The following is a 144179-nucleotide window of genomic DNA, read 5'->3' on the forward strand; positions in this document are numbered from 1 at the left end:
AGAAGATTAAGGAAAGTGATTCAGCCCCTCTACTCCATTATGCTCATTCTATGAATTCTGAACTGGGAGAGAACTGTCTGCTTCATCCAGGCATCCTGCAGCCTGGCTTTAACTTCTGTGCTCAGGCGAAACCCAAGTGAAATGCTCACAGACCAGCAACACCCAGACCAGGTGCTTCCACCTTAGTCTTTCACAGCTGTTGGGCACATCTGCTCTGCCCAAAAGCCTGCCTTCCTCTTCAGCTTCCATGGCTGCTCTGATTCTCCTTCTCATCCCTCAAATAATTTGTTTCCCTTGGATAACTACCATTCCTTCTCAGCCTTCTTCAGGCTTGCTGCTTTGATTGTCTTCCATAGGAGACACCTGCACAAGCAACTCCTCAGCTGCCCCTTATTCGGGCTGATAGCTTACAAAGATTTATCGCAAAGCTGTTGTCCAGGCAGGAATTGTGGGCACTTGGGAGTCCCTGTGGGCATGTTGAGACATTAAGTCAATTTCAACAGGGCTAAAATAGGGCTCAGGTACTTTCTCTTCCATTATCTTTGTTAATAGTAGGCAAAGTCAGTCCTGTTGTACTTGCGATCTTGAGAGCTTCCAAACCTTGAATGTTAACTTCTCAAAAGCCTTGAGGAGTGCTGGCTGCAAAAGTCTGCTGTCGTTTCCGCCTTCCCAAGGTATCAGAGAGGCAGGTTCCCTTTCCCCCAGGGAAGGATGGCTGGGGTGGAGCAGTTTTCCTTCCCTAGATTCCTGTATTCACCTCCTGCAGAAAGAAGGCAGGCTGTCCCAGGCAGCTGCAGTGCTTTTAGGCTATTAAGCTGTTTCAGATGTCTTGTTCAAGTTGGGCTTTACTGTGATGCCAATAAAAACTTGCTGGTGTTAGGCTTCTGTGGCATCACAGAGACTGCCACGAGAAGGAAACACTCACTTCTCAGCAGCTGAAACTCTGCACTGGGGATTTCCCTCCGCCTAGCTTTTGGTAGTTCCCTTTCCCAATGGGCCATCCTCTGTGGATGTCCATGGCCCATTGCTTGAGGCAATGTAGACCAAGGACAGCACTATATTATACCTTCCTAAGATTTACCACAACAAAGCCTTTTCCTGAAATTAGCTGTGAATCCTAAACCGACTGAAAGGTCACATCTTGTAACACCTCCGAGTGTGTGGGGCCACTTTGGGGGTGGCACTTTGCAAACCCTCTCCCTCACCCTTTTGCTTTCTGATTCTGCTCTATCTTCAGATGGACAGGGAGCTCTCAGAAAAAATGGAAGACAGCCTCCACTCCCATGGGTTCATGGTTTTGCCTTCCATTGTGGCAGCAGGAGGCTGTCTGAGGGAATACAAATGGAGCTTAGCACAGGGTTTGGATAATTAATACTGTTTCTTTGAGCTGAGGTATTACTTATGCCCCTGGTTGATATCTACAGTGATAAAGATACAGTCCTTTCTAGGACTGCACAAAAATTATATGTGGGAGGAAAAAATGGGATTTTTGCTGGTCCAAATTAATGTGGGTCCAAAACTCTCACATTAAATATCCCAGAACAAAACCATCCTATTTTCATGACCCCAGGAAAAGCCCTTAGATGCTCTCCTAGGGGCTTACGTGCCTGCATGTACCCAGACCTCCCTCCCTAGAGCAGCTGGAGTGGGGCAGGAGCTCACCTTTCCCACAAAAACATGTGGGGACAGACAGGTCACGTCCACCAGGATGGTACAGGGCTTGTGTGCCACCCCCAGCATGGCTGCAGTGGTGGGACAGCATTTTCCTGCTGCTCCTTGGGGAGAAAAACCCTCGCCCAGTATGTCCTGCCCCAAGGCAAAGCAAAAGCCGTGAGGAGTTGCTCCAACCTGCTGTGGTTAGTTTAGACTATAAAACTGTGGGGGATTTTTTTTGCTGTTATTTAGTGAGCAATTCACTGTGAATTTAATAGATGAGTTTTGCTATCAGTAACAACCCCCCTAACCCCCAAGCAGTTTATTTCATGTGTACAAGAGTAAAAAAGGGAAAAGTAAGAACACCTCTGGGGAAAATAAGGGGTTGGGAAATGGCTGTAAGTGTAAGCACAGGATTGCCAAACCCACACGTTCAAAAAGCATGAATCAGATCTCCAGGAATCACAAGACTGGTGGTCTGAATTCCAAGTATGAAATCTGGGCAGTTTCTGAAGGGTATTTCCCTCTGTGTTTTCAATGCTCATGGGGAAGCTGTATGCCCTCCCTTGGGGAGAGATTGTTGGTGGGCTGGAGTTCAGGCATACACATGCTTATAAATCCATCCTCCCTGTGCTGGAGCCTGAGATGGTCATCATGCCCTCCAAATCCCCTAAGCCTGCTTCGTTGCAGTTGTCTCCCCCACTGTGGGGCATCACTGCTGGTCCCTCATATCTCTGATGAACTGCCTGGAAGGGTGCCTGAGCCCCAGTACCCATCTTGCCGCAGTGGGGAACAACAGCTGCTTGCACCAGGGTTATTCTCCTCCCTATGGATAGGCGGTGAGGAAGAGGCATCTCTATTTAGTCCTCAGACTTTAACAAGAGAGAGATGGAACTTTGAATAGTCCAAAGATGTACCTAGCCAGGGCCATAAAACCAGCTCAGCACTGCCCGAGGTAGGGAGAGTTGCCTGCAACACCTGTTCTGGAGGGACATGAATTGTTTTCCATACTGTGCTGGAGCTTGCTTTAAGACAGAGCTGAAACTTTTTTATCTGGGGGTACAAATCAATGCCTCCTCCCCCAAAGCTACCCAAAACCCCCCCAAAACCTGAGAAGAGTGCTGTGGCAAACGTTCTCTGTACTAGACTAAGTGGCCCAATTTGTTGGCTCCTGAGCCCCTAGGCAGGGAGCAGCCTTCACCCACAGCTCCAAATATGGATGTGCTGGCAGGAGAGGGAAGCTTCCTCTGTCTCCTGCCTCACTTGAGGGCCTCTAGATCTATAACTGATCTAAACTGCAGTTGCCCAACTCGGCCTTGCAGAGTCAGCTTTGCTGCAAGTCCTTTCTTGTCTCCCTCTGGAGTCCCTCAGCTACTGCCAGCGCCTCAGCGTTGGTCCTTGCAAGCTCTTTGGCCATGCTGCAACTGCTCAGCTACAGCTGTCCCCACCAAAGGAGCAGCATGACCCCCATGGGAGAGGACTCCCTAGATGACTAGCTACACAGCACCATGAGATGGTGTACCCAAGCCCAGCATGGTAGTGTTGCTTCCCTGTGCTGGACCAACATCTCTTCTGTTTCAGCAGAAGCCGCTCTCATCCTTGTGTGTTGCCTCCTTGTTGCTCTTACATCTCAACTGGCATCAGTCAGGACTCATTGGTGTGAAATGTGGGGAAATCCCAGGCTGCATGACTCTTCCTGAGCTCCTGTTGGGTAGGCAAATTACCTGTCGCAGGGAGAGGATTCGGGAGTTAGAGGGAATTGCATGCAAATGGGTAGAGCAACCAAAGAGCCCCAGTTCTCCCAGATCTGCTGAGGCTGAAGACTGCAGTTGGCAGTGCACCTGCTTTGGTGATGGGTGGAGCTGCGGCTGTGCAATGAGTAAACCTCACAGCCTTTCTCCTTCAAAGCCAAGCATCATATTTTGCTCCAAAGCACTCATACCACCCACCTGTGGAAGAGGAGTACAGGTGACTTCCAAATGGATGGACAGCAACCAGCAGGCAGCGAAACCACTCACATCTAACAGGAGCTGCAGCTCTTGCAATGGTAGCTGATGAGCAGAAGCTGGTCGGTTTCCAGGGCAGGAATGACTCACAGCCCATCTGTGATTACCTGTGAGTCGTCATGCCTGGCTCTGGGCTCCCCAGGGCCTGGTGCAGCAACGTCTGCTTCCTGAGTTCAGTGAAAGGGAAAATATGCCTTGCTCCCTGTCGACGAGTGTGGATTAATCCATGCTTGCCCTAGGTTGGAGGTGATACCAGTAACACCAAGCACTCCCTCCTGCTGCATATCAAGTGTGGGAGTATCCTGGCCTGAAGGACCAGACATATTAGCCTGACCTGTAAGTGAAGTGTCTGCATCAAAGAAGAGGTGAGAGTAACGTGTACATAGACAGTTCGTGACAGCGACCCTTCCTAACCGTGCCTGCTTGCTTCATTAGAGGCCCTTTATCTGTAGATGGACTCATTTGCCAGTATAAATACACACTTGCCAGCAGGGGTCAAACACAGTGCATAAAGCACTGGAGAAGCTGGGAGAGCAAAATGCGTCCAGCACACACAGCAATGCCAGGAGAAGAGCACCACTGGAGCTCTTTATAACTACGGCTGCCTGAAGGGGAGACAAAAAACCAGAAGTGCCTCTCAATGCTCACTGCAATCACATAGAGTACATCAGCCCACTCTGTTGGTTGGAGCAAGGTGATGGGACCTTTGGCTGCTCCCAGGCCAACTCTCTGCACTGTGGTGTCTCCAGAGGAGGAAAGTTCACTCTCTCCTCACTCTCAATGTACAGCTGGCCCTCACAGCCCTCTCTTGTTTGCAACAACAGAGCAACCTGTGTGGGCCATGCTTCCTAGGACATCTGCCAACCCAGGACTTGGGCCTCCTGCTGTCCCACATCTCTGGCTCCAGGGATAAAGCATGTGAACATGACAAAGATGTCTCTGTCTGCTCCCTGCCAGCAAGAGCTCTGCTACAGTTGCATCTCCATCTGAATGCTGCTCTAGGTCAACACAGTGAGCACCCTCCAGATCTCTGTGGAGTTCCCACTCTTCCTCAGGACCAGGAGTGCACAGTGCAGGGTGCAAGGCTTAGCGTACCAGGTTCTTATCCATATTGCAAACCTGGTGAGTGATTCCTACTTGCTAGGTTTCCTGATATGTTTTTCCATGTCCAGATGCTGCCCACAACCCATCTGGAGAGTTATTCCCCACAACCCCCTTGCACACTTCTCTCAGCTGTCTCTCTCTTGAGAGTCACATGCAGAGTGGATATTTTGAGATTTGGAATGTCAGTCCACAAGCAGCAAGCAAGCACTTTTACCTGCTCCAAGCTCCCCATAAAGTTCTTCAGTGTGTGCAGGCTCTGAAGAGCTATCAGGTTGTTTCTATGAAGAAGTACCTGTCTGGTTGTAGCTACACGTGCCATCACCCTGCTGAACTCTCTTCTCCTTTGAAAGGATTTCTCATCCTTGCTGTGAACTTTCACTCATGAAAGAGCACTTTAGTCTGGACAAGATGGCCTCACAAAGGATGGCCCTGTTCTGGAGTTCTGAATACCGCTGACTCTTCAAAAGCCTGGATTTGCTGCTCAGTCTTTCCCTCAGAGTAGCAGCCTTTATCCAGCTAAATTCAGCTGGGGGAATTCCACCTGTAAGATGTGCAAGTAAGGGCAAAGACATCCTTTGCCTTGTCCCTGTCAAGTTTCTGCTCCCCAAGGCCTTGCTTTCTCTGTTGGTAGTTCCTGCATGCAGCAGCAAGTCTGCTCCCCATGTGTTTCGCTAAAGCCGAGATGCCCACACATTTTTTCCATTGTGAACCTGGCTTCATCCCTGCCAGCTCACGAAAGCAGCTATTGTTAAGTAATTGTTTGAGTCATCCACTGAGCCCACACCCAAGCAGGCTTTTCAGATTTAGCACATGGGAGATTCACTACTGTTGTCGTGGCTTTGGGGTACTCTACCTCCTGCCTCTGCCCAGGAGGCTGGCAGCAATGGAGACACTCCAGATGGGCTAAATGTAGCTGTTTTCATGCCCATCCTTGCCTTCCCAGCCTCCAGCCACCAGTAACAGAAACTTAATGCAATACAGAAGAGCCACCAGCTCGCCCCCAAGCCATAGCAAGGGGTTTGTCTCCTGATGCTGCTAGAGATCAGAGGTCTCCCTTTCTTCCCCTTTTTTGCTTATCCCCGCCTTCATTACGAGAGTAAATGTCAGAGCTGCTTCCCACACCAGTGATGATGCCTCCTCCTGGCCTCTACTTGAATAGTTGAATTTTAGTTTGGCACAGTTGCTGCTCCCCAGTTCTGGCAACTAGAGGATTTGAGAACTTCATTATGGAGCCTGAGTTTTCATATGGTCATTCTGGCTGACACCATGCTTTTTACCACCTTTTTACATACACAGCCAAAATGCTCGGCACATTTTCAGAAGAGGGAAGATTAAAAACCCAACCAAAAAAAAAAAAAACCCCAGGAAAAAACCCAAAGTGAATTACTAAAGTTTATAAGGCTAATACTTTATTGGGCTAGTATGCACAGGCCTGGGGCCTTCAAGATAATATAATCTAATACTTGGAGATCCCCTGATGAAAGGCACTATGTATGCAAAGTGCTTTATAAACATTAATTAGTTAATGTTGAAAATTTTGCCCAGGGCAAAATAAAAAAAAAAAAAAGAAAAAAATCCTACCAAAAATCCCCCTTCCCTCCCTCTCTCTAGTCCCTAACTATACAAAGTTAATGATTCTGTGTGTGCAAACTTAGAGTACATTTTAATTTCTGTTTACTTCTGGGGAGATGGAAGCACTGGAAGTACTTTCATATATGTTATGCTTCTGCAAGCATTACTAACATGGCAGCTTCTCCTATTGTGTGCTTTAATCTCCATGAATGAGGACATCCTAACATCTACAGCATAACTTTGGACCACAGTGTTTGCAGCAAAACTGCCCAAGCTCTACTCTCTCCTCCCTTCATAGTCTGTAATCACCAACCAACCAACCCACCCATGTGTGAAGGTCTTTGTGACAATAGTTTCCATTCCAGGCCACCTTTTCAAACCTTGGGCAATCAACGGGTGGTGTCAGTGTCATCACCACATCATATGTCACCACGTAATGTATGCACAGGGAGCAATGGACAAAGTAATAGACATGTTGCTTATCACAAAATGAGGAACACTCGGCAGTCTGAAGGACAAAGCAGACCTTGCACAATGAGGTTGTGTTTGAAAGTAGCTGATGTAAAAGGCGACAAGTTGTGCATTCAGTGACATTTCTAGCAATCATATTCCAGGTATATTTCATTTCTCCTTCATGATCCTTCCCAGAGAAACATTCGGCTTTTGGATAACACTAGGGGCTGTTTTCCCTGGAAGCCCGTATCTGCGCTGGCGTAGTAGTCCATCCCACCACAGTCCATCCCACTCCTTTAAGAGCACTGTGCTCACTTCCATGCTTTGCAAAGCTTAGGGACCCCATAGGCAGCACTTTTCTTCTGAAAAAACCCTTTGCATCCCCGACAAGGCCCTTACAGAGTCCACTCAGTTCAAGCAAGTCTGCACCATGCATGCTCCTAGTATGCCACAAACTACCAAACTGGCTTCCTGACTTGGACTTCTCTGTAGCACATCCACCAGCAAAGGACCAGCAGGCCCCTTGCCCCATGGCCAGGGTGGGTGATGACTTCCCACCACTCTTCCCTCAGGTGCAAGGGCAGCAAACACCCTAAGGGAAGAAGATGTGCAGGCAAACCCCTTCCCTGAAAAGCTGGTGGTATCTTCTGGAGTCCTTTTTCCCCATCAGTCCTGTTGGAACCCCAAACTCATGCCTGTCAGCCCAGACATTGGGATAAAAGTGCTTGGTGGAGCAGGAGAAACTTTAATGATGGAAAGTCAGAATGTGGCCTGCTTGCAGGAGTGGGGTCTGGCCCAGCAGGGTTTTTCAGGGGGTCAACTGGGTCCTCATGGCAGTGGCTGGATGAAGAGAGACCTTTTCCTCTGCATCTGATGCCTTCTCTGCCAGCTGGGTTTTTGCATGCACCTGATCTTTTCCCAGTACCCAAAGCGGCCCGCACTGCCTCCCTGAAAATGGACCTTTGGTGGGCAATGCTTTTCCTTTCCCTCTCTTGGGTCCCGTGGATCTCAAAGGCTGCTCTTAGCATTTTGGCTTCCCACAATGCCCCCCTGTGAGGTGTTGCTGTGCACTGGCAGCAGGACACTCAGCCAGACATTTTCTGTCTGCCTGAGCTGTCTCTGGGAGAGGCAGCATCAAGAGATGAGACCACTGCAAGGTACCACCATTTCTCTTAGCCTCCGACTTGGTAACTGGTATGGGCAAAGTCTTAAAGTGAAGTGGAGTCAGCCCAAGTGACCACAGGCCGTGGTGATGGTGGCTGTCTTGTGCCTCCAGCACTTAACAGCCAGGCAGCTGCATGACTTGGGAATGCATCTTGTCTCCAGCAGCTCCTGAAGAGGTGACTTACTGAGCTTCACTGCATGTTTGTGCAGCACTGTGCTTGGCAGGTGAAATTATGGGGCCAAGGAATCAATGCATTCCCAAGGATCTCAGCCCTAACGACAGCCCCCTTAGTATCAATGGCAGCTATAGGTTTGCCCTGGTCTGTTCCAGTTGCTGCCACGTCTGGGCACAGTCAGGGTTCAGCTAAACATCTGACTCGGGTGAGTCGTCTCGGGGGAGTTTTGCTTGTACACGAAAGCAAGATCCATCTAGCGGGGAGTAATCGCTTACACATGGATCTAATACGGATGTACCTGAATGAGCTAAGCTATACTTTCATCTTGTGCAGTTAGGGATGTTTAATTTTAATCCTGTGTCAATGGGGAAAAAAATTGGTATGAAGTCCTAATAAATAAATTATGCTGCCGAGTGCTCAGATCAGCACATCCTAGCTAGAAGCAGTACAGAAAAAGCCGCCTTCCAGCACTGCAGACTGCTTTAAAACATCCCTTCAAATAGATGTTGTTGCAAGCCAGTGATACACCAATGCTGTTGTGTTGGCTTCAGATCACGAAGCATTTGCCGTTCTGAGGGTGTGCAACTCCAAGGAAGAAGAAAAATGAGAAATATTTAGTAGTTTTTGATTATCAACTTGAGAACTCTTGAAGAACCCTGATTTTTCAAAATCATTGCGCATTTGCTGTCAGACAGCCTGGCTGCTTTCAGGCTTATCATGCTGGGCACCAGCCAAGGCAACCACTGAAATTGCAAGTCTGCTTGGAAAATCTAGATGGGAGATTGTGATGGAGGAAACTGTCTGTGCTGCTACTGCTGAAGTTACTGATTTTTACCTCCTCTGTTTTTAAATTACTTTGCGGCATTATTTGCTCTCAAAGAGACAGCTAGGAATGCAAGGAGAAACTGGAGGCTGGAAGCATCTTTTATATTGCTATGGGCGAAAGACTTGATTATCCTGGGATTTCTTGGGTGCTCAGACCCTGGTTAAGTTCCAGGTATAGCAACTAGCACAGGGAACTGTTGCGTCTAGGTCAGATACTACCAGTTTCACCAAAGCTGTCGGTCTGTGCTGCAGCAGAATATTTACAATATGTATTAGGACAGAAGCTGTTTACCACCCACTGATGAACTTTTATATGTAAAACGTCCTTTTCAATTTGGGCTGAAGCAGACACTTGCTTTGATAGTTATATGAAAAAACCCTTAACTTTGCTTTGGGATATTTATAACCAAAACATGCAGAATTATTGCAACATAAAATCTGCTTCACTGGGTCTTGGTGATATAAAAAAGGCCAAAAAAAGAGGAAGAAAAAGAAGGTAAATATAATAAAGAAAAAAAAGACAAATACACAGAACACACTTCAGACCTACAGCACTATATTGTCCCAGCAATGCCACCAATTCAATTTAAATCCTAAGGAAAAAGCTAATGCTATTGAGGCACTGCAAATTAACAGCAGCCCTGGCCTTGTACATCACCCCTTCACAAAAACCAGCACATCAAACACCTTTGCGGCTCCGCACGAAGACAGAGTGGAGGAAAAGTGAAATGGTTTCTCATCCTCTGCCCTGCCAGAGGCAAGTGCCAGCTCTCACTGTTGTAAACTGTAAGGCAAGGCAATCTGCAGTGCTATAGAAAGAAAACAAATACCACAGTAGCAGGCAGGCAGGCAGGCAGGCAGAATGAGACAGAGATATTTTTAATTGATGCTAGAGGAACATAAATAGATGAAGCTGGCATTAAGCAGCACAGCCCTTTCTCTCTCTCTGCCAGGTACCCATTTACCCGGGCTCATAACCAAAGGCCAGCATGACATCAGAAGCCCTGTGGTGTTTTGCCTTTGGGCAACAGCCGGTAAAACTGGTTTCATCTGGCAGATGAGCGTGTGAGCTGAGGTAATTGGTGTGTTCTTTTCTGCCTCAGATTCCTTATCTCATCCTGAATATTCCCATAACCTCCCTTTTTCCAGCCTCTTTTGTTTCTCAACAAAAAAAATATTTACATTGAAATAAACAGTGGGAGCCTCTAGATTGCATCGGGAGACACAGGTGCCGGTAACTTCATGAGCAATGAGCAGCTCAGTGACAGCTGCAGAAAGGATAAGCTGGAAAGGGGAGCTTTTTCTAGTGGGACTGTTCCCGAACAGAAGGGGTTGGAACAGACACCGTTTGATAAAGGAGCCTCACTCAAAACCAGCTGCCCCTCCGTTTTTCTTTCACTCCTGAGATCAGTTTGGATTCTTCTCTGAGGTGTTTTGCAACTGCAGAATAAAACCCACCTGAATGTGATCAGAGTACAATGTGGGAATCTTTCTACATGCCAAGGCTGAAAACAACCAGGGCTGCCTATTCCTAGGGCTGCATTAGCAGCGCTTTGCCAGCGCAGCCATCCCAGGCTATGCAGAGGTTGGACAGGCTTCCTGCGGGCATCCCTCACATCTCTCCCTGCTTTGCTCACTGAAGAGAGCAGGGTCATGGAACAAATCCTGCCAGCAAAACTGTATTTTCTAGCATATCATTGAATGTACATTACTGGTGGTTTTGTTAGATTATCTATGTGGATGAGTGACTTCACCCATCGCAGCTGTTGGTTAGGGATGGCCACAGCATGTCTGCAGGATACGCATGCTCAGAACACTGCTGTGGGGCAGCACCACAACGAGGCAATGTGTCACTGGGTAAACTGGGGGATGGAACAGAGATTTCTGGCTTGTTTGAAACATATGAGCCTCTTCAAGCTGCCCTGGAAAGAAGTTGGAAGGCAGAAAAAGATTTTCTCCTTCCTTCCTTTCAAATATCCTACTGATATGTATAAATGTGGCAGAAGGACTGGGCACCAGGCCTAGCAGGGACATGCTGGGGATAACGTCCCTGCTCTGACACATTGGCTCAAACCAGGTAGGATGCTGCCTCCATCATCTGCAACTTAAGGAAATGTGGCCTGCCTTTCAGAAACATTGTTCTTTCCACTTATAGGTCACTTTGGAGCTGGGAGATGCTGGAAGCATGGAGAAGCTTGGGAAATCTGGCAACAGACAAACCCAGACACTTGGGTTTAGCCTCTCAGATTTTGAATGTTCTCCCTCTTCTCCTATGGAAATCACTGGTGAAACTTCCAACTGAAGTGAAGCTGTATCCCAAGTCTGTTAATGCTGACATATTAAGAGGGAGAAGAAAATGCAGAACATAAGATAGAAAAAGCAACCTCCAACCTGCTAAACAAGGCTAAAACACAAATCCGGTGGTTATGTTAAACAGTCCAAATAAAAATTATCCAAATGTACAGGATTATAGGAGAAGAAAGAAAACAGACAACTGGAAAGAGATGATGAAAAATGGGCTAAGGGAGGAGGAAGATATAAAAGGTGGGAAATTAATGGGAAAATCCACTTCGGGATGAGAGAGTGGCTGAAGAAGATGTAGAAGGAGGACAGAAGTGTAGGAAGGTTGGTGTGAAACACAGGTAGTTCTAGCTGTAGGCACGGATATAAGGGCTTTGACATATGGGTCTGAGCCTCACAGATGACAGGAAGAGACATCCAGAGGAGTACGGACACCTCCAGAGAGGCTGGAAAATGTCTGAGCTCTTTGTGGTCTCTATGGAAAAAGACATAGGGGTAAATGGAGCAGGGAAGGAATGGAGGGGGGTCCCCTTATCTTGGCCACCTTGCTGGTCGTGCCCCAGAGACCAAGCCTGGACAGGTGCTGCAGGAGCTCCTGTTTTTTCCTGAGGGGCTTCAGGGTTTCCTGCAGAACTGAGAAGCCCAGGTCAGGGATGTGCTGCAAGTGGTGATCAAGGCAAACCCAGGTGGCTCCTCCAGCACATCCCCCTGCCCAGACACACGCAGCCCCCACACACCCCTATTTGCACCACCCTGCTGCTCCCAGCCCACAATCCAGCACTGGGGGGCTACTCATGACCTGAGCAGGAAGCCAAAGGGCTGCAGCCTGTGCAGTCCTACACCCCTACATGTCATGTAGATATTTGGGAGCCAGAGGACTTAGGAGGCTTCTGAGCTTGCCCGGGAGGGTGGCTCTTCCCACAGACCCAGCCCCACAGTGACAGCACATGATGCTCCCTGCCTACTAGGTTCTAAACCAGGTCCATGCAAACAAAGCCGGGAGCACTGTTTTGACCTGTCCTCCTATCCCTGTCCTCTGTCCTGCACTGAGAATGTTTTGGCCAGGGTCTCAGCAGCAGAAGGACATGTTCCCCTGCTGCTTCTCCCTCCCATTGGTGAAATACTAACCAGCACACCACTTCGGCAAAAAGAGGAATGCCTCAGGTTCAGAAAACACATTTTGGACTTTTAAGAAGAGTGAAATGAGGCAGCTGTCCATTGTGGGCAATTTAGCTTAATGTGATATTGAATTCAGCTGTTTAATACACCCAGATGCTCCAGCAGTGGGTGTATAAAAAACCCCCAACTTCAATAAATAATGAAGATGTGAAATTTTTTTTTCTGTTTGTTTCCTTTTTTAATGAAAATGGCAAAACTGCTAATTTGCTACTGTACATCTGCATCAGTTATTTAACATGACATCTTGCTGTAGTAATAATCCATCAACATCCAGTATTACATATGGATTCATAAAAAGGTTTATGCTTGTGTTGGTGCTTTTGCTGTCTGCCAAACCACTTATATACATTTTACAATAAATTATACATATTGAACTGAGAACCTGCTGTGCTAATTGCTCACATTTTTGTAGGGGAAAAATGTGGTCATGGACTGCTTTTTTCATTTTAAGCATATTGAGAACATGGCAGAAGAAGATGCTATGTCGTCAGTTTTTCAGAGCTGAAAAATCAATATTTAGCCCTACAATAAGTAAACCAAACAAAAAAATCAGGAAGAAAGAACTTGGGGGAGCTTTCTCTGGTGTGTTCTTGCCCCTCTGTGTCTTAACTTGGTGAGGTATGGAAATACAAACACAATCTCAGTACTGTGAGTGTCCCGTGAAATGAAGACCAAAATTCTACTGTACCAAAAGCTAAGGGCCTCCTGAAATGCCTCTCCAAATCAGGACCCCACAAGGAAGATGTGAAGGAGCTCTGCATCTGCCTTTCTGGAAGCTCTTCTTTCTTTGTTCTTCAGCAACAGTGACATGTAATTATGAGATGCAGCTTCACTGTTCACAAAATTTCTGTGAGTAACACTTTAAATATAGTTTATTACATTAAGCCCGGCACTTGCACCCAATGGCTTTCAATTCCCATTAAGACAGAATCCCCATTCTGCTCCGTACTGAAAAAAATGTCAAAAATCTCTCTTGATTGAAAAGAAAGAGAGGACAGAATTAAAACGCCAGATAATATGACAACGGCACCAAGTAAAGAGGTAGGACCACATTTCATGCTCCCTGAGGAACCTTTCACATCTCAGTCAGTCCAGTCCTCTTGGAAATGACAGAAAACATAGAACGGTTGAGGTTGGAAGGGGCCTCTAGAGATCACCTTGTTCACTCCTACCCAGCACAAGCAGGGCCACCTCGAGCCAGTTGCCCAGGACTGTGTCCAGATGGCTTTCAATCTCCAGGGGACCCAGAGGATTTGCCTGATGGTGGAACAGGGAGCTGGGCACGCAGGACCCCTGGCTGTCCCAGCCCCAACAGTGAATACAGGCACTGCCCTGGGCTGTACCCCCTCTTGCTGCTGTACGGTTACAGCTGTGACATTTTTTGGGTGGCTTCTCATCAGTGGTGCTGCTCTTGCAGCTCTCATTCACGCAGCAAGGCCCCATGAGCGGGGGAGGACACCATCACAAAGGCTCCGTGGTCACCAATGCCAAGCAGTCACCACATCTGCTGTGTGGAGCACCAGCTGGGGCTGGACCAGAGCAAGCTGCTGAGACAAAAACAAAGCCAATCCAAACGCTGCGGACGACTAAATGCCCTAAATTTTAAAGACATACGCTGAAAAGGATGGTTCATCTTGTATTGCAGCTGTTATCAGGCCAATAAGAAAAGCAAGGAACAAAAGCAACAACCCAAGATATGGCTAAATCTCTCCAGTTGAAAAAAATATGGACTTTTTAAATGAAGGCCTATTAGCTAAAAAAAAAAAATCCCCAAATATAAAGAGTAACCTTTACTGCTAATGTGTAGGAACATCCTGGTCCTTACCATGCTACGGCCCCATTTCATGTCTTTGATGGAAGAGATTAGAAAAGGACCCATAGCATATACAACAGGGAGCAGGAAAGCAGCATTTCCTAAACACTTTAAAAATGTGCACTTTTTTACCCTAGCAAAACAAACTATATGCTGTTCTGATTGATTTATTATCTCAGCATTGCCCTTTGGGCTCAGTGGATATATTAACATTAAGCAGGTGAAGACTTAAAAATAATTTAAAATTTAATTTACTGCAGCTGCAGATCTCACTGAATTCTGCTGTGGGATGGTGAAAAAGACAGAAATGCTCTATTAAATTTAGAGAAAAAGACAGTTGTGTTTAAATGTGTTAGCGAGAAGAGGCTGAGACTATATGTAGCTGTGAACTCTCTGTCAGGCTGGCACATGAACATCATGCTACAATTGGTTTGGTCTTACAGAGAAGGTCCTTCCTCAGAGCCTGGCATTCCTTCCCTCTCCAAAGAGCAATGGAGGATTTTTCCCTTTCACCAGGGAGCAGATCAATCAGGAATGAACTTAAATGCATGACACATGTTAAATCCACTGAGTTACATGCACTGTATTTGGTTTTCCTTAAACATTGTTTCTTTGTACTTCCTTGCTAGCCTTCAAAGTATGCCAAGTACTCTGCTCATGCAATATCTGGTTTCAGGCAAACCAGCATGGCAGTTTGCCTGAGCTGAGAAAATATGCTTGAAGTCGGCATTCACAGGCATCTTCAACATCCTAAGGAAAATGCTTTGTTTTTGTAGCCTGAAAGTATGTCACAAACATGAATAGAATTATACACTCGCTCTCCCTCACCCTCAATCCTCTTTACCTTAGGAAAAAATTATACACTTCCAATTACAGGGCCAGTTAAAATCAATACAAAGGTGGGAGAAAACAGATCATTTTTCTTATAGAAGTAACTGTTTTCATTAATTTTTCATTAGTCCTGCTTTTGTTGTGCTATCCATCACTGAAGAAGCTGGTATGCAGTAGATTACATTTAGGTTATCTTACATGCTTCCAGGATTTAGTAGATATTGCCCGATAAAGCTGTGAGCTTTATGGCTTTAACTTACATCTATCAATAATGCATCAGAAGAGAATTTTTCTGCAGAACAGCTGTCCCTGAGCCAAGCAGCTTTCTTCTGGAATAGCTGCACTAGTTACAGCAGAGATGATAGCACAGCTTTTAAACTACTCATCTAAAGGCTACAACTGTGAGAAAGATGAGCAGATGCTTAAGGAGGAAGATAATCCGTGAGGGTTTGAGCCCTAGTTTACCACTGTTGTCATTTTTATTGTGGAGCATTTGAAGCTGGGAGCTAGCCATCCCTTGCCCCATCTCAACAACCACACCTGAAAAACATTCCTGCCATCCTGGCATGCAGCAGGATTTTGTTGTGACCACTGTATGAACAAACAAAGCTCTTTCGCAAACTGCACTGGAGCTTTCCCCTCCTCCCGTTTTAATGCCTGAGTTCTGTGTTAAGGAACGTAAACATAAACAGAAAATGATAGCTCCTACTGAAAAGATGAGCCAGGGGAAGGAAATGAAGTAGATCATCAGTAGATTTCACTTGAAACAAGTAAGGTAAAGGAAATTTAATTTAATTTAATTTATTTTTCTCTCACTTTGGAAGGAATTAGGAAAAGAAATCAGAAGGTGCGTCAAGCCTAAAACAGTTGTAGTGCTACATTTTAAGCTCATTCAGACATCCCAGCAATGCTTTCTACATGCTTGAATAGCTTCAGCTTAAAAAAAGAAACGTGTCACAGTGTCTCATTGATTTCTACCTCTTTCTGTACTGCAAGAGGGCTTGTGGAAGAGGGCAACTAAGTGGGACTCCAGATGTGCAGTTTGACACCCACGTGGGTGACAGTCAGGCCTCTTTAGCCTCCCCAGCTGCAAGGTGAGTTTATTGCTGCCTTCTTCCCTTAGAAGTAGAGAGATGCTTAATTGAAGGACTGTACAAAGCTTTGAAGAGACCAAGCACTGCATTAGGGCCAAAGTTATTACTCTTGAGCTGCCCAGGCACAGTCCCCAGCAGAAGAAAAACAAGCCTCCTGAACTGGAGAAAGCGAAGGAAAGAAATGCACAGCTGGTTTTGGTTTTAATGTAAGCCGCCCAGAACTGAAATATTTACTCAGAAGCAGCAGGGATTAGTGAAATCATGGCTCCAGATCTTCAGAACATGCATCCATGCTCTGCTTGTTTTGCCTTTTGTTTTTGCAATTTCTTGGCAGTTAATCAAATGAAGTATCAAACATCCACTGGTGAGCCTCGCTAAGCCCTCTGGTTTGACCTGAAGTCAGAATGAATACAGTACATGAGTTTAGGGGACTTCAGCACATGCAGTTTTTCTTTTAAGTCAATGTCACCCTGTCTTTTAGACTGCATCCTAATGGTAAGGAGGCAAGGCCAGCCATCCCATGCTTCAAGTTTTCCTCAGGAAAATTAATAACAACACTGACAAGCTACATAACAGAAGCCACAAGACCATTTAGGGTTGTAGATGAGATCATTTATCAGTCCAAACTCCAGAGCACAGAGACAAATCTCCCTCTCTCCATCTCTCCTCAGACCATCAAGCTAGAGCTGTGCTCTGAGAACCATGGGACAGGGCTCAATGCCTTGGCTAGGGCACCAGCACCCCATGCTCCCCCAGAAGCACAAATCTGGGCTGCTCATACCAGTGACAGCCTCTCCAGAGAGGAGAACTCATGTATATAGGGATTTAATGAGGCCGAGAGAGAAGAGTGTGATCAACCCATGCTTCCTCTGACCTGCAGTGGGAAATACTATATTTTTAGAAGCAACAGAGATGACATACTATTGCTGTGGATGCAATGACACTGACAGCCCATGACCACACTGCAGGCCTTCGGCTTCTGACTGGAGTGTGAGGCAAGTTCACCATGAGTATGGAGGGCAGAAGATGGGATCTTGCCCATAATCTCTAACATCACGTGAAAAATATGACACTCCTCATTATTTTAGGGGCACAAGACTCCTATTAGGTCCCTAGTCAAAAAATGTGAAAAAAAAATAATCACAGGTTCAAGGAGAAGTGGGCCTTTCTCCATCTATCAGAGGACATCTCCATTTCTGGAGGTCTTACTTGTGCAAATAGAAGATGCTTCAGCAGACTAGCACTAGAGTTTCCCCCCAGCATCGATGCAAACATCCTGGTTACCAGCTAGCAGAGCCAGCTCAGCTTACAAGAGGATAAACTTGTATACTATGTGCCTGCATGTTTTCCTTTTAAGAGGAGTTAGGGATATGATTTTAATGATTTCAGTCTCAAAGAGAGAATCCCATAGGCTAAGTCAATTTTGGGGTCTTCAAAAACCAGATCAATGGGGTAGTAGCCAAAGCCAACACAGGGACCTGATGCAACATATTGATTTTTGGTGGTGGCGATCCCTCCAGACCCTCAAGAAATAATAAACCACTCAAACTGAAGTCTGAGAGAAAGTAACTGGTCTACAGGCCCTAAGGATGTCTTGGTTTCATTTCCACTGTAAATAAACCTCAGGCAGCTTGAATGCCAACATACAAATACCAGTTGTCTGTAGAAATAATTCATAATATAGAATTCTGCAGTGAAGAAATGACAGATGGAAATAAATGTTTGTATTTCTCTGAAAAACTGACCATCGGTCAATAAAAATGCTTTTCTCGCCCCCCAAAATCCAACCCTTGCCCCCCAAGTCATGCAGTGGAAACATTAAAGAAAAATTCACTCAACAATCATTTGGGTGGCAGTAGAAACCCTGTAATTAGTATAGAAATCAATTTTAAAGGTTGCTGCAAAAAATTATGCTCATGAACAAAACGTTTCTCTTCAAATTGAAATCAGTGCCTGTTCAGCATAAAGGAAAATAATTGAATGGGTGGCTCAACTTTCATGTTTTCAGAGTTTACTAAGTTTTCCCCATTGGTTTTCGTTGTGCATTATAGCAGGCATCATAAAACAATCGTAAAACATGCCTCAACTCAACATGCTTGTGCCAGTCAAGCACTGAGATGATCAGCTTCCTTCTGTAGACATCTGGCAACGGAGAGGAAAAACATTCATTGGGCCAGACTGCCTGGCCAAATAAGTACCTGGAGACAGAATAAATTAGCAGCACCTATTCACCAGTACTGCTTTTGGAAAGAGAGATTAACCCAGTGACAAAGCAGGACTTCACTTTCTCCAGCACAGAGTAAATTAGCTCAGTCTTCAATTGGACACTCAGTTTTAAGGTTCATCCAAGCATGCCAGGATCCATACTTACATTACGCAGCTGTTTGGTACATTAAGGAGGCAACAGGGGAAGAACTAAACCCTGGTTTGATGGTTATTTCAGAAATCCAGCATTTGCGTTACCCAAACAAAAGGTGAGGACCAAGTTCCTCTGCCTGTGTCTCGCTGTGGGAAGGGGACTTGGTGCCATCTGCAATCTCTGCACGTCTGCAGGGGTTCTCCTGGCAGCTGCTTAACCAACTTGCTGAAGTACAGCGTTGGCAGCTACTGCTCACTGCAGCTCTGCCTCTTGCTATTAAATACAGCACCACTGATCGCATGAAATGGAGTCAACGCTTTCTAATAAAAAATTAGATAAATTTAAATGTCAAAATTACTAACCTCCAGCGACAAGATGACCGTAATCTGGTCCTTCTTGGTTCCCCCCAGTCCCGCCACTTTCCTGGAGATATTGCTCATTTGTTTGTTGATCAGTTTTTCAAAAGAACATTTAAAAAACACATGGTTATAAGCCTCAGTTGCAAACTGGACTAATCTCATTTGCTCTCTAAAAATCTACAGCTAGCTTATTCCTGCATACATTTTTCATCAGCCATCACTTTGAATATTCATGACCTCTTACTCCATGACCACATTTTAATTGCAGAGACATTTACATTCAGGGTCTCAGAGTGATTTTTGACTCCAAGAACAACAAAAGCAGGCTTGGTGGGAGGGTGACCAGCCAGTTGAGGATTTGGGAGGAGCACAGTGGTGTCTTCAATGTCACCGACTTGGAAGGTACATGCTGAGCAAGCAAAACCATTAGCAGAGCATAACCTGCTGGCTTTGGGAGGCACATGTTGGAAAGCACCAGTGGCAAAGCTCCTCACCCTCCACACCCAGCCTGTGCAGAGGCTGCAGGCAGTGTGGGCCCTGCCAGCACTGGCGGGACACTTTTGGGGCTGCTGATGCTCCTGGCCAGGCAAACTTGGGCTGCTTGCTTGCCAAGCAGCAGGGAAAGGAGCTGCACCTCCACCCAGCTCCAGCCTGCACTGGAACGTAAGCCCACATGCACAGATGGAGGCCAGCAGGGCAGGTCTGGATGTGGGAGTACCTTTGGGCAGAACAGAGCGTGTAGACACATCCCCGGGAACACTGCGGAGGCCCCAGAAAGTGCAGCTCCACCCGGATGCCCAGGGAGGATTTGTGCAGCAGTCTCTGAAGAATCCCATTACCTTGCACTGGCACCCACATACTCTCAAACCCATGGGGACTGGCATCTTTTTGGACATCACAACTTTCATCACTTCTGACGGTTTGAAGATCTGCTAAAAATATTTATTTCCCTGGGTTTTAGCTTTCCGACTTTCATGCAGACTAACAACCAAATTGTGGGCAGTAAGAGCAAGCATTTGTTTATTTTGTAAGAGGACTTCTTGCTGCTAATTGAAAACAAGCATTTTCAATGAGGCAGCTGTTTCAGTACTGTGAATAGACAGATCAGCATCACATTGAAGATCTAATAACCCGCTAATGAACCTCAATTTTTGGAGCCCCCTCCCTCACTCATTTTTATATTTCAGTAATTCCAAACCATTGATATGTGCTGCCAGTTATTTAATTATATCCTCTGACATCTTTTAATACAATCCAGAAAAAATGTAACTTGCTTTGTTTAGTTATCAGACTATTAAAAACCTTGTTACATGTATCTAACAGTTTCTTTTTTTCTTTTCTTAAATAAATAGCAAAGTGAATGGAATGCCAGCACCATTGTGTTCATAGAAATTTCCATACTAGGATGATCACACAGTCATATTCTGTAACAGTGCATAAAAAGACACCTTGGAGGAAAGGTGGTGGTTGCTGGTGCATCAACCTGTGAGCGGTCTGTGCATCGGCAGCGGGATGTGGTGCCTCTGCAAAATCTCACAGGCCTGGAGCCGGTGCCTGCTGAAGTGGCCTCAGTGTGACTCTGCAAGAGAGCAGCTCGCAGGACATCTAACGCAGGGCGCAGGGCGCGGATTTCCTGCCTGCCACCAAGGGCCACACAGCCGGCGGGTAACCCAAGGGGCTGGCCATGTCTCTCTCTAGGCAGAAGAACAATGGCTTGAAACGAGGGAAATGAGCAACATGAAAACCAAACAGGCTGACTAATGCTCAGCAAGGCAGGGGCTTGGAGAGTCAAAGCTGCCAACTCCTTAATCAAGAGGGAATTATGCAAGTTACAGTGAAGGTTACAGAACCAGCTGTCATTTTTTGATGGGTTTCCCTGGGCTGAGCTGGTGTTATTTTCACATCTGACCAACAGCTTCTCTTCCAGCTGGGACAAAGCTTAAAAGGGACAGTGCTGAAGGAATAGCAGCTATATGCACCACACCAGAAGATCCCTCAACAGCCTCTGCTGCCTTTAACTCACTCCACTCTGTGCAGGCAGAGTGCCCCAGTGCTCTCTTTGCCCCTCCATACACTGGAGTGCAGTGCAATCCCACCTCTCTGCTTCTGTTAGCTTAAACCAGACCCTTGTTATTTTAAACAGGAGTTTATTGTATTTAATACATTATAAAATCTGAAAAAATTGTAGGAAAGCAGCAGATTCAAACCAGAGCATCTCTACCAAATATTAATTATTCTGGCCCCCTTTGAAAAACACAAAACAAAACAACAAAAAAACTCATTCAAAAGAAAAGTTAACCTTTCACATCTGTGAGGGCAGACAAAAAGTGTGCGACTTCTGTACAAACTACATTTAAAATTTCAGCTTTCCAATGCAATGGATGGTCGTCTCCTGAACACCTGCCCATCCACCTCTAAAAAAGACAGACATAAACCTCCATATGCAAATAAAATTGAGTCAAGGTGTGTACACATTAAAAAGTGGATGGCTGTTTGGCAGTGGAAAATGGGTGAAGAGTAGCCTATGAATCCCCCCCTGGCAATGGCTTGTACACCGTTAAGTGGGCCCGGGAAGGGCCTAGGACACTTAATGGCCATCACAGCGCCAACCTCATCTACCACATTTTGTCATTGCATTTCCTACCCTTTGACATATACATACATATATATATGTACAGACATACATATACATACATATTTTTTTATGTGTGTGTGTGTTTTCTTTATACCTTGAGGTTACTATTATTCTCACTACTATTCCAAGTGTTCCCATATGAATTCAGGTGTGGTCTCTATATTTGATATAAATGTGTCTTTTATTCAATTTTAGTTCCAGGACTTGTTTGGAGTCCAAACTGCACATGAAATGTCCCATTTTTTCTTTCCTCTTTTTTTTTCCTTTTTTTTTTTTTTTTTTTTTTTTTTGCATAAAGAAACATGTCCATTTTAGTCCAGAGGCTCTTGCTTTATTCGAATGACAGAGGGTGCACGAGATGTCCTTCTGAGTTCTCGTCTCAGTACGTATTCACTGAATTGGGAAGAGTCCACCCCACCTCCACATGAGCCAACAATCTCAAACCCTCTTTGCTGTAACCTCTCAAGTACCTGCAAAAAAGAGGAAACAAACACCAATGTATAAGTAAATAAACAGATGATTTGCTGTCCAATGATAATAGCTGCTGTTTTCAAATGGATTCAGCCAGGGAAAAAAAAAAGTGGTTACATAGATTAACTGTACTAGATTGATTTCTGCTGACTATGGCCACTGAGCAGTGAAAAAGAAAAAAATGAAGAAAAATTTATTTTATTTTTTTAGTACTGCCAACAAATCCAGTCTTTCTCTGGCCACAGAAGCATTTCTAGAAAAACACGTTCTCTGCTTCATAGAATTTACAATACAAAAGGGCAAATACAGGATTGCACAACAGATGCTGAGGAAACACCTCAACTAAATGGTGACAATGTAGATAACACAGTCATAATTTCAGAAAACCTACCATGATATTTACTAGAGACTTAAAAACCAACTCTTTGTTACTTTTATCATCATCTTCATCTGTTCTGGGCTTCCTTTGCCTCACCTGTGAAGGAGACTCTTCCTGGGATTTACCAGGGTCAGCCTGACAGGCACCAGCCCCAAGGAAGGGGCTGATGCTCCTGGACCCCAGAGGATGTGGGACCCTCCATTCAGCATGACCAGACCTCACAAGGGTTGTGCTGGAATCAGGTCCCTACCAAAGCTTTCCCTGCTATTTCACCAGTTGTCAAATTGGCTTGCATGGGTGCTGGGACAACACTGGCAAGTAGCACAGCACAAGGCTGCAAAGAACTAGGGTGGGAGGAGAAGTAAGCTGAGGTTTAAAAATGCTTCAAAGAAGACATGCCATGTCTCTACATAAAATGCTTCAGGTTGGCAAATGTCTTTCCAAAGTTCCTGAGCATGGCTAATTGCACTTCAGACATATCAAAAAGGAAGGGGTAGGAAAAGAGACTTGGAAACAGCGATCAAAACACACGTGCAATTTTTGTTTACCCTGACCTTTAGCTTTTAACTATATGCCAAAATCCCCTGCCCCTGCCCAAATGTGTTGGTGCAACTTGCTGAAAAACAGAACAGGAGAACTTGGGTCCTGAGAAAAATGTGGTGGAGTCAGCTCTGGAAACGCTCAGCCCTGAACAAACCATTTGGTCTGTACGTCACTCTTCAGGTCTATGGGTAGTCCTTGTCCTGTCTCCCATTTTTGTTAGTACTGGGAGATGCTTATGTCTTCCTGTTATCAGTGTGGGATCATTACCACTCTTGAAGCCTGTACATATTTTGCCACTCTGACTCAGGTTTTTCACATCAGTAAACATGCTTTGTAATTCTTATTTATGCAACAAAAATGTAAGCATCAGAATAAGTGACAAAGTGCTGAAGGATGCAACTGCCTTGATAACTATCACATGATGTGGCTAAAGAACCGTCCTTGAAGCTCCTTTTCAGTTGTAATCTGACATCTAAGGCTGTCCTAAATTTGCATTAATCTCTATGACAAAACAATTTTGATGTTTCAGCATGAGAGTCAAGGCTGGTAAGGGACAATTGTCCAAGCATAACATGGGTTAGATAGGTCTAGATATGTCTGTCTAGACCCTTGTGTTAAGTGCTAGCACAAGTGAAGTGCCTGGCCAGCCTTCAGTGCATGCCCCAGTGCTCAGCTTGCTTCATCTGGAGAAAAAGAGGCTCAGGGGTGACCTACAACTACCTGAAAGGAGGCTGAAGCAAGGTGGGTGATGGGCTCTTCTACCAGGAAACCAGCGACAGGACAAGAGGAAATGGCTTCAAGATGCACCAGGGGATATTCAGGTTGGACATCAGAAAGAATTTCTTCACTATGAGGGTGGTTAAGCATTGGAATGGACTACCCAGGGCAGTGGTGGAGTCAGCATCCCTGGAAATGTTCAAGAAATGACTGGATGTACACTTAGTGCTGTGGTTTAGTTGATGTGGCGGTGTCTGATCAGAGGCTGAACTCGGTGATCTTGGAGATCTTTTCCGGCCTTAATGACTCTGTGATTCTCTACCTGGACAGTGGGACCTGGCAGATGAAGAGATGCCAAGCTCAGCTTGCTGTTCTGTGTAAGAATTCACTCATGAGTCTGCAGCATGTAGGAGGTGTGTTTAAACCAAACAGCATCAATTGTGCTATTGATGATTCCAGATGGCAAGTGCTGGCTATGCAGGATGTGCTAACTATGTGCAGGCAGGTGTCTGAGGTTGGTTGCTTTTAACCAACAAAGGATAAAACATATAACACTAACACTGAAGTTTATTATAATTATTCCAGGAACTACCTGCATTTGTCTCCTGGATTTTTTCTTATCCATTTCATAACAGCTACTGATTTTAGACATTGCTACATTGAATCATGGAATACTTTGGGTTGAAAGGGACCTTTAAAGAGCATCTAGTTCAACCCTCCTGCAGTGGGCAGGGACATCTTTCACTAAATCAGGCTGCTCAGAGCCCTGTCCAGCCGGACCCTTGAATATTCCATGGATGGGGCATCCACCACCTCTCTGGGCAACCTGTTCCAGTGTTTCACCACCCTCACTGAAAAATTTTCCTCCTTTTATCTAGTACAAATCTGCCCTATTTTCGTTTAAAATCATTACTCCTTGTCCTATCGATCGCAACAGGCCTCTACTATGCCCCAAAAAATTAGGAAAAAATATTGAAAGTGAAAGTGAAGGGTCTTCCCTGAGACCACAGAAAATTCTAACACTACTGTAGCTTGTTTGCAAAGAGATTTGGTGATACGTGAATTAAATGGAGAAAGACAACTTGACGCGCAGAAGTAAATCACTTGCTTAAAGCCTCCAGCTGATTCTGCTCACCAAAACGCTCCAGTGACATGGAAGAGGGGCAGCCCACTGGCACGTGGCCAGCAGCTCCCTTTCAAAAAATGCACGTGACTTCCTACCTGAACTGAGTTGAGGTGACAGTATCCGTTCAGCGGAAATCGGATGACGTGTGTAGAGTCGTGGTTCCAGCCGGCGTTGACAGAGTTACACATCACATCACCGATCTCTGGGAACACTTCCTCTATCAATGACTTATCTCCACTCAGGGTAATCCTCTCGCCAAGATCTGGGGCAACTCGCACCACCAGGCACTCGCAGGACTTTGAGAAGCGGCCACTCTCCCGGTCCTGTTTCCACCGTTCCATCTCTCCTAGCATGGGCTGAAGCTGAAAATACTTTGCTTCTTCATATAACAAGCTGTAGTCCTGAAAGACACATACATTACTGTGCACAATTAAGAGAGGCATTGCTAATGTGGTGCTTAAGGTATATGGTTATTCAGGCCAACGCTGCTCTAGGTCTGGAACCCTTCAGACAGAGCTCCTAATTACTGTGTAGGAAGGTGTAATAAAATAACAGTACAAGCAAAAAATAACCATCAGCCACTTGAAACAGACTGAGTATAGCAGCAATTTTAAGAGTAGAGAAAGGCTATGCTTGCTCAATTCCCTGCTTGCTCGATTCTCTTCTGAAAAAAAACCCCCACTTTTCCCCATATTTTATCCCCACAGTGATGTCATATAATAATGATCTCATTGAACAGATGGAACAGAATTCAATCAGGATTCAGAAAATTCATCACTAGGATCCATTGCATCTTACAGCAATACTAGCAGGCATTGTAACAGGTATAAGAATGTAAATGAGGGAGCCTGCAATGGTTGTTAGTGTAAAATGATTCAGATATTTGCATAATGTTTGCACATATTAGTGCATTTTAAAAATTAAGTATTTTTTAATACTTCCCTATTTTGCCACTAGTATTGTTTACTACATCATCTCAAATGCCAGAGCACAGGGAATGCATTTCTAGGCATAGCCACTGCAGAAGTAATTTAGAACTGATGATGTGGAGTCTGCCTACTGCCATTTTTTAAATTTCAAAAAACATTAAAAAAAAATCTTGTTTTTCTAGGTGTAAGAGCATAAAACCATTTGGAAAATATTTATACAGAGAAAAGAGATACATGAGAATTAAGGAAGAGAGAGAAACAGAATGACAACAAGAGAAGCCTGCTAACAGTCAGTATGGTCCTGAATTTGAACTAGAAACCAAATACTTGATGAGGACACCTAAATCATGGTAAAAATACTGTTTACATTTCTTGTGTAACAAAAAAGTAATGTAATCTATGTATTTCTAAGAAACAAGAAACACTGTGCATTTTAATCACTGTTTTTTTGTACACCTTTAAGCATAACTGGGGAGGACACCCCTTTGAACATCACAGTTGGGTGAACTTGCCAGGAGTTACATTTTTAATTTCAGCACAGCTACAGTATATTTATGTGTTTAAAAGGCTCTACATATGTAATTTCTTAATATTGCATGAAAGGTGGCTTTTCCTTTTCCTGTATTTCTGATTACCTGCAGGACAAGTGCTGAGAGCAGCACAAAGCCATGCTAAGGCTTCAAAAGCAGGAAATGATGCTTATCTGCTAGCTCCAAACTCCCACATTATTAAGGGAGATCTACCCTTATCACGTATGGAGCAGCAAGGATGTGTCTACCGCAGATGATTCAAAGGTTGCTGAAATAAAGCTCTCGAACAAAACCTCACAGCTATTATGCCCCAAGTGCCTGAAAAACTGTCTCAGCTATGAGAGGCAAAGGACTGCATACCAGTGTGAACTGCTCCATGGCTGCTCAAATGCTCCATGCCTGCCTCATCACCCATCACCTCTCCTGTTCAATCCCAGTTGCTGCATTTCCTGCAGTGAACCAGGTGCACTGACGCGTGATCATTAAGCACAGATAAGGATCTGTTCTGATTGCAGACACCACATATACACCCTCATACCTACTAGTGGATAAACACCACATGGATTCTGAAGCTCTGCCTCTGTAGGCTTTGTCTGACAGTGAACTACCACTAATTCAATTTGTTACTAAAAACTAAGCTAAAAAAAAAAAAAAATAGCAGGCTCTTTATTAAAGTTTAAATAATAAACATAGAACTGTTCATTCCTGACTTCTCCAAAACTCCAAAATTAAACTTGCAGCATGCATTCAAGAGTCTGAGGGAGAAAAGATTCTATGACTTAATGCCCAAATATTACTATGTGTGCAGTTTATTTTGTCAATATTGTGATTCACACACCATTTTCTGAATTTCAGTGTGGGAGTGGAAACAGGAGCTGCTGCAATCACTAGGGAAGCATAAAAACGGATGAGAGGACAAGTAATCAGCAAAGCTCATGAGCAGTGAGTTGCAGATTGTAACATCACTTCTGTTTCCATCAGTATCCTACACTATTTAATTTCCCTAGGTCAAACCTGGCAAGGTTGCTTCATTACTGCTATAGCCAGGAGGGGAAAGTTTAATATTGATGCCACTCTAGGAAAGGAAGACACCACTTTAGCAACCCCGTTCTTACTTTTGTCATGTACCTGAAATCAAACACCATACCCTGCAAGTCCCCATTCCCTGTCCAGGCCTCTGTTTTGACTACACATCAGATTTTTGCTTTATCAAGATACATGCAAAATTCCAAGTGCCTTGAAATCTCACCTTGAAATCATCAGGAATGAGGAGTTTTGATGTCCTTAAGAAATTCAAGATATATCTGAACATCTGCCCATCTCTGTCGATGAAATAATGCTGCTTGAGACTGTCGAGGACAATGGGCTCCGTGCCATCGAAAAGCCGGCCAATTCTGGAGAGGAAACAAGAGACAAGGAGCAGAGTCAGACCAAGCTCACCTCAAGAGCTGCTCAAATGGCCCAATGCTACAAAACCCTCCTGTGCAAACTTCACTGAAGCAGCTCTGTGGCTTTGTTCCATAAGAAAAGGGATGGTTTCAAACCACTGTGTAAGCCATATATTTTCCGGCATGGCTTCATTTACTTCCAAACAGCACAGCTGGGCAGGTAGAAGGGAAGAAGCCAGGGCAGCAGCCTCTCCCACCCACCTCACTGCCCTAATCTGTATCTCATAAGATGACAAATTCTCAATTATTTTGGACACATCTTTTGACAGTCCCCTTCAGCACACCCCATCCCTTCTAGATGCTCCTACACCCTGAACTGACTCATTCTGCTTTCCAGAGCAATGCATAGGGAACTTGATTTAGTTTGGATACTAAATCTGGGTACCTGACGAATAGTTTGGTTTGGTTCTTTGCTTGGTTTTCACTTGTTTTTTAAACCCAGGTCACTTTTTGGATACCATTTACTGCAACCAACACTAGGGCAGGCACAGCTGAGGTGAGGGCAGCACATTGAGGTAATATAAAGAGGGGGGTACAGAGTTGATAACATTGCAATGTGAGGTAATGCTTTAATGTAAAAGTTAAATGCTTGTGGCAGGTATCAATCAGAACACTCAAATACTATAGAAAAATGTCTCAAGTTTTAGACACCACTCACTGACCACCAGAACCATGCAGCCACCTAGAGAGCCTCCCTCTGCTTGCCAACAGGTCTTGCAACATAAACCACTGGGCGCACATACATTTCTGGATGTGGGTCCCACAAACCAGCTTCAGTTAGAGCAATAGGAAGGGCTGAAAACTCCAAACAAAACTCTCAGAGTAACATGAAATAAATGTTTTGTTTCTGCACTGGGGCATTCGCAAAACACTCCTGAATCACAGGTGGTTTCCCAATAAAATGAGCAGGAGTGACTGGTAGGTCTGATTCTGTGTGCCTGTCCATATGTCTGTACATGCAATGTGGAAGTACTTTTCGACAACAAACAGTCATGGCACACTATTTTTGCTTTGTTTTAAAAGAAGTGAATGAACAATGAACACCCACCACCAGCAATAAAAAAAAGCCACCAAATACTCAGAGGTGATCAGCCCTCCTGGCTGCATGAAGCACCCCAGGCTGAGAGATGCCCCATCTATTGGCCAGCAGAAAGGGAAGTCCAGAGGGGTTCAAGAAGCAAAAGACAGAAGTGGCTCCCAGAGGGGGAGGCAGCAGGGCTTGCAGCAGGCTCTCAGGGAACTGCACAGGGGCAGGGTTCCAGGTGACCATACACTGTGTTGCATCAACAGCCAAATATCCTCCCTTTGAAAATGGCACAGGCAACCCAAATTGAGTTTGGAATGATGTCTGTGCCTGGAGCAGGTGTATATATGTATATATATAAGTTGTGAACAGAATACAAATCTCATCTATAGTTTCTCACCAGCTGGGAGGAGAGCAGGAAAGAAACAAAACTCCATTAACCCCAGCTGGCCATTTACAGTTCTGTAGTAAATGCCTGAATTAATTCAAGTTGCATGAAGTCTGTAGCATATAAGGAATTAAATGTATTTTGCATCATGATCAGGTACAGAACTTTTTTTTTTTCCAAGCCATCCCTTGAACTATTCAAGCTTTCTTCCTTGTCTCGGTTTTGGAGACAAAACTTCAGGAGGAAACACTCCAGAATGAGTGCCTCCTCCAAAGGGAAAAGGGCCTCCCCTTTTCCTCCACCAATAAGACAAGTGGGTCACAGCAGGTGAAAGTGGAAAAAAACCAAACAGTCTATTAACACCAAACAAAACAGGGTAGGACAGGATTAAAAAAACCCTCAAAATACAACAAATGCCCGGAGAGGGAACAGACACGCGGGCTCGGACCAGCTGGGGCCACCCCGCAGGCTCCCCGGACCGGCGAGCAGAGAAGGGAGGCAGTGAGGCAAGAGGAAGGAAAGGGAAAAAAGAACAAGAAAACAACCCAACAGAACCTTTTCCCAGCTATTCGGAGCACAAAGGAAACCCAGAAAAGCAGCACAGCGCTCCCTCCCGAGCCCTCCCGAGCCCAGAGCCCCCGGGCTGAGCCGTCCCACCGCCCCCTCGGGTCCGTGGCTCCGGCCCCGCCCCCGGGTCCATCCCAAAGGCGCAGCGTCCTTGGGCATCGAGCGGCCGGTTAAGGAATAAAGCGGCTTCGTAACATCACCCCAGGACATTCCTCAAGGACTTGTTACTGCCTGCCCCGCTGCTCAAAATTTAAGCTGCCACAGCCCATATAATACAGGCTCCTGTTCACTTGGTGGATGAGCCACATTTTATGTCTAATATGGAAGTACTCAGCATTTAGAATTAATTTTCCCTTATACTCAAGCATGTCATCTTCAAATTTATCATGGAATTCACACACAAAACATGTATTTGGCCAAGTCAGTCATTACTGAAATGTATAATTGTAATTGGTTTCTGCAGCATTTTCCTAGTTCTAAATTACTTATATAATTACATATTTTAAACCTCTAGGCTTTTTGTCTCCATTTTATTAATTGTTTAGAGAAGAGCAAGATAGTATCAGAGGATGGAGCCTTCTGACAAAACCATAATGCTGAGGAGAGTGCTCAGCCACTGGGAGTGCTACCTGGGATCTGAAAGGCTTTGGGAATGGGCTGGAAGTGTTAACAGACGGCACTGCCTTCGTGCTCTGCTGCCCTGCAGCAGCAGCAGCAGCAGCAACAGCAGCAAAATCCCAGGAACTGCAAAGTCCCAATTCCCTCCTGACTGCCCCCAAGGATCACTTTGCAATACACAACTGCTCTTTCACATATTAAAACAACATTGGAAGGGTAGAACCCTGGCAGAGAGACTTCTGTAAACAAAATTAAAACTTTTTTCCTTTTCAGATGGAAAAAATTTTGATTCCAGCTTCCTTCATATGGCCTTCAGGGAAAAACTTAAGAATCTATGAAATCCAACTCTGGTGACACGGTCCTGCTCCTAATCTGCATTTGCTACACCCATCAGGAGAGGAGACTGGGCTATGCCAGGATCTGAGGAAAAAGCAGCATCCTCACCTTTGCACTTTTGGGTTCCCGGGGGCACAGTGGGAAGCTCTCTCTCATGCCTCACTTGTCACCTCCTCTGTACAATACAACTTGATAACCATCCTCCCTGCCACCCATAGCTCTGCTGGCATTCCCACTTGGTCCTACACTGGGATTACGATGCTTAAGAGACACCAGTTTGGTGGCATAAGAAGGGACTGGTAAGTCAATATAATTCACTTCCCAAGAAAACCTGAAAGATGTTTATCCCCATCTCCTTCTTGACAATGTTGGCTGATGATTGGCAAAGATACCTTTTTTTTAAAATGACAAATACATAAGAGCTGAATGGAGTTTCGAAACAGGAAAGCGCTTTGAAGGAGGCTTGTAAAATAAGATGATAATTATATGCAGAATTAGCCAAATACCAAGGGTAAAGGATAAGAAACTGTAGTCCATTTACAAGAAAATGTGCTTCTGAAATATTTAATTAAAACTAACAGGCTGGAATTTTCCATATATCAGGAAAATTAATGTCCCATGGGTTGAAAGTGCGACCTCCAATGGGTAATAATTAATGTCTGTGGCTTTAAGTATCATATTCCACTGTCAGAAATCGAATGCTTTGAGGGCTGAAAATATAACCAGCGGAAAACCCTGCTTCCATCAGAGAACTTGGTTTTACTTTAAGGACACAAACCAGGTATAGCTACAAGTTCTTGTTTACTGGAGAGCAAACAAGAGGGAATGGAAAAGATCATTGTTTTAAATCCACAAAATACTATAGGGATGGATCTTTCTTCCCACAGATCAGCATTCCCATAACAGTATTTCTAGACCAAAAAGCTAGCACAGGAAGATGACACTTTTTGCAGGATTTCTCAAATTCTTCAGAAAAAAGTCCTGCTTGTGAAGTATAAAAATATACTCAATCTGCAGCAAAACTGTATATATAGTCTGTTTATAACCTTGCTCTTACATTGTATAAATATTTATATATATTGTTATTATACACATAAAGAGAAAGGACTTCACTTTAGTATATTCTGCCTCAGCTGAGAATGTGGGAAAGCAGCAATAATTAGGAACAAGATGGCCAATACTAATTAAACAAGTCAACCGTTGCAAAACTCTCTTAATGCCAAGAAAAATGACGGAGTTCTGCAGATTATTTTAATGGCTTCACTGGATAGAGCTAAAATTCTTCCCTTCTGTAACCAAAAGGATACAGGGAACATGGAAAAGCTTTGAAAGCCTTGATGTTTGGAAACATGGAGAATATTACGTCACTTTCAAACTAAGGTAGAAATAAACCTTTTACTTGTCTGAGAAAATGCAGGTTTCTAGCAATTGAATATATTCAGTATGTTATTCCTCATATTAACGTCTTTATCAGAGGACACTACAAACTCAAAACTAACTGAAAATCTTTTGCAATAAACTACTTTCAACAGTTCTGAGCTCTCAGATTTCCCTTTTCCCCATGTTTTTCACAAAATAACAAAAAGAGCAGAAAACTGGTGTGAAGTCCTTTTCTTAACCCATCAGAGGGGACTGTGCAGCAGGAGGAGCATCAGTGATGCCCTGGAACCTGCAATCCCACACCGATGGCAAGGCAAGTAACTGCCTGGATTTCACTGACGGCGGATATTCAGCAGCTGGCGAAGAGCAAAATACTCATGAAAATATATCTCTCTCCCTCCAGTTATAAAACACATGGCAAAGTAAAGGTATTTTATTTGAAATCTTACTCATCTGGTTGGATCCACTGTTTCAAAGTGATTAGGGGCTTGGTCCTTAAAAGTAAAGTGCGAGTTTTATTATCACATCATTATATTTATGTGGCTAATGGGAATGCTTATTTAACACTCTGGAGTGTGTGGAGATTGAGCTGGAACAGGCTTTTACTTTTTTTTTTCTCTGCAACTTTTAGTCCGAGCTGTCCTTATTAATTTCTTTTCATTTTCTTTCACTGAGTGCTCAAAGGCAATTTGCATAAGAGCCCATTATAAATTAGATCTGTTTAATGGTATGCTCATCTCATGGCTATTTAATTTTACTTCCTCGTATGTCTAAATTATATAGTTTTGCACTGTCCCCTAGCAGCTAGCACAGTTGAAGAGGTGTCCATACCAGCGAGAAATGTTATCCTACCCAAGTGGAGAATGATGAGGATTCTATTCTTTTTTTCCAGAGGATCACTTTGACAATATCAACCTGCTTTTCTTTTTTGAAGAACTTACATCATTTGAATCCATAGAGACTGAATACATAGCAACCTTTATAACTCTGCATAACAAAAGTTGGCTTATAAACATAACAGAATACATTTGCAATTTTCAGGAACATATATTACGAAAACCGCATTTTAACCAAATACCCAGTTGTAATCTCTTGCTCTCAGTGCTATTATAATTTGTTCTTATCTTTTTCTTCTTACATTTAATTTAAGGTTTCATGTCAGTGAGTCTCAGGAATTCCTTAGCACATACAGTTCCTACATTATGAGAAGGTGCATGAATACAATGATTTTAAAGCAAAGGTAACAGGGGAAAAATGCATTAAAACCTAAAATCTCATTAAACCTTCTATAGAAAAAGTATTTATATAAGAGCCAAAATGACAGAGAAGAAGAATGTACAGGAGGAGGTATTGAAACACCAGTTCTTACAAGGTTTAAAAAAAAAAAGTTACATGGCATTTTAAAGAACAGATAAATGCCAAATACTGAGTAAAAGGATGTCAAACCTTTGTGGAAATATTTGCTAAAGATTAAAGAACTGAATCATTTACATGGAGAAGATTTCAAACATCTTAAGATTGTTACTTCAGCATGACAGTGAAAGAAAAGGTAGGGGCAAGCTCAGAGGGCTCATAAAGCATTTAGAAGGAAGTGAGATAGATAAAAAGTGGTGAATAATCTTAAAGGCAGAGCAAAGCATGTGAGGAGCAGATGGGAAGGATCTGAAATGATGAGTGACATGGTACCATCAGGGAATGCATCAGAGACAAAAAAAAAAAAAAAAAGAAGAGAGAGAAGAGAGAGAAACATGGGATTTGCTACAACCTGCCTGATCAGAGGCAGCATCAGGAGCAGAGATGAAAGCAAATCAGGCATATTACAAAATGAACTAATAGTCATTGGCTCTAATCCAGGGGGACAAACTGACACATTAACTGGAAAAGTATAAATTGCACAACATCGTGTAGTCATGTTGCAGGAATGCTACTGACATGAGAGCAAACTACGTCTTTCTACGCCACAGATGAGCGTGGAGAATGCGAGACGTGTATCGAAATGACAGCGGAACAAACATGGATACATGGGTCACAGGGTGCATGAAAAAATGGACGGCCAAGGCTGCACAAGTCAGTAGAAGCACCCCTACCTCTGTTTGCCTGAAAAGGAAGCTTTTCCAAAATAAAATAAAACCTGTGTTTCCCCTGCCCAACAGTTGACCTAGCTACCTAGGAGATTCACACCAGAACTAATGATTACACCATGAAATTGAGCTAAGACAACAACTCCCCTGGTGTACAGAACGTACTGGTTGACAGTCAGTCACCCTGGTGGGTGCAGGGTGCCTGGATGTTCGACAGAAGCCAGTCCAAAAATGTAGTCTCTGTCCCAGCCTTCTCCTGGGATGTTCAAACCCTCATTCCCAAACTCAGGACCATCATCTACCCAGACACAACTGGCACTTGTAGAAATGCTGACATTTTAGAATAGAAAGGAATAAATAGCTGGGATGGGATGTTGAGAGCTGCTGACTCATGACCAGAGAACTGTATATGCAGGTAGATGGAAACGATCTCCCACATTGCACGATGGCAACAAGGGTGAGGCCAGGAGTGCACTACCCCAGACCGTGGATGGGCCAGGGAGTTTCTGTTTACCATATTCCTTCTGTCTCTGCTCTGGTATACCAGAGAGATGCAGACTGATAAGAAGAACAGGCTGAAACCCTAATCTGCATTTTTTCACACGAGGCTGGGCAGGTAAGTGTTTTAAAAGCAATTGCAATACCATGTCAGCCAAACCTCCTGAATCTCTAGGTTGCATTACAGGCTTCAGATGTGGCTGAGAGGGGTCTATCCTCTGCTCACCAGCTGGTGTCCCACTCCAGACCAGGATCTTTATCCCCACAAATCCCATCACTTTTCAGAAAGTGACGTTCCTCCATCTGACAGACACTGAAGAGCTGGACTCAATGATCCTTGTGGATCTCTTCCATCTCAGAATATTCTGTGACTGAATACATCCTTGACCCTCAGTTTTGCTTGTCTTCAGATACCAAACACACCCTCAAGCCCTTTTGCTACCACACAGATATGTTTCCAGAAACCTTAAGCCTTGCAATCCCCAAATAGGTTGTTCCTTCAGCCAACCTACTGTCTACAGACCAGTGCCACAGCCCCTCTCTTTCTCTAGCACTTTGAGACACCTCTGGGACCAGCCAGCACCCTGACTGACCCACCTGCCAAATCATGGAGACTCAGAGCAGGGCAGGAGGGTGCATATACCTGCCATCATCCCTCTCATCACAGGGGGCAATTTGCTCTAGGTATTTGTGAGGCCATCAGGCAATAAGGAACTACACATGGCCTTCCCTGCACACCTTGGTGGTCCATAGCCACACCTTGACCACCAGTATTTTAGTCCTTAAAATGCCGTCTCTGCTCTTCTTTCTTTTCAGGCTTGTGCATGCACTGGATATACTGAAGAACAGTCTACAAGCCTTTAAGCCCCACATCTCCTACAGTGTTTGGTATCTTGCAAGTAAAAAAACTTTAAAAACTTTCTAGTTTTCCAGAGCATATCAAAACCACTTTTCCTAAAATCACTTAAACCAATGAAATGTTAAATCAATTATTCATGCAAATACTTTTGCCATCTCTGTTTTTTGTAACCAAGTTTTCTTGGCAATGATAACATTTCACAGAAAAATTAACAAATACTCTCTTTGCTTGCCAAGATAATTTTACTAAGCTTGAATCCGATTCCATTGAGGTATGTTATTTGTTTTATCTTGAGGGAAGCTGCCTATTAAGTTAGTAGCAACCGTGTCCTTTTGCTTGTGATATGGTTATTACTGAGCTATCAGGAGTACCTTTAAGTTATTAGGGTGCAATGGCAAATTAAGTACTTTGCGTCATAATTAGCTAATGACTTTTGAATTATATTTTAATCATGTTTAAGATGGTCAGGTTGGCTGTGAGTACAGATAATGGAGGATAGGAGCAGAAGAGGAGTGTTTATCATTCAATACCAAAAGCCAGAAAGTAGGTAAACCGGTGGATGCACAACATCCCAAAGGCCATGATAATCTATATATTCAGAACACGGAACTCCTTCACAGGCAGCAATGTGAAAAAGTGGAACTTGTGTCTTAGGATCACATTTGAGTAAAAAGCAAAAATATATTCGTTTCAACTCAGTCTCCTTTGAGCCTGTCAACTTTTTTTTTTTTTAAATAAAAAGATTGTTAACAATACCCATCTTCAAATCCCTGTTGATAAACCTCTTCATGTGGATTCCACAAAGAGAGGACACTGTTAAAGCAGCTTGGTAAAAGCTACCAGAACCATTTCCCTTTCAAAACTCATGATGTTCAAAAAAACCCCAAACAACCAAAAAAAAACCTTCTCAGAATGGGGAAAATCCTTTGATGTATTCCTTTGTATATCAAGTTTGCCCCTCAGCTTTCATGAATTTCATTCAAACCTCTATTAGCTCTCACTACTTCTTCTGTATCCTTGAGAAGACTCAGCATCAAAATTCCACATACAAATCACTGGAAATTAGGAAACACTCTGAGACTCTCCATGAAATGCCTTCAAAAAGTAGCAGCAAAACAAGTTCTGGATCCAAACCCAACAGAGACCCCACTTCAGCACGTTTGTGCTTTGTAGAAGCTCTAAGGTGTTGCTAATTCTGCCCCTTTCCAGGATGTTACATTGAGAACCAGGCATCACACTTCATATGCCTGGAACCTCTTTCCCTATGAATGACAAACATGGCAATGAAACCGTAATGAATTAAGCTTTCCATTATCTTCACAACTTTCACTACTCAGCCAGAAATCACTTCTATGTTGTTTTGTTAACTGCTGCCTTCTCTAAGAGAAGGGACAACACGTTTCCATAGACAGAACAAGAACACACTTGCCTTTCCCTTCACAAGAGTTGCACAAGTTCCTCCTGCATTGCAGCCCATAAAGGCAGGAGACAGCACAATTAACCTCTGTGTGCTCTATGGGGGATCCACAGGGACTGCTTCCTGAGAGAAAGAGGCCACCACTACATTAAAGCCTAAGTAAAAGCTTTCCATTAATGAATAAAATTCAGACGGACAAAGTGCTTCTAAAACTTTTAGATGTTAACTATGTCTGTGCCTGTGTCCCCAGAAAACACCACCCCTCAGAGCCCAGAATGAAGTATTCCCAAACATCCTTGTTCTTCTGCTTTCAATAAATACCCATGAAAATCACATAAAAACTTTGTAACATCCTTCTTAAGTGCAGTTCATGCAGAGGACAACAATTTGCTGCTGTTAGCTTGTGCAGCAGAAGCCTGTAAAACAGATTACCAGGTCTCAACCCTGCTGCTGAATTTGGGCTTGGACTGTCAGAAGGCAAATTTGATAGGGAAGGTGGAAAAGATGTTCGCTCTGCTTTTTAAAATCCCTACAAAAATAGACAAAGGAGAAAAAAATACACATACAAAGAATACTATTAAGGTAGTCAAAACTAGCTTAACAAATTAAGATATGTGAGATATTAGAGATGCTCTTGCAACTCACATTTGCAAACCTCCCTCTGTGTGGAAGATTTTAGACTATGTCTTTAATGATCTAATGAAGCAAGAAGGTATCAGACTAAGGAACGTTGTTAAGAAAGCATGCAAGAATGAATCTTCAGAACAGGGCTCGAAGAATACGCACAAAATGCAGCCCAAGGGTCGCATGCTGAACTGAGGAGGAGCAGGAGATGCTGATGACATGTTTAGTAAATAAGCAACACATCTCTATGCATAGAGGCAGGCAAATGTATTGGAGATGGTATTATTACACACATACCATGAAACTACAAAGAAAGGTCACCCAAATAATGTTCTTTTCCTATGAAGCTTACTTTAATTGTAATGAGAGAAGCTGGAAGGCCAGCTATCCAATAGCACATTTATTATACTTCTCTCAAATATTTGTGTTTTCCTTTACTACTTACTTAGCACACCTGCTCAGAGATTCCTCTACCTAGACTGAAAGCAGTACTTTCAGGCTAACATCCTAGATTTCAAATTCTTCTAGAAGGGCAATCCATGTAGCATGGAGCATACAAAACAGAGGCAAGGAAGAGATATGTGTTACGAGCACAGAATTTAGTATGAGAAACACAGGACCGTACGCTGCTCTTTTTTTGATTAACTCTAACTCACATAAAATACAATTACATTGCTGTGATTCCTGGTGTGGACACCCACAAGTGCCTATATAAAGAAACGTGTTTATACCCGTATAACTCATTCCCAGATATTTACATGTTTAATCACTTCCATGCTAGAGGTTGAAACGATTTATGCACTTCAGTAACTAGAAAAATCACACCATTAACCAAATCAGTTCATACAAAACCTGTGCGCTAATCAGTTAAGAGGACAGGAAAGTCCACCTAAAACATCGTAGACAGTGGCTCTGAGCAATAAATAATGCTCATTGCACAGGTTAGAAATGCCAAAGCCACACCTGAACATTTTGCTGGTGGTGGGGTGATAAAAAAACACACAGATAACATTATTTCCATTGACAGACTTTACATATACAAAACAGTGGCTTTATTGTTTATTAAATTAGATGCTGCCGTGGTGTAATCATCCCTGCAGCCATACCAAGCCCAACAGCAGGTCAAATGCAATCCTGTGGAGGAGGTAGCGAGAGGAGAAGGGAAGAGAACTGAGACTCAGCATAGAAGTAATACAGCCCCATAAACTAGTGGTGCAAGCAATAATTAATCCATGGATGTGAAAACAGACACCATAACTGTAGAGAGCAAAACCTACAAAAACACCACATGACAAAAGTAAATGTTACAACATGGTTCCTTTAATAAACAACATCCAGGATGTGATTCAGCTGCCTGTTACCACTTCAGATACTCTAGGGCATCCCAAAATGCTGGGTGATGGCACAGGGACACTACTGCAGGCTTGTGCCCTGCTGGAGCAGCCACAGAGTCTGGGCAGGAACTGCATGCAGGCATTAGCTTCCCATGTCAAGGTGAGTGTAAACCACTCACAAAAATGACCAGAAACTAACTGTACCAAAATTCATATATTAAACAAAATCCAACACAATTTTTCCTGGGCACTAATTTCACTAAAAAAAAAAAAAAAAAAAAAAAAATCAGGGTCTATTAAATAAAAAAATCTGCAGATATATATGATATTAAATCCAAAGCAATAGTTTGTAGTGCTCCTAAATTGTGTAGGAATTGGTACCATTTTTAATTTAAGAGCTCTTTTACCCTGTAACTCCTGTTACTCTCACACAGAGGAGCTGACTGGTCTTAGCTTCTTCCTGAGCTACAGCTCAGGAAATCAGAAGAGTGACATCCAAAGTCATATTACACTGCAAAGTGTGTTAGGAGCCCTGCTTCCTAAGTGCAGGCAGTCAGCCTCAAGTATTCTAGCAGGATGTTGAAGTGGGCTGACTGCAGGATCAAGCTACAGCCCATGGGCAGAGAGAGACTGCCACGAAGGGCAGCCCACCCACACGGGGCTGGGTCTTGCTCCATGCACACCTTGTGCACCACTGCAGCAGCGACCAGGCACCCGAAAGATTGCGACAGCTCTGCCACGCAGCAACTCATAAATCCTGAATGCAGGCAGACAGGTGGGAAATGATCTGTGGAGAAACACTCAGACAAGCATAACTCCATCAGTCTGGAGGATTTACAACAGTGAGGATGTATGTCTTACATCCATTGTGATCTTTCCTGGTGGAAACCAGCACAAGCCAACAGTCACAATCTTCCTGTGGTGATTTCAGGCCCTTAATAAACAAGAAGATGCCTACCAAGCTGAGCACTGCTTTTAAACTAGTAGAAATATGCTGATGATGAAGCAAACTATGGCTTGAGTTTGTAGGTTTTCATTATTTCGTTCACTTAACTGTGAAGCTTCTCTCTAAAAAGAGCAAAATATAACTACACTTGGATTAATAGAAGGGGAAAAGCACATTTCCTAAGGGTCTCTCCATACCGCATCTGCCCTTTTCCTCAGATGCTGGTAACACCACACAACCCTCATATCAATAAATTAAATTGCAGCTTGCACTAATACTGAAAAAAAACCTGATCAAGAACCAACACAGGTACATGTGCCAAAAGACAAGGATTCCCTTAACAACAAGAAAAAAAAAAAAAAAGCTAAGAATTTACAGAGAAAAATACTGAATTTCAAACCTACAGTTTTTTAGAACAATGCAAGTTCCGATACAGACATTTTTGGGGACAGAACACTGTTTCAAAAAGTTCTCCTCCTCTCTGTTGAAAATAAAACACATTACAACCACCTTGCATTATTCCCTTCACTTGTGTACTTAGTTAATACCAATGCTTTTTGCACTATGTGAATGTAATGAAATTTTAATTTAGCAGAAATGTAGGTGTTTTGGTAGATTTCTGATTTTTTTCTTGCATCACCCCAAGGCATAGATATAAATTGTTTTCTGCTATCTTTACAGGAGATCTATGGAACCACACTATTGAAAGGTGCAGAAGACTGAAAATAGTTTAGGGTAATCAGGAGCTGCACTGTTTCATCAAAGCCCCATCTCTCCAGGAGCCACCAGTGTTTCAACAAAGAGTTTGGGGCTATAGTTTGATTTTGATTATTTCCATTGCCTTCCTAAAATCCTCCTCTTTTAGTGGCAAGCAGAAGCAAATTAGCACCATGAAAGGAAGAAGTCTGGAGAAAGATAATGTGTTAAAACAATCAACTTTGACTAGGAAGTGAGACCACCAAATTATATATTGCTAACCACCCTACACACAAAAGCCTGTATTTATTTGTTTTAACCTCACAGTCCCGTGACAGAAACCTATGGTGCAGTTCTTGGCCCTTCACTTTTGCACATCTTTTCTTCCCTCAATGTATACCACAAGACAACTACCCACAAGTAATGACAGGAGCCAAAATGGACCTGGGCTGCCCAGCTGTCCAGCAGAAGGCAGAACCTGCTGCTGAGCAGCAGCTTCATGATGGGTTTTAACAGGAGGGAGAAGCCACCTGAGGTCAGACTGGGCTCTGTTATATTACCACTGATACTGCAGCAGCGCAGTCAACAAAAGCAGCGAGACAACAGGTCTCGTTTGCTTGTAGTTGCCCCTCAGATGAGATGTTTGCCCCAAGCCCTACTGCTCAGCAGTGTGCCTATACCATCTCTGAATCCTGCAGCCCACCCAGAGCTCCAGCCACAGTGGGTACAGGCACATAAGCCATCTTTGCTGCCTCTAATTGCACCAACCACCATCCCTGTGCTTTGATGTTAGAAGACCTCCGGCAGAGATCTGCCCCAGGGATTTACACTGCAGTAAAGAACGAGTCTGCCATATTCACACTGGTAACACAAAGGCAGCAACAGGTTTGCAGGGATCCCGGAGAAGTGTTTACCAAGAATTGAGCCTCACAACAGATGACAAAAGGAAGGGGTATTTCTCCACCCTGCTTCAAGGGTTGGTTGATCTTTGAGAAAAATCCTCTGCTAAACAAATACTGAGGGGCACAGAAACAGCCAGCATATGGCTGTGGACAGCAGCTCAGGCTACTTTGCAGGATCAAAGTCAGACAAAGCATGTTTGCTCCTCAGTCTGTGAACACAGGCAAAATTAAATTCCGCATCTAATTTTGGGAGAAAAATCACTGACTTATTATTTATTATAACTAGCGCTCAGCAAGACAAAGAAGGAGTTTCACCTCAACTCTGAAGCAGGGAAAGCTGACAGGAACACATTCTTGCTGGCAAGCATGTGGAGCCGCTTCTGACCAGGAGCATCAGCACCCCCCACATTACCTGCCCTACCATCCCCAATGTTTTGTTACTACGGCAGAATAATATTAGGACAGCAGTGCGGAAAATAAACTCTCTCTTATGATGGATGTGCATTTAGTCAGCAACATGCTACAACAAACTTGACCTTTATCAGGACTAGATTTCACTGACTGCATTTTTTCGGACCTCACCCCATTTATTTTGTTCTGTCTACAGCCACTGCAATTTACAACCGATAAAGCTTTCATCACTGCTCACCGTTCCCAGTGGAAGCTCACTGCACAGAAGAATATTCTGGCATGAAAGGTCAAGGGACAGAGCCCTTTCTGTGGTCCTTCATAGCAACAGAAAGGGCTCCTGGAAGAAATACTCACTGAAGAGCCGCAGACGAGCTGTCCCCATGTGAAACAGCCTGGCATAGCCCAGCAGAGTTTCTGCAGGTTCAGGTTTGCAGAGCAACATGACTAATTTTTCTTCTCTGAATAAGAACTGCACTACAGGTTTATGTTTTTCACACGGCACCAAACTTGTTATGCGTTCTTCATCACTCCCAGGACCACTCATGTTTATCACGTTTCCAGGATTTCATTAATAAACAGAAGGAAGAAGGGCTTATGCCTCTGATTGAACTACTTTGCATTTTAATAGGAAATAATAAACTGACCTGCATGGAAGCTAAACACAATTGAAAGTTGCACCCATACCAGATGTTTCTATTTTCAAACCAGTGCTTTATGCCTTGTAATGATAGCAGACAGCAGCATCTTTTTCATCCTTCATTTTGTTGAGCCTACCCAAGAGAGAAGCATGAAACGTACCTGATTAGGGCTTTTATTTCTACTTCCCAAGAGGGGAATTAAATGCTCACCTAGAATCAGACCTCTGTGGTCTGGAGAGCAGCATCCATTCGGTTTCGGAGAGCTACACCATTAATCCAAAGTGGAAGCGGGAAGGTGCAATTGTAGCTCTGCTGATGAGTTTATCGAGGTTAGCTACTAAGCAAGGGAAGGCCAGCATGAGAGGCATGGCCCAAGGCCCAGCTTTATGAGACAGCAATATTAGAAACTGGGAAAATGAGAATTCCTGATGAAAAGTGGAGCCTCTAAATATGCTTTAGCTACAGAAAAGGAGCAGTTTTTCTCCTTTCCCATAAGGTCTTCCAAAGGGGAAATAAGCAGGCAGATATCCTACCTGCCACTGTTTTGCCAGCTTTATCTCCCTAGAATAACATTTGCCACCACTTCCCTTCTCATGCATCTCCTTTGCACCACAAAGACGGACACTGGCCTTTTCTCTGTGGCAGCACGATGGAACCAGTGTGGTTCCCCTATGGCATTACTGCAGCAGAGCTGGAAGCTGCCATGAGCAGGAATTTGGAGCACAGCCTTCATCAGGTTTTGAAAGGCCAGAGGGAAGATTATCACTCAGGGGAGCTTATACACAGGAGAAGCTAGTAAAGCAAAATTAAACCTTAATATTCTGCAAAGGATAAGGACATTGTTTTTGAAAATGTTAGCAAGGCATGACAGAAACATTTAAAAGTCAGCCACTGGCACATCAGGAGTCAATTGTGCTGGGCAGCAAAATATTCAGAAAAAATATAAGATGAACATAAATAGAGTTTTAAAACATAAAACTATGTTTTAAAAGTACACATTCTAACTGCTTTTCACATGCTTGATGGCAACTTCAGTCCTGTGCAGCTATAACCACAGCACTTGGAGAAAAAGCAAAACACCTCATTGTTTCCCACAAACATGAGCAGTTTCATGTGACAAGCTCCAAGTATAAAATGAAAAAAATATTCCTAAAACTCCCACATTATGCTGCTAGTAAACTAGAATTTCATAGCAAAAGTGAATAAACAATAGCTTTTGAGGCTGGAGAAATTACCATCATGGTGTTATCTAATCTCTCCCCAGAAGTCAAGAATTATGACTAAACCCTTCCAACATAGATATAGCCTGAAATTCTATGTCAGAAGTATGTCCAATTGCATTTGGCAATCCTTAGCCAAGAGAGAGGCTGACTATAATTGGATGAATATTTGAAGTGCTTCATTATTCATGTAGGAAGGCTAGGTAAAAAGTGTTTTGTAGTCCCAAGACACTGGAGGGTGTGTGTTATTGGGTAATAACCAATTACGAATGTTGACAGCACTCTGCCTTTGGGATCACCCTGGCCAATGAAGCACCTGGGTGTATGTTGTTGTGCAAAGGCACACACCCACTGCCTACTGCTCAGTTTATTTAAGCAAGGCTTTCACCAAAGGAAATGGAGGACACCCTAAAGGATGTGTGCTTGACAGCTCAGTTACATTCCGAAATAGTGCCTCTCTGTTGTTCTCACTGTCTTCCAAAAATACACCTTTTTCCAATAGTATTTCTCAATTACTGGTGCTACTGGTTATTGAAAACAAATTCAAGCTCTTCCATTTTACTGCTTATAATCTACCAAAAGAGCAACATGCTTACTATTTCCAGTAAGAAAGATCAGCTCCTAACCCCATAATCTGGTAAAAAACTCCACAGTCACATTGTAAATACTGCAAACTCAGAACAACAGAAATCAGTGATTTTCCTTTTGTGCTAGTCTAAGAAAAACATATGAATCATTAGTACAGGTATGCAAAAGATTTTAATAACTGCAGCATTTAAAAACTAACAATTCTGACTCTTGCTCATAAGAACAAGATATTCAGCACCAATTCAGCTCATGACAGAGCAGGTCAACCCTTTCACTACCTCCCACAACAAAGGTAGAATGTATTGATGGTACAAACACTGATTTTTATTTCCTACCTTATTTTCTTTATTATTGTAATGAAAAAACAAATCTGCAGATTTTTATTCTGATTGAAAGCAAAGCAATTATTGTACAAGATGCCCAACAGGACTTTCATAGCTATGAAAGAAACACTCAAAACTTTTCCTGAATGATTTGCTTGTTTGAAACATGCAAAACTCAATATGTTATACAGAGGAACATATCAGTTTTTCTGCAGCTCTCATTTTCTGGCTTGTATCATATTTAGCCTGTCCTGTGGCACTGTGGCACTGAGAGTGCTGCAGCATTTTCTCTGAGATCCCCTGAACACCCCCTCATCCTCTCCCTCATGTATCACCAAGACGATGATGTTTTGATGAAGCATCAAGCACGGGCCCTCGAGATAATGGATTCAATGGGATACACTTAAAGGATCATTTTTCTCTTTTGTATTGACTGCTTGCACTTCTCTAAGACAGGAAGGGCTTTCATTTTTTATGTAAGCTGCAAGACCCCGAGGGTTCTCTAAACTGTTTAAGAGGGATCAATTTTCAGGTGGGTAGGAGGCGCCCAGCAGACCATCACGGTTTTGAGCGCCTTCTTCCCCTCGTATCACCGACACGTTCGGGCGAACCTAAAACCAGCTCCCAGCCGAGCCCCTCTCTGGCATGGCAGCACTTCCTACTGTGTGGATTTGTGGTTAGCACTCCAACAGAGCTATAATTTATAGTATGCATGCAGGGAACAAAATACAAAAAAAAGTTTCACAGAAGCAAAATAATCACTAGGGCTGACGGAGATAAACAGCAGTAGGGCTGCTAAGCAAAGCAGTGCTTGGCACTGCTGTAGCGGCAGGAAACCATTACCCCATGACACGGGTATAATGCACTGACATTGTTGCAATTACACCCAGGCAACCTAACAAAACAAATTCATAGTATAGCACAAAATATTTCCAATTCAACATTGCAACATTTATTTTTTAATTACAGCACAAATAACAACTTTTGGGGTGTGGAAGGACATAATCCATCATTTGCTCTGAAGTGACACACTTATGGCAAATGCTGTATATTATAACTTTCTATGCCACAATAAGCAACTACAAGCAATTTCTTAGGCAAGGAATGCAAAGGGTTTGGGTGTGGTCCTGGGAGATGCTGCTTATCCCTCCATCTCCCTCTGTGTCAGCAAGGAGCCGAAGGCAAGCCACATGTTGCTGCACTGGGACTTCAGTCACCCGTTTCACATGTGTCACACAGCTTGTGACAGCCTTTCACCTGCAACACACCTCATATGGAAAGAGTTTTTACTGTTCCAATATGGCCTGTATGAGAACGTAAATACAATTTTTAATTAAATGGAATGGCATGTTAATAGGTCACTTAAAGAACAATTAAGTCTACCATTTGATTGACAGGCTTCTCACATTTTACCATGAAAACCCCGTTGTGGTCTAGGAGGTAGAATTTATCTTATAAATTGCTGCATTTAAAACTACTTTGCTCAACTATCTCATCTTATGAACAAAACTCTTGCATCTTCCTATTACTCTCCCCTTTTACCTCTTTTAATCCTTTGCAAACAGAAAGTTTTTGATTCACGGAAATTGAATTGCCAGTGTTGCTCTCTTCACCGAATGCCTGCTCTGCAAAATGCAGCAGTGTGAAGAAATAGGAAAGATAGGTCTTCAGTAATTAGCTTGGGTACCAGACGTGGCACAGCTGAGTTTGCTGGAAGCAGGAAAAACGAGTCCAGGCGGAGCGTTGTGCTATATTGCTTTGAGCACCTGAGCTACCCAAGTGTCTACACACACGGTGCAGCACAGTGGAAGGACTGGATAGGAAAGTGACTGTGAGCCCACTGCTTTCCTAAAGGCATGTCCCTGCAAAGCAATCCACAAGTAGCAGCTACAAGCTCAGCTTAAATGCTTTCAAACGGTCGCAGAAGCATGTTGGTTCTCTGAAGCAGGCAGAAAGTGCCTTGAAAGTGCCTCGAAAATTGTCCACATGAGGTGCAGAGACAACTGTGCTGGAAGAGTCCTACAGACACAAGCTAATGTACACGGGGCTAGAAACAATTTATTTGATTACTGACTCAAAGACTCAATGAAAGAGATCAATGCAAATGAGTCTCAGAGCATCCCTCAACTGATGGCACCAAGAGCAAAAGCAGCATCTGAGATATCAATAAAATATGCTGCTTACCTACTCAAAGAAAGCTCACTACTAACAAGAGCCAGAAAACCAAGCATGTGTGAGGGGAAAAGGACAAGCAAGCAAGCAATGTGCTTTGATCTGGTCAGGTAAAGATCACTTGTGACCTCTGTGAGCTCTGACTCCTTCCAACAGAGATAGAAAAGTGTGTACGAAAAAGAAATGAAGACGAAGCAATGAGGGACTTTAGTTGACAGAAGTAGGGTCAATGCTCAGAGCAGAACAGGGACAGAAAAAAAGATACTGAAAGGCAAGAGTCAAAGAGACAGCAACATCTTGCAAGTCACAGACTAAGGTGAAAGAAAGATTGACAAAGAGAGAAATAAAGCTTGCCAGATGACACTTGTCTGGTTCTGGTATTTGAATAAACTGCAGACTGGTTAAGTTAGAGGAAAAGTTCACATAACAGGAACTGGTGATATTCCCTTGGCCAACACAGCATTTGTGTCTCATTTGCATTAAAATGACTGCAGATAACCATTGAGTCCTAAGCAGTTTTCACCATTTCTATGCAACCTCTGCAAATACATCCCCAAATGGCAAGCATACTCATCTACATGAAACCCAGCCAGAAGGTTGATCATCACCAGAAAGAAGCAAGCCAGAAGTTGGAATCTATATCCTAAAGCTTCAAACACACCCAAGAGGTGGCCGGGTGTTGACGGCAAAACTGGAAGCCAAATGTTTGCTTCTGCAATTATGTATGTACTAGATGCCAATTTGCTTAGCAACGACATTGCAATTTATGAAAGACCAATGAAGTACAAACAGTTTATGTGGGAGCAGAATGAGAACCTTGTGCTCACGTACTCCTTGCAATCAGGAACCTCTGTAAGTACAGCAAAAGACAAAACAAACCACTGAACCTCACCACTATGGTTCAAACCTGGGCCCTATCAGAAATGACCAATAAGCAGAATACTTCAGTGCCACCTCAGTTTCTAACGGGATTTTTCTTACTAGGTCAAGTGAGACCCACAGACTCAGCATATTGTTTTATCTTCCCAGGTATTGGTCAGGCAGAGTGAGAAATACTGCTTGGGTGCCTTCAGTCTAGCTTATGAAACCACACTATTGGGTAGAAAAATGCAAACATTGTAAGGTTCTCATCCACAAATTTCCATTCACTGAGGATATCAAGCAGCCTTCGCAATCAAATGATTTCTCAGAGCACAGACCCTTAAACTGGTTATTGACAACCTCCTCTCTCCTGGACTTCCACGGTGATCCAACCCCTACAGACTCACATGAGCCAGCTGGCAAAGGAATCTACACTGATGATACAGCTATGGATTTTCTTCTTTCCCCTCAAGAAAAGTGATTGTTACTTCTGAGGATTACTAGCCTCAGAAATAACGATCTGAAGCCTTTAGCTTTCTAACACTCCTGAATGTAGATACTTATTCCTCTGAACATATTTCCTTACACACTGCCATAGCCAGGCAGCCAGAGACAAGCATGGCAGGAACCCCTGTAGCATCAAGTCTTCTCATCTATTTTCTCTGGGTCTGCATATGTGCAAAGAGCACTCCAACAATCCACTATCTCGATTGTACTGTTGTTTTACACATTTGAGTGCAAAAGCATTGAACAACTACAGGACACTGCTTTTTACCCTCCAAGTAAATAATACATAAGCCCACTTTTACTGACATTTAGAACAGGAAGACAGACATCAATTTTGTGGCCCCTTTCAGAGATGACTCACCACCAGTTACTGACCACATAACATGAGAACCTGCTAATCTGATGGTGCTATTTCTTTCACCAGTCACCAGCCACAAGCAACAGCAGCAACTTGCTGACCTTGCAAGTTAAATATATTACAGGACTACAATTTGAAAAATATTTACTTCTACTGAGGCAACAGTGATGACTGACCTGTGGTGATCATTAGTTGAGGCAAAATGAGGTCAATATATACCCTAAGTTCAATACACATACCTAGAGCTACAATTAATCTTGGTTCAGCCAGGACCAGAAAATACCCCCCTGAGCTCTTTATCGACAGATGTGTGTTGCAAGAGAGTTCTCTTTAAAATATCAGTCATGTAAACTCCCTGAATTTATTTAAATAAGCATGAAGTATATTATCATTCACAGTTCTGTTTCTATTTTCTTTCCTGGTTCGTATATGTGGTTACACCAACCAACACAACTGTACTGCCTGTGTTGAGTCCGGCCCTCATGAATCAACATTTCATTTTTTACTAGTACATGTTACTGATGATACCAATATCATCAACCTCTATCTCAGTTACTGGATCTATAAATATTTATGCTTAGAGATAGTAATCTTCTACACTTTCAGTCATCATCCCAAAGCACTCTACAAATTGCTTTTTTGTTAACCTTGGTAGGAAGCAACTGAAGCTCAAAGTTAAATCAGTTATCTTGGGTCACAGAACAGGTCAGTGAGAGTCTGTGTATTTCCCTAACCCAAGCCCTCCCTTTTCCTTGCCACAAGACCATGCAGCAATCAAATGATGAAATATAAAAGGTGAATAATGAGATGAGTAAGACAGGATAGATAACAAAGATTGAACTGACCATCTGCCAACTTCTTCTGCCTATTCTCTCCTGCCAGGAATGTTACAAAATATTAAAAAGCTGTGACCTGGACCATTCATGCTAATAGAGCAGACAAAGCTGATTACAGCAAGACTGAAAACTTTCACAGAAGCTTGTTCTTTAGAACTTAAAACACAATATTTGCTCTCAAAAAGTACAAGTCTTGCTACTGCAGTATCACATTGACTTATGAACTACTACCTCACCAGACTTTCATGTTGCTATTCTAGAAAGATACAGATAGAGATGTACCTCTTGGGAAGAAAAATCCAAATACAGAGGGTGGAAATACAGATGCAGTATCATCCACTCTCTCAATATTTCCTTAAAAAACCCAAATCACCAAATGCTCATTCGTTAGAAAATTTTGTATTTCTTTAAGTTTAGCATAACTTAGAGCAGTTTGAGAGGTACTCTCCAAGGTGAGTGGAAAAGCTGTGACAGGGCTGCTTTCATGGAGGTATTACAGAGTGAGGCCTATGCAAAGTGCAGACCACCCTCACCTCAGCAGATCTCCTACCAAGACAGAAGTCTCCAGCATGGTGCTGCAATTTGCAGGAGTTTGAACTAAGGGCCATGTCAGTTTGTTTTGGACCTGTGGACTGATAACAGAAACTGCCAGAGCTCTGAAACAGGCAAGCAGTGCTGCCTGATTCATAGCACGTCCTTGGAAGTCTACCCACACAACTTGTGAAGGATAAGTCTTTCTTGTAAACTGTCAAAAAAGGCCAAGGACAGTCTGGGCATTCTCCTAAGTAATTCTGTGCTCTTGATGCAAAAGAAACCCTTACCAATCAAAAAAGAAAAGAAAAAGCCAGTGTCCTAACTGGATCCAAGTGTGCGAAATTTAATTTCCCTGAGGGCTGAGAGTGAAGATTGGGTAAGAAAACTGGGACACGAATGGATTGGTTCATATGAAAACCTGAAATAGCCCTGGGCAGAAATTTGGAAGGATTGCAAAATACTGTATAAGAAGAATCCATCTTCATATGCAGGGAGTAACTCAAGATGGGAGATGTAGCAACCCAACGAGATACTCCAAAAGGTTCTACAAAGTTACGTACAAGATTTTAAGTGAATTTTTCCCATTCTGTGGTGGGAATATAGGATGTGGCAATCCAATGCCATGGTGCTATGCAAATATTTGTACAAGATGACTTGGACAGAACTAATTAAAAGTTCAGATGCTTTGAACATACGAGATAGACAACGCTGCTGATATTGCTGATATCAGAGATATCAGACAGCTGATGCTTGTATGATCAAAGTTACACATCTTCCCATTGAGCTCCCATAGTCAGTTGAGGTTGTCTTAGCCTGATACACAATAACTTTTGGTAGATGCCGTACAGACAGCATTAAGGCTGCGAGATGTAGGAATGCCGACTCCAAGCAAAGGGTTCGATCCTACTGCAAGATGATAATGCACTGGAAGGAGAGTAGGCTGCTTGGCTTAAAGTATCAGAGCTAACTGGCCAGTACTTTCTCTCCTCATAATCATAAATCCTAACACCTCAGCCTGTTCTCAGACTCTCTGGTGACCACAGGGAACAATGGCACAGCATGCATGTGCCTTAGCTCTTGGGAGAGAAAGGCTCCTTTAGCAGAACCTCATCTTGGATCCACCTTTCCTGATTTTTTTTTCCCCTTGGCAGTGGAAAGAAAACAATTTATTAAAAAAACCTTTAGTTGCAAAAACAAACAATTAAAAAAAAAATTTGTGTGCATCCAAATCTTTAACAGATAGCTCTGTGTTGCCAGACACCAACCTGAAGATGTGGTAACTTCAAGTAAACCAAAGGTTGTACAGTCTGTACAGGGGTGAATGCACCAAGGTCTGCATTTGGTGGAGAGAGCTACACAGAAAGACACCTGCTCCCTCCTCAGACTTTAAAGGAAAATTACTATTTCAGCAGAGAGACCTTACCTTAGGTCTTGGTAGATATGCTGATTCAAACTGCCTCTTCCTGAAGCCTAAGTCTGGCAAATTGTATTATCGACCTTCATGAGACCACGTTTGAGGCATGATCTCACTGGTTTCTTGGGAGAACCTGAAGCCTGGTGATGAGCCAAAGTATTCGTAGGGGATTTGCCTTGTGAACACAATAGGTTCTCCCTAGTCTGGGTTATAACTGGGCTCTTTGAAATTATATGTTACTAGATTTTAAAATTAATTTTGAGGGCTTTTTAAAGCATTATTTTAGCTTCAGAATTTATAATTCTAGGATTACTCAATTCAAACCATCTATTAGATAAGCTGCTTGTTCGTCGGCTTGCTTCACTGAGTCAGCTTTTGCCCAAAACACAGATCGGTTCTGATTCCTTGGGTTCTTCAATCACAAGAGCATTTGAGAGAAGCCCACAATAGTCTTTCCAAAGCAAAGGGGAGGGATCCAGCAACAGCAGCAAGACACTTTTACAGTCACACCAGGATTTCTTTGGAGGAATGAATGGATATCTGTCAGTAGGCATTTTACATGTCAAGGCACAAACCAGGTTGGGGAACCTAACAGAAGAATTATGGAAAATGATCCCTTCAAGCTACAAGTCTTTACCTGATATCATTTAAGGAACTCTTTCTTAAAGTACTCTTTCTAATTCATACTCTACTGTCCAGGAAGAAGAAAATAGAGAGGTACAAGATGAGATGCTATCGAGCCCAAAAAGAGAAGGAAGAGTACACTTGCTCCAAAGCAGAGAGTGCTCTATCAGAATAGGTCTCCCTCACACCAGCAAGTCAGAGTCACTCCAAAGCTGCTGGTTTGAATATCTCCTTTTCAATCTCACAAAGAAAGATGACTCTGGTACCTGGCCCACAGATGAAAGGTTCATTTTAGGCTTCTGGCCCTTAGACTACATGTAATACGAGTCAGAAACCTAATGACTTTCATGTCTCAACCTGTTACATGCTGGAGCCTGCAACCGATGCTTTGACTCATCCCTGGAGCAGTGCTCTTTCAGGCAAGATAATCAAGACCTTATTTTTCATAGACAATACTTCATATGACAGTAAGTCTCAGGAGGTTTCAACTGGACCAAAAATATCTATGAGACCTTCCTTAGTTTTGATATAATTCACACATGTGATATTGGCAGAAAAAGAAACATATAAGAAGTGTTGACAAAACCCTTGTGCTAAACTTGAGTAACAAAGTTAGAGTCTAGCTAGATATAAACTGACCAGGTCAGGCTCCAAGAAACAATTTGTATTAATGTCCAAATATTACTGGATAATTTTTACCTAGCACTCACTCTATATAAATATGTATAGATACATATATACATATATATGCATCCCAACCTTCCACTGGAAAAAAAACTGATGGCACAGTCTCAGATAAAACCCAAACAACTGTATCATGACTACTGGCATATTGCTTCATGCCATTGTCTTGACATTCAAACAAGTTTAATAATTGCTCTTTTGAAGCCGCTAATGTTAAAAAAACCTCCCAAGCTCTGGAATTGGCTCGGAATTCCAGGTTCTAACAGCTATGCTGGAAATATTCACTCATCAAGAGGTTCAAAAGACACTGTCAGAACTGAAACACAAACACATGTCAGAACGACTTGAAGCAGAATGACTATAACTCAGAGTTTGGGTTTTCTTTAAATTATGTTTGAAGAGCTTTTAAAATGTTTAATTTATTAAACTGGCTTTGATACTACAGGCATAGCTTTCACTTTCAAGTGCTACAATGGCTCAATTGAGCACAGAATACATTAAGTTTAAATTCCATTGCCACCATACACATTTTTGAATGACATTTTAGTGTTTCTTCACTTGAACTAATATACCCCCTCTGTGAATTTGACAAGAAAACAGAAGCAGCAGCCTCTCATTCTGCATACACAACAGTGTCAGACACCATCACTGTTCCAACTACCAAAAAACCCACTCAGTAATCACAACTACTAGGAGCTGAACAAAAGCAGCTCCTAAAAAATCCCCAAAACAACAGATTTGGTTTTCGAAGAACAGTTCAAGTTTTCCCAGACATTACTTCAATCTCTCCTGGCAGACCCAGGCTTTGGCATGGCTTCTTTAACTCCCCTCTGCCAGGCCTTCCTTGAGGAGGCTGTCACAAGAAAGGCCGTGTGCCTCGCTGTATGTACTGTTCTCTTCCTCCAGCCCTGACAGCTCCTTGTGCCAGGAGCACTACTTCAGTCCACACAATACTACAAGCTGAAGCTGCAGAGGCAGTAGTAGCAAGTGAAACCCCGGCTTTGAATGAAGTCACATCCCATGAAGTGTGCTTTGTGCCCTATGGAAAGGCAAGTCAGAGCTGTGGGATCAAGAAACTGAAAATCTGCCCCCTCAGACCAGAGAGAACACAATGGTAACACTCTGTTTTCCCTCTAGAGCAGGGTCGGGCGGCGAAGGGCAAGGTACAGATGAATACAGTGGACACAATGAACACCTGCTGTCCGATAACCAGCCCTTAGAGTTACAGCACCACTACACTGCCTGTCTGCCATCGCCACCAGGTAATACCCACACACACTGTTAAATGCACTCCTGTTTTCTTAGAGATGCACTCTTGTTTTATCTACTCTACATGCACCATTTGCTCACACATGCAGCAGTTTTCTGACTGCTTAATACCAGTGAACTACCAGAGCCACAAATACTTCATTCAAAAGGTACATAAGAGTTAAGAGCCTAATTGTTTGAAAAGTCCTAAGGTTCTATAAAAAGTATCCAGTTAATACTGTCCTATAGTTTATTTCATTCAGCCTTGCCTTTGCCTCAAGTGACACATCGGAGATGGCATGTTGACAGTACAGGAGAGTGGTTGCTGTTCCAAAAGAAACAAAACAAATACCCCAACACCCCCACCTTTGGGCTTAAATGCAGTATCACTACAGTTTTTGAATGTAACAAACCACAGCATGGGTGCCCTGGCATAAACCCAGAATCCTAGGTAGTAGAAAGTAAGTGCTCTTTGCTATCAGCTCTGTTTTAGTACACACACATCAGATTTGCAGAAGTGCCATTTGTCAGGAACACACTGGAGCAGGGAAAGAAAAGTCTCTAACTGCCTACTAACAAAGAAAGCTAATTTAATTTTGAAACAAAAGGAACTAAATTCATCATTCTGAGACAGCCCCAGGACGTCCAAGCACGAAATGGAAGAAAAGGAGTTTGCCAAAGACATGCAGAAGAAGCTTTTTAAAGTTACCTGGAATCGGGGTATTTTGTAAGCGTGGCCAAGCTGCTGGTATACATGTGCCCACCCACATCAATGTGAACTGGTGCGTTGGATTTTGTGAGCTGTGCTGGAGTGGGGATGCCTTGATTGTTCAATGGAGATGCAGGGGATCTAGTGATCAGAGGTCTTGACATATTGGGCCGACTGTCCTGTGAAAAGATAGACCTGGGTTAATGATCTCCTTAAAAACCTCACAGAAACCCACAGTCTCGAATCAATAGGACTGCCTCATAGTCTCAGATTATGAGTTTTATGTTAGTAAAGCACAGACAAATATTCAGCAGTTTTTTAAATGAATCCAGCTCCAGGAGTCTTAAATGGCTACATTTTAAATAAGTGGGGCAAAATGCACTGATAAAACCCACAAGGCAGAAATCACATTCAATAAAACAAGTTTTTCCTGAGTACTACTCGTAGCAGTCAATCCATACCAACAAAAAGGGTCATTCTCATTTTTAAGAGTTGATAAAGGCATTGACAGAAAGAGATGCAGACGAAAAGACCGAGAACAATATTTTCCTTAATTAAGAAGACCCCGGGTAGACGTTCTGCTCCTTCCCAAGCCCTCCGTCACTGCTGTACCACCAGAACAGAAATACAAACCCTCAACTCCTCCATCCTGCACACTCTTCTCTCGAATTCCCAATTCACATAGCACAGGAACAGAAGCAGAAACACCTGGACTAGTCAACTGCTCATGGACTGCAGACCACTGGACATCGACAGCCTTTGAGAAAGACATTTTCCATTTAAAAGTTATACGTATGGCAACAGCTGCCCCCGCGTGCCCCACATAGGCTGCAGGTCTGAGCGGCTTCCCGAGGCCGGCGAGCTCTGAGCGCGGAGCGGGAGGCGATGCTTTGCTGATGAAACCAACTTTTAGTCACAAAGGCAGCGCTGCACCGCCAGCACGGAGCAGCGGCCGCCTGCGCGCAGCGGGTGGGGCAGGGCAGGGCGGTGAGCTGGAGCCAGGAAGGCAGGCGGCAGGCAAAGTTGGGGATTAAAATAGAAATGCATTCGAGAGCGGTTTTGAGACAACCCCGCTTTCGACTGAAGGACAGCTCCACACGGGGTGGAATCTTATAGGGATGCCCTGAGAACTAAAAGCCCTTGCAAATGACTAAGTTTTACATTTAAAAGGTAAGCAAAGCAGCGAGAAGTCAGATACACTTCATCACAAAACTCCCTTTGTTCTTTCAACACTGTCTTTCAGCTGCACAAAGTAATGGATTCCTTGTAAACATCTTCTCCGAGCCAGGCAGCAAACCTCGCCAAAGCGGAGCGCGGCCGTGAGAGAGAGTTACGGGGCACTCGGACCAGCAGAGTCCGCCGCCGCCAAAAACATCATTTCTCCATTTTTCATGGCTGTTAAGAGACTCAAACCATAAAGGCAACATGAGCCAGGTAAATGTCTGGCTGAAATGATTTACAGGCCCATGTTGCACAATAAATTCGAGTAATATGTAACAAAAGGCATCTATAAACCACAAGGTACTTAACTAATTTTCTTCCATACACAAAAGCAAGCTTAGGTCTAATACTGATAAAAACGAAGGGAATGAAGAAAAATATCTAGTTTAGATGTTGGGGGGGGGCGGGGAAAGGGTTGGGTTTCTTCTCTTTCTTTATAAGCAGAAGTTAATATAAATCTGCAGAAATACCAGGCTTAATCACTACAATTGCTGGAGGAGGTGCCTGCAGCGTAAAGAAGACAAGTCCAGACAAAATAAGGTACACACGCTATGCAAAACTAATGTCTGCTACAAATGCTATGTGGTACAACCACCACCCAAGATGCTACTGATCTGCAGAGCAGTATTTAGTAAAATAACGAAGAAAAAATTAAAAACAACAACTACAAAGGTGAAAGTAAGACGTCAAGGACTGATACAAACTGGGGGTGGGGGGAGCACGCCTTAGACGATTAGCAGGAGGAAAGCAGCAGGTCTGAGTAAAACATTTCAGTGCTTAAAAGTAGACAAATAACTTGGCTGAAATAGAGACAAAATCATCAATGAAAGTTGAGACTGAAATGAGAAACAAATTCTGTAACTTGTGTGAGACAGACACCACCATGTCCCTTCACAGGATCCTCTCTGGCAGAAAAAACACAGCTCTCTTGCAATTTAGCACAGTGCAGCACACCAAGTCTGTGATAGTTTTTCAATTGGACACATTCTCCTGTATACCCTGCCTGGGGCGGCTCGAGAGAAAATGAACAGATTTGCAGGGTTAATATTGTAGTTAGGCTGGAACCTCATTCAGCGTAGCTGTGATAGCACTGGCTGCACAAAACAGTAGAAGAATGTGTAGTATAAGCATCACTGCCAGGATGGGAAATAGGTTGGAGGACCGTGGGCATTTTAAAAGGCAAAAGAACCCACAAAACATAAGAAAAGGGAATCAGTTTCCAAACCCAAGTCCTAAGCAAGCTGCCATTTACACAGTTTACCTACTAAAACTCCCAAGAAATAAAAATGCTTTATAATAAAACCTTTTGTTCTCTTATTTCACCCTCCTCCTTTTCAACATTTCCTCTTCAAGTTACCTGTGTTTATTGTGTCTCATGAAACAAAGTCCTTCTTCTCAATGGCTGATATTAAGCACAATAATGCTAACCTTGCTCCAGTCTTAGCCCACAAAGCACATTTCCCTGCATAAAAACAGTTCACTACCATTTTGGAGACACTTTGAAACTAGGCAATCATATTTCTACTGCATTTGCCTCAGAGAAATTAAGGCAGAAATGTGATTCAAAGAAGCAGGTACTCAAAAAAAATCCCATTTCTTTTTAATGTGGCACAACTCAATAGCACTGTCAGAGCACAGAAGACCACCATCCAATGGGTACAGCATTTAATAGCTCAGAGATATATCACTGCATTAGTTAAATCACTGTATTAGTTCAGCTATGGAAAGGATAACACAGGGCAAACAGTCTCTGAAGAAATACATGGCTTGCGTTGGATTATTGCAAATGTGGAAGTGAACAAGCTTTGGTAAAGAGTAGCTAAACCAAGGCACTGCTGGTAAGCTAAGCTTCTACCACCTAATGTGATTACAAATATAATTCCTTAGCAAGAATTACAGGTGGAGAGAAGGGAGTCAGAGAAACTGAACTCAACGGGCTCCAGCAAGCTATCTGGAACAGCTGACAACAAAAAGAATCAAAAAGCTCTTCAGAAGCTTTCTTGGTGTCAGGCAGGTGAGACGTGAACCCAGGAATGGGTTCAGAGCTCAGCCACGGCTGTTCCCACACAGGAGATCACAGAGGTTGCTGTCTGCCTCAGGAACTGCACCAGCTTTGTTCATGAGAGGGGCACAAAGCATGGCTAACACCTGCACTGGCTGGACCTTCCTGACCTGTCAACAGTCTGTCACTTCATAGCTTTCCTTCTCAAACATTTTATTATTTATCCTACAAAAAAATTAAGTAAGAACAGAAAATCCAGTTTTATAACAGTTCCCATGAACCAAAATACTTCAAATACCCTGTAAAGCATTTATCATTATTAATATTCAGATGATTCCCCCCCTCCAACAACTTTTCATAAAAATTAGCTCACATTTTCACTCAGAATGAATGTATTACTGAAACCATGTAATCAAAAATGCCAAAATCTGTGCACTAGGCAGGCTAAAGGCATTTAGGTTGTATAAAACTTTTCAGTTTTGGTTCATCACATAAAAGCACTGCTCTATTAGAGCAGTTTGGGGCTCCTCCACTTCCATGCTGATATTTGAAGGAGTCTTTCCACAAGAAGCAGTTCATAGGCATAGGTCTTTTGAGTATATCTGAACCTGCTTCACATTTTTTGCTTAGGCAAGCCCTCCTGTAGCCTCAACAAAAGCAAAAGCAGCCCTGCCTTAACTGCTCCTCCTGGGATTTACAAAAATCTGTATGATTTAGAAGTCTTCCTACCAAAGGGGGCCATGGATCATAGAGCAGAGCTTTCAAATCTCTTCTCCTCTCCCTGCCTTTTCTTCTATACCATCTTCTCCTGTTCAAAAGTATTGTTAAATAATAAGCCTTTACACCTGGGTTGGAAAAAACACAGTAGCTGCAGGGCTGAGATGTGCACTCGTGCAACTGGTCTACCAAACAACAGCAACACAGGAACCTTGTCAATGTTCTGGTAGCAAGTGGAAGGAATAAGAGATATCTGAAGAACATGAGTCATTACAATGTGCTAAGTGTACAAAAATCAAAGAGGCTTACTTGTCCCCTCAAAATATTAGCACTGGTGACCTAAGTGTTATTTACACTCTGTGGTCTTGAGTAAAGTCATCTCGGTTCCCTTCTTAAGACAGAAACCTTGACAAAACCCATGCCACTTCAAGACAACCCGAGCTCAGGCACAGAAGGACCGACATTCAAGTACAAACTATCTGCTTGACTCACTGGACTGTAAGGATCATTTTAGTTTGCAGGTTAAGACACTGCTGGCTGGAGTTATTATAGCCAACATCTTCTCTGGGAGCCAGCCCAGCTCAAGCAGGAATATATATCCTACTCAGTAGCATATATATTCCCTGTCAAAACCCCAGCAATTATTACTGCTGAGGAACTCAAATTTACACATTTCTAACTCCCTTGCATTTTTTGGAGGGGAGGTGAGGGCAAGCTTGTCTTAGCTATTCTAGACATTAGAAAGAATAATCATGCACTAGTTTATTCTAAAGTATCAAATCAGTCTGTGTTCATTATCCTTTTTTCTCAACAGAGAGACGTGAGAGAGATGCTTCTCCTCACAAAAGCTTGGTGCCCAGGAACAACTGGAAACAGCAGTTAACACATCCACATCAGCCACCTCCAGCAGAAGAGTCACCTCTGAACCCATACATCCCTCTGTATGGGGAATGAATCCTAACAGCAAACAAACTTCAGAAGCTGGCATCAAATCCCTTTTCCTCCAGTACAGAGCAGAAATCACTCAAGTGACAGGGACATCTGTGTACCTGCACTCTGAAATAAACAGCAGGCTGATGCTCAGGGGTGCCTGTGGGATGGGGGAAAGCGCAGCTCAAGAACCTCATCCAAACCGGGAACATTAGGACTGCTCTCAGATTTGGCTCCTGCACAAGTGTCCCCATTTTGAAGATGCACTTTTTCAAAACAAACATTTCATTAAAGATTAAAAAAAATAATCATGATCATGTCTCACCACAATGCTTAAACAAGTACCCCCCCCACTTTTTTGAATTCAGCAAAAAAAGTTGCCACAACAAAGAGGCTGGAGAAAGCATTTATTCAACATAAACAATGTCAGTACAGTACAAACAGCACTTCTGGAAATTGTAGCAAGCAGGCAGAGATACAAAGCTACATGTCCAAGAAACCCATAAGCTTGTCCTGCTGGAAGGGGAAAATCCCACCCTGGGCACCTGTATGGGCTGGTGATGTCCTCACACCAAATTCTCTGGCTGTGGCTCTGGTACTCAGCACCCACAGATGACACAAATCTGTGCTGGCCCCTCAGAGCCCTGCAAGGTGGTCAAAGATGACCATGTGCACCACACAGAGCATGCAAACTGCATTTTGATCTCAAGGTGTGCATGCCATCATGGTGCTTCCTCTTCACCTTCATTCTGAAGAGCCCAGAAGCACAAAGAAATTGCTCAGATCTTTGTCAAAAAGTCTTTACATGTAAGCACATCCATTGTTTTCTTCTGCTTCTTCACCCTGACACCAATGGTCGGTAGCTCCCTGAGGACACGGTTGGGCTTTACTGCTGCCACTGGGTCTGCAAAACAAAGAAACAGCCCATTGTTTTCCCCAGCGAAAACATGCCAATTGCACTGTCATGTTTTGCCTTTCATCAGTATCATCCAACTGCCCTTTCTCTCACAGCTGCAAGGTTTAGGACTGCTGACTCTGAACATCAGGAATTATGTTTATAAGGCAAAACTCCAGAACAATTGTGTTTGAGTGTCACACGAGAAATGGGCCCAAAATACAATCAGCTGCAATTCAATGCCCCAGCAAGCTAAGACACCAGGTCTGCTGAGACTCATTAGTAGCATTAGATTTATTATTCTAAATCTCTCTAAGGCTTCATTTTAAATCCTGAATGCCTGTCAACATATGACAGAAGGTCAAATTATCCTATGCAAGACAGTCAAATACAATGGAGAGCTTGAGAAGCAGGAAGGTTTTCTGGATATGCTGAGGCAGTGAAGTGCAGAAGATCCACTATGCCAAGCAGCTGCTCACTCCTCCCACCACAAGTGCCATGCTTGGGGCACTCAGTATTATTTTCAGAAACATACACAGCAATGCAATTTAGAGAGGTGGGTGTCACAAGGCCACTGAGAGAGGGAACAGAGATACCCAGAAGGGTCCATCATAGCCAGGGTGTAAGGTACAGCTCATCAGGAAACAAAACCCTTGGCCAAAACTCTTTCCTGAAGGTGCCAGGGACAATGTTAGGCGGTCCTCTCTGTATCCCAGAATAGTCCAAATGCAGATCAAGCCTACAAAGGTGACAAATGCACCTGTGGTTACAGCAGAGTGGCTACAGCAGTGGTGACTGGAGCGCTTACCTGATGGGACAATTTTAACTGGTACATTGTCCTTGTCCCAGAGTCACCAGCCCCGGGGTGGAGCGCTGATCTGGCCCCTCAAGATGGGGGTCCCTTGCTGCACATCCCAAATGCTGGCTGCTTACAGCCTTCTCCTCCTTGAGATGCTGGCACTGCTGAGCACATACACATGCTAAGTGCTGCGAGCGCTGGAGAGATGTGGTGACATTTCCTTGGCAAAATGAGCCTTGCTGGGATTTCAGAGCTGACCAGGACCTAGAATAAATGATACAGGTGCAGAGAACCAAATGCAAGGCAAAGGGCTGAAGGAAGCGAGGTATTTGTTTGCTCTGGGTGGAGAAAGCTGCCTACCTGGAGATGCAGGACAGTTAAAAACCACCCCTGGACAAGAGCTTGGAGGCACTTTGATAATTCCAGAGCCCAGGAGCCAAGTCTATAGCACACAACTAGCTCGAGCAGAACAGCTCTAATCACACTTTCATCAGAAACTTGTCACTGAGACCTTAAGAAAAATCTTTAAGTGAAGGAAAAGAATTCATGGATAATGACAGATGTTAAATGAGGGCCTGTGCTTACACCAGTACAGCAGTAAAGGTGAGTCCAAAAACCTGGAAAAGTTTACAGACAGGATGTATCTTCTCAAGTACTTATAAAATTCTCTGAAAACCTCCCTAAGCCTCGAAACTGCAGACAAAAGTTTTATACCTCCCTCAAAATATTTTACAAGTTTGCACTCTCTATGGAAGATTAACTCAGCCCCTTGCTTGTTTGGGTGAGTAGTGCTGAGGTCAGCCCAAATGTTGTCATTTATTACATCTGTGCTCTTCTGCACTGCCTACCCTTTTCTTCCTTGGGTCAAGCATAACTCTTCTGCTGGAGGTGGCTGCTGTGCACACTTTCTGTGCTTGGGTCAAGCCAGTGGCAAACACGGCCAGCACAGAACTTGGCTGAAACCCGTAACACAAGCAGGATCTTTGGAATACATCCAACCCACTGTACTAAAAAATCAAACCAAACTTGGGGGTCCAGCCCAGATTCACTACCCCCAAACACAAACAGTTTGGCTTTCACTATGGAAGGAGAACTTCTACAGCCTTTAGAGGTGCCGATTCGATTCTCACTCACTGAAAGCGTCCATTTAATTTACAAGCAAAACCGGATTTGAAAGCTGCTCCCAATTAGCTCACAGCACACCACTGCCCACCTGACATTGTTAATCACAGGGTGCTCACCCCAGGCTACAGCAGGCAAAAACATCCCCTAACCATGCTGGAGGACACAGTGCTTAGATGCAGGAGGACATTGGACCAAAGGAAGCAGACCTGCCATGATGCTGCTAATGGTGTCCTATGATAGGGGCACACTGGACAGCTGGCATTTCAGGTCACTCGCTCCACCAAGGGCTTGTCTGTTCTGCACCAGTATCTACTCAAATTAGCAATGAAACCGAGTTAGGAGTGACCAAACAAAAGTGTTGCTCCCCAGCCTGAGCTGGACATGACCAGTTCAAGATATTTCATGAGGTATACAATGCAGTCCTTCAGTCACCTTCACTCAGACTTCTTAATTCCCATGTGCGAGAGGGGACCAGTATCCTGTCAGATACTGCAGAAACAAGCCAGTAAATACCAAGCAATCCCTTGGTCTGAGCAGGGAAAGAGTGCAGTCATTGTGGACACCCAAAAAAAAAAAAAAAAGGAGGAAGCGCTATTAAAAGATGAGCAGTCCCTGGGAAAGGCTTCCAGGTCTGAAGAGCCTTTAGCAGCCTGGCAGCCCTGCCCACAACACTACAGCTTGATACAAAAGTCTTTGCTTCTGCTGCCCCGAGGACAGTTTCATTTACTTTCCTTTAAACCTGGAAAATAGGTTGCTTTTCTTCTTGCACCTCTATCAAACCTCAGGTAGCACAGACAACATAAATTTACTTGTACTTCATAGAAAAGCAAGCACACACACAGGGAGTTTCACCTTTTGCAAAGGGCAGAGATGACAGACTACTTCCCCACCATACAAGGCTTCTCATTCCAGTGAAAAGCATCGATCCAAGTATCTTGGACCACTTCATCCCTGCTGCAAGAGGTTTGGCCTGCCAGGTACTTTGCAGATAGCATACCTTAATACTCTGGGGCTCCATTCAGAGTCTACACCCCCTCCCTAAAAGAGGCAACCACTCAGTCAGCTCTCCCCAGTCCCATGGAATAGCCCAGCACAGAGCAGTCAACAGCTCCCACTGCCTCTGTGAGGGATGGAGAATCTCCCAGCTCATCTCCTGCACCAGTGAAGGCAGAAACGTGACAGCCACCTTTACCACATGTACATGGGGTTTGGGCCAAGAACAGCTATGGGAAGGAAGAGGGGAACTCTGAACACTGGAATCCATCTTTCAACTGTTCCCAAGTAGACTACTTGTAGGCTAAGATTTATTAATAATGTAATTTTTAGTCAGATTTTTTCAAGTGCTGTTGCCTTTTATCCACTTCTAGCAGGCAATCTACACATATTTTGTAAGAGTCTTCACATAAGGACAAGGGAAAAACAACAACAAACACTCCCTCCTGGGTTTAGAAGGAAAGGACTTCTCTTCCCCAGAACCATGCTGGTATATCTGAATGTCAACTCAAACAAATCCTTACAAATGGTGTCAAGATCTTAGTGGGAAAGAAACCAACTGGTTACATTCTTCTTGGACCAAATTTGCAATTTTTCCAATAATCTTCTGGTGAGAAGTAACACTAAAAAACAAGCATTGTTAAAATCTGTTTTGTTTGCAAGGTAAGATCCTATCAGCAGTACATGAATAAAGATTAATGTCTTGAATTGCAGTTATATCTGAAGATTTTAAAGACCCATAAAAATGTAGACTTCAGTGGGATAACTGGAAGATTGTCATGAACTGCCAGAATTTGAGAAATGGGTTTTTCTTCTTTAGATTTGACTCACAAACTGAACAAAAATAAGACTGTACTGTCTTATTTGAAGTCAGTTTACACTCCAGTTTGAATAGCACCTGCCTTTGGGTATGTTCCAGAAGAACATCTACCTTTCCACAAAGGGAGGCTAACACCCATTGTAAAACTTCCAGAGGCACATTAGATGTCTGTTCTCCCCCCAGCAATTTCACCCTTAGAAGTAGAAGGAACGCTGCCAGTTACAGCCTGTGCTGAGGAAACATGAGTTATAATTTTACCCTGGGAAAATTGCTGAACTGGGAGCTTCTGGTGTGGCATAGGTCTTGCCTTCGCAATCCAATGGTTCTTTTGATTCAGAGAGGCTTTGAAAGGGTGGTGATGAAAAACATAGCCTCTCCCTTTGAATCAGCCAGCCGCCTGCTTTCCTTTGCACTTTTAAATTTGGTTTATTAATTTACCTGGGAGCAGAAAGAAATAACACTGACCCATCTAGAGAAGATATGTCCAAAAACGTATCAACAGAACATTATCTACTCCAGACTGAACATGAAAACAAAAAGACACCCCCACCTGTGGACTGTCTGAAGAATTTTGTACCTAGAATCACCTTACCAGGCTTAAGAAAAATACAGGAAAGTCTTTATTAGTTCTCCTGGCCATATGAAGAGGAAAAAGGTAAGGGACAATATATAGAAGGATCTGATAAAACCACATCTTTGAAATGTTGTAAGACACAAGAGCTCAAAGCACTCTCCAGATGTTTCTTGAAGGAACCAATAATAGAATATTCTCAGCTGGAATCGCAATTTTGAAGACACTGAGTCCACTTGGTAATTATGGCAGTAGCCAATAAAACAGATAGCTTCATCTATAACCTGACTGCAGGAAAAAGGCATGAAAGCGCTTTGAAGGCACACATTTGTAATTATCTAATTTATGATAAAGATGTAAACAGAACCACAATTTTGAAAGTCACAGCTCAGTCTGGTAGAGAATTAGAAATAGGGTGTGAAATTGTAGTCTTAAATTATACATTCCTCACTCCAGTATTGATGAAACACCACGGGCAAAAAGAATTGACCTTTAGGACCCCTGTGTCACTCAGTTTTCTTTCTTTCCATCTCATCTATTCCCCTTCCAACAAGTCTCTGAAGCTGAGCTTAGCAAAGCAACATCCCAGTCTCACAAAAATGATAATCTATCAAAACCCCACTAGAGGGACAGAGACTGCCAGGAGGGAGAACACTGCAAGGAAAGGGTAAGAGTTGAACTTACTGAGATGACAGGCTTTTTGGAAGTCCTTGTCAAGACGGACTGCAATAGGGAGCATTTACCTGCCTCTTCCATGATCCCGTGCATTTCCAGGGCTAGCTGGGACTTTTTCCTCTCCTCTTGTAACTCCCATTAAAATTATCAGCCTACAGATTTCATAACAGGCAGGAGAATGAAAAAACCCAAACATTATCATGAGAGAAATCGTATTATGATTAACTATTTCAAAATGCCTGTGGGTTACTTAATACCTTGGGACAGGCAGCAAAACACCACACAGGTGTCACTGTATGGGGACAGGAAACAGCCCCCTGCTAAAAATACACATGAGGCAGCACTCAGCAGTGGGGCCTCTCCACTCCTCTCCATAGCTCTGGAAGTGGGCTATGCATGTGGCACATGGAACCTGCACTCCAACCCATCAGTGACCCAGATACTTCCCCACCCCTGCCCCACTCTAAAATCTGTCCATCTTTGGATTTTAAATCCCTTAGAGAAGCAGGTGTGGTTTTGGGTGGTTGGTAGGAAGGGGCTGAAGTTCTGAATTAAGCTAAATACTTAAATTTAGCTGTGGCTAAATTCAAAAGTCTCTTTCAATACAATAGTGCATGAAGGTTTTTTACTTCATTTTGCCTCTTTTCTGGTGTTTGGAGTTTTCTTAAATGCTGGAAATGTATCTAGGGATGAATGGAAAGTCATATACTCACCATTCCCTATGCAGGCCAAGCAGCAATTTTTTTTTTGTTAGTGTGAAGGGCAGGATTCAAGGAAAGGAGAACACAGGAGTCTGCTCTGGCAGGCAAAAAGGGTGCTTGGCAAGGCAAAGACCATATGGCATACAAACAAAGCATATTTTACATTTGGTTCATTTGATTCCATTACATGTAAAAGATACTCTAAGATCCAGGGCTAAGAAATACAGTTTTGGTTATTGTTTTCAGACCTGTAGGAATTTCTCCAAGTAGTCCTCGCAGCTCATATGATAAAAACATCCATTTGGCAGCTAATTTTAGCATTTTTTTATGCACAGGGGTGATTAACCCTGAATCTATATAACCCTGTGCTATATGCTAACAGCAGCCATGCTGAAGCAGCAATCCACTATTTAGTTGTGGACAGCCTCTGCCATCTAGCTCAGCAAACTCTTTTAATTTTATATTAAAAGGCTTTTACTTGATCCAGCATCAAATCAGACCACACATATAACCTTAGAAGAGTGGATGAAATGTACATTATATACAATATGCACTTTGGATGGCATGGCCTGCTTCTAAGTCTGTGGTAATACTTCTCTGGTCATTACTAAAATACAAAACATCAGTGGTTGGGCAACAAAAGGGCCTGAAAATGTTTAAAGAAGCAGAAAAATCTATACCTGCCAGAGATAAATGCCTGTCTCACTTTCTCTAGCTACTGGCTTTTATTGCCTCTAATGTACAACACATTTCAATAAAATTGAAAATAAAAATACATTGGCGTAAACCAATAGCTGATATATCCATCTCATGGCACAGAGAAGAGTCACATCCTCAGATGATTCCAAGGGACAGCTCAAATTTAAAACAGCAAAGAGCAGCTTCATCAAGAAGATAAAAGATAAACATAATGAAGGTACATTATTTTCAAAATGCACAGAAGTTGAATGAGACAACCCTGGACATCAGCCACCAAGGGGTAACAAGCACTTAGCTATGAAATAAATGTCTCTTCTGTCAGGCTGTTTTGTATTGGAGAAGCTGACCACGGCCAGAAGGCTCAGCTCACTTGAGCTGCTATTGAGGCAGTAAGCTGTAGATGAACTTACCCCCGTTCAGAATAATACTCGAAGAAATCTTTTGTTGGGTTTATAGGGAAGGAAGGGAAGAGTTCATTTAACCAAAGCTAGAGGAAACAAACTCACTGAATATCTTGAGTGGTAATAACCAGTAAGACCATGCTGCTCAGGGCCCTCTCGAGGCCCAAACTGAGTTTTGAACCTGTCTTCTGCAATAGAGTAAAAACAACTTTAAAGAAGGATAAACACTACAAGATTAGGGGAAAAAAGATTTTTAAAAAAATCATTAAAAGAATAGATTTGAGTATCAAAAGTATGAGAAAGTGTCAGGTATAGACAACCACCAACTATGATGAAATACTTTTTTAAAACCATATGCAAGAAACCCACCATATTCCAACAGAGACCCGAAAAATGGAAGAAACATTCACAAGAGGATGAGTTGACAGGGACAATTGTATATGGTGACAAATCCAGAGTGTTTAAAAGACCAATCTCAGATAAAGTATGGGAGATAACTGCAAGGGACTTTATCTGGAACCAGGTAAGTTTGAAGGAAACATCAGGAAGGCCTCCACAGCTTGTGTCTCACTTCATGCTTGCCTCCCACTCAGGAGCAGTGGAGGAAACCATCAGCTCCCTCCCTGGTGTGGAAAAGGAGGAAAGCAGAGGCTGAAGCACTAGCATTCCTGAAAAGAGCAAGGACAGGGGGCAACAGCAACACGAGCGCATGTCAGGAGCAGGAAGCCAAAGTATCCCCTTTTGAAACAACAAACCCTGCAAGGAAAAGGAAAGAGCAGATAGAAGGAGGAGGAGGCATTAAATTGCTAAGAGTGGGGAAAAAAGCCAAAACCAAAAGCAAAAGCAAACTCCCGCAAAATGCCAGACATTTCAGTTGATAGGTCTCTCGTCCAGAAAAAAAATTTGAGAAGCCTGGCTTCAAGAACAGAAGATTTGTAATGTCAGAAATAAAGGTGCATTTGAAACAAACAGCAAGGGTTTCAGGAGTCTTGTGGTGATCACCCAACAGAGTGTAAGAGAACTTAACTTCAGTAACAATCCCTAAGTTGGAGATTGTCTCAGCTATCTTCCATCCCATTACAAACACAGTCACCTAAACACTTGATTTCTGATGAACACCAACTTAGAGTTGAAGAAGCAAAAGGGAATAGCTTGGGGAGAGGTTTATCTGTGGGGAAAGGGAGTAGAGTAGAAGGATAAATGGATTTTGTTTTTCAGCAGAAAAACCGGACCTCATGATTTCTACCCACACTGCCTTGCACAACGAACAGAACTTCAATCCAGAAATCAACAGTGGGTGAGGGTATGTGTGTGCCTTATTCCACATATTTTAACAAGCAGCATGGAATGAGGTGTGGCAAGTGGAATTCCTAACTCCAGCTCTAGCCAGGAAAGATGGCTGGATGCCAAGCACGCCGTGAAGGTCTTGTCATCTAAAATTCCAGTAAGGTCCTGAGGTGCCCAACACTTTCTCTGAGGTGTGCCACAGATACAGAAAAAATTTATATTAGACTCACAGAGTTTGATAGCCACAGGAGTCTTGCCTGCCACATGCTTGCTTCAACAAAACCTCTTAACCCATCTCGCAGTGATGAGTCTTACAAAGCGCTCAGCATCAAGTAGCTTCACCGAGAGTGACACACTCCTGCCAGCAGCAGTCTCACTTGACCAGAAGCAAGGCTGGAAGTTTCTAGGATGCTGATGCTGTGGAATCCAGTAATAATGACGGAGGTTCACCTTGTGAGGGCACAGTGAAGTGCCAGGAGAATGAACCAGGAGGTTCATCTAGGACTAAGAAACACAGGAGAAATCTGAATGCATGGCTGAGCTTGAGCAGTAGCAATTACATTAAAAATGGTTTTAAACATAAAAAGGGAACAGAAGACAAGCAGATAAACTCTAATACTCATATGTAAATTAGAATCAATGATGATGATTGATTTTTATAAAGGGTCTAATGGTACAATGCCAACTAATTCCTCCCACCTGGAGCCTGGCACCAGTTAATGTATATTTCATTCAAAAACCCCCTGAGTATGGTTTTTTCCCCTCCCCTTCTTCCGGCTCTTTTTCCATGCTGACGCTTGTTTGCATTACATCTATTTTGAGCTAAATTAAATAGGAGATGCAGAGTTTTGTTTCAGTAGTAGCAATAAATGGGGTTAGCCTGGCATTGATCTGTGTAAAGGGGCCAAAGCTAGGACTGCCAGAAGCAAAACATGGTCAGTGAACTCTACAGCACAAAGAGTGACCCTGCAGCTGAATTCCTAGCCCTGATTACAACAGAAAGAGACTTGCTTTCCTGAACAAAGAGTATTTCAGGCAGCAGATTAGCAAGAGAAAGTCTACTTGCAATGGCAGACGGAGGAAACTGACCAAAGTAAGAACCACAGCAGACTTTGGAGGATTTTAAAAAGCCTCTGAACAGTGCAAAACAAATGCCTGCCTTACTCTGTGTTTCTTGTGTAGCATCAAGTCCAATGCTGAAGAAACAATATTTTTCTTTTGCATCTCAGTTAAATAGCTTTAAGTTAGTAAAGTGTGCAGCAGAGAAGACAGCCATGTTAAGGATCGCATGCCTAAAAAGTTCCCTTGAAGACTAAGAACATTTATCTTGCAGCCCTACAGAAAGGGCAATCACATTTACTCTAAGAGGAAAGGCCCTTTTTATAAATCATGCTTCAAATTCAGCCAGCAAATTTGTACAGGAGAATTTCACAATCCTTAGGAAACATGGATCAAATTTGCTCGCTCTCTGGGTGTTTGCACCATTGTGCAATGCAAAACAGGGAGAGCACAGCAGTAAATCTGGCCTCATGACTACCACGTTTAATCACAGTGGATCTACGATGGAGAACAAAGTGCCTCCTATTCCCACTGCACTGAGATCCCACTGGATCTCAAGCAAAGCAGGGTCGATTCAGGCCAGCTTTTGGCTAGAGGGTGGCAGAGCACTGGAATCAGCTGTTCCGAGGTTGAAGCAAGCTCACGTCTCACTTCCAGTGAGGCCACTTCACACAGGAGAAGCACACGAGGTGTTGGGTCCTCAGCCACCCCTATCAGTACCTTCAGCCAGTGCTCCCAATGCTTTGGCAGGTCCACTGGCTCTTCACAGGTCCTGCATGCAGTGAGAAGCACAGCCCTGCCAAAGCAATCCAAGCCTGCTGAGCAGCAATGCTTCTCATCCTCATTTTTTAACTCAGGCCATTTGGGTGACATGGTGTTGTGTGCCCAGACCTCACCCTTGCTGCAAATCCTGAGCCAGGGCCGATGCCCAGCAGTGCAGCCCCACTCCTCATGCTGGCTTCACCAGGAGCAGTGGGGACCTCAGGCCCCAGGGCAGCGAGAAAAACAGAGGAGTACTCATTATCACTGCTTTGACTTTTAACCCATTTCTTTTCCATATGTTACATGAGCAGTTCCTTAAAAACAAGGATCACAAAATACTGAGCCATGTCAAATCCTTATGTATGAGCTATCAGAGGTCTTCAACCCATTTTCCCTGCACAAAGTCCTGTATGCAATTTTTGCTTGCTTCTTTACCAAGCAGAAAGAGGCAACATGGAGAGCCACAGAGGAAAGGGAGGAAGATTTAAAGAGCCTGTTGGCATACTGAGAGCCTGCAAAAAATTAAGTCAGAAATCTGCAAGACAGCACCTTGGGTTTATAATGCTACTCGTTTGGCTTGCCGCTTTTATTAGGGGTTGATTACATCCTTCTCTTGAGTTTTGCGGTGGCTGCAATGTCGGAGTATGGGACGTGGTTGTCACGACTGGGAACATGATGACTGATTTACGAGAACTTACAAACGCACAGAACCAGAAGATTTTTACTATTCGCTTACATTCTGAATGTTCCTTTCACCTTTCATTGAATAGATCTTGAGAAAGTGAAGATTTATTTCTAGTTCAAAATTCAGTTTCCCTTTAGCAGAAGGGTGCCTAAGCATAATATACCTTTGCTATGGAAATCACCCCACAATATCCCTCTGAACAGCTTGAGGTCAATATACCTACATGGGTAACAGCATCTTAAAACTAAGTTGTCATTTTAACTGTTTAATGGGCATTGAGCCATCTCAAATAGATCAGTTCATTATTAAAAGCGGCAATTATTGTAAATTATACTCTTCATAAGAGCAGCTACCTAAGCTTTAAATATGTTGTGATACCTCCCTGACCATTCCATTTAAACGAGGATAGCTGAGGGCACAGACATCATCATGCAGCAAATAGCTGTACAATTTCGGACTACTCTTTTTTAACCACTCCTCTCCCCAGGGCTACCACCCCCATAGCAGAGCTGGCAAAATAGACTACATGCCCCTGCTTCCTCTGTTCCAGTCCACAGACTAAACATGGCAATTCAATTTGCTGCTGACAATGACAGCACCCAAAAAATACTAATCTCTTGACCAAGGTTTGTTGTAGCTGCTAAAGTGCAGGCATACAGTTCCTTTTGCTGACTCCACAAGGGAGCAAAAGCCTTCCACAAAGGAGGAGGGCAGCCGAGGGCAGTAGCATCAAGCTAAGATTTGCCAGGGCTTGTCTGTCAGAGGACAAAGTTTTTCATTTTAACCACTTTTGGCACATTCCACATTCGGTATTTTCAGGAGCTTTCTAGGATGTTTATGAAACAACTGCAAGGAAGGCAACCAAATTGATGGCGGCACAAGGAATGCCTTCCCACATTCTTCTCCCATGCTCTTACCATTGAAATAAATGAAGATGTAGTTTATACTTCTGTAATTACAGTTTGTTAAAAGGAGAACAGGTTAAGTTATGGTAAGGAGCCCATGAGCCTGTCCTCTGCTTTGAATACCACAGAGATGTAGATTTTACCGAATAAAAAAACCAGTCAAAACATTACTCAGAGAGAATCCACACTCTGATGCCATCCAGCATAAAACGACCTACTTCTGAACTAGTCACGCTAATCAAATCAATCAATTGGAAATTGTTCTTATGAGAGCTATTTTAACATAGGTGAACACTGTCATGTTTCAGTCATTTAGTATTTACTGAAAGGATACTACTACACATTTGCTTTATGACATTTCTGTACCATGCATCATCAGCTGTTTGCTTTTAATCCTGCATTTCCCCCATTAAATACTTACAGTATTTATACAGCCTCGTAAAACTCCAGTACAAAGGAATAAGCCACCAGAACTTTTCCCCATACATTACTTACCAACTTAACTATGTAACGCAACGTGAAAGGTTTATGCACACCAGCTGGATCTCATTACAGCTAAGTTTCTGTCTTTTTAAAGTGTACTTTATCTGGAATATTGAAGTCCCTTAGAATTTCACTTAAAAATACTGAGCTGACACACACAACTTTCTACTGCAGGATGTTAACTCAGTAAATAGGTTCATAAATCAAACTTGAGGACACTAATTTCTGGAGTTTAAAATGCATCAGCTTCAATTCAAATATCTGAAGCCAACTGAACACCTCAGCCTAATTCAGTCTTCCCTTCCTAACCATCACAATAACTAGAGATGCTACTCCTTGTACAGTAAGAAAATCAGCCAGAAAAGTAAGAAAGGAAGAGTTTCAAGTTAGCATTGGTATCACCTCCCTACTGACTGGTGCTAGGGCTCAGAGGTACACCAGCTTTATATAGCAAGATACATCTGAAAAACAGGAATCTGAGCTGTGATGAATTCAGAAGGAAGACCATCAAAGAGTTTACTAAATACCCAGATGAACCGAAGAAAGTTGTCAAACACTTTGTTATTACCAGTTGATAGATTCCTGTTCAATCATGAGGCAAGAATTGCGGTTTAATAAAAGCATAGAACAAAACCAAGCATAAAAAAAAATCATGTGCAGTGATTTTATTTTTGTTGTATATTTGACTGTAATTACTGTCTTAAGTACTTTAATTGCCTGGCATCTCCTCAAGTGCCTTGCCCATGGGGAGGGGAGGCAGGGCAGTTTACAGTTTGTTATTAATGAATGAAGTACAAACAAGTTTACCTTGTCTTTAATCAACATTCCCATCAAAACAGTTTGAGAGGAAGATGTAAAGGGGTCCATTCATCCCACAGACCCAATGTGGCTCTGTTAATATCTGCTTTTCAACGATTAATGTGCTTCTCACACATCACTTACACCTCAGAGGAGGAAGTGGCAAACGTCTTTATAACACCCACATGAGAAGCAACAGCTATCTCTCCATTTCTGTTCTCTTCTACAGACATCTGCTCTTGGCCACTGATGTGGGGATGGGGTATGGGGACAGACCCCATATGACCTTCCTTGCATGCATTCTAGGTGAGAAAATGGGGTATGCAAGCAAATCTGTAGGGTCACTTACAATAGCTCTGGAATGACACACATCCAGCCCTTCTTCTCTGGAAATAATTTTTGCCTGGAGTGGAAATGGAGTGGAGGGAAACAAGAATAAATGATGAGAAGCAGCTCATACAGGATAAAATAAAATTGTCTGCTTCATTAAGAAATTATTAGAGACAAGAAGCCATAAGTAAAAGTCAGCGAGTTATATGAAGAAGATAGTGAAGCCAGGAGGATGGAGAAGCCAACTGATATTTTTCACAATTAGTGAAAGACACAGAGTGTAGAAATTTGGCCATTAGTCTTGTTTTTCCACTTCAATTGGTACAGGAGTCTGCTGCTTTAAGGTAACATCACATCCACAGCCCAGCAGACCATCCAGGCAGCAAGTGCACCACTGGCAGAGCGAGCTTTCTCTTGTGGCCGTCACCCTGTCCTGCTGGTCAGGATCTCACCTCTGGGGCAAGAGCAGCTCTTCACCACCCAGGCTGCCAACAGCAGAGACAACCAGCATGAGTTCTGGTAGCCTCCAATGCAAGGATACTTGCCCACTAAGATCCAGACTGAGACTGCTAATTTCTGATGAGCCACCAAAAAATGCACTTTAAGGACAGCTAACAAGCTTTCCGTTTTTACAGTTGGGGGCCTTTCTCCCCACCCCCTTTTTTTGACTCTTTCACTAGTGCAGCCAGAGTAACATCTCTGCCATGTATCCTGTATCCTGTTTACAGTCTTCCATTAGCTGGTACAGCATCTCCAACATTGTCATCTCCTATGTCTTGAAACACAACTTTTGTGGCACTGTCCCACTGGCATGCAGGCAGCACACTTGTTACCCAGAGAGGCTCTGTGTTGTGGTGGCCACTTTTCTGCACAGTTAAACACAATTTTCAAGTCACAACAAAGCCAGCATATTTGACAGTTTCACTAAAGCACACTCCTACTGCTTATACAACAGTGCTCAAAGCATCCTCCTATCGTTGTTAAAAAAGCAGATACTGCTGATCAGATGAACACTTCCCCTTGAATAAGTTTCTTATAAAATGCATAACCATGTATCTTGATATAGCTGCATATATAAAACATGAAAGCAGACCCTGTAAATATTGATTTGAGCCTCCTACTCAAGAAGATGCACAGGCAGAAACTTGATAGAAGAGATCATAAAAGTTTAAAATATCTTTATGAAAAAAGGCAAGTACAGTATGATAGCAGCTTAACTTCTTCTCAAGAACGGGTTGCTGAAAGCTAGCACCCAGCCATCTACCTACCAACAAGAAATTCCTGACTTCTCAGAGCTATGACACAATGTGTTTCCTTAAGGAAAGGGAAAGAAAAAAAAAAGTGTTTTGATCAAGCACACCACCGAGGCATTTAAGGTTGTCATGTAACATGAACTGACTACACAAGAGAAATTCAGGCATTAACATACACAGAATAGACTAGCATGCACAAGTCATTTTGGATGCAGACAGCTACTCATGCAAATAATTCAACAATCCTAGTATTCCAGTAGGAAACTGTGAGTCAGGTAAACATGGGAAAAACAAGACACTCCAACTGTGTCCCCTCGACCCTGTACACATTCTGTGTGCCCTCCCACTACACAGTGGAGCTGCTCTCTGTGTTTGGCATCCAGGTGGGATGAAGCTGTCTTTGAAAGCAGGAACCCACTAGGGTTCTTCTCAGCAATTTTATGAAGTAACTTAAGGATTAAGAGAGTATACAAATAGTTTCTACAGCACTTTGATCAAAACCATGTTTTCCCAACTTCCTCAGTGAGTTTTAATAAGATGTGAATGAGAAATTGATCTGGACACTTTAGTTTACAAGGAGTATTTCAAGTAGCTTGAGGAAACTACTTTATTGTCCATTAGGCGTAAAACCAAATACGATGCTTACAGGCCATTTTACCACCGTGCTGACAGCAGATTTCTTTCAGAACACATACCCAAGAACCAATGCTTACTCCAACACAAAACTCTACAGGAAACCACTGTTTTAAATTTCATATTTTTTAAGGTTAAGGAAAAAAAACCCTTTAGATTTTAGTTCCCCTAAGAGGCAATAATACAATGCACTTAGTTGAAGTCCCACTCACTTCTTTTTAAACACTCTAAAGTTGAGGCAAACCCAGACTTCCCTCCCTGCCCCTTAACTGTTCTTCTATATTTTCCTCTAGCTTTTCTACTTTAAAGAAAAAAAAAAAAGCATAGTTCTTCTTTGCCCTCCCTCTGGGTCTGTCTTTTCCTTGATCAAATTCTGTTTCAGTGCACCTACTACATTTGTTATTTAGCATTAGGAAAGAAGGATTTTTTCCCCCTTAATTTCTTCCTCCAATTTTAGCCTCTCTCCAAACAGAGATGCTATTTTTTGCTCCTTGAATCCATTAAACTGATCCAGCAGAATCACTCTGGTATACAGAAGTTAATCTAGTTCCCAAACTGATACACTGTGACAAGATAGTTGGTAAGGTATTCTCACCCTGCTTCTCCTCTCCTTCTTACTTTCCATTTCAGTTTATTACTTCCATCTCTTTCTTCTCACAAAGTAATCATGCTCTGCCTTCAAAATCCTGCTAGCTCAGTTATTTAACCCTCTCTGGCCTCCAGATAGGCTGGAAAGCTCATATCTGCTCCTTTCCCCTCCTAAAAATCTAGTCCCTTCAGATAAAGTAAGTAACAGCTATTTCAGACCACTATCATTAATGTTAAAGACAAAAGTTTTCAGGTTGGGTCTTTTTTTGGAGCCTTTTGATTTTATAAAGATTGGGGCTGGGGGGAAGACATTTTAAGTTTTCTTTATAGCATCATTTCCCTTTTTGGGAGGAGAGCCTGAGAAGGGCTGCAGGACCCTGAGCCGTGGGCTGGCAGCAGTGTCTACCATCCCAGGGCTGCATGGTCACTGCTCCAGTGGCAGCGCTCCTGTGGCTGGAGCCTGAACCAACTCCCTGCAGGAGGGACAGGGTGACAGAGGGCACTGCCACCCCCTGTGCCAGGCAAGGGGCAGCTGCTGTGAGGGTTAGGGTAGCTGGGTAGCTGTGGCAGCTCTGTTACTGGTAATCTCAGAACAATGCCAGGACACCGCGGCACCAGAGCATTTCACAGCAACGAATGCTGGTAAGATCATAACCCTGTAGCAAAAGAAGTGTCCAGTCAAATCAGTCCAGCACTTTACAGAAATAAAAAAGCCTTTATAAGCTAGAATAGCCAGCTGAGTTACCAAGCAGAAGGAGGAGTGTGTTTTGCTGTTTTAGCAAAAATTTGGACATGGGCCTTGTGAAATCTAAATTTCTAAAAATTCTCATCTATTATATTTTTTCCTTGAAAGATACAGATTTGACCTGATCCCTTTGTATCTCTCAACAATTAAAACAACATACACAAGCTTCTGAAAGTTTTACATGACAGTCACAGTTACTACCACATCATTATCCTGTGCTGCAAATCTAGCCTACTGTTACATTCATGATCCTGAATATATCCACTGGCAGTTTGGAAGTGAATATACTGTACTGAGAAAAACTGCTTGGTTAAAATTCTACTTCAGCACAAGAATGAGAAATCTTTTCTTAATAAATTACCACAGTAAACTCTGAAGCGTTGAATTATCCTGCTCTGTGCCATGGGGATAATTTTACCAGTTACATAGTAGTGTAGTGCTACTCCCATACATCAATACAATGCATTAGCAACTCAGCTAATACTATATTTAGTACTGAGTCACTGCATATTCTACATGCAATGACCATTTTGACACATTTATACTTCCTAGTTACAATAAACCTAATTTTCGTTTTGTTCTTTGGGGTTTTTTTTTTGTTTGTTTGTTTTTTTTCAATTCCTTACTTTTGATACTTTTCAGGGCCTAAAACTGAAGGGAACAACTTGTATCTAGAGTACTTTCAGTGGAAACATTTGTATTCAAGTGCATCTCAAAAGTAACACACTAAAAGTCTCCCGAAAAAGGTAACTTACAAAGACTTCTAAGAGAGAAAACCAGTAATAAGGTTGCTTTGGAAGTGTGTCAAATACCCCTCAAAAGAAGGCAAAACTACAGAGTTCTGAAAGGACATTAAAGTTGTTTCTACTTTACACAAATCAAACTGTAACTGTGTTACACATACTGCTTTGGATTGGCAGCAGCTTCAGAAAGCCGATTTTGCAGCAGTTTGAGGCTGACACCAAAACCACGTTAGTCCCACTCTGTCTATTTCATTTTCAAACGGTACTTGGGGGCAAAAAAACAGATTCAAAGGCTGAGGGATTTCACACTGCCATCCCTGCAAAGGAATATAACTTTTTCAAGTGTTTGTGCTGGGAAAAAAAAAAAAATCATATTTTTACCAGCATCAGTCAGTTCTAGAGCACTTAAGTTTTCTTCACATGGTTTCATGGACCACATAGCTTTGCCTTATCTGTTCTTCCTCAAAGAACAATTACTTCTCCACTCCCAAGTTTATCAGTCACTGATCAGTGTGTGTTTGCAGAGAAAGTGGTTTTTTTTTTTTTTCAGGGAAACTCTATTTTTGAAGAGACAACCAGCAAGATACATACTTCAGCATTACTAAATTAACAGAAAAGAGAAAATGAACTGAAAAGCTAAACAGTTCTTTCTGAACTGCTGACTAGCCAAACCCCACACGCTTAGAGCATCTTATTATTTCCCCCATCCCTTAAAAAGTATTTTAAAAACTTAAACAAAATGTGAACCTGGTCTTGCAATAGTCTGGGGAGAGCTTCCAGAAACTACGGTATGATGACAAGAAAGACACGACATTTTGTAAACCCAAGATGGAAACTAGTACTGACCAACTTGATAAAAGCCTGCAAAAAGCATTACCACAAACAGCCAGTTTTGGTGGTGTCACTGTCATATCTAAGATAAGGAGGAATAGCAAGCAAGCTTTTTTTGTGACTAGCCACTGCTGCTAGTTATAAAATCATTAGAAACATGGGGAAACCCTCAAAAAGGCAATCAACTGAAGCAGGCTCCCTCTTCATCTGAATTTCAAACACAGTTTGTACTACAGCCATAGGATTCTGTTACGACATCTGTGCTCCCATTTACACTTTCCAACTTGTCAACCCAACTCTCAGCTAGGTCCTCCCAATTTGGCATCAAAACTAGATGGGTTAATTACAGCACTTCAGATGACTCGAATTCTTCTGAATGGGGCGATTTCAACGCAAGGGAAGGAATTTATCAGGCATGTCACAGGTAAAGCAGCCAGCCCTTGTAAGAAGGAAGGAAGGAAGGAAGGAAGGAAGCTATTTAAGTTCACTTCACCTTCCTTGCTTCTCCTCTTCCCCGCATTTCAGGCACAAGGTCAAAAAGAGTCTCAAGCCACCCCAAGTAGAAATGAAGCGAGGAGGACAAGGTGAGCAAACCCCTTCTCTCTCCTGCTAAACCCACACACCCGTGCTCCCACCCCCCACCCCGGCCAGACACACCACACGCTTCCGCTGCTGCTTCTCCAGGGGAGCTTTCAGCCACAGGATGCTCGGTAATTAACCACTGGTGCTATCGAGCTCAAGAGTTTCAATGCTGTTCCTTTGTGGGCACTGCAGACACCTCACCCATGAAACAAGAGCTCTCACCAGTAAGGTGAGGACAAGCTTCCCCTCCAGTGACCCTGGATCAGAGTAAGAGCTCAGTATGACTACACCAGACTTCAATAACTCAAAGCCAAGGCATCAGGCACCGCCCTTACTGCAGCCCAACCTCCTTCTGCCGCTTTTGAAGCCTACTAGAACCACACAGAGAAAAATCAACAGCGGCGAAAGAAGCAGCTAAATTTATCACACATATATGTTGAGTAAAAGCTCAGGATTCAGCTGAAGGGTGTTGAGAAATCACTCTTGAAATTTTTCCAGCAATCTTTAACTTTGAATAAACATAAGCAGACACATACACGCAAAAAAAGCTTAAAATAAAGGTGTTTTAGGGAAGTAATTCATTTATGCATTACACTTCTGACAGACTGACACAGAAGTAGTAACAGAGTACACAGGTGTCAATTCGCCAGGGAGCCTGAGAGCTGTGGCTCCTTCATTAGAGCTACCAAGCACAGGAGTCTCAACTACACAGGCTTCTCTCCCTCTCACTCCTGATATCAAAAACCAAACTAAAACAAATGACAGCATCATCAGACCTGGTCCCTGGGGACTTTGAGGAGGAGAGTGGGAAATGAAGCACTGTGGTAGAGATAAGTTCAGCTCAGAAAGCACCTCAGCTCCTCCACAGGACTTTTTGGGTAAGGAAAAAGAAAGGAAAGCCAAAATTCAGCTTCACACCTTTCCTCCTGTAAAGAGATTTCTGCTCTCTTCCCTTTACACAGACAAGTATTCCAGCCTCTGTTACCTGAACAGCACCTACCAAACAACCTCCCTCCCACCACAAGCTACCCCCACTACCAAAAAAGCTCCACTCAGTCCTCATCTCCTGCCCCCACCTTGGGGAAGGATTGGTTTCCTACAGCTGGTACCACTGTTTGAAGAGAAGTGACTACCTCTTTCCAGAAGTCACACAATAATGCATTATTCAGACTACACGACCTATTTTAAGTACCAAGAACACTGCAAACCACATCAGAACACTCAGACTAGGACTTGAAGCAAGTCAGAAGTCCCGAGCAGCTAGCTCAGAACTGTGCTACATGGAGCAGATGTGCCCTAAAGATACACTGAAAAATAAAAATTCCATACATTGGTAAAATGAATAGGGCTTTAAAATTTCACTCAATTTCCATTTCATTAAAATGATCAGCCCTAGCTACAGAAGTGTACAGGTGCATAAAGTAGGTAAGCTTAACAATTAGCTAAGAATTTATTGGAAATGTTTATAATACACTTGTGCACTACAATTTTGATCACTTTCGAAACGAAAAGTTGCATTAAGAACACAACAAAGGTACTTGTTCTCATTGGGGATTAAGTCCTTAGCAAGTTTGAAGGTTTTCAGATCAACTAAAACTGGCTCAGTGCAAAGCATGTAAATTTCTAAAAGCCCAGAAAAGCCATCTTTCCTTGTTGATAATACCCAAAAAACAACCAGAACAGAATTCAATTTTACATCTTCCAATGTTACTTTTAGATCAAGGTATTATGAGAAGTTGCAATCCCTTCCTTATTCTCCTCTCAAATGCCTGGAAGAGACTTAGAAAGCATTCCCTGGAAACATGATTACATATTTTTACTGTCTCAACACTAACAAATCTCTCCTACATCAGATAAAATGCAGTTACCAACACTTGTCCCTTGAATCCAAATTGTGATAAAAAAATTATCTTGCACATACATATTTGGCTACATGCCCTTAACAATTTCCTTCTGAAAAGAAGGGTGCATTTGTTGCTTCAGAAACAGAAAAGCAAAATAATACAAAAAGGACACAGGGAAAAAGATGAACAGAAGGGCTTTGAAAGTGACTGAAAATCTACAACATCTCTAATTAGGTTCCAGCTTGGAACACAATAGTGGGGGTACCATGGCCTGTTATCAAGTTTATAGCCAAGGGCACAAGACAATACAACCCCACATTCAATTTAATTACAGCCTATGGCTTTTGCAGTAGTGGTGTGTTTCAAAGGGTTTAAGCACTCATTTATTTCTACACCATACATGAAATAAGGCAGCTCCCTGTCATACAGACTCACCAATTAGACTGAGCAGTTTCTGATCTCTTGCTCTCTAGAAGCAGAGCAGTGGGCAATGGGAAATCTTTTACAGGATAATCACAGAATACTTTTTATTTAAAAAAAAAAAAAGAAAGAAAAAAGATCAGCTCTCTGCTGCCTTTAAGCTTGTGCATTTTATCTTTGACGTGCATAGAGTACCAACATAGTCATTTCAGATTCCATAGGATGCAAAAGAGTGTCAAAATACAGCAGCACTTCAGTGATGTTGTTTTTTTCTCCTGATTGTATTAAAAAGGTTATCTTCATTTGAGCTACAAGGAACTGGTCACCTCTTGCATTCTTGCTATCGCTGAAGGCTGATATAACTAAATAAAACGAGTTTAATTTCTAAAAAGGAAAGATATTTTGAAAAATTAAGTGATAGTAGAAGTCACCAGCTGAAATAGTTACCCAAGTTGATACCCCCAACATACCATGCCAAGGCAACCACGAGGACCTACAAAGACAGTATTGGACCTTTAGCTCCACAGCCACCATTCTAAAGGCGCATATCAAAACACCGCTCTTGGATCTTCTCTGAGATACTCTCCCAAGTCACCTTACATCAACTCTCTCCCTAACAGCCAATCCAAAACGAACCAACCTCAGTCTAGGAAAGAAAAAACAGTTCCCTTCATTCCGTTCAGGTACTGCCCCTAAAGCCGTATATGAGGTCACTAAGCCTAATCTCTATTCTGCTTGCCCTGTACTCATCTTGGGAAATGCTCACATGCCTACCAAGCCTCATGTTCATTATAAGGAACATAGCCCGGGATATCGTACTTTCTGAAAATGAAAAACCCTACCTCTCCTCAACAATCTTTAGAAGCACTCACTTACAAACAACACTGACCTCCACCCAAGACAACAATAGCCAGAATTCATGCATTTCACCGTGGAGATTGATAAGAAAGCTTTGGGGACCATACCTGACACCACTACTACCTTATCCTCCTGCCCTCCAAGGATTTCAGAGCAATTTTGATGACTATCAGGTGTAATAGTCCCTTCTACAGTTCTAGTTTCCACCTGTAATTTAGTAGAAAATGAAAAAGCCGCCTCATTAAAAAACCCATAAGTAACAAAGTAACAAACAGTAGTCTCTAAGGTAGATACAGTTTCTTTAAGCACATTTTAAAGTTTCTTTAACCCTCACCTTCTACGATTTTAACCTCAGTGCTTCTCTTAAAAAAGACACCTAGCAAATCCTGGATTTTCCTGCAACCTGGGATAATCCAGTAATCAAAGAGATGGGCACTAACTACACAGTAGGGTAGCCAGCACTAACCTCTGAAATCTGATCAACACTAGCACTGTCACAAGAACTAACAAGGTATTTAGCAGTCATCAGTCTTAATAGCTACTGTACTTCAAGCCCTTAAGATAGGGATATTGCTTCATCTATTACCCTGGCAGAAATAAAGCCTAGCATCCTTACAACGCGATCCTAAGCATCCTTCCCTGAAGCTACCTGATGAGCTCCCCTGCCCTGCACACCAGGAAAGCACCTAGCAACGATTCTGGTCAGAGTACTAGAGATACTTGTACAAAACACAAGTCTTTTTTGTCGCCATTTAACGAAAGTGCAGGATGTTCCCAGATCAAAGATCAAGCAGACAGATTCTTATCCACCTCCTCGAAAACCCAAGACTAAAAAGGGCTAGACTTATTAGCTACGTTTGATTTGCTCTGGGTTGTGCCTTACTGCCTACTCATATTCCTCATGTGCTATTGTTCTGCCTTCTTTTGCAAAACCTGCAGTAAGAACTAGATTTCTGGTTCGGGTCAAAGTCAGCCCTTCAAAGAGAGTGTAAGGCAATGAAAAGACATGTGCCAGATCAAAAGACAGCAAAAAGGGCAACTCTGAATTTAAAGCACAAGAAAAAAAAAAAAAAAAAGCATTTCAGGATTCCCCCAAACAGCTAAGATAAATGCACACGGCTCAGGTTTTAATGACTAAGCTTTTGGTAGTTATCTTAATAGCTGATAAATTCTTCACAAACAGCCCAGAGAAACCAAATCAAGCTACACAACAAACATAACCAAAGCGTTTACAAGTGACAGGCAACTCTCCTCCCCCATGGCAGAGGCCAAACTATTTTCCTACACCTATTTTTGGGTATTACTGCTGTAGTAAGTTCAGCATGTACCAGATCCATAAAGCCCAAAAGCTACCACCACATTGTAGCATCAAAAGTTTAAGCTCTAGCTATTGTTCATCTTTCAGCAATATGGGAGATGAACAACAGCCAAATTACATCTCTCTGTCATCAACTTGAACTGAAGCACTGCTGTCAGTGGCAGGAAAATTGCTACACTTCAGAGCAAATAAGGACTGAAAGGAAAGTTGTGCCATGATGGCAGTGGTGTATGCTTAAAATACACTATAAATGCTGCTCTTAAGGCTAAAACCTAAAGCAACAGTTGGATCAAGATGAACATTTAATGTACTTTTTCTGAGCTCTGGAAGAGGCTCCTACAAACCCAGTGTTGAAAAGACATTTTGAGGCTAAAACAAAAAACAGGAGCTACAACATAAAAGCATAAAATTACCATTCTTGCTCAGATAGTGCAAATTGAAGACACCCCATTTAGTGCTTTCATTTAATCTTTTCCACATTTTGTTTAGTGCTATTAAAAAAAAAAAAAAAAAAAAAGGCACACACAGTATAAAGATGCTAAGAAACCCACATATTGTGCCACCACTTTTTCACCAGAGCATTGCACAAATCCATGAGCTCACCAGAATCTTTCCTCTGGAAAACTAACTACGAAGACAACCAACAAACCACAAACTTATGACCTTGGTGTTTTCAAGGAATCAGTAATATTTGTCAACAGTGGAATTTAGTGTCATGGTACTTGATGAGATATATTCAGTAAAAAGGCCTAGAAACTCTTTGCTTATAATTAGGCAATAACGATTGAGGGCCAGGACATTTCCTGGGGATTAATGACCGGCTGGGAGAGTCAATGGCTTGAGGCATTGCCTTGGGCCATTAATTCCAGCCAGTCATTAATTTCCCCAGGAAATGCCCTGGACCTCGATTAGTGTAAGTATCATAAAAGGTAGCTAGAGAGAAAAAGTTCAGCATTAACATTCTCCCAAGGAAATCCATTCCACAGCCAGTATTTTTTCACTTTGTCACACCCCAGAAGTGCAAAAGTTAAAATTGACACAAGAAAAATTGGTGATGAAAAAAAAAGAGAGAGACATTTCTCTTTCTCAAAGATTTAAATGAATGAGGTTTGTAGCAAAGGCAAAATTCAGGTACAAAAGTGACTGGGCACCTTGTTTAACTCATGAAACTGTGAATAGAGGTGAACATTTCCATATAATTACTGAAAAAAACCCACACTGCCTAGTTCTAGTACCCTTGCTGATTGCTCATTTTCTTTCTTGATACACTTAGGAAAACAGCAGATGCCTGTTGTACTCTCTCTTCGCTGTTTCTCCCTTTCTCCCCATAGCCCGCTGTTAACGAGAATTACAGCTCCGAACGCTTCCCGGAGGAAGCACAGCTTTGCAACAAACACTACAGCAGCTGGATTTCTCCTCGCCTAAGCTTTATGCAAGTGTGAAGAGATTTGTGGGCCAGCTTAGAGATCGAGTTCTCTAGTCTGACAACTGAAAGTACCAAGACACCTCGTTTAACAGGTTAAAGACACGCACACTCTGTGACCACTGACTGCTCTGCCCAGTTCCCTCTTCCCCTTGCCAGACGAACGTGTGGTGCTCCTCCTAAAAAGCTAAAGTTTCGAAATTACTTTCACGGTCATTAAAAGCAAGGGAAAGAGGAATCTAGGGTTAAATACAGCGAGGAGCATTTGCTTTTACCTGAAATAATGAGCTAGAACAAAAACATTATCTGCACATAATCAAGCCTCTAAGCCATTCAGAGACACCAGATACACACAGCAGGAGATCAAGCTACAGTACTCCACTGAAGTGGTCCAAAAAAAGCCTCCCTAAAAGAAAGGAGAGGTCGCAGGTACCTTAAAGAACATAGACGCTTATGCAGGCATTCACTGGGAGCCCTGCCCTCCCCCTCCCCACCCCAATTAGCCTTCAGGCTGGTTGATTAGTTGGCAAACTCTTTGAAAGGGTCAGTCTGTCCAGAACTGGTATTTCCACTCGGGAAACAGCTCAGGCATGTCATATACCTGTGCTTGCCCAGCACCGCGCGCTCTGGCTGACGACTGCGATCCCTGTTATTACTTGACACAAGAATGTCAGAGGGGTTTTGCAATCATGTAGGGCGGCCAGCAGTAAAGTTCTTGCCTGAAACACGGTATTTTATGGGGCACAACGTAACTGCATACACTTTACAGATTTAGTTAGAATGACTTCCAAACTTCAAGCCAATTGCAGAGGTGCAGTGAGTCTTTAATTGAAGTAATTTAGCTCCAGCGCTCAAACACCCGAGAGGAAAGTACTTTTGGAGGGGATGGGGAGCAGGCACCAGCCCGTGCTGGCACACAGCAGAGGGGGCTCCGCAAGGCACACATTAAGGCACAGCTCAACAGCGTTTTTGACAACACTGGTTTTTACCTTAATGAAACACATCTAACGAATTTGGGCTCATTCCACAGCTAAGCTGCACCTAAACCCGTTTAATTGTGCTCTTACTGTATATTTCGCCACTATGGTAACTAATTCAAGTAAAGCCAATTTGCCTTTAAAAAAAAAAAAAAAAAAAAGGATCACTGCCAGGAAACAAAGCTATTTTAAATAAACAAATACAAGATGAATGCAATTGCCATATTAACCCTCTTGTTAACTTCTGAAGTTTAAAATTACACCCTCATTACTAGTGTGTAATTGAGTATTCTCCCGGCTGTTTCCTGCATTTGAGGTTATTCAAATAGTTCATTAGCACATCAAGAACACCACACACACTAATGATACCTGATGCCCCTATCTACTATTCTGGCCCGACTTTCATAAGTCACATCTCCCACAAAAAGACAAATAAAAAGAGGGGGGAAAAGAAATAAAAAGGAGGAAAAGGGGAGCCCATAGGGCTGAGGTGTCGGTGCTGCTGCTGAGGGAGAGCACGGCAGCACCCAGGCACCATTCAAGTCCGACACCCAAGCACACAGTGAGTGGCCACTGGACCTGTGGCGGGGCGTGAGGAGATTGGAGGGGCAAGTAAGTTGGATAACTTGCATCCGGGCTCTTTGGGTGCCTGAAGAGTGAGCGTGACCCCAAGAGCCACCCCAAAGCTGGCAGTGTGCCTCAGTGCCCAGCCTTGGGGGAAGAAAGGAGGGGGGGCAGTGCAGACTATGTGGGGCAGGGTGAGGGGTTGCCACTTTTTTTTTCCTTTTTCTTTTGCCGGTTACCTGTGTGGGGGAAACAATAGCAGGTGAAACTACTGTGGGTGAGGTGGTGCTTCTGTGCCCGTTTGCTTCGGGGAGGAGGTGAGGCAAGGGGTCATGTTTCACTGAGACCACCACCACGGCGGGCGCAGCGGCATCCAGGGGCTCAGCGGGGCGGCGGCAGAGTCTTTTGGGGGAGGCAGAGGGCCCACATGCATCACCGCCGGCCGCAGCCCCTGCCGGGAACACTGCCTCGTAGAGTGCCCGCTTGGCCGGGGCCACCGCGGCCGCTTCCGCTTTCACTGGCACAGCGTCACCGTCTTTGGGCAGCACATAGGGGTTGGCAGCGGGTGGCCGCGGCCGAGGTCCACCATTGAGGGCGGCAGGGGTGTAGCAGCCCCCGCCAGCGGGGTGGTGGAGGAGGTGGTGGTGGTGGGGAGGGGGGTGGTGGTGGTGGGGTGGCTGCAGTCCTCCCAGCTTGGTGCCAATGCCAGCGATACTGTTGAGGGTGGCAATGGAGACGGCACCAATGCAGTGGTTGGTGTAGGTCTTGGAGAGCTTGGCCGCCTTGGAGAGCATCTGCATGCGGGTACCCAGGAGGTTCTTCCCAATGGCCTTGTTCTCATACCAAGTGATGTCACCCTCACTGCAGTGGTCCCGCGGGCGCTGGAAGAAGGCCTTGCAGAGGGGGTTGCGCTTGGAGAGGTACTTGACAAAGCTGGCGTAGGGGCAGAACTCTGTGCCAGTCTCATACATGCGGGGCAGGTTCTCCTCATCGCTGCTCTCCGCCCGCTTCTTGCTCCAGGAGGACGAGCGCGACTTGTGGTAGGGCCCCAGCGCCTTGAAGTAGACGAACTTGCGTCCGTCCTCATCCACAGCCAGCCCAAATGAGTCCTCCTCCAGCTCCCGCTGGTTCTCCCGGCCCCGGGTGCAGAAGTACATGCAGGTCTCAAACCAGACCTTGTTGAGGAGCCCGAAGGGGCTCTGAGTGCTGAACACGCTGCACGTGTAGAGCTTGCGGAGGTCGGCGCGGGTGATGGCCTGCTTCTGCACCACCGGCCCGGCACCCTGTTCCTCCAGCTTGCGGATGACAGCGGCCAGGGTGAGGTTGGCGGCGCGGAGCTCAGGGTCCTTGGTGAGGTCGAGGGTGCGGCAGTAGGGCGGCTCGTTGAGGTAGCGGTTGAGAGAGCTGCGGATGCTGATGAGGGAGGACTTAGAGTAGAGCTGCCCGCTCTTAGAGCGCGCCTCGGCGTAGAAGGAGCGCAGGACCCGGCAGAGCGCCCCCTTGTCCATCGTCTCGAAGTCGGGGCTCTGCGCCTTCTCGCTCAGGTACTCGCGGAAGATGCGCACGGCGTAGCGGGTGGCCAGCCGCGTGTTCTCGCTCAGCCGCGCCCGCTCCGGCCGCTGCAGCAGCAGGGCCGCCTCCAGCTCCGCGTCCTCCGCCGCCCCCCCGGGGCCGCCGCCGCCGCCGCCCCCCGGGGCAGCCGCCGCGGCGCCCCCCGGGGCAGCCCCGACGCCGCTGCTGCCGCCGCCCGGCGTACGGCCCGGGGCGGGCGGCAGCGGCTCCGTCTCCTCCTCGCCGTCCCACTCCAGACCCATCTCCTCTTCCTCCTCCTCCTCCTCGTCCAGCAGCAGCCCCCCATCGGCTCCGTCCTCCTCCTCCTCGTCCCCCGTTATCTGCACCTCCTGGATCTCATCCTCCTCCTCGCCCTCCTCCTCCTCGCCGGCGCTGCAGTAGCGGTGCGGGCGGGGGGCGACGCCGCGGCCGGACGGCCGGTCCCCCGCATTGTTCCCGCCGCCTCCGCCGCGCCCGCCGCCCCCTCCGCCGCCGCCGCTCCACTCTCCGCCGCCGCCGCCGCTGCCAGGCATTCTCGCCATATTGCCGTCTCCCTGCCAGTCCTCGGGCAGGGCGCATGCGCTATATTGGACCGCAGCGCTGGAGCGCTTTTGTGTTTTAATGACCTTCAGCTACCGGGAGGCAAAGCCGGGCTCTTAAAGGGGCCGCGCTCCCAGTGGAGGCGGCGGGGAAGGGGCGGGAGAGGTTGGGATGGATGGGGAGGAGGCTGAGTCGCGCTCAGGGGGTACCGCGGGGAAGGGAGCGGTACTTACCGCGCCCGCCGCTCGCCTCGGGTCCGTCCCGTCGAGCAACGCTGATGGGCGCCGGGCGCGGCGGGGAACGGCCGGGCAGGTGCGCCCCGGCCCGGAGGTTCCCCCGCCACCCCCGGCGCCCGTCCCACCTCCCCATCCCCGAAAAAGAAAGCATTCCGCGTGTGGAGCGGCTTTTTCGGTAGGGACGGACCGCCACCGAGCTGCTACGACGCCTCGCACCTCCTCATTCCACAGTAACTTAAACATAGACCAAAAAGAAAAAAAAAAAAACAAACCGCAAAGGGAAGAAAAGAAAAAAAAAAACCAACCAAAAAACCCCCAAACAAAACCCAAACACACGCACACACAAAAGACTCAGGCTGTGCTTGTCCGCAGCACGGCTCAGACCTCGATAGGATGCCGCCGGGGAGCGGGCGGAGGACCCGGCCCCGTTCCCCGCCTGCCGTACTGCCGCGACATCGCCTGCCGCCGACCTCGCACCTTTAATCGGGCGCCCGGATTTCGGTCGAGGGGCTCGGGAGGAGACGGACGCTCGGGGCATTGCATCCGTGCGGCTTGGAGTCCGCCCGGGAACAGCCAGTTGGTAGCCGCGGCGCTCGCTTGGCTTGCGGGAGCCCCGGCGAGGTTGGCTGCCGAGAGGGAGCAATAAGGACTCGGGGGCTGACGGGCGCTCCGAGCCGCCCTCTTGCTCCTGGGGCTGAAGACCTCAGGGCAGCCGGAGGGCCCTCGGCCCCCCCGTGCCGCCGCTGCCTCCCATCGTGCTCGCGTTCTTCCTCCGCTACCCTCTCCAGCGACGGAGCAAAACCCGAGGGGACTCCCGCAGCCGCGCCGGGGTGCGGGGCCGCCGGACCCAATAGGGCCACTTTGCGGGGGTTTCCGCAGAGGGGAGCCCCGGAGCAGCGCAGCGCGGGCGGGGGGCGCGGACCCCCGGCTCAGCCTGCCCGCGCCGGCCCGCGCCCCCCGCCCCGTGCGCGCCCGCGGGGCGCTCCATCCCCCGCCCGGCTCTGCCCCAGGAAGGCGGCTGGCTGCACACTGCCTTCCTTACCCTTCCTTCCCGGGAAGGGTCCTTGGCCGGGCTGGGCTCGGGCAGGAAGGAGGGCATAAGCCTACGGCCGCGCACCGCGGGGAGAGGGAGCCTGTCCCACTCGGGACGGGAGGGGACGAGGTGGCTCCCCGCTAGTAGCACCCACACTCTCCAAACCAAACTACCCCACAGGACTCCCCGTGCTATTTAGCTAGGCGATTTCTTTTATTCGGTACGACGAAATAAATATTCATTACGACTGCTGGCTACACCTGAAATTATAGCCCTAATTGCAGAGCTGTTGGCCTGAGTTACCACATTTGCTGCTTACTCATCCGTAAGCAATTGCTCAGCGCCGGGTCCCAGCCGTGGTGGTTCCCTTTGGGGGGCTCGGTGCCCTCCAGTGCTGGGCGGCGCCGAGCCCCGTGGCCGCTCTCCTGGGGCAGAGACAGATGGCCACGGACGGGGCGTCCCGGACAGCCCCAGCTCTCGCCGTCCGGGAAAATGTGGGATGCTAAAGAAAGGATGTGCAAATTGTTGAGCAAATTAGGCCAATTCGAAATAAATAAGCACTGCGGGAAGAGAGCCTGCCACTCCCGGAAAATAAGTGAAGAGAAACCCGGTACTGTTATACTGATGTAAGCCTGGAGTAATTACGCGGAGGTCAAAGTTGTTGCACACGCTACAAGAAGTTGTGCTCACTCTGTAGTTTGAGAGCGGATTATGTTCCCTCTTACGTCGATGGCACATATATAAAATTCTGCTTTTTTTTTTTTTCCTATGCACGTAAGAGGATATAAATAAGGTTTGGTCGTGGTTTTTTTCCGTTGTCATACTTTATATATAACCTAATCCTGAAACAAAGTCTCAAAGACCTTCCCATGAGATTGACCAGATGCTGAAACAGATAGCTAAAAGAAACAATACCTTGTTGTGGTTAAAATCTAAATGCCCCAGCCAAGCTCCTTTTAGGAGCTGTTACAACCCACCCTAGAAGATAGAGAACTGCAGGGTTTGCAGCATAAACTTTTTTTACAGAGATTATTTTTCTTTATTCCCATAAATGCTAAAAATTACGTGATTGGCATTGACCTTTGATTCTGTCTTAAGACCATGGAAGCCACTCTTTTTTTAAGACCTTTTCAGAGACATATGAATGTGAAAGGTAATTGAATATTTTTTTAACTTTAAAAAAGATGAACACCAGGTTGACAGCTTCTCTACTTGGATGTTCATTTAATCACCATTTTCTGATTACAGGAGGTGAACTATGTTGACAGACTTGCAGATGAATATGCAGCCCGGTATATGAATAGTAAGTATAAAGGACATAAAGAACTTGTAGTGAGGTTGGAGGGGAAAAATGTATACGGAGCATCCATATTACACACATCAACTGGAAACAACTCAGCAGCCAGGGGGAATTCAGAGAGTAGCAAGTGAGGTGTTCAGAACACTGCAGGTGCCCATAACTAGGAAGACACATGCATAAGTAATATACCTGTATAACCTATATGCATACAGGTAAGTTAATCATATATATATATGTTAACTTACCTATCTATGTTCCTAAAAATAGCATTTAGCCTAGTCAGTTGTATTCCAGAAGTTTAAATCCTATTGTTCAAGCTCTCCTGTTAGGTAAGGTAATCGAACTGCATTCCAAAACTGACAGAGTTGCACAAGGCTGTCTAATGTGAGTTGGCATATAACATTAAACTTACATCCACTCCACCCTCCACGTCACTAATCAGAGGTTTATCCTGCTGAGAGCTCTGCGCAGGCATAGGCAGCATTCTGCATTCTCCCCTAGGACTCAAGGTTTGAGGCTGATTCTCAAATAGGTCCTGTCTGCACTTGGAGAATACATTTTATTACTGCTGTCAGTAAACAAGATGTAATACCCACAGAACACTAATAATGGACTGGCCTCACTAAGGATTATCTTTATGAATACTTGGAGATCAGTTCATCTGCCACAGAATTAGCATGCCAGTTTAAAAACCAAAACAACCTTCTCCATGAGTCGGTTTACAATAGAGGTAGTGCTTGTTACCACGTTAGCAAATAGTTTCAGGTCTTTCTTCACTTCTTTTTTAAGCTACCCTTGCCCCTGGCCTTGCCCTTGGCAAGTAGAGAGCTTGCTAGAGCTGTGTTCTTTGACAATCGGCTATTGTGCTAAAGTTTTCCACAGCCCAGTTCTCCTTCAGACTAACACAATCTATTTCTCCGTAGCCCTGTAAGTGGTTATTTCACTTACGGCCACCCAAACCTTTGTGCTTTGGTGAGTCTTGGTAGGTGTTTGATCATGAGGCTTCACTAGGGACTAAACTGGAATACCCCCAAAAGCCAAGAAGCAAAGAAAATCTATGGGTTCGTTTGCTTCTTAGGATCCTGTCTAGGCATCTAGAAAAGATTTTTTAAAAAACAGTCCTTAAAACAAGTTTGTGGGGTAACCCTAATGCTGGCCACCTGGCATTTTTTAAAAGAAAATAACTTCTTCTCCATGTACAATTTTACTGTTAGTTTAAATGCAATAAACATTTCCTTTAAATGTCTTAATATGTTTTCTAAACACAAGATGTTTTTACTGTAGAGGCAGGCTATGTGGAAATTGGTATGAGAAATCCATATTGACACTACAGAACTAGAAGGCAAATAACACTTGGGACTCTTGGAAAATTCACTTAGGGAAAAAGCTTGTCCTAGAAATCCTTCTCCCACCCAGAAACATGCAGTTTTGAGATAAGGTTTTTTAGCATTTCAGAACTGTCACTTCAAATGCTAATTCAATTTTTATTTTACTCTTTTATTTTTGTATATGATATTTCTTGGTTTTCCATTACTTCTTCATACTATGGACAGCTAATGCTAACATATAGTGTGCTATAAGTGATTTTAACTCCTCTTTATTTTAATTTTTTAAATTTTTTTTTTAGCATCTCCCATCTGCGTGGCAATGAAACGGCTTCATATAACTCAACAAAGGAGACATTGATTTAGTAAAGTGAGGATGTATCCATCAGCACTGAGTTGCAGCTGTTCTTAATGGATTTGAAAATAAAAGAGCTATTTCACCTCTTAGATTGGCATATTATGAAATGTTAGTAGTAGTTGCACATATCAAAGCACCAGCTACCACCCAAACATTGTTGTGAAACATGAAGGCAGCATCAAGCCAGCCCCCTTGCGAAGCTCCCCAGTGCCAATCGAAAGCCTATTTCCCCAGTACGCTCCAATTTTTCCCCCACAGGTATTTGCCGTTACTTACTTCACTGCTTTTTTTTCTTTTTTTCCCCTTTCTTTTACAAAAGCAATATTTTTGCCCCTGAGACCACGATCTGTTTCCCAACTGCTTTGTTTTCAAAATAAACCAGAGAAAACCTGAGTCATCATCTTTGTAAGAAAGCACACATTCAGTACTTGGCAAATTAAAAGGCAAGGCTTTGCAAATCACCATTATTTTCAGCATCAAGCAGCTGGAGCATCTTTGCTTCCAAAAATATTGAAGAGCTATGTTGTCAGACAGTTTGGAGAGAGGCAGGTAATAAATTGCATTGTGCTGCATAAAGGTTTTAAGGGTCTTTTAAAATGTGCTGAGGGTAAGTTGCCAGGAGATACATGAATGCTTTTATTTAGCTGTATTTTAGTTTGTGTTTGTCTTTGCTTCTCTGGTGTTGAGGGCACTTGAAACAAATTGGCTGATCTGTGTGGCACAGTGGTAGCTGGTTAAAGTTGCTCTAGTGGTTGTCTGATCATTTCTATGAACTGCTGACACCAAGCAACCTGATGTGTTAGTGGCATAGTGTTTACTCTCCATGGAGGGAAAGAGCTCTTTTCGTCTGTCTGTACTCTCTGGACTCTCCACTGAGTCCATAAATTCTACATGAAGGTGACGGAAATTTAGAAGGACCAAGCCAGTAACTCAAAAAAGGGAGCTCCAAATAGAGACATCCCTGTGAAACCACAAAGCTTATGGGTGTTGTAGGTGTAAGTACAAGTTTTCGCTTCATACAGTGTTTTAAGTACTAAGTAATAGAGCATAACTTTATGCTGTATTGGATATGGAGTTCTTGAAATCCTATTTTTTGATCATAATCTTCCAAAAAATGTTTATTTTGAACTAGAAGTTCAGGCTGGAAGTCACACTGGGCTGGGTGAGGTCTAGAAATGCAGGGAGGGACAACTGGTTATAGGATAACAAGGTCTGGCTAAGAAAACTCCTTAAGCATTCCTTTAGGAAAAAGGACAAAAAAACCAAACCTGAATCCAAACAAGAATGTAATATCATGAAACTCTGAAGAAGTGCACTTTCCAACTTGTTCCTGCACCATATGAACTTTATCTTGCTTGCTTTTACCATCCCCACCACACAACCCAAAGTTTCTGTGTTGCCAGGAGGTGTGCTGAGCACTGATTCCTGCACAGGGCCAGAGGTAGAGCTTTACACCTCACACAACCTATTCATACCAGGCTTTTTTCAGAGTGTGGGGTCCTCAAGGGACAGGACAACAGCTGGCCTACAGCCCAGCATGGAAAAGGGAATCCTCTTTTGACCATCGACTAGTGGCTTTAAAGCCTCTTTATACCATGAATTCACTGTCAATATACTTTTGTTTTGATTTAGTGACTGAAATAAACTGATTATTCCCCTTTTCCACCAGTATTATGTCTGTGTCATCATGAATTTGGAAATTCCCTTTCAGGTATTTATGTAGCAAAAACCCCAGTACCAATGGTCTGTCTTCTTGGATTTTCTTTCCTCAATTGAGTTATCTCAGCTGGGTTGACACAATCCCAATTTAAGCAACTTTAGAATGGTGTGAGCTCAAAGGAAGCCCACAGAGTGTGTAAACGTACTGTTAAACAGTGTCAGAGCCCCGCTCAGGCTGTCACCCAGACCCACCTTTCCACTGCTGTTGAATTTTAAGTTACACCAACTCGTAAAGCAGCATTCGAGTAGAAGGGAATAAATTCATAGGTCATATGAAAGAAGAGTACAGGGATAAAAAAAGTATAGCAACATTTACTGCCAGACCCTGCCACATCCTTTATCAGCGTGATTTAATTCATACCAAGAAAAAAAAATGGTAGAACATGGGGCAGAATAATAAAAAATAAGGAAAGTCCTTTATGCAAAACTGCTTGCATGAACTAAATGTTGCTGCTGTATCTGTCTTCAGGTGAAAACTGGGGCAAAAGCCTCAGGATATTGTCAGGACTTTCATTTGAGGTTTAAAGCCAGAGGCCATAAAGGACCTTTCAGGTCTCTTTGCAGTTTGCACCTGCATTTTGCTGCATTTTAAGTTATAGAGGATAAAGCCTGGAAAGGTAGAAAAACTGAAATGATTCAGAGAAAATATAAAGGAAACACGAAATTTAGTGAAAAAGGGTGGATGTATTGGATGTACCTCTTCTTTTTCAGCATCAGGTAACAAAACAGATCAAAAATACCTTCTAGCAGCTGGTAAGCATCAGTATTTTGTAAGAGTTTGGCATTAAAAAATCCCCAATAAGCCACTTTTGCAACTGTTGAGAATGTTTAAGCGCAAAGCTTTTTTGTCCATCCCTGGGTTGTACTGTGCTTTGAATAGCCTTGCCTTTTTCTACCCATGAAAGGTTAAGTTGGGCTTGAATCAAAGTTTTTTTATTTGAAGATCAAGGCTAAAATTCAGTTTCTTTTCACAGAACAAAAGGTATCATCAAATAACTAAAAATAATTTTAAAAATCCTAGAGCAAAGACTTTGCACATTCATGGACTGAATTATACAACTGCAAGCAGGTAGTTATTTGCTAGTAGAAATGAGCATTGTTAAAATAAGCAAGAGAAAAATTACAAGCTCTTCTTTTGCCTTGGACAAAACAAGGTCACATTTGCAATTTGCAGTGCTTGATCTCTCCATTAGCAATCTTGGCAAAGGTTTATCAAGTTATTTGGAATAATTTCCTTCAAGTTATGAGTGTGTCACTTGGTCTGTTATGGACCTGTCCCTACAGTTGTCTCTGCTGTTTACCTGTGAATTGTCACACTTGTTCTTGCTGATCGGTGTTAAAAGAAAAAAAAAAAGCAGTGTTTAAAATCAAAGCTTCAGTGTGGAAGGATATAAAGTGTGAAATCCAGACCCATTGCTTTCATTCTGGCTTTAGTGATCATAGAAACCTGCTGTAGGGCAGGACTAATCTGCCAGAAAATTATTATTGAGCCCTGGTAACTCAGATATACGTGCAGACTTGAAAACAAAGTTGCTCTTTGTGCCAGCTCCAGGTCCTACAAGAACCTCACATGGTAACCTCCACCTGGCTCCGAAATAGCCTGCATTCCGCCGCAAAGAGGAGGAAGTTTGTTAATTCCCAAGCAGCTGTGAACAATTTAATCTCTTTCCAAACAGCCCAGCATCCTATTCCAATTGCGAGTTTCTTGGGGGATGCATAGTTTGAAGAGCTGGTGAGAGATAACAGGCTCTTCCTTTCAAGGCCATGCCTATGGATTTGGCCTTGACAGTAGCATTTTGATAACAGGGTTGCCAAATCTCGGAGCCTCGTGATACTCGGTCGGTATGGAGTTTCCTCCTCCAAATGCTAGAACTGAGAGGTTTAAAATTAGTCTTTGGAAGACAACTTTGAAACCTTGAATTACTGCTCTGTAAATACTTGGAAATCAGGTGGCGAGCCACAGTTTTGTAATTTTAGAAAGAAGAAATGCCTGTAATTTTAATATATGATTAAGAATTTATGCTGACTACTGGTGGTTGGAACTCCTGGGATTTCCCAGATAAAATTGCCTCTGAGAACTGAGCTGATAACTTGAATTGATTTTCTAGAGAAGTCTCTAAATTACTGACTTCTTTGCTTCACATTATTTATCAAAAAATCACCATCCAAATCCTACACAAACCATTTTTGTTACCTCTTTGGCAATATGTTTAGGAGAGTCAAAGAACCACAAAGAACTACTTCAAGAAATTCATATGCAGATTTCTTTGAGTTCTCAGAACCAAGAACTTTTTTGCTCTGATTATCAGAAGGTCTCTGCACTCAAAAATTGTTGTACAGGTATTTAAGCCAGCTGTACTTTTAAACAGGCTTGCACCTGATATGGTTTCCATGGGAGCTGCTTGGTGCTTAGCCATTTGCAAACATGGCTGCTTATGTAGCTAATTAAATTAGAGTTAGTGGACACAGTGTTCTTCTAACAGCTGACCTTCGGTCTGTCTGGCACACCAGTAGACGAGTGAAGGGAAATACATTCTTTCTGTGCTTTACATTTTCTGTACCACAATTAGCTTAAGACTAGCTAGATGTGACTTTCTGGATACTTTACCAAAATCTCCTGCTATTTTACTGTATTTTCAGTAGTTACCCTTGGATTGTTCTGCACAGCTCCAGACAGAGTATTTAATCATTTTAGTTCTTCTATTTTCACTGGAGCTCCCAAATTTTGAAGCTTTTCTTTTGTCCAGCAAGACATATTGGGCTTGGCTTACACTAAAATGTTTCATAATACTCTCCAGGAACTAGTTTTATTCCATCAAAAAGTAGTGGTGTTTAAGTACTTAGGAATCTCAGCCATATGCAGAGTGTAGAGGCAGAATTATAGGAGCTTTGTTTGTAAAGCTAAAGGGATCAAAGTATCTGGAACAATTGGTAAGGTTTTTTTTGGTGCAGGCACTGTATTTCAAAGGAAGATGTAGATTCATTTTGTTAACCCATTGCTTCAAATGAGTTTGTCAGATCCCAAACAGGGAAGGGCGGGATTTTGGCTACTGAATTCCAGTTTGGCCACTAGTGCCTGGGCTAATTGGATGGGTAGAGAGAACCCCCACACAGATGAATAAACTAGAAAAATCCTGATGTCCTACTGAGGTCAGCTGCACTAATTGCCATCCACGGACAGGAAATCTGTTTGATCCTGCCTGCCTTGTTTCCTGGCTTTGTTCACATCCAAAATCACACGGGGAAATGATTCTGATGCTATATCATGCCAGAAGCACGTGGTGGGATGCTCACGGGCTAGCCTGTCCACCCAGGACTTTCATAATCATTCTCACTTACTGGGGTTCCTGAAATTTTGTTGTATGGAGGATACAAACCCAGAGGCCTTTTGGCTGCTCAACAGAACAAGTCTGACCCTTGCAGGGGTACCTGTCTGCCTGGCTCTTAAGCTCTATGAAGTCCAAGAAGCCTGGTACTATTCTAGGAAGTCATGTGGAGAGTTCCAGCTCTCTGCAGTAGTATCAGAAACACACAGAAGCTACAAACCACTCCCCCCTTGGGAAATTTTGCAAGGTCTTAATTTCTTTATACTTTCCAGCCACAAACTGTGTACTTTCATGAAGCTTCTCCCTAGTGCCATGGACAAATGCCTCTACCTCCCTTCTCTGTGCTGCTCAGAAGCCCACCTGAGGTACAGGCTGCTGAATCCTGGTTTTGTTCTTGCTCTCTGAAGGACTGCCCCATCTCTTAAGCTTTCTCTAGAGCTGGGTGACTGTTGTTAAAACAACAAATACATGTAAGTCCAATAATTTTTCAGTATTTTTGGATAAATTAGTGGAGTAACACCTGAAAGCTTGTAGTGTTCTCACTTTTTATCTGCTGGTCAACAGGACAATTTTGAAATTAAGAAATAAGAAAAGTTTTCACCCTTTGAAAGCTTCAGAAAAGCAAAGCAACATTTTCCAGCATAACTTGAACATAAGCACTGTTGTATTTGTATTAGGCAAGTCTCCTCCACACAGTACATCAGTAATAATACACTTTTTAAATGAAAGGTGGTAAATATCGGCCCTACAGTAGTAGTTTCTCAAAGTCCTATGCATAAATGATTATTTTAATAGGCAGTAGGCAAGCTATCACTTGTCTGCATGAAAGGTTTACCCTTCATTTTAACCTCAGAGAGGGAACCATTCCTCTCAATTTCTTCTGCTTTGCAGAAAGGACATGAAACAAACAGAAAAATGTTGTGAATGTTCTACAATTTCAGGTAAATTTTCAACTGCAATAAAAAAAAAAATAAACCAAAGCAAAAAACAACTTCAGCTGAAAATCGACTAATGTAAGTAAGGAAACAAATCAAAAACAGTTAACTCCTGGCTTTGATGACACAGTTGTTTTACACTGTGTAAGGAGTGTATCTCTCAAGTGTATATAAAATATTGCCAAATCACAGAATGGCACACAGAAATGGGCAGGGATTTTATGGTATTGACATAACCAGTTTGAAGGCACTTGGCTGGATAATGAAGACCAAACATTTATCATGTGGAAATTACCTATTACTACAAAGCACCTATAACCTAATCCTGCAAAGTCCTTCAAGAAAGCAAGAAAAGCAAGAAAACAGAAACCCCTGAATCTAAGAGCACTGGTTGCACCTGTTCTTTTGCATCCAGCCATGAAGAACATCCTTTTGTTCTGGCCTGACACTGCCTGGGTTGACTCTGTTGAGTCTGCCAACAGAATAAGGCTTAGCAAATAGACTGGGAAAAGAGAATTCAGTCTCAGCTGTTTGCAGTCATCTGGAAGCTTCTGGTGATCCATGCCACTCTGTGCTCGCTGCAAAATGTATACACCTTGGGGGAAAACATTAGTAATCTGGGCACAAGAGCTAAAAACTTTCCGGTAGAATAATCTGAATCACGTATTTGGCTTAATTTCCTCATGGAAGAAATAGAAAGCCCCCTTGCTCTGTGAAATCAACCATCATTCAACTTGCTATTATATTTTTAAAGGACATTCTCAGTAAACTGCAAGGATGCCAAGACTGCTGCTATGCCCTAATGATATATGTGAGACCTTAATGTTGATACAGAGCTCAGGGTCATGAAGATTTTCTAGGAGACAGCAGAAGCTCTAGAAAATCTACCATCACATTAGGAAAATTAACAATGTTGAGGGGAACTCTTCTTGGACTCATGACAACCAGCTTGACTCATGATAACTTGCAAAGTCGTAACAGAGAGAAGTAAAATTTCACCACGGACATTCCTCTTGTGTAAAGACCACCCACCTGCCAAAAAAACCCCCAACCAAAACCCACAGAAATCCAGACCAAATGGATGGCTCTTTCCTCCGTTAGCATCATTTCTTGCTCCTTCTGAACCACTGCCACTGCTGTATCAGAGAAGATTTGACACCAGGGTATCAGGGCTGGGCTGGGTTAACCAAGCCACATAAGATGGAACAACAGTGAATAACAGGAAAAGGGGGGGAGGGGGGGACTGGAGTTGGTCTACAAAAGAACATGAAATAGTTCTGAAATTACTCCCACTCAGGTTGTACTTTCCTCTAACAATCCCTGTGCACCCTCTAAGTTTGTTGGCAATTAGCCAAACTTTTAGAGCCCTAAAGCCATCCTGTTGTAAAACTATCTACAGTTCTCCTAAATTTTGCCGAGAGAAGCATTTAACAGAGGAAGATGTGGTCTGGTTGCCTGCAGTTCTTCCCATCAGCAGACCCAGTGGATAGAAAGAGTCACTGTGGGAGCATTCCTGTAGCCCCGATCCATTTATGTTCCTTTGGCACACGCAGGCATATTCATGAGCTCTACCTCCAAAACAGGTGAATTATTCTCAGCAGTACAACTAAATTTGAACTCTCTTGTCCTAGGACAGTGGTGGGCAGGGTTCAGGGCAAGAGCACATTTGACACAGAAAAGATAGAGGACAGATGTAACAGAAACATAAAAGGATGCTGTCGAACCAGATTTCCTTCATCCCACGGCTGACAAAGAGGTAGGATTTGCCTCTTTTCCCTCCCAGCAGCAATTCTGCCTTGGTGAAGGCAGCAGCAGGAGCAAGGCTCATTTTCCAGGGCTCTGGCACAGATGATGTAGACTTGGGACTTGTTCCTCAAGGCAATCTGCTGCCCTCAGCAGCTTCTGTGTTGCTAGAGCCTCAGGTCAGCTCTGCCCAAAACCTCCAGCAACCTTCTCTCAAGACAAAGTCCTGCAGTTACAGGCAAAGCCTAAGTAAATTTGCTGTGCCTGCATAGGCAAGAGAGGATTTCTCCTGGGACACCTGGTAAGGACTCCAAACAGCAGTGTCAAGCAGCACATATCTTGCAGTTACCTTCAGCAGACAGGATCATTTCACCCCAAACATGGCTGAAAGTGAACAAAAAGTTGGGTTTTAAGGCACACCAAGGGTTGTCTCATTTGCCATTTTCACAACTCTCAAAGGGGTACAAAATATAGTAGTTTTCCTTTGTTCACTCCAGTTGAAAGAAACCAGAAATTTAATTTTGATTCCACTGTCAACAGTCCAGTCTTGACCTGGTGAATCTGGCTGACAATTGTCCTGAGGCTGGAACTTTTCTTTCTGATCTTATTCTTCTAAGACAAACTCCCCAGCTTTCCCCCTCTTCCATGTGCATCACACCCAGGTAAATGAAATGCTGCATATCTGTCCCAGCTTGGACAGTGCTTCCCCTCCTCATCCATCCTCCAGTCTCTCCAAATCACGTCATACTTTGTCCCATGCCCTCTCCTTCACCACCTGTTCTTCCTTTGGGAATGAGCAGAATTACATACCCATCTGCCTTAACTGTTTCCTAGGTTTCTACTAGGAGAGATTTGGGAAGATGAAAGACAGGGAAAAGTGGTGCAGAAAATACACTGAACTGATATGTGAAGCTACACTGAACATGCCTTCTACAATCTCCTCATTCTGCTTTATCTCTTCTCCTTTGCAATCCTGTGGAAACCAGGAGGAAACCAGGAGGAAAGAAAAAAACCACTGCATGGCTGTCAGGTTCAAAGCAGGAGAAAAGAAAAATCCTTTCCTCTTTGAGCTGTGATTATATCTCAGGATAGATGACTTCCCACACTTCTCTGGGAGGATCCCTGGCTGTCCTTTTGTTCCTACGGGGCCACACAAACAGCTGACTAAACAGCAGTAATATCTGTGGGAAAGACAGGATGATCCTTCCCCTCTTCCTCCAAGTTTCTCCATTTTTCTACCACCCTGCCTGCCTCCTCAGGAGGTTCCAGCTCCTCACCTTGGCCAACAATTGGCCTCACCTGGTGCCCAACAATTGTGATGCTCTGCTCAAGGTGGCACCAAGTCCTGCAGTCCTGCCAGGATTGTTGTCCCTAGCCATGTGTGGGGGGAATCTCTGTGCTTTCAGCCACGTGTCCTTGCTGGTATTTGGGTAAAACAGTGCCCAGCTCTTGCCAATCTCTAGTATTCATGACCACATGATGTTCCAAAACAAAGCATGAAGAAAGGGAAGAAGCCTGGACTATTTTTCAAACAATGTATTTGGGAGTAGTCACTTAACTTCTTGGTTTGAGTTTTCAGACTGCAATAATTTTCAAGACCTGTTCTACCTTTCCCTTCTGTTACTCCCTTATCCATTTATCCTCCACCCCAAACATAAAGGATAAGGATGATTGTTTTTCCCTTTGAAATCCAGGAATCTCTTTAATCCTGGATGTGAGACAATGGGAAACATACTAGGAGGTGATAGGAGAGGTTTGGCAACACACGAGAGAATGCAATAAACCAGTTATTTCCTTTCCAATCATTAAACTCCACACCCTAGAGTTACTAGTCTTTATGGTAGCCTGGTAAAACAGAAAAAGACACAGAAAAGCACAGGAGAAAGGTCCTATGTTTCCAAACTGATGCATGGACAAGGTGCCAAATGACTGCATTTCATTCATTTGCCACAAACTGGGTTAGCTTTGAGCTTGAAGGAGAGAGAATAGCAGGTTTTTAAGTACTGCTTCTGGGTCTGGCATCAACATTTCTGTTGCCATAATGAGTCAGACATCAGAGGCAATACACATGAAAGGATGCAGGCCAATGCCTAGGCAGACAGAAGTGGGAAAGCAGAACTGAAAAATAAGTGCACGCGTCAGGGATGAAGGACTCCATCCTTGCAAAATTTTGAAATTATAACCTCAATTTCCTTTATTTCATCAAACAAATTCACTTCAAAATACAACCACTACCACCACCACCACCACCAAAGCCCCTCTAGAATTCTGGGCAAGGTTAATTTGCCAGAGGCAGAGTTTGTTCTGTTAATTGCCATTTGCCATGTACCAATGCCACAGTGCCCAAATGCTCTCACACGTTTCCCATCAGGCAAGTACACACATGATTAAGAACATTTGAGCAGTCATCCTTAGAACATTAATCCTTAAATGAAGGGAAATCAGTCTTCTGAGCCGCAGAAACCATGGCCTCAGATACTCCTTCCCTTTGCCTTTAGCCAGGGCTCCTGAAGGGCTGTTGGATGATTAGGGGTAGATAACTCCCTCTGGGGACAGATTACGGGGTGGAAAGTGCATTGATGGAACACATTTCAAACTCTGATTTGCGCCCTTACTTGGGGGCTTCACTGGGAACTCAGAGCAGTCCAGAGACTCGTATTTGGCTCTTTTCAGCTGTCAAGTAGCTCCCTCAATTGCTCTCTTGTGCCTCACATTTCCGTTGTCTTTTCTTCCTCCTTTTTATTTTCAGACCATCCCTTCTTCTGCGCCCCCTCTTTCAACTTGCATCATCATGACCTAGAGAATTGATATGCATTACTTGGTGCTCTTCTTTACTATTCCTTGTTCTCTCCAACACTTTATCAAACATAATTGTCACAAAGAAAATATTTATTACAAGAAGTGTCAGTGATCTGCTAATGAACTAGTACAAAATAGTCAACTACAGAACTCTAAAAGTTCTCCCATGTCCCCTCCTGCCCTCTGTTACTAGGCTTCCTTTACAGTATCACGACTTGTCTGTTGACAATTTTACTAATGTGACTGATTAATGGGGAAGGTCTCATTTTATTTTGACCAACAGTTGTTCTGATAGAGTCCCATCACTGTTAGCACAGTTGCACTGATGTGAAGATACAAGTGGGCATCACTTCTTTGATCTCGGTTAGATCACGGAAACTGCCTTCCATCTTGAGAATCAGAGCTGCAAGATTTTGGCTTGCAAAATTGTGTGACATAAAAAAACCTCTACTAAAGCACGCAGAATTCAATAACCATGTATATAACCCTCTGGTACCTCCGTTGCCACAGTGTTAGATGGTGTTGATGAGATACAAGCCAAAATGGTGAGGTCACTGCTCCAATAGGAACATAGTAATGAGGCCCAATGTCCACAAAGAACTTGCACTCACATGTTATTGTTCTGGAGTCAGCTAATGATTAACATGGATTAACTCCTTGTGCCTTATGGAAATAATATCAGAGTTTCTCAAAAATTCAGGGATACACAGATACACGGTGGGGATTTTGGAATAGATTGTATTCTTTAAGATTACACAGTGTAGGAAAGCAATGATCTTACAGAATATTAAAAACACGTTGAATTCCTGACTCTGCTGCCAAGAACCAGCCATCATTTTACATGTAGTGCCTTGGTATTTCAGGCCATGCCTGCCTTGTGTGATCCCACGCATGTGCTGAAAATAAAGAGAACGTGATAAGGCAGCAGAAACATGATTAAGCTTTGATCTGAAAAGGGATCCTGACTCCCTTATGCTACTGAGAGTTTGTGGGCACCAAAGAGAATATGGCAAGTTTGCTCAGCCAGCTAGTGGTGTGACACTAATGCAAGTTACCCAACACCAGGATCTTCCATACAGCAACAGCTACAATAAAACTGTTTCCTCACTAATTAGCTTAAAGCCAGCATGGCTGTGTTGCTTCTCCTGCTGCCACATTTTCTTTTGCACTTAATGATCTCATCACATGCTCCTTTTTCTACAGGGCCTCTGCCTCATTCAGGGCCCAGGATGGATGCAACTCATTGAATAGGCATCTGTAGTCTGACAGTTTGTCTCAGATTTGCCTGGAGCTGAAGATACATCCTTTGATTATATCCCTGGCTCTGCTGCAAAGTTTCTGTGTTAGGGTACTGGACTAGTCACTTAAACCAGAAAAAGTAGGCACCAAAACCCTCTTTTGTTTTTGCTGTGGGTGTCTGACTGTAATGACTTCAGGTCTCATTTGTGAAAGAGCTAAGTGCTCATTACATGCAACTGGGGCAGAATGCTGCAGAATGCTAAATACTCTGAAAAAGATAGACATTCAGAGGTTCAAAATTAAAATTAGTGAGACAGTGTCATCCATGATCTTCCTGGACTCCCTTTCCTGTATCCACGTATGTTATCCCCAGCATAGGGACAGTGTGATAGTAACGAGTACTTATCTGGGAAATGGTAGTTTTGAGGTTTCAAATCCCCATTAGGACAAAAGGAAAACCGTTCTCAGGTCTGAAGGGTGATCTTCTCTCTCATACAGGTTCCAGGTGTTTAGGTTCTCCTATGTAGTTGTTCAAATCAGCAGACTTTTGGTATTTCTAGGACATTTGTCCACTCAGTTTAACCAAGAAGGCTTTGCCCTTCATGATTTAATCAAAACTGAAAAATTCCAGCAAAAAGCTTCCATTTTGACAGACCTTTTCTTGTCAGACAACTGTTTTGTATATTTCCTGTCTGAACTGCTGAGACTGTGGCAGGACTCCGGGATGAGTGTGCCAGTCCCATTGTACAAGTTTCTGGTTGCAAGGGTTGTTGCTCTGGGAGAAGTCAAACTAGGCTTGCAAAGGCACGTCTGAAGTTCAGATGAACTCTTCTAAATCAGAAGAGAGATCACCTGTCCTTCAAGGCTGATGTCCAAGGGCAGCAAGGAGCAGCCCAAGCAGCCCTATTTACTAGGCACTACAAAAGCAGGTGTAATCAAAGCTGTTCCAAGGAGAGGAGACACTCATCTCATCCCTCTTGGACTCCAGCCAGGTATTTCTATATCCTTTTCCAGCAAACCTTCCCACCTTTAGAAGACAACAAAATTTAGGCAAGACTATTAAAAAAGATGGGAAGATTTCAGGAGGCTGTGGCAGCAACTGCAGCCTTTGCTGCCTGGGTTATGTGCACATCACTTTTAACAGGGATCAGTGCAACCTGGCATTTAAATAATATTACCGTGGGAGTGGTTCTTTTCTGCAGCATGCTACAGTTTCTTGTGCAGTGTCAAATTTGGCATCATTTTGACATCTGGTCTGTGGCACTCATCCATCTGGTGTAACTGAGTAGGTGTTGGGTGGGGTTGGCAGGAGGGACTTGTTTAAGGATTTGTTTTCATCCTGTAGAGGAACGGCAGAGCCAGTTCAGTAATTATTAAATACTCATCTTCAGGAAAAAAAAAAGTGTGTGCTAATATTCTAAAGAAAGAAATGGTGAATAAGGCAGCTGGCACTTCTCACTGCTGAAATGTGGGGACATTGTTCCCATTTCTGCTTAGTTCCATTTGTTTTAGGATGCCTTCCTCATTGGGCTGGCACTCTGATTTCTGTTTCTGACTCAGCCAATTGCCTCCTGGCTGAATTTGGATAGGTCACTCCATCTTTTGTGCAGCAGTTTCCCTCTCTGCAAAATGCATCCAAAGTAAAACACCTCTCTTTTTATAAACTTTGAAATCTGCTGATAAAAAATGCAACAAGAGATGGCCATTATCATTACTACCATTATATTAATTTGTGGTTATTCTATTCAAATAATCATCATTTTAAATTAACCTTTGCTGTCATCTGCTCATAGCATAAGAGAGGATCTGAGCACAGTGGAAACAAGTCCACAAATGCTATGGCTGACTCTCTGTGTCTTTTGGAACTTGTTTCTCTCATTTCACTCAGAAAAGAGCAGAAAAGCACTTCTCCCTGTTTAACTGCCTGCTCATAACATTCCCACCATTCACAAATGCATGGTGCACCAAGCAAACATTTCCCTCCCTGTGAGTGACGAGGGAATGTTCCACCTGCTCTGTCTTAACTTCTGGACAGACCTTGGTACTCATTTCTTTGCCTTAGGACAGTGATTCCTGCTGTTCTGTTTGCTGGTCTACTGGGATGTAGTTGTGCTTTCTATCTACCAATCAGTTTTAACCTGCCCTGTGATCAGTTTATGGATTGAAGAAGTTATTGATAGCACTTCATAACGCCTTCCGCAGAACATCTATTTGCAAATGTACTAGATAACCAAGGAAACAGGGAAACTCCCAATGCATAGCTGAATATAGTCATTTTTGTCCAGGTGTGTCGAATCCTGTGAGGTTCTGACCACCTCCATGAAACCCTGGCACAGGCAGGTATGCTTGGAGAAGATTGCAAATTGCTATTTTGTGACTGGCAGACATGAATGCCAAATTCATTAATATCCAAAAAATATTTAAAGATGTGAACTGAGCTATAGAGGTAACACAGCCTGCCCTTGTGAACAGAAAACTGTGTGATATGGCTTTTCTCTTTCCTCCTTCCCCTTCTAGTGTACGCACAGCAAGAGGTGTTAGCCTAGGAGTCTCTGTAAAGGAGTTTGTGGGAAGCTCACTGGCTATTGAGTGTTTTGTATTTTCTGGTGGCCTCCATCAAGCCTGGCATCTTGGCACTCTCAGAGCTTAGCAAATTCGCAACTAAGATTATCAGTCCTGTTACAAAAAACAAAAGTCAAATCCTGGGCTTTCAAATGCAGTTCCTTCTAAAATACTCTGTTAGAGAAGATCAGAAGCATCCACTGGGGACACTGATTAAGAAGAACAAAATGCAGCCTCCTGGGGGTTTTTTTTGTTTGGTTTTTTTGTTTTGTTTTGTTTTTGTTTTTGTTTTAGATAAGTAACAAAAAACCTCAGTGTTGGTAATATCACTCTGAAGATATTTACCATTTTTACCTGTATTGTTACTCTTTACTGCCAGGGAAAGGTGGAGGAATTGAATGGATTTTATTTGTAGATCAGGTTAGGCAGAGAGGTTTCATATGATTATTTCTTAGCTTGCAGACTAGAGCATGTACTCTGTGTTGGAACAAAACTCATCTTCTGTTTGTCTACTGTGATTTGTGCCATAATAAACTTTAAATTTCGTCTCTAAGTTATTTCCCTTTCTGTAATTTCTTCTCGTGACTCCTGGACCCTGAAGTGCCACTAGCTGCAAAATTACAGATAGGAGTATTTTGAACTCCAGTCACTCACAAGGAATTCATAATCCTGACATCCCACAAATGCTGTATTTGGTGTGAGATGAAAGGAACTTATTCACTGCTTTAATCATGACCTATTCATTTCTATAAACTAGGATTTCTTTTTTAAAGCATCTCTCCATTTCTTTCTTGCCCACTCCAGGATTGACAAAATTTCAAATAACTCATAACTAACTGAACACTTTGAACCTTTGGATTACAAAATGTAGTAATTTTTATTAAAAAAATATGAAGGGTCCAGTCACAGCTTCGTTGTAACTAATGCACTAAGTCCCATTTTTGTACAGCCTTCTCTTTGGTCTCTCTCCCAGGGACCAACCCCGGGTGAACCTCACTGTGCCAGCCCATGATGAGCTGAATGATATTTGCTGTCAGTTATAGAATCTTCAAATCATAGAATAGTTTGGGTTGGAAGGGACCATTAAAGCTCCCTAGCTCATCCTGCACCAGGCAGTTTCCATTTAGTATCAAAATATAACTCCTTTTATCAGCTTTAGACTTTCTGACTTTATGTTTCCTTTTGCATTTCTGATCTTTGTGAGGTCATTGCCCTGGCTGGTTCAGTATGCAAAGGCAGGGAAATAAACATGGAAATAGGCAGGAGTGATGCTGCAGCCAGTTCTAGGCAAGAATGCAGAAAAGCAGAGTCTTCCAGGAATAACAGTGGTTTCTTTGTTACAAACTAACACTGCTACACAAAAATTTGCCTAATACTGTGGAAGAGTAAAATGAAAGTTTCAGTTTACTTTCCCAACTGTATTCATGATATAATTTACTTTTATGATGCGTTCTGTCTCCTCTCTTAACAAACCAGCTCTTTTGGGGCATTTTGGGTCCGTTCTGCGTTTAACTCTTGTTCAACAGGGTGACCAGACCAGTTCACTCGGGTTAACTGGCAGTACCCCAGCAGAGGGTGAGGACCCTGGCTGTGTTAGGGGAGCCCCCTCTCACTGCTCTCCAGTTCTGGTCTGCCTGGGGCCTCTGCAGCTCTGCCTTCAGGCGAGCAAGCACCACAGTCTGCCCCTTCCACTGCTGCTCTGCTCTTACATGACAAAGAAAATCAGAGTGTTTAAGAGGTTTTTCATAACCTGAGAGTGTTTTCAGAGAACACAAAATATTTCCCCTTGTATTTGGCACTTTCTGCGCTGGCAAAGCAATAAAATTAATGTAATCTTCCTCTTCATGTCAGTTTATCTGGGTGCCCAAGTTTTTCAGATTCATCTCGCCCTGGGTGACCAAGGGACCAATTTTCCCAACATTGTTATGTTTATATGTCCCAACTTATTGTTCTGATAATTCATCAAAGGATTCTACTGCCTTCCTTGCTGATCTTTCACTCCTTGTTCCTGCAACACTTGCTTTCTTTTGCAAAACACATCCTGGGCAGTATTTTGCATCTCACTTCATGATTACTAGATTTTCTTAACAACATCTTCTGAAATAAATTACCAAAGACTTTCTGAAATTTCCTTAAAAATTTATATTAATTGGTTCTGCACAATCCATGGCTTCATTGAGATTGTCAAGATTTTTTTAGGAAGTTATAAAAGGCATGTTTCACTATTACTGGATCAGTCATGCTTAGCATTAAGCAGATTTTGTAATTTGCTAACTTATATTTCAACATTTCTTTCTTTTTCATTTGGCTGAGATGATCTTGATTTTAAAGTAAAATACATGGAATGTTCCATTGCTTTGGTATAACAGAATAGCCTATTTTTAAGGGAAACTTGCATGATTTTGTTAACAGCTATCAGTCTTGATTGATGCCATCTGCTCTGGGAGGTTTGTTACTTTAGCATGTCAATCCTGCAGTTTCTCTTTTGATACCTCAGTGTTTGACAGGCACCCATCTACAGTAATTAAATAGAATATGTAGAGAGTGACTGTATTTTCAATTGGTAAAGACTCATGGGAGGATACAATGTAGTCCCTATAATTGTATCTTGTCATTTTTAACTGCCCCCTTGATCCAGCAAATTCTCTATTTCTCTTTCAGATATTTAAATTTCTCGTTTGTTTGTAGAAATGTGTCTCTTTACATTTGAAATATCCTCTCAGCCCTCCTGTTTCCCATCTTCCATTTTTCCTTGCCAGTTTATGTTCCTGTCTTTTGGGTTAGCCAGGGCTAGATTTCCTTTTCCTGAAGGTTACCTGTTTGGCTCATCATACTATGTTTGTTTTTTCTTGCCTTCCTGCTTCCTTCTTGGTTTCGGGGTATGCATACCTTCTGTGATGCAATTATGGTATGCTTAAGTAGTTCCATGTTGAGGGTAAAGATTGTAATGCCTTTGCTTCTGACTCGTTCTCTGCACTTTTTTCCAACCCTCTCCTTCCTCCAAATGCAAGAAATTAAAAGGATTATATTTTAATTGCAGTGCAGTTTAAGTGTTATATTGTTATTAGGCTTCTATCTGCACCCTGGGAGGCTTTATATGATGTTTGTATTTCTTGTGTTTCAGCAGGGGGGTGGGTATTTGTGTATTAGCTTCTTTCTTTAGGACTGGCCCAGACCCAAGTTTCTGCACTTCTAGGAACTGAATGAAGTGCAATTGTGACACAAACAAGCAGCAAATGCAATTTCAAATAAAGGTCCTGCCAAGGAGCTTTGAAGGGAAATGATAAATTCAGATTGGTCAGACCATTTGATGCTGGAGCAGGCTTCAGTAAGTTCGAGGGCACTAGCAGGGTTTTGGGAAAAAGCTGGGTGTGTTAACAGGCTGGTGCTCTCTAGAAAGGGAAGACTTGCTTTGTTTTTTTTTACACCATGATGCTGTTTAACCACGTTTGCAAAAGAAGAAACTGGGAAAAAGAGTAAGAAAAATCCTGGTTTAAGACCAAGTGACACACATGCTTTGTTTTAGCATCTCTCTGCCGTGGTAGGACAAACTGCTTTAATCAGTTTCAAAAACTAAGCACAGTTCTGGAACCCAGAGGAGAAATAGAGATATTTAAAAGAAAATGCCCAGAGCATTGAGAAGGGGAGGAAAGAGAGGATCAGGAAGGAAAGAAGTGACATCTTGCCTTCTGCTCACACACTGACAGGAGGAATATGATCTGTACAGGAAGTAAAATTTAGGGAAGGGTCAGGCAAAGCCCCAAATATGAACAAATGGTTTGCATATAGAGCCTGGCGACGAGTGATGCCAGCTCACTGGACTGCAAAGATACAACCAGATCCACACAGGTCCAGCTCAGAGGGGGGGACCTGGGAGGGTTTCAAATGTGGATGCCTGCTCCAGTCCCACCCCAGTTCCCTTCCCTGCGAGTCAGCATGGCAGCCAGGTGGGAGCTGTGCACCCTGCAAGCCACATCCCCAGTTTGGGCATCTCAGGAGCACAGCAGGGCGTAAGTGCCGCGGCACACGGGGGAGGCCACTTCCCAAGGAGTGTCATCGACTTCAGCACGGTGGGGTGGGGCCTCTTTGGCTGTGGCTAACTGAAGTCGATGGGAAAAGTCTCCTTCCTGATGCAAGCGCAGGACTGACACCTTCACAGAGAAGAAGCAGCCATCTCCAGCTTTGTATTAAGTTCTCTGTGGTCATGGCAGTAAGACAACACTACATTCACTTGAATTCAGCTTGAATTCATAAAAGAAAATAATAGCACCACCATACTTTTTTAGGAGAAAATGAAAGAAGAATTTTTTTTTTTTTTTAACTGACCCTTGGCAGCCTGTTTAAAAGAGCTTGAAACTATCTGAACTACAAAAGGGAAAAAAAAAAGAAAGAAAAACATGCCCACAAGGGCTGAAAAATCACTTCAGTAATAGATGGCTTTTAACTTTACATCAGAAAACGTTTGGCAGGCATAATTTTAAAGTGTTAGGAAAATGTGTGTGATGACTGCTTGGGTGAAAGAGCAAATGTAGTCCACAGTGAGATTTATCAAGTGTTCACATAAGCAATCAGAATCTGGCAGGGCCAGCTGCCCATGGAGAGGGGCAAAGAGGATCACAGCTCTAAACTTTGAAAATTTAATGAAGCCCACTGATTTCTCGCAGGAAATTTTTTTTGAGCACGTTCATGTGTCATGGGAATGCTGGTGAGCAGAAGGCTATGACAAAATGCCAGCTATAAGGCATAAGGGAAACAAAGCACTCCAGACCTCACCAAAACCCAAATCACCCTTTTTCTTTTCTAAAGCTGCAAAGATTCTTGATGTCCCAACACCCCTGAGCATCCTGTGTTATCCTTAATCACACAAACAAGCCTACTGACCTGACTGGGGTTATCAGGAGAGTCTTCCAGGACTGGCCCCTTTTCAGAGAGACCAGAAGAGCACCAAATTTCCTGGGGCTTTCACAGGAATATGTAGAGAGGCTTGAGCTCCAGTGGAAGGAGCAGACAGTGCCGTCTGGGGGATTCATGAAAGCAGGAGCTGGCTATCTGCTTACAAAGGGAAAGAGGGACATCAAGGCAAAAAAAAAAAAAAAAAAAAAGGAGCTACAGGGCTAGGGGGATAACAAGCAGACAAAAAAAAAAGCAGTTTAAAGAAGAATGTAGTGTTCCTTAGTTTTATGCTACAAATATCTAAGTAGCTTGCTTTTGCTATTCTGTTGGAGTAGCATCCTATCAAAGTGTATTTTTCCAGAATCTTTTGTGGCACAAGAAGCTTTAAAAAGGAAGGTTTTATAGTTCAGACACCTCAGAGATCTCTTCTGCCACTGCTTGACACATGATCTTTTTGCACCAAGTGATGACACTTGGGAAGGTGTGTGCTTGGGAGATTCCTTGGAGTGTGGGGCTGTGACAGCCTTGTCCACCCAGCCAGAGTGCTCCTGCTTCCTGTGTGCCAGAAATGAGGCACCAAATGACACACCCAGGCAGTAAGGTGCCCCAGACCTGACGTGGGCTTTTGGAGAGTGATAGAGGTGCCAGAAATATGTAACAGCCAGACCTTGCTGAAAACGTCAGAGGAGGGAACCAGATGGGAGAGTCTTATGCTCCTTGTAAGAGTCTTGACAGGTTGTGAATAATTAGTTTGTGTAGACTGGAGACAAGCCAGCAATATCTTAGTCTTGATCCCACACGTGGGAAGTAAGAGTGGGAGTAAGGGTACCTATTGTCTCCCAGGAATGGGCTGTGTCCTACATGTAAAAAGTCAGAATTTGATCCTGTTTTTCACTTTCATCAGGACTGCGCTGGCTTTCCAAGTCCCCAAGGATACATGAAAGTCATATGTCTGTTTGGCCCAAATTGTTAGTAACTCATACTTTCCATATGAAGTTCACCATAAAATAACAAAAAGAAATTACTTAATTGAATATGTTTGGAACCTAATATCAGAGCAGTGTAACAAATAGGAAACAGTCAAGCACCATGCAATCAAAGAGTCAGGGAGAAGTTACAAATTTCAACACACATGCAGCTGCCTTGTGGAAAAACAATCAAAACTACTACATTTAATATGGCTATGCATTTAGAATAATTTCCATTCAGACATGGAGAAACACTTAACATTTTGCTTGAGATTTCCCTGTTATACTTTCTGGAACTAAAAGGGAAACAGTGAAACTCTGCAGCCAAGTAATTAGCCCAAAGTCATAGGGCAGGAGATCTGGAAGAAGAACTTGGGAGTCCTGGTGATATACTTAAACCACAAGACCATCCTTCAGTCTCTTTCACTCTGATGACTTTGGAACTAGCTTTAAAAGATCCAGTGAGAAGCAAGATGGGAGTGATAGATAGCTACACAAGACAGCCAAAGGCAACAAAAAAGATTAGAGACATGTGGGGGTATTTCTAAACAAAAAGATTAAAACCAGAACTATTTCATTTAGAAAGGAAAACAGTAAAAGATGATGGAATTGAGGTACATAAAATAAAGAATGGTGTGAAGGAGAAATCAGATGCCCTTCATAAAACAAGAGGGCTCCTAATGGAATTTAAAAAGGCATTAGCTTATAAATGAATAAGGATATCACTCTACAGCTTATCTCTCAGCAACCTGTGGAACTCTCAGTTGCAGGACATTGACGCAAATATTTGAAGAGGACTAAAGAAAAAAGGAAAGACCATACGCAGCCAGTAATAAATACAGATTTTTGAGTTAAAGAAAATGCTTCTTCAAAGCAACAGTTTTCCCTGAAAGAACCACCTCTCCCTCTGAGAAAGAGCTAACTGTTTTATTCCTGACCAGAATTCTTCCCAAACAGGAACACTCCTGCCTACTGGTTTCTCAGGAAGTCTTTTCCTTGTAACAGCATTAAAGCCTTAGAAATTCAGTTCTCTGCTAATAGCAAAAATCATGTCCTCATTTTGCCTCCAAGAATCCCAAGCTATTTTTGTACCACAGAGGCCACTGTAAGGAAAAGTTGGAGGATATGGAAGGTTGCGCTTTCTCATTTTGCCCCTCAGCTCACATCTGCAGCCACCTTTAACTCCACTTTGTTCTTTCCCGTCGCCAGAGCCAAGCTGCAGATCCATGTAAGATTCCACCTGGACCTTAACAGTGACCATCTCTTGAATGTCTAGAATAAACCCACTGGCCTTTTGTTTGTCCACACAGAATGGAGCCCTAAGTGCCCAGCTCGCCCTTTTGACTCTCTTCGAATTCCTCCGTTGGACTTTCACCAGTCGTCGAGGCTCTCTCTAACTTCCTTGCATCCGTGAGCCCCCTTCGATAGTCAGGGTGTAAATTGTCCTCTGCCGATTTAGCCAGCCCTTTTCTCATTTTCTCCTGTAATGCTCTTCATGCCGCCACATCACCTGCAGCCGCCAGCTGGGACAGCTGCCCTGACATCACTCTAGGCCCTCTCGCACACAGATGTCAAGCCTGTCAAACCCCTTTCCTGCCATCCCACTTAGACCAGAGCAGGCTGCTACAGACAAATGATGTCAAACCTGCCTGTTACTAGCAAGCCAGGAATGTCTGTTTACCTTGTGTGAGTGGTCCTTAGCGCATGGATTATCTCTCTTCAGTGTTTGGAAAAGATTTGGTGTAATGGATACGTAATGGGCTATGATAACGATCTGTGAATTATTCAGCACTGGTCCCCTGTGCTGAACGGATGGCCCATCAGTCTCTCTCAGGGCAACTTAACTAAACCTCTAGGTGAGTCTTTCCTTGTTTAGAAAGCATTACATCCTGGGGAGACCCGCATCGGTATTTTAGCTAGAGACCCCCATTTGCTTCCAGAGCCTAGATCCTGGCGCGCTCCTCCCTCCTTCCCTTGACAGCTCCGTGATCGTGCTGACGGACCTGTACTCCTTTTGTAAGCTGCGATACGCATCTCTTCCGTCTAATGCCGCCGCCAAGTTCAGTTCACAGGGGGGAAATAAAGCTGTTTTAAGGCAAAGTGCTCTTAGGAAGTAAACTTTCAGCTACTTTGGCAGCCTCTGGATTCTTTGGTTTCCAACAGTTATTTGGAGTTATAGTCAATGTCTACCACTCCTCTCCTCTCTTGGCAACGTGTAAGATTCCACCTGGATCTCCCTACTCTCCTGGCAACACTGATAGCAGGAGCTATTATTAATTACTTGTTGAATACCTGCAGTGCTCTGCCCCACCAGGATTTATAAACTGGACATACAAGCAAATTAGCGTGCTGAAAGCTGACGGGGTGACTGGATGATTGAGAGGATGTTTTTAAGTTGTTTGTAAGAGAGTGAGGAAAAGAGAAGAGGGCTTTTTTTCTCAAGTTTCTTTTACTAAATCTCCTCTTTCCTTCTTATAGAATGTGTTGAAAATAAAGTGAATGCCACTAAATAAATCATAGGAAAACTGTAAGCATTAAAGGTCTAACTTGGAAAAAATGAGGAACTATAGAAAGAGAAATAGTTTTGCAGCTGGAATGAAAATAAACTAAGGATCCTATAGGAAGAGCAAATCAGAAATTCCTCTCACTGACAAAACTTACGCAAAATTTTCACAGATCAAAAGAACAGATATTGATTTTTTTCTGTGAAAAATTCAGGGTTTTTTAAAATTTTTTCTGTCGGTCTTTTTCACATTTTTATCTAAAGAATATACAAAATAAACAGTGGTTTTCAGGTATGGGAAATTGCTTTTGGACCAACTTTCTTATATATATGTGTGTGTGTGTGTGTGTATTTTCTTAAAAAACCCTAATCTTTTGTCCACTGAGAGAAATGTTGATGAAAAAACTTAGTCAATATTAGCCTATTGGTCACAACTAAGGTCACTGAGGTACATTTTTGGAAATGTTCTCCAAGTAGCCCAGGTTTTACAGGTACGTACAAAACAGGGTATTACCGAATTTAAGATCTCATTCTCAGTGCTGCATCTTCAATGCATCCAAAAGTGTTCTGGGAAACTATTGCCTAAGCAGGCCAAATTTATATCCATATTTATTGTCATTTAGCTTGAATAGCTACTTCTCTTCTCTTCTCTTCTCTCTGGGATTCATTACCTATGTGACTTCACAGTGGATTTTCATATCACTTTGCAGACTACACATTGCTAACAAGGACATTCTAGGGTCTTCTAATCTCCTTTCAAATGACAGACTCTCCATTCCCCAATCATTCTTCTAGCCGTGGTTCCAGCTTAAGCTCCCTTTCCTCAAAGATGAATGCTTGGAAATGCACGCTGTGCTTTAGATTAAGTTTCACCCGTGACTTACACAGAAATATTAACATTTCTTCATGTCTGCTGGAGATACTTCGGCTGAGACAACCTCCCATCATTTCTGCCTGATTGATCTGACCATCAAATCATGATGTGGCTTCAGAGTTCATCTGTAAGAACTAAAAGTTGACAGGTGAGGTCTCACCCAGTCTAGTACCACAGTAGGAGGCAGTTTTGTTCCCACACCAGCAGCCTGTTAGATAGAGGCACCCACAATCACAGAGCCAGAAGTGGGGTGCACATGCCTGAGCCTCTGTAGTACCAGTTACAGCCCGGCATGTCGGCTGTCCTGCAAATCATCCTGAATTACGCCAGGAAAGATAAGGGGGAAAACCTACAGATGCCTATACTGAACCTGAGGTTTGAGGCAGAACTGAGTCATTAGTGCTGGCTGAGGGGGAACAGCCACAGCTGTAAAGGTCTTGTTTAAGAATGAGAAGCGGAAAGAGCCACTAACCCGTGTGAGACAGAATTCCTTTTCCTATCATCTTCGAGCAACCCTGCTGTTCAGAGGCGTTTTTTTAGTTTTAGGCTTTTTAAAAGCCTGTTCCTTATTCATGAGTGCACTAAGCAAGGAAGACCAGTTGAGTAAAAGCCACTAAACAATTTGCCAGGATGAGTTGTCCTTTGCCCCAGCAAGCACTCCTAAGCTTTGTATCCCTCACCCGCAGACTTCGGCTGCGTACCAACCACCGGCAAAGCCGCGTCTGCGCAAACCTGCCAGCCACATCAAACCGTGACTTCCATCGCCAGCGCGGGCAGGCAGCCAGAGGAGGAGCTACCAGGAAAAGGTCATCAGGTGAGCCATTCACTTCACAAACATGGGATTACTACGGAACTTTCTACGGCATCAGCTTTGGCTCATTTGGGTATGGGATGTTGCTCATTTGATTTCTGGATTAAAAGCATGATTAAAATACACATTAGAGAAGCCAAGATTATTAAAGCTACAACATACATCATCAATATGGAATGTGCTAATGGCTTTCACTTCAAGATTTTTTTTGAAGGTGTTATCAGCTAGGAAGATAGTAGCTACTCCCTTCTCCTGCCTATAGACATTCTCTAAACATTTACACCCAACCTAATTTACCAAAGAAGTAGTGAAAGAAGAGATCTCTGCCTGCACAAGTAATAAAGGTGGGCAAAATAAAAATGAAGATGTACGTTTTGGTTTTGTCTCCTTCTAAAGTCAAGCTTCTTTCTTAAAAAAAAAAGTATTCTGTGGAAAGTGGGACAAGAGAAATCTGTATTTTAACACAGAAAAACAAATTAATGCTTTGTGAAACAACACAGAAGTCAATGGCACTACCCCAGAGATGAATTTTAGCCAGGCTGTAAAAAGAAAACATAAATGCAACACAGACCAACAGAAAAGATTCCATTTAGAGTAAGAATTATGTTTCTGTCAGAAAAAAAACCAACAACTAACTAAATTTATTTCCTGGAAGGAGATCCAACTTGGCTCCGCCGCAACAGCGTAAAAGGATCCAAAATAAGTAACAGCAGGCATCTCCGCTAAAATTTGCTTCTGATCAACATTATTTTTCCTCTGGTACAAGAGAAGAATTGAACACGTACTGCAAGTGAGGCACAGTAGTTTACTGCACAGAACATGAGAAAGGAGGCTAAAGCTCTGGCGTTCAAAACTCTGCTCAGCCAGGGAGCCAGTAGAAGGTCTTCAACAAACCACATGCACTCTGTGGAGCTAATTCCCACCTAAATGCTTTCTACTTCAGATATATAAGCTCAGACTGGAGGGGGCAGAGGGTGGAATAGTCTTAATTACACCCATGCTCTACGCCTGCTTCCCCACACATGAAGATGTGAGGTCAGACCCTCACTGCAGGGATGTCAGCAATGCTGAGGGACTGTCAGCTCCCTGAAGTGCCAGCATCTTACTAAATCCATCTGATGACATGAAAGCAGGAACTTTATATTATCCTTTTGTGGTGGCAGTTTGTATATACCAGCACACATTAATAAATGAAGAATAAAGCACCACAACCACAATCTGTACATCTGTGTCTGTTTTATGGTATCCTGAAAATATTTCTGAAGTAGTTGGAATACAGAAAACAGAAATTATCATTCCGTCCCAGCTGGGCTCATGTGAAATGCTATCTGACTCTGACTGGCAGATTTGGTATTTAGTTAATTGTGAGAGACCCCACTTTGAATAATGTACCAACATTTGTTATGATCCGTGAGTATTTCCCTTCACATCGCATTTTCTCCATACATAAACTTACCATAATCCAATAAAGAGCCTGTGTGAGCAAGTCTTCTACTTGCAGCCTTTCCACTATGCAGGGGAAAGCCTGGCATTTTTGCATACGATGTTCATGCAATTTTTCATTTCTGCCTGAGTGAGATCTGCAATGAATGGAAGTTTTCCTCATGCAAAATCATTTGTTCTCAGGCTGTTCCAACATAAAACTGAAGGTTTCATTCAGAGACATCTAGCAAGAAATGCTTCTCAGAATCTGGTAAAAGAAACCTGCACTAGACATCAGGAAATTGTTCATTAAAAAAACCACAATCCAAAACCCGACTAGGGAACTATGCTGAGGTGACAAATGAAATTGTAATGGGGAAAAAAATTAAGAATAATCAAAAGTCAACAGAGTCCTAAAGTTTCACAGTAATTTGTCTTTCAAAAAGTGGATGTACACTAAATACTCCCCCTAAAATCTTGCATCTAATTCACTCGTGGTCAAAATGGAATTTACATTAAGTCAGTGTTCCTAAGGGACACAGCAACACATAAGGTCCAAACCTGACTTAAATCCAGAAGAATTCCACTGAAATCAATCGTTACAGCAGTGCAAATCAGCAAGAGATCTAAATCTGTCCTAGCTGATTCCAGATCTATCTTTTATTTGCTATATGGCTTCAGGCAAGTCAGTGACCTTCTTTTTATTTCTCAGTTTCTCCATCCGTAAAATGGTGATAATATTGTTGCAACACATGAAGATTGGGGGGGGGGGGACCAATTAATTCTCTAACACGGTCTGGATACAGAAATTTCTGGGGATCAATCATTTTTAGTCACCTCCATCATCTTTATTGACTCTTTATAATCTTAATACTTGGCTGCTTGCTTGCTTGCATGTTTCTCTTTTAAAAACCACAAGCCATAGCCTGGTATCCTTATTCAAGTTTTACGCTGTTTACTTCCGTGGCAGGATTCACATGAGAAAACCGAGTACAAAATTCGGAATTGGCCAAACGGTGAGGCTATTTCAAACAAAACTCACGAATCACTGCATGAAATAAACACCGTTTACACCCGTTTTGTCAAGAGCGCAGTTTATTAGCTGATGCCCAAACAACCAGGGCACAAACAAAAAAGTCGCCAATCTTTCTTCACTCTTATTTGAACAAGGCACGCTGCTCCGGCATTTGAAGGGACAGTCGGTTTTGTTCAAACAGTTAAAGCGGGGGGAAAAAAATAATGAAGAACAACCCAACCTGAAAACACCCTAACGTCTGACAGCTCTGAGAGGGACCTCTAGCGTGTGCTAGAACATTTTGTGTTGTGCTTCGGGCGCAATTAATACACCAAAATCACCGCAGTCATTTTGAATAGGCAAAGGGAAGTTTCGCCAAGTGCCTCCGACCCGCGGGCCCTGCATCGTTCCGCGGGCCGAGCATCCTTCCGCGGGCGCTGCCGAACCCAACCCGCAACTATTAAACTGACACTTTTTCTTTTCTTTTTCGTTTCTTTTTCGCCGCCGGGCTCGGCGTGCGCAAGGAGCCAACTTCCCCAGGTCACCCCGGAGTTTCCCCACTCCCCCACCCGCAACGCCCGGCCCCCTTGCACGGCCCCCGGCTCCCGGCCGCCCCCGGCGCTCGGGGCCAGCTGAAGCTGGAAAGTTGCGTTCCAGGCGCAGCCTTTCCTCCGGGCTCGTGAGCGGGAACAGCAATTACTGGAGCCACCGGCCGCACCGCGCCCCCCCGCGCACCGGGCGCTGCCTGCGGGCACCGGGCGGTGCTGCCCCTTCCCTTCGCTCCCCGCCGGCCGGGGAGGAGCCGCGCTCCTCGGCAGCCCCCGCCGCTCAGCTCAGGAGAGGGAAGCGTTTCGCCCATCTTTAATTCTCCCGAACAGTCCGAGCACGCTCGGTGCCCGCGGGGCACGCTCACATAAACTTGTACCGCGCTGATTGGAAACAGGCGGCGGGCGGCTTGCTTTCTTCTTCCTTTTTTTCTTCTCCTTTTTTTTTTTTTTTTTTTTAGGCTTTTTTTCAGCCGGCGGACGCGGCTCCCTCTTCCAGGCCGGCGTCGGACACAGGGGACGGGGCAACGCGGCCGGTCCCGGGGGGCACCCGCGGTGCTGGCGCGGAGGGAGCGCGGCCGCCGCTGCCCGCGGGCGGTGCGGGGGGAGAACCGCGGGGCCGCCCTTCCCTTCCTTTCCCTTCCCTTCGCCGCCCCGGCAACAAAGGGCGCCGCGGGGGGCTCCGGAGGGGGTTCGGGCATGGGGGGAAGGTGCCTCCCGCTCTCGCACAGACACGCACGGACACACACACACAATGGCGGCCCCCTCCTGCAGCCCGGCGGAGAACAATGCCAGCCGCGCACCCCCAGCGCGGAAACGCGTTTAGATTAAACACATCCCCCCCGCCCCGCACACGCCGCCGCCCGGGTGCCCCCGCGCAGCGGCGGGGAAAGGAGGTGCCCCCCGCCTGCCGCGCGGCCCCCTCCCTCCTTCCCTCCTTCCCTCCTTCCCCGCTCCCTCCTCGCCGCTCCCCGCCCGCCTCCCCGCGGCGCTGCGCGGGGGCGCGGGTTGCGCGGGGGAGCGCGGCGGGCGAGGCGGCCGCGCCGCGTCCCCGCGCGGGGTGCGAGCGCCCGGCACATGCGTGGAAGCGAGCGGCGCCCGAGTCCCTCCGCACCCTCCGCTGCAAACAACAACAATCCCGAGCAGCCCTTACCTGGAACATCGGAGCCGCCAAAGTGTCCCTCTCTTTTTTTTTTTTTTTTCTCCCCCCTTCCTCTTTTTTTTTTTTTTTTTTTTTTTCTCTTCCCCCCTTCTTTCTCCCCTTCCCCCCCCCCCAACTCACACTTCCGATATTTCTCTCTCCCGGCAGCGGTCTGCTCTCCTCGCTACACCAGAGAGAAATGCAATAGCTTGGCTAAGGTAGACAGAGCAAAATACAGAGAATAGTTGCTCCAGGGCTTTGAAACCCCTCAAGGCAAGGATCAGGATACAATTAGCTCATGTCTCTACCTCCAGTCTGAATCAATCTCGGAAATAAAAGTTAAATTAAATTAACTGATCACACGGGCATAAAATTGATCTCGTTCGAAACGTGCATATAGAAAGATATATATATATATATCGCGTGTATTTTTTTTTCGGATTTTTTTGGTGGAAAAAACAGTCTCATTCCAGCCTACAACTTGCTTTTTACTCTCCTCTTGCACAGAAAAGCTGATTTTAATCGTTGTGATTAGTTTTGATGTAACGTTTCCGCGGGCGATTTCTGCAAATGGATGGAGTGTTTCTTTGCCAGAAGAGGGAAAAGCAGCAGATGATGATAATTATAAGGATTGTTGGTTGTTTCTTTCTTTCTTTCTGTCTCTCTCTTTCTTTTTATTTGTGTTTAGATCTGTCTCTTCACTTTCCCGAGTTGACCTGACATTGCCGTTGCACTAAGGTCGCACAACTTGTTGATTAGGATCACCTCCCGTTTTGATCGAGGGATATGGGATAATTTGGCAGTGGAGCAACACATTTTCTGTTCCCTTGGCTATATAACTTCCCAAATGACGTGTATAAAAATAAGCACATGGAGTCTGCTTTGCCCCAATCAAGTCTGAATCAATGCCGGGGGGTGATACACAAACTCATTTCAAATGTTCAACCATGCAGAATTGCAAAAAGATTGAAGGAGTTGCACTGCATTTTTTAAATTTTTATATATATGTCTATCTATATTTATTTTTTTTTAAGCAGCGAAATTAAAAGAAAACAAATCCGTGTAAGCAAATCCAGGAATTTACCACTTAGGTTCGTGTGACGTCTCTCCGAATGCTGCTAACTTTCCTTCTCCGATTAACCAATTACAATGGAGCCTTGCCTTCTTAATTTTCTTTACCCTGCCGTTTGCAGCTGCGTTCTCCCGAAGATAACAAAACCGGGAATAGACAAATAATTTACAAATCTTATTCTTGATCAGTTTTTCCTTATTCTACCTTTCTTCACCTCCCACTCCACCATATATTGCTTTGTTCAAAGGTACTGTGCATAGAAGCTGTATTAATTTGTTGTTGTTCTGTTAGAGGGGACTATTTTGTCATAAACCAACGGGTCACCTCCCATTAGTGTCACATCCTCGCTGTATACTTTCGTGAAACGGTATGTTTCTAAGCACTTCACAGTCCATTAATTCAGGGACTTTACTGACATTTCTTAGGAGAAAGACCAGGCTTCGAGGCCAAAACTGCCCAGTAAAGCCCCACACTTGTCCAGAGAGTATCTGCAATTAGCTTTTTTATGGTTTTTAGTATTTTAAGGAAAGTAATGCAAAATATTACAATCACCTTTTCTCCTAAGGCAGCTGCTGCAGCCTAAGGAATGACTAATTCTCTTGCTTAAAAACACATCCAACTCAATGCATTCTTTTTGGTTTTCCTCTTTTCTTTAAGTGATAAGCCTAATAACATGGTGGGACTTCACAGGTAGGAATCTCGCACCATTTGTGAATGCTTTGTCAGTCTGTTGAGAACAAATAGGTTAACTAACCAGGAATGGCTGACAGAAATTAAAAGGAAAAACTAGAGTAATCACGCACTTGTATGCCCCAAGAAACATGGCTTCATCTTCAAATTCTATGTTTAATATTCTTCCAAAAACTAGTATCACACGAGGAAAAGCTCCCCTCAGCCATATGTGCCTTCCCCAACTGGGTTTGTATGAAACAGGATCATTGCAACCCTTACTAATGTTATGCAGCTTGAGCACAATCATTTTAAAGTACTTAAAGCTGGTTCAACAATTTAAAGGTTCTCATGGTTTGTCAGTTCAAACACAGTAAAGAAAATTTTGAGTTTTCCATCCAGATGAGATAAACACTTTACATTAATTCAGTACACCCATGTCTTGACCTAACTTTATTTCTGTATTACAATGTGTGAACACAAAAAAATTTTATGGCCTGTGTATGTGACTTTTAAATGCTTCACTGCTCTTCTCTTTCTAATAAATAAATAAAGCCCTGCCAGCAGCCTGGCACTCATTAGCGACCTGCATAATACACAGAAAAATAATCAGTAAAGGAATAAATTTTAATTTCAAACTAGCAAATGGCTATTATGGTGAAAGGTGAAGACAAATAGCAATATAGCATCTTTTAAAAATATGAAAAATATCCTTGTACTGTTATTTTACCTGCAGCAAAGAGTTTATCAAATGATGTCAGCACTAGATAAGAAAAGGTATATTTCCTTATGAAGTAAAAAACCATATTATTTTTTACCTTAAGGAGGCTTATTTGGTAAAACTTTCTTCTCCAAGACAGAAAATCATGGGCTGAAGTGGGATAGGGTAAATGCCCACAGGGGCAGCTGCAAGCCCTTTGGGTAGATATTGCTGCCTCAGTTTGTCCACTACCACATCAAGAGGGGACTGCAGCCTGGTTCTTCCCTCTACATGTGGATTCAAAATATAAAGGCACATGAATAAAATGGAGATTTACTCAAAGAAGTCTTAATATTAACTGCTCCACTAAAGTACTATCTGCATCTCTTTTCACATGCAAATTAAACATTTCCATAGTAAGTCCCCAGAAGAGGAGAGAGACCCTGGCTCTGGTTATTGTTTCTTCTCACAGTTTGCAGTATCCTCAGCCTTCACTGTCTAATCTCAGGCCTGAGTTTACTACTGATGTGGCCAAACTCTGATCTAGGAATGTATATTTGACATTGGTAATGCTCCCGAGATATAAATATAACCCATACAGGCTGCCACATATATCTAAATAAGATAGCAGTGTTTACCTTTATTAACTGCTGGGAGGTAATTTGCATACAAAGGAGAACACATTAAACCAAATTCTGTTCCATTTTACTCGGAGTTATCTTTTTTTAAACAGGTTTATATAAACTACAACATGTTTGTGCATTATGAATATTTTACTGGTGCTGAATAGCAACCTTAATGAGCTCAAACTGAGCTCAATATTTGACTTCTGAATTTTTCCTCACATCATCACCTGTTCATAATTAGCCTCTGGAAAACGATAGTAGTTTTTCCATATCACTGTCAATGTTAACAGTTTGGAAAATTGCAGCTTTTGAACAGGCAGGTTTTCCTATGGCTGCAGATCATATGTGTCCACTTGCTAAAGGGCATTATTTCTCATTTAGCTGTAATCCTGTCTGGAAACAAGTACATTGGCTCCTCTCAGGAAGGCACTCTTGTCAGCTTGACCTTCTTTTAAAAGTTCTCTCATGCAGTTCATGGGCTTCATGTGTGCTGCAGCCTTGTTTCAAAAATACTGAGAAGAGCATCTTAGTGTGGAAATATAAAGCTAGCAACAGTTGCCTGCACTAGATATTTTGTCAGTGGCTCTTTTTTTCTTTGAGAAAAATAGAAAGGATTTTACATTGCATTTGAATGGGGGAGATTTATAAACAGAGTTTTCCCAGATTTGTTTTCCCCAAGGAGTGTTAAAAATAACCTATCTTTTTCTTTATTACCAATAACATTTTGTTGCAGTATTTGAAGAAATAGATTTCGTTATTTAGCCGTGAAGTGGACTGAACAGTGTGAACCCTACCAAACAGTAAAGTAGCCTAAGCAACATCATCCCTTCTACATGTGTGAGAATAACATGGCATTAGATCTTCTATAGGAAGGAAACTCAACCTGAGCAGCAACAAGTGCTTCTACCATATTTCTGCATAGTCCTTGTGTACTGCTTGCACCTACATCCTTTTGCTGCTAGTTAAAAAAAAGGAAGTTGAACAAAACTACTTCTGCATCCCACTACAATTCCTGGTTGTGTGGTTGTCCCTGTGTTAGGCAATGCAAATGCATACAGAAACAGAAGGAGTGGTGGATTTCCTTGTGGATCCCTTAGCTCTGGCCTCATGTCATGACCAGATATGACAGTTCGGCCTGCCAGTCACTGTAAGAGGAGGTGATGTCTCTCTCTGCATCACAGCACCACAACCTCTTGTACTGCAAGCTCTTTCAGTTGTCTACTTCAGAGAGTAACACTAGACTTGTTGAGTAGCGGTTTTAAGGTGAAACTGCATCACTAGTGTGGGACATGAAGCTCATTTTTGTAATTTTATCATTGGTATGAAAACTCCTAGAGTGAACACCCTTCTCCAGAAACATAAATTTTTACATAATGAGTGTACAAAACTCTCCTGGGAGCTTCTTGCTCCCTTATGAAGCCATGGATAATCTTACAGCCTGTATGGGTAATCAAAGGATCACAGAATAGTTTCAAAGAAAGCCTCTCTTCAGGTTTTGGGGGCTGTTCTGTGGGTGTCTTTTGGAAGCCTTCAGCACTCCTAAATCCCTCTGCCAGCAATGGAGGCTAGAGATGCTGAAACCTTTAGCAAATCACGACACTTGTGGATAGGTTAAAAAGGTTAGAATATTGCCTTTGAGCATGTAGGATTGAAAATGTGAACCCTGGTGTCATTGCCTCCTATGTGCATATGCATTTATAATTAACTTTGGGAAATTCTCTGCATTTCTCTGATGTTCTCTGCATTTCTTTTCCCTCCTCAGTTATTCTTTCCCCTGAGAAGCAGCTCCTCTGCTTGCATGGTGATTGCAGAGGCTTTCTGGGGGGCACAAGAGGATAGTACCACGCTGGCTTTGTTTCCTGCCTTCAGACATAAGAACAGAAAACCTGTCTCTGCTGCAAAATAGGTGAGAAAGGACCCATTCTATACAACTTGTGAGGGCAGAGGCAAGTCAGAGATCATCTCTGCTCCTGCTGTCTTTTGCTCTGACTGGATTTCCCCAATGCACATTAGAAACCTCACTGCAAGCCAGATGTTTTTTTCAGATTAGTCAGTACCCTTTGCAGAAGGATTAATGCAGTCTTACGGTTACCATAAGCTTTTCTGGGCTGGACCATGTGAAATACCAGCAGGGTTGAATATGGAAGGAACTTCAGTTGGTCTCACTGTTCAGAGAGAGCATGCAGAATTCAGGGCATAACCAATAATGTATCTCATGAGATTGTACAAATTGCTCTAAGATCGTTCCAATTTAACAGCTCAACTCATTCTAATTAAAGACTACACTGAGGAGAAGTGGGTGAAATGTGCTTTTGTGGGTGTGTGTGTGTATGTTGGCGGAGGAGGGAAATTGATAAGGAGAAGAAGCATTTCATTAACTTGTTTTGTTGTTTCATATTTCAGCAGCCTATAACAGAAAACGTGGTTCCTACAGGTAGCATAATCTGCCTCATTCTCAGTTCCTCTAGTCCAGACACCCTCAGTTTTACTTTGTGGTCCTATTGCCTGAGCCAGAACTGCTCATGAGAAGCATGGAAGTACCTTCAGGGCACCATAGAAATTTATGTTAGTGTATCTTTGTGCATCCTTTGGGTGTCAGAATCTCTCTGTATTCCTACCTATAAAAATGATTCCCTGAGCACACCTATCTATATATAGAGACAATGAGCAGAGGTATTTGGTGCTGTTAAATAATAAAACACACCAACAACCTTCCTTATGGATTTTTAACATTAAAACTACCATTCTTAGAAGTGTTACTCAGCCGTACCTTGAGATTTCAGAAAGAAAATTGACATTGATGTTACAGCATTCTCTTTCAACAGAGATGTATTTCTAAACACACTCCTCCAGAAAATGTGTGATTCAGCATAATATGGAAATACATTGAGCTCTTTATTGGAAGTACGAATTTCTACCCAAGAAACCATCCTATTGAACTGAGGAAATATTTCAGAGGGATACACAATACAGCTGCAAGAGAAACTCAGGCCATGAAATCTGGATTTGTGTCTATGTTTTGAATAGCCCAAAGTCTGGGAGTGTGTATTGTGATCTGGGATTTTCAAGGAGCTGATCTGGATAACAAAGGGGCAGATCGCAGAATTTGAACAGGACTGTTGCTTCATCCACCCTTCAGAAGCAGTGTGTTCTAAGTATTTAGACTTACAAATACTGCTTGTAAGGAGTGACCCGCAGATCTTGGAACCAGACTAATTTTCTAGACTCGTTGTAGAGTAAGTGTATCTTGTCAAAAGGATATTTGAAGGAGACACTCACTACCCTTCTGCTAGATAAGCAGCATCTGAAACAAACCCTTTCCAAAGCAGAAGCATGTTATTATTCATATTACACTTATGTGTGACAGAAATTACGTTATGCCTTCAACATTACACATGAGATTTGAAAAACTGATGTTGCTAGCACCTCCTGTTCCTTCTTTGCAGAAACAGGAATCTGTGGAAACCAGTGGTACTTTTCTGTTGAGAATAATTTGGAGAAATCCACTTTTAAATCAATAATGTTTTTCTCTCAGCCACTTCCTGAAAAGCAACAGTTTTTCACCTCATACTGATTTTATACCACTGTAATTTTCCGGGTTTGCAGGGAATGACAGGACCTGGGCTACTCTGGCCATACTTGATGGATGAGTTTATGCAAAAGAGGAAAGTTGCATAAATGTTAAGGTACTGTGTGCTTCCTTCTTGGTTCTGTATATAGTGCTTATATCCCAGCTGCCGTTATAAGGGTAATTTTCATGTTTTAGTTATGTCTCAGTACCTATTTTTATATAAGGAAAATGTATATAGTAGGTAGTGATAGACAACAGTAGTTTTTTGGGTCATGATAGCAGTCAAATATGAACCTTGTGACCTCATCACAATCCATATTTGTTAATTTCTTGTTCAAAACCAGTGGCTTACCAGAAGCTCGTCGATATTTTAATCCATGCCCTGCTGGTCCTATCACAGCTGCTAGAGGGACATGAGGAGACCTACAAGTTAAAGAGGATTTTAGTTGACTGCCTGTGAAAATAAACACAGTCATATCTCCTAAGGCAGAGGCTGAAAATGTCTGCCAGGGAAAAACGTCCATCTGGCAAAACTCTCCCTCTCATGCCACAGTCACTGAAAATTGCTGTGCTAGTTCATGTAAAGGCAATACTGCCATACATACCTCTAGGCAACCATTCTCCATCCCGACCAGCAGAAGACAGATGTTGAGAGAAGTCCCTCCTGCTAGACTGCTCTGGGGTTTTTTGTAGTATTTCTTCCACTCTTCAGCCTTCCGGTGAGCAGCAGAACCATGGAGAGTACACAGGAAAGGGGAGCTCCTAGAAGAGAAAGGACATGATGATCATCAAATACAAATCCAGAGTCAATTCAAGGAAGGTGGCACTAAAGAGGCATCTCAAAAGTAAGAACACATCCGCAGGCAAGCATTGCTGCCAAGGTGACATCTATGCTAGGAACACTCTGTCCCCTGACAGATATAACAGCGAACAGTGCTGGCAAAGAGCCAGTGGCTTGATGTCGTTGGCAAAGTTGCTGGTGCAAGGAAAGGAGTAGGGCTTGCGCCAAGGCAGCTGATTGCCTTCTCCTCTCCCTGCAATTGCACTACCTGTGCACGCTGATAGCTACTCCAAAGTGAAGAACGACTGCTGCAGATGCACCCACACTGCCAAAGGTGGCTTATCCCTCTGTGTTCTGAACTTCTCTGCTGCAGGAGGAAATGCTGCTAATGCAGCAGCAGCCACCTTCACTCTTATGACATCAGCCAACAGAGCAAAGCCGTTCCCAAAATGATCAGGAAGGATCACAAATGCTGAGAAAATATTCCTTTGCCTTTGCCTGGTGATTCGCTGCCACATCAATAGCTTGGCTGTGATACTGTCTCTTTTGATTTCTCTCTTAGCTTTTGTTTTCAATTTGCCTTTTAAACTCAGTGATCAGCTAAACCACCGACACTGATGCCTAGGACTGATCCTCAGATATTTCTCTATGCTATCATACAGGTGGATATGAAAACATACTGGTTGTGACTGTGCAGCAAATTCAAGCCAAGCTTAAATCAAAGTAAAAGCTATGAGGTCACAGAGAAAACCCTGCCAATGTTTATTCCCTTATAGTCATCCAAGATAACTTTCATTTGATCATCCATCGTCCCCAAATTCAGGATACACCAACACTTTTCAATTCCTCTCAGGCTTCTCACAGTTCTCTTCAATGGCATGGGCCAATGAGTGTCAGCAAGTGTCACTCACTCACTGTTTATTTTCCTCTGCCAGCTCACCACTGCAAACACTCCTTGAGAGAGGTTCCAGTGTCCCCTTTGGAGCACTTCATTGTCCTTCTTTCTCAACAGCAGCCACACCCAAAACCTGAAGGACCTGGGCAGGTCCTGGGATCCTTTAATAGCTGTGGGAAGGGAGTTGGTGTGTACCGCCTTTTTCAGGAACAAGCTGAACTATACTAGGTGGAGTCTGTGTCAAAAATAGGTTCATTTTTCTTCCGGCTTTTATTTTTTGTAGCACACCTCAGAATTTATTGGTCATGACTTCCCAAGAAGCTAAGTATCCCTGCTTGCCTGGGAGAATCCAGTGAATACTCTTTCAGCTGCTTTGCAAACATTGACTAACTAATCCATGCAATACCCCTCGAGATAGGAAAACGAGGCAGAGAGATTATATGACTTGCCCAAAGCCACAGAAGGAATAAGTGTCAGGCGTATTATGAACAGGGCATATAGATAAAAGGAAATACAATGAGCACTCAGGAGTTCCTGTCTCCCAGTCTGCTTTTTACAACAGAGAACAACACTACTTTTCTACTGTATAGCTTTTACAGGATTTTTTTTTTAGTAAAGGATATCGTCAAAAGCTTGAAGGAAATCCAAATAAGTCATCTTAACTGTACTATATTGGTGCAGATAACTTCTGTTTGTGAAAGGAACTTACATGCTTGCCAGAATTCAGTGAGAAATGATGTTGTAAGATCACAAAGGCACAATCTATTTCTCAAGTAAAGTTAATACAGCAACTTTCCTCTATGGTCTTAGCTGCAGGATTTCTTTTTATGTATGTGTTTTCAGTCTTCTGAACTAACTTAGTTGCAAAACTTTGCTAAGTGAAAGATTTAAGTTGCAAACATCCTCGTAATGAATGCTTGGCTTTTTATCATAGCACTTCAGGGAATGAGGAATTTACAAATAGATGTGTACCACACATCTCCCTTCTGGATTTTTTGGACAGTTACTTGTTACTTCAGGGCTTTGTATATCCCAAGAAAAAATTACATTCATGGCAGCTGTACTCCTTGTCAAACTGAAGTCAATAGCATAGTTCCTATAGATTAAATACCCCAGGTTTTTATATTTCTCATTTCTATCTTGAACTCTAAATGAAATTTACTGCGGGGGTCATAACACAGATCCAAAGTGTAAGCTTGTGGAAACAAGCATACTGCAATTTCATATTACTTTTAATACTGGGAACTCATATGTTGGGTTACCTTTTTTTTTCAGGTTTTAAAAATTACTTGGCTTATGAGAACTCCTTTAGAGGAGTAGTAGTAGTACTGAATGCTCTTCTGTGTATATCAGTTTGTGTGTATAAACACATACATATCCATCTGTGAGTAGCAGAGTCAAAGCTATGCACAAACTCCCTCCATTTCCTAATTTTAAAAATATGAGCCATATAGTCGGTGCTTTATTCAGAATGGGTTTCTCCGACTGAGTTCCGTAAAATATTTTTAAAGAAAGTTGGGACAATCAGAAAGACTGCTGGGCAGACTGTGGAGAGAATTGCAGGAAGATGTGTAAACACCACAGTCTTGAATTGCTGAGTTGGCTCACAGACTGCCTGGAGGCTCTCTCGAGGTCCAGGTGCCCATGACCCTGCTCAGCCACTGGGCGTTCCTGGGCGACTGCAGGTGGCAGCCAGCCCGGCACCCGATGGGATCGACAGTGATGGGAGGTGACCCGTTTCCTGACTACTGTGTGGAGATGGTCTCATCTTTTCAAAGGGTGTTTTTTAAACTTGACTTGCTGGATTCTGCAGGGTACTGAAGTTTGATTACTTTTTGCGTGGAAATGTCAATTGGATCCTCCTTAGAGAGACTCCTCACAATACCTGAATATTGTGCTCGGGGTTGGACCCCTCACTACAAGACATTGAGGTGCTGCAGTGTGTCCAGAGAAGGGCAACAAAGCTGGTGGAGGGTTTAGAGCATCAGTCTGATGAGGAGCAGCTGAGGGAACTGGGGTGTCTGGAGAAAAGGACATTCAAGGCAGACCTTATCTCAAGTTATACCAGGGTAGGTTTAGATTGGATATCAGGAAAAATTTCTTCACCAAAAGGGTTGCCAAGCATTGGAACAGGTTTTCCAGGGAAGCAGTTGAGTCACCATCCCTGGAGTTATTTAACAGTCGTGTAGACGAGGTACTTAGGGTTTAATTATTTGTTGGGCTCAATGATCTTGAAGGTCTTTTCCAATCAGAATGATTCTATTTGATGATTCTATAATAGCAACAAGTTCATTCACTAATTTTAATAGTTTTATTTTGCCCTTCAGCCTGCTTATTCTCTTGCACTCTTTGCACAAGTGCAATGATACTTAGCACACGTTTAAATGCTCAGATTAACTGTGGCCTAAACCCTCCATATCACACTGATTATTACACTGATTAACGTGCCAACTAAAATTTGCTGTTTGGAAAAATGAGTTATTTTTGACATTATTGTTAGGATGGACATTCATTTGAGTATATTTACTACTGTAAGACTTGACAGAAATGCATGTTTTGTTCCCCCAGCACAAAGTGAAAATAAAAGCAGCACAAGGGAAAACCCTTGCTTGTGGGGATGCTGGTGCTTCCAGAATGTCTGGGTCATGATATTTCAGAAGAATGCTGCTCCCAACCAGTCATACAAAATAAGCTGGCAGTAGGTAAAATAGTTGCTGTCCTTGTTGTGCTGAATTCTGCAGGTAATTCTGTACCAGATTGCCTTTGCCTGTATGGAAAGCATTCCTTCTCATGTCACTTGCTACATCATTTGAGCATAATGTTTGTAACACACCTGGAGTCATACCTCTCTTGTCTATGATGTTTAAATAAATACAGTCCCTACATGTTTGGGGTTTTTTTTTTCGTTGTTGTTGTTGGTTTGGTTTTTTTGTGAGTTTGTTTTGGTTTTTTTCAGTTTCTTAATGCCTAGTTATACCCTGTGCATTCACAGGGTAAATGCCTAAACCCTACAGCTGTATTTAGTTTTGGTTTGCTGGGCTTCATTTCAGATTTGAGAGGACTCCAAAAGGTAGGTGATGTTGTGCCACCCCAGGCATACTTTGGCAGGTGCTGGCACAATTTCCAGGACTCCTGGGGACTGCAGTTCCCCTGCAGACATGGGTGGGCCTTTCCATTGTTTCTGCCTCACTGGGTTGAGAGCTTAGCTGGCTCACCTTGCTTCCTAATCATGCATTTCTTTGCTTTTCTGCTGCGCTTCCTATCTGGAGAGTGCTGTTCTTTCACTATTTAACTGAGTATCCTGAGTGGCAGTCATTGCCTCCTTGGGTTTACTGTCTTAACTCCTGCTTACAAATGACATTAACTGAAAATATCTGAAAGGTGGACAAACAGATTTGAACTGTGTGGATACAGAGTAAGACTGGTAGGTGTAAGAAGGAAAATTTCACTCTTCTTGCATGAATTTGATCAATTGCCATTTGATTTGTTATTCTGACACTGAAGCCTTTAAGGGAGAAAAGAGGTCTCATCTGATTACACCCAGCTGACTCCAGCAGTGATTTGTTTACTAAGTTGACAATACCTTTAATTTTGGATAACACCTCGCTTGTAAATGAGATTAATAGGCCCAGTATGAATGTGTAAATGCTGCTTCATCCCTCACTGTCACAACTGCAGTGATGACATCTTCCAGGGATCAACAAAATCATCGTGGACTTACTGCGAAGATTCACATGTCAGGGAGCTAATGCAGGAAAGGGACAGCAGCGCTGGTTGAACTCAAGGCAAATATGTGTCCACAGACACTTTGCTTTCATAGAAATGTATAAATAGTGGTAAGATGATTTTATATTTTAGGATGTAAAAAAAAAAGTAAGATCCAGCTACCTGGTAAGTGCTTCAGGGTAATGGCAAATGCAGGATGCAGCCCTGCAGGATAGAACAGCCTCGTGCCTGGCTTGTGTCAATGACAGCACAAGGTTATCACCATCATCAGCTGTCACTAAGCACCATCAAGCCAAAAAAAGAAGGGATTCTTCTCCCGGTCTAAGAAAACAGCTCAGTGTGTCTCTGTTGGATGCCTGACATTTTTGATTGCCTGCTTGCCCCACTCTTGCTGATATTAAGATACAAATATTAGTTCTTAATTGAGACTGACTATGTGAAAAGACAAGGAGAAAATGACTGTCTCATAGTTATCTCACTGACCAGGGACTGTAGCACCAGAAGTGCAGGTTTGTGGCTCGCTTCAGAACAGAGGGGCAAAAGAAACCAGATTGGAACTAAAATCTTGTAAAGACAATAAAAAATGCAGTTAATGTAAGCACTGGTTGGAGCTGAGCTGCAGTCTTTGTTCCAAAGTGAAGTAGCTCACAAGAAATTAGATCAAAAGTGTTATGAAATGATGGTTTCCTTAAGCTGCTCCTGCTCTTCTGGGCCAAAACCTCAGAAGGCATCAGCACCCTCTGCAAATGAATCATTCATAATGGAACCTGCTTTTACTTTTATTTTTGGCATCCTAAGAAGTAAAATCAATTTAACATTATTTACACAAGCACACTATAAATGAAATGGCCTGATTTATTTAATCTGAAGATCTGGCCCATTATTATTTGTGTTAAAAAAATCTTCATGGAAAGAATCCTCACAATTCTTGTCATTTCCCCAAATGAGCTTAAGTGATGTGTGTAAAAGGAACTACAGAAGAAAGGACAAATGAGTATCTTGATAATTAGTCTTGTCCCCTTCTCTCCAGCCAGGCTATCCTTAACATCACTTATTTAGAAGCAGCCTGCTCTAATTGTCCAGTGGAATTTACTGTACAGAAACTGTATAGTTTTATAGTGGAATCTACAGTGTGATCATAAACCAGCCTTGCTGTGTCCTAAATTTTACAACACATAGATTGCTTGAAGGAATAACCCCTTTTGTTTGGCACATTGGAGCCCAGATTGCCATGACTATGGCTCATGTTTTGTTCATGTGTATACATATGTATATATTTTCACTTTCCGCTTCTTTTCATTTCTCTTGGAGCTCTGAGGCTTGTGTATTCACTAGTTTTACATTTCTACAGCAGGGGAGCTGAGGAGTTTGCTTTTTTTTTTCCCCCGTTTGTTCCCTGAACTCTTCTTGCAGTTTAACAAGTCAAATACAAAACACAGGGGGAATAAACATCCACATGATGGTACCATGCGTGATATGGCATCATTGATTGGATATACTGCATTGGAACATCACACAAAAGAGCCTGTAACGAAAAAAAATCAGTTGCCTGAAGCTTTGAGCTTTCAAATTAGGCTAAAGAGGTTCCCCTGATAACCAGCAGTGTTGAAGCTTTCAGTATTATTTAGCTGCCCTGGCATCAGTAACAGTTTTCAGATAGAAGAACCCAGAGACCTAATGCACCGGTAAGGTAACCCACCTGCCCTCTCAATAGTGTGGGATCAAAAAGCCTATCTAAAAATCTCCAGTTTACCAAGCATAACTGGGAGCGAATGCAACTCTCCCTTCTTCAACACTATCTCCGTCTGTGCAGCCTATTTTGCATCAAAAGATCCATTTGAAAGTAGAGATCCCTTAGAGCTAAATATTCTAAACTGACAGAAGAATTTCTAGTGGCACACCAGCCTAGAGCCATATTTTTATGAGGACATCACTTTCTATTTCTAAGCTTCAGTATGCACTCATGCTTCCTCATTGCCAGGAGCCATGCCACATCAAGTTGCCTCCTCCCAGCTTTTATGTTGGTTTTTTTTTTTTTTAATGGAGTCCGGTTTTCTGCCTAACTTATGGCTATCTCCTTGACAAATTTTCAGACACCTATGTCACTAGGACAGAGGTGTCCTGGTGCGGCACAAGCCAGAAAGGACATTGTAGGTGTCATTAAAAAAATATATGGGACAACCATTTGTAAATCTGATTAGTCTTGAAGGTTGGGAGAGATTTAAAAACATGCCAAACCCCAGACACAATATGCAGTATTTAGTCCTTAAGTATAAGATATGAACTCGCAATAGACAAGAGCTTTAAGTTCATGGGGCTGACCCTGAGTTGCTTGGCACCTCACAGTGTTGCAGTGAAGGGAGGCTGTGCTGAACCCTTGGCACCAGCAATGCTCTGCAGAGCTGCCCTTGGGTTACAGTCACCTTGGGGCAAGGCTCTGGACTCTTTGTATGTCCTATTCAGCACTGAGCAGGCTGCTTGCACTTAAATAAACTGCCATCGCTTCAGTATCTGGCTAGAGCTTGGCAAGTCACACTGCTGGGTTTTAAGAAACAATAATGGATCTTCCTCAATTTCATGTCATGGGAAAACACTGCTTTTACAGTAATGAAGCTAATTTTTTTTCCCCAATGAAAAGGCATCAGGGTTTAGCTGCTCCCTCACAGTGTCAGGGAGTTTAGCATTCACTAAAATATTCTCAAGGACTAGCACAGCATTTCAGTCTTAAAAATTCCACATCCATCAAAGAAGGTAGGAATTTTTAAGTTAAAAGAAGAAAGACGTGCTGTTATAAGTCAGCAACTTAAAATGCCTTTATCTATACAGCCTGCAAGACATCTGCAGTACATTCAGCAATTAAATATGCCCCCAGCTGAACAATAATGTTGCTGCTTGGTCTGCATATAAATTAAGAGTGAGTTGAGGGTGTGTGTTCAAGATGGGCTCTGTTGTTGTCAATATCCTGTGCCATAAGCTGCCCTTGAAATCACCCTGGAGTCTGCAAAGGGCACTTGTAAAGGTCCCAGCCACACATCTCTTCCCCTCTCACCCCAATAAAAGAGAGTGCAGATCCTTTACAGAGGGATAAGTAGGAATCATTCATTACCTTAGCTCAGATTTTCTCTCAGCTTGCCAGAATATCCCTGTTTTGGAGGGTCTGAGGAAGAAGAAGAAAAAAAAGACCGGGAGTAATTTATCCAGGTCCCTTCTTCATGTGAGTACCCAGCCAGGCTGGGATTGTTTGGTGAAGCTCCCCTCCCACTGCAGTATGAGAGTTGGCTTTTAGGCTGCTGAACTCTCTGCAGGTTTCCTTGCTTGGCAATTTTGACTGGAGGGCCAACAGTCTGTGATCACTCCCCGCAGCAAACATCCTGTCCAGCTGTAGTTTGGAGTTCCCAGGCGTGTGTGTATGTGTGTGTGTGTGTGTGTGTGTGTGTGTGCATGCTGGAGGGGCTAGAAAAAACCAGCTGGGGAGGCCCTGCTTTTCTTCCACTGCATCATTTCTGGGTGACTAGAGGATGTTGGCACACCTGGCTACCTATCAAGACTTTACTACAATAATATCTTTTTCTCTAGTGCCTTCTGTGTAAGGATCCCAAAGTATTTTAAAGATGTCAAGGTGTTTCTTGAAGCTGCTGTATTGTTCTAGTGAGGCAGACACCCTGGGGAAGGAGCTATGGGTGCCCACTCACAACAGCTGCAGTTGTTCAAGGGACAGCAGCCCTTGCTCTGGTCGCTGGCCCATCTCCTCTGCCAGAAGTCACCCCTTGCAGGACCAGAGGTAGTGAGACAGATGCCTGTCCCTGCCTCCGTGGGTCCTCTGGGTGCTGGAGCAATGATGCACATCCATCCTGGTCCCCCAGGAAAGCACAGGGAGATGGATCAGGGAGGGCACTGGCACATGATGCTTTCTATGACCCTGCTTAAAGGAGGGGCAGGGAGCTTGGGTGGAGAGCTGGGGACACACACATCTGCAGCAGCAGGAATGGGTTTGCCAGAGCTCATAATTCAGGACCCCAAGGCATTAACTTTTGCTATGACTTACACCATCCTTATGACTGTAGCACCTTTCTGTTTACATTGAATTGTCTTGAGACTGAAAGAAAAGATAAAATTTTAAAAAAGTCATTTAGCTTTTGCCCGTTGGGCCTTATCATCCCGCAGAGCAACAAAAGCCACATCTGTATCTGAAAAAGAGGAGCACTGGCTTGCTCATTGCTCCTGGTAGCAGCTTTGTGTGGATAACCTGGAGAGCACAAGAAAACACACAGCTATGTGGCACAGCACCTTGCATGTTAACTGGGCCCAGGCAGATGGGGTTTTACAGTGAAAAATCCAGTTGGAGGTCTTTCTTCTGGGCAGAACTTTCCATGTCACTTCTCAGCAGGAGAGAGCTGCTTATTCTGTAGCTTGATTTTAATTTTAACACCATCTTTCTTTATAAGCACTACAGAATATCTGTTTTCTTTCAGCAATTTTGTAACAACAAGCAGGTTGGTCCTTTTCCTTGACAGATTTTTTTCTTCTTATTTTTCGCTCCTGTTTTGGGTTATTTGAAAAGAAACCCTGAATTTTGTCTGATACAAACATCACTTGACTTGTTAGAGGTGATATAATGGGGTAAAGAGACTTAAAGTGTGCAGGGAAACCAGCATGTCTTGATAACCATATAATCTTCTGGGAGAAAGGTACAGAAATATCCAGAAGCAGTAAATATGATAAGGTATGCATAGGGCAACTGCAGACCATTAGCTAGGGACCCGTAATGGAACATTGCCAACTTTAAAGGCATTTTTGTTTCTACAGTTTTTATGAGAGTTTTATGGCAATTCTGTAACTACTGTACTTCACTGCTTCACAGTGATTCCTTTTTATCTCTTGAGATTATTCCAAGATGTTGGGATGTAATATATGGAGAGAAGAGCAAGCATCGCATAGCAAGCTACACATAAAAGAGTCATATAATCAATTGTTCTGATGTCATAAAAGTCACAGTCCACTGATTTGATGTCACTGTGATGGATTGGGAGTTTTGCTGCTTCATTTATGGTGTTTAAAAAAAAAGTGGGAAGGGGTGGTTATGTCAAAACACATGCCATTTTAAAGTGGCATTAACAGAGCTAAATGGGATGCAGTGATATTTATTTATTTGACCACAGAAGTGTGAGCCAAGATCAGTGTTAACAGCATAAATGTGACTACTTCTGTGTGCTTTCAGAAACCAGTGGGCGAGAGCCAGGAGCAGTGAATATTTACTCCAGCTGAGGATGTCCTCCAATGTTTTAATTAATAACAAGGGAAGTAAGGGCTCAACAATGACTTTGCCCCAGGTCAGGGGCACATGGCTGTGATATCCAAGGAACAGCCTGGGAGGCTGTGGCATCCGAGGAGCAGCCTGGGAGGCTGTGGCTGGTGGTATTGCAGTCTGCTGCTGCTTCCCACATGTTTTGGCAAAGGAAATACCCCCAACCTGTCCTTCCCTTGCTTACAGTAACCAGCAGGTGGGGAGAGGAAGAGGAGTGGGGGCCGGAACAAAGGTCTGTGAGTATTGCCATGGACAGAACTGAATGGACACGGCAGTGAGACAGAGGTGATTCTGCTCCCTTCACCATGCCCCACAGCTAGGGAAAGCTGCTTGAAGGGGAATGTGGCATGGCCCTTACTTTCCAGGTAATGATGCAAGATGGGTCATGTGGGGCCATAGGATTCAAGGCATCCATAGGTCACATAATCTTAAGATTTAGGACTGGAAAACTGTCCTGTTTCAGTGCTTGCACTCCTGAGGCAATAGGTAGTTCAGAGGGGCATGGACTGGTACCATTTTTGTGGTCACTGTGTGGTGAGGAAAGGGAGTATATTACTTCTATGATGGAGGAGCTTGAGGCTGGCATTTCCCATCCTGGCAGTCAGCCACAGCCTTCTACTAAAACTTATCAGGTGGCTGTTTCTGCTCAAACTTTTATGGGGATGGTCTTGAAAGTGTCACTGACAGGCTTCAGGGTCTGTCTGTGCTGGGGATATGGACAGGTCATGAGTCCCGGAAACTGCCCTGGACTCTCAGGACTTAGTTTAATTTTGACTCCTGTTAAGAAGCTTTTATTTGCAGCTAAGAGGACTGCAAAAATGAAGTTACTCTTTATCAAAAACCACAGCTGTGAAATCACCGTATACATGGGTGTTATGCATAAGAGCATTACTGCCTCAGTTTTTGACGGGCACGTGAGCTTTTGCACCTGGCCAGGTGTACGGCTGGAAAAAAATAAGTCAATCTTGTGCAACATTCTTGCTCATCTTGGCTGCAGTTAAAAGATGATTTTGTGGCATTGCCAGACAGAGATGCTGTCACCCTTCTGCCAGTGCTGTTCTTAGCTCCTGTCTCCCTCCCCTCACCTCCCCTTTCTCCAGTCTCCTCTCTGCTCTCACTCCTTTGCCCACAAAGTCCCCTCAGCCTAAGTGAGGCTGCATTTCAAGCAGGGTCTCCAGGGCATATCAGCCCAGCACTGCGGAGGACGTGTGGGCTCACAGGCAGATAACGCTGAGTTTCCCTCTGCAGTGGAACGATGCCTGCTTAGTGCCCAGTGATGGCCAGAATGGGAGCACAAGAGCTCGCTTGCAGACAGGGATCCTCTGACTTCACTTGGAAACCTATTGTGGGTTCTTTGGACAAAAGTGAAGCACTTTATCTTTGTGTTCTTGTGCTTCTGAGGCTTGGGAGCAGGACTTTCACTGCCACCAGAAACCCCTAACAAAACCACTGCCCTGTGCTGTTCTGCACCTTTCCCCGTATCCAGCTTATTTTCTCCTCCTCAAACACAAAGTTGAAGAAGCTAAGGGATCCATTCCAGATATCTGTACTAGCGTGTATTTTTTTCACCATCATTTTTGAAGTATCATACAGTCCCCTTCCTTCATGTTGAAAGCAGAGTAAGAGAACTCCAATTTCATGCCCTCAGGCCTGAATATAAGAATAAAAACAACACAACATTTGCATCTGTTTAGCAATCTCTGTTCTAGAAGTCTCCATGCAGGAAAACAAATGGAGGGAAAAGCCCCATCATTTCAGGTGACATGGAGCTGTTCAGAGAGTACTGTGGAAAGGAAAGGCACAGAAGAATATTATTGTCATAAATGACCTAAGAATTCATGGCCTTATGATTGCAAACACAAAGTCTAAAAAGGTTACATTCTCTTGCTTCTCTGCCTACCCCCGATATCAATGAACATCAGCTAAAGGTGGCTGAAGAACCAATTTCATGCATCTACTGTAGAAGGAAATGAACTGAGCCAAGGGCAAAAATAAAATTATACAAATGTTATTATAGACTAGCCTGCTTCTGTCCTAGTTTAATTCAAATTTCAGTGCTGCAGGCTTTGCTGCTGGCAGTAGCCTTCCTGAATAAATCAACATTTGCTTACATCTAAATTATTAGAGGAACATGTGACTTTGTTTATTGTATAAATTATACGCAAGGTTAAAGCATTAACTGTTCAACGGGCTTTGTGCAGCCACACAATCACTCCCATCCCTCCCAAACCTTTCTCCCCCAAAACTGTTTTAAGGATGAGCCATCCAGGGTGGACTTGGTGGGGGCTGCCTGGCAGGAGAGCAGCTAAAGGCATCATCATAAGGCCTTTCCTTTCATTGTGCTGCCCTGGGGGAAATCACTCGCTGCCATGCAGAGCATGCAGGGGATGTAAAGCACCCTTGTGCTGACTGGGTAGCTCTTCAGACCTACTTTGCAGCAGTGTTTATGGGTGCAGGAGGTGATGGGGAGAGATGGCTTCAGTACCTAGGCATGTTTACAGGCAGAAGGAAGGAATCTGCTGCTGCCAGGACTGTTGTGATGGGTGGTGGGGTCCCCTCTGCCACAGCCTGGCTCCACAGCCGGTTCCTGGCTGGAACCACAGCAGACCAGCATCTGGGACCACAGCAGCTCTGGGGCTCCAAAGAGCTTGTGTGTCACAATCCCCAGACTCCCTGTGGGTTTTCCAAGCTTCACGGTGACTGCTGCTGAAGTTCAGCTGGGAAGGTGCTCATTAAGGAAATTAAGCAGCTCTGCTGCCTTCACCACGCATGTCCCAGCCCTGAAGGAGTCTGGGGCTGCTGGGGCAGCCAGAGCCCCATCCCCCGGCTGCCAGCTCTGTGTCTGTGTAGTGACAACTGGTATGGCCCCTCCCAGCTGTACTCGCTTTCCATAGCTGCTTTCCTTGCTGCTCCTCAGATGGTAGAAGAAGCTCTTCACTTCTCTTGGGAATACAGTCCTGTTGCACAGGAAAGATCTGCTGTAATAGTCCTGAGCACTGCAGCAGTGTAACTCTAAACAGCAGTATCTGGGATTATTACTAAAAGTATTGAAGGATCCCTTTTTAGAAGAAAGCAAGCAAAAAACCCAAAGGAGCCGTTTCCCCCCAAAGGCAGTAATGTCTCACAGGCCAATTGGTATGGTGCTTTTTGTCACAAGTATATCACCACACAGCAGCTGCGTAAATCTTTTCCACAAATGTATCAGATGCCACTAGCTCCGGGTCTAGGATATGGAACCCAAATATATGTCTCCTGGGTTCCTGCCCTGAAATACTATCAGGAGGTTTCTGTGGCCAGACTGAACTGAATATTTTGTTCACATTTCATTTACACTTACAAATTAATATATACTTTCAATGCTGTTAAAGGGCCATTGAACAGAGCTGTAGTTTTATATTCAGGAACAGGATGTAATTTCCCTATCAATAAAATTGTTGTTTGTTTTTCTCTGCACTCGATTATTATGGAAATTTCACAGTTTCTCAGCTACAGTGATGTCTAGTGAAATGAGCAGACCATTTATGTGGAATTTTTTTCAAGTGTCCTTACTCTTTTCTATTTATGCTAATGCTATTTCATGCTAATAGCAGACTATATTTTGCTTTGATACTATTAAAACCTGGCTGGCTTGAGTAAAAGAAACATTTTTACAATGTTTTCTGGAAATGATCTAACACAGTAAAATCATCTCCATTACAAGTGTGGTTTTAGAGGAGACTCTGTTTCCCTGCCTTTCAATCCAAAAAGTGAGAAATCCTTTAGACATAAATTAATTTCACTGACTCCTTTTCCTATTTTTGTTCTTTGTAAATGATAACTTACTGTGTAATTTAGCTATGCTGCATGGAGTTCTTCTTCCAAGAGGGATTCGGGAAGCACATATTGTTTATCTCAGCCTGTGAACATGAGGTTTACAAATCCCATTACCAAATAATGGTACTGGAATTTCTATTTCAATTTTTATGCATCCTTTTACAAAAATGTGACCTCCTTCTCCATCCTGAATAGCTGAGATCTTCCTTCTCCATTAGACAGGGCTCTGCATCATTATAACCTGTCCTGGCTTCCCTCCTGAGTGTAGCCACAAAAATTGGTGGGATCTTTAACCATGAGAAGTTCACTTTCAGCCTGAAACAGAAGCTAAAGAGAACTGCAGCTCCTTTGCCTGAAATTTGTATCAGATCTATGGGAGGGGACTCACTGAGTGAGAAGATACAGGGCAGAAAATGTAATCAATATTTAGGCATTTCTAATGACAGAGTTACTCTCTCTTCCGTGGTGGCTCAGTTCGCGCCTGCCTTTGGAGCCTCCTACCCCAGTGGCACTGAAGAAGTGCTGAGCAAAATGAGTTCAGGTTCTCTACGTGCACCCCACCAGGAAAAGGTTCCCATAGATCCCATGGCAGTTTTGGGGGAGATGTCAAAATACAAACTAACTGTTCCTTGGCCTTATGCTGCTGCCTCTGAGCTCATACACCAGGGATAAAAGTCTGGCGCAGCGACATCTTCCCTTGGTTGGAAAATTTGCCTCATCTCACTGACAAGCCTGTGCGCCGAGGTCAGCTGGGAGGCCTGGCTGAACAGAAGGCTGTAATGAAGACATTTTCTCTCTCCTGGCTGACCTCCTACAGCCGACAGATTTGAATAGCCTCTTCTCCAGCTGACAGAATGAAATACAGGCTAGCAGAGATCAAAAGCACTTACCATTTATCTACCTAGTTATTCATAAAGTCCCCCATCACCATGGTATCTGAAAGCCTCCAGTGAACTGGGGAGATCTCCCTGGGGCCAAGAGCCCCCAGTGCTTCCTCACAGCAATCAAAATTGCTTCCTGAGGGTTGGTTTTTTTTTTTCCCCTTCTTTCTCCTGCTCCTAATTTTTATCCATTACTGCAGATCATCATGGGGATTAAAGGGAAGATTAAATCAACTGGGCAAAGGCTTTTACTGAATATGCATACACTCTCATCCAGCTCCAGTAGTCTAGCTTCTGATCAAAAGATTTATTGTAACAGTAAAAACATGGCTGAGGAGAGAAATTAAAAGTTTCCAGCCAAAAAGTCCTGTCTGAACGGAAATTAACAGAGAAAAGACTACCATTTTAAGACCAAGAGTAAGTGTGCTCTAGACACTGAAAAGACAGGTAAATGTGTGGCTGAAATATTTTCACAAAAAGGTGCATAATTTTCTGGCGGGAGTCTTCTCCTTGCAATTTGCACAGTGCTTTGACTGTTGGTTGTGCAGAGCAAATAGCTCAATGCTGTTATAAAGGGAAAAAAAGGACAATTATGAAAACAAAAAGAGCATTTCTTTGAAAACATTCCTATAATTTTTACACTAATCTGATGATTTCTTAAAATCTAATTCATGATTACTGAACCTTTACCTCTGACATTACTAAAATTCCATGGCACCGATTTTTCCAAACAAAGCCTCTAGCTTTACACAAATACAAATATATCTTTGATATCTGATATCAAAAGCCAAACTACAAGCAGGTTTGACTCTTGATTTTCATCTGTAGCCTGTTCTTCTTTCTAGAGTCTTCCAATCTAAGCTAAGAACTAACCCCAGGACTGCAAAATGGTTGTCAGGTAAGACAAACTGATAAACAGTCTACTCTGCCTTGACATTGGTGTTGCCCATTTCTTTTAAGACCAAAAGCAAGTTTTTTAATTGATCTTTGCTCTGCTTCCTACTTGTCAGCCTCTTCTTACATCACATTTCCACTTCCCATTGCTGCTATAAGACCAAATCCTTCATTTTTTGAGAGGTGCTGGGATGCTTCAGTGACAAATATCCTGCAGTTTCTATTAACACAATGAAAAAATTTAGTCATGGGATGCCAGCGTTTTCTTCTTCTGATTCATATTAAACAATCAGTGATTTATTAAGAG

The 144179-nt window shown here is 43.3% G+C and overlaps 1 protein-coding gene and 1 long non-coding RNA gene across 5 annotated transcripts; one reads left to right on the forward strand and one right to left on the reverse strand.

The window, feature by feature from the left end:
- Positions 1-19892: 19892 nt before the first annotated feature.
- On the reverse strand, positions 19893-89240 carry KCTD1 (potassium channel tetramerization domain containing 1). 4 transcript variants are annotated; one of them, XM_048289447.1, is made up of 5 exons: positions 86341-88219; positions 54465-54643; positions 27469-27613; positions 24856-25161; positions 19893-21994 (listed from the first exon to the last, which is right to left on the reverse strand). In XM_048289447.1, exons 1-5 carry the CDS (start codon positions 88192-88194, stop codon positions 21836-21838), a joined length of 2643 nt encoding a protein of 880 aa, XP_048145404.1. In that variant the 5' UTR covers positions 88195-88219; the 3' UTR covers positions 19893-21835. The 4 variants fall into 4 exon arrangements, with proteins under 4 accessions (XP_048145404.1, XP_048145406.1, XP_048145405.1 ...); XM_048289449.1 differs by lacking the exon at positions 86341-88219 and adding an exon at positions 88906-89240 and having other exon boundaries at positions 21020-21994; XM_048289448.1 differs by lacking the exon at positions 86341-88219 and adding an exon at positions 88426-88528 and having other exon boundaries at positions 21020-21994.
- Positions 89241-89435: 195 nt separating this feature from the next.
- Positions 89436-92837, forward strand: LOC125318559. Its single transcript, XR_007200423.1, has 2 exons — positions 89436-90764; positions 92389-92837. It is a non-coding gene; the product is annotated as an uncharacterized LOC125318559 (long non-coding RNA).
- The last annotated feature ends 51342 nt before the right edge of the window (positions 92838-144179 follow it).

The sequence above is a fragment of the Corvus hawaiiensis genome, chromosome 30 (assembly GCF_020740725.1).
Source record: "Corvus hawaiiensis isolate bCorHaw1 chromosome 30, bCorHaw1.pri.cur, whole genome shotgun sequence".
Taxonomy (NCBI): Eukaryota; Metazoa; Chordata; class Aves; order Passeriformes; family Corvidae; genus Corvus; species Corvus hawaiiensis.

Bases quoted from the DNA above. Each gene is read 5' to 3' on its own strand.
- KCTD1 (XM_048289447.1), bottom strand. From the start codon at position 88,194: ATGGCGAGAATGCCTGGCAGCGGCGGCGGCGGCGGAGAGTGGAGCGGC. The intron at 27,614-54,464 runs GTAACTTTAAAA...TTTCCTCTCCAG, and splicing joins ACAAAATACCCCGATTCCAG to AATTGGCCGGCTTTTCGATG. The intron at 21,995-24,855 runs GTAGGAAGTCAC...TCTTTTTTGCAG, and splicing joins GTCACCTCAACTCAGTTCAG to GTACTTGAGAGGTTACAGCA.